The 121896-nt window shown below is 39.7% G+C and overlaps 1 protein-coding gene across 1 annotated transcript; it reads right to left on the bottom strand.

The window, feature by feature from the left end:
* Positions 1-1366: 1366 nt before the first annotated feature.
* Positions 1367-84936, bottom strand: LOC149777682 (uncharacterized). The gene is made up of 10 exons (XM_089938236.1): positions 84869-84936; positions 84332-84392; positions 83111-83134; positions 76146-76169; positions 70344-70367; positions 68332-68352; positions 67373-67408; positions 28779-28796; positions 5089-5392; positions 1367-1492 (listed from the first exon to the last, which is right to left on the bottom strand). Exons 2-9 carry the CDS (start codon positions 84349-84351, stop codon positions 5155-5157), a joined length of 405 nt encoding a protein of 134 aa, XP_089794362.1. The 5' UTR covers positions 84352-84392; positions 84869-84936; the 3' UTR covers positions 1367-1492; positions 5089-5154.
* Between the last annotated feature and the right edge of the window lie 36960 nt (positions 84937-121896).

The raw sequence follows: 121896 nt of genomic DNA, 5'->3' as shown, positions 1-121896 counted from the left end.
CCGTCTTCGATGTTCGTGTTTAAGAATGAATATTACATATGCATATTGATAACAATATCGTTCCACTTGTCTATGAATGTCTGCTTCAAAGTGGTGTTACTGTCATATAATTTTGTTAAGGGTCAAGTAAAAATTGACCATAGGAATCTCTCTGATGTACCACAACTAACTCGAGGACAACTTGGAATTATCGTGCGTGCACGCGAAAACGCTAAAGCGTTGATTAGATCATCAGGTGCACCCGCACCCCCCAGTAATCATTTCTACAATGGTGAAGCGGATTTACCGCTGTATCCATAAAGGTTTCATTCACCAATCAATATTTTACACCAGCATTACCTCAACTGAGACAAAAAGATACCGACAGTTATTCATCAAGGATGCACTTGTTCGGGTACCAGTTATTGGGCAAAGACGATTGTCGAGTGTTAAATGTAAAGGCGTAATCGGCGTGTTTCTTTAAATGAAATTAGTGCTAAGCCACCAGAACCCACAATCTCATGAAATTTAAATATTAATTGGCTAGAAGTGCGTGTATGTGCGCGTATTGCATGTAGATGTGATAAGTCCGGACATGGTCTGCCAATCCTGCAATTATACTACTGCATTATTAATAGAAAGACTATGATGGACCCTCAATGTTACTAAGTGAAAAACGATCGAAGCGGAATAACAGCTGTGAGATGAAATCACCAAGAGAACCAAGGTAATAGTAAAATAAAACGTGCGTGTTCGGTTAAAGATGCTATATGTGGTGTTGCCACAGAAACAACTGTTGATCTTGATGTAAGAGGACTCACGGCAACAACAGCCATCGTATGAGCACCAGTCGGAATTATTGCAAATCTGTATCGATAGTAACCGGTGTCTCTGGTGGAGCTAATAAATTAATTAAGATATGATTACATTCACGAATAAGTTTTTATTCAGAACTGCTTGCAGCAGCACAAAGTAATGTCAACACGAATAGCAAACTGTATTCGGTGGCTATAGAGGATAAAATAATTAACGCGGCCCAGTTCGAAACTGCGTTGGCAGAAATGGAAAATCGCCGACAACTCCGAGCACATATAAGGAACCGTGTGGTTGATATTTACATACAATGAAATTCTAGTAAAACAAACTTCATGAATTAATAATTAAGGAGTTGCACATAGTAAATGCCTTGCTTGCCAAAATGGGCGCAAATCACGAGGGATAGAGACTGTGGCGATTATTAGGACCCAAAAATGACAAAATGCAAAACAAACAATCTGACTCTATTTACAGTTTTGGAAAATTTTGTAAATAATAATATAGCTAGAATACGCACCCTGATCGACAAATTTCTCGTGCCGTCGACTGCATTTTGAGGAAAATCAACATGAACTTTTGTATCATCATCTGCTACAAACTTGGCGCCTTTCTGTGTTAGATTTATTTCCGTCACTTTTTGTTGACTGTAAGCAAAGAACGTCTCCATGCGACGAATGGAGAACGTCAAAATCCCAGTCTGAAGAATATCAGAAGAAAAAAATTCCTACAGTTTCTTGCAAGATTTGCCTACAAACTGTCTCCGTACTATGATAAAACTGCAGGATTTAGGATTTCCTACAGCTGCGGCAGTACCTTGATAAGATTGGAGGATTTAGGAATGCCGACAAACTGTCGCATTACCATGATAAGAGTTCAGGATTTATGATTTTCTACAACTGTTCAGGAGTTCTCTTACATGTATGCAATATGTTTTAGCACTTTGGCAAAAGTTATAAATCTGATAATATCATAAAACTATAAACAACCTTAATATCTTCGTACCGCTATTGTCGCTCAGAGATTAGGATCAAATCATTCTTTTATTAAACAGGCGGACTGTGTGCTTTCAGTTAAAACGTATGTGTTACGTCATTATCAGAGAAAGGTTTCAAGATCTTTTTGTTGAAATTATATGACAAATGAGAATGTTAAACTGCATTTCCATGAATTCAAAACATATTCAAATCTAAGTTTCAAAGAATGGAATATTGTTTAAAAGACCAGCAGTAATTACCCACAGTTCACGAAGAGATAACTATTGCTCAATTGTCTGGCAATATTGCGCTTGTATTATCTTTGCCTTTATGTAGTAAAGTATATAAATACGCTACACAATTAAATGAACATATATTTATTCTGATAGAACTTTAGTTTTTACCCAGCAAAAATAGAAGATAGTTAAATGTAATCAACGCAATGAAATTTCCAACTGAACATAAATATTGATAATAAGAGTGTCCTCAAAGCTATTGGGAAAGATGAGAGATGATACAAATGTGCTATCGAAACAATTCAGAAATCTACGTGATAAAAAGGAATCTGTTATCCTAAATTTTGCGGCAGGTGAGTGGTAATAAGAAAAGTGTTATCAAAAATATTGAGTGATAATAAGAAAAGTATAATCGAAACATTGAGAAAGTTGAGATAAAGTAAGAAAAGGTTACTCGAAACTTTTGAGAAAGCTAAGTGATAACAAGTAAAGTGCAACAAAACTATTGACAAACTACGTGACAATACGAAAAGTGTTATCTAAACTATGGCGAAAGTTGAACGATAACAAGAAACGTATTATTTAAACTATGGAGAAAGTTGAGTGGTAACAAGACAAGTGTTATCTGAACTATTGAGAAAGCTGAGTGGTAACAAGAAATTGTTATTTGAACTATGGAGAAAGTTGAGTGGTAACAAGACAAGTGTTATCTGAACTATTGAGAAAGCTGAGTGGTAACAAGACAAGTGTTATCTGAACTATTGAGAAAGCTGAGTGGTAACAAGACAAGTGTTATCTGAACTATTGAGAAAGCTGAGTGGTAACAAGACAAGTGTTATCTGAATTATTGAGAAAGCTGAGTGGTAACAAGACAAGTGTTATCTGAACTATGGAGAAAGCTGAGTGGTAACAAGACAAGTGTTATCTGAACTATGGAGAAAGCTGAGTGGTAACAAGACAAGTGTTATCTGAACTATTGAGAAAGCTGAGTGGTAACAAGACAAGTGTTATCTGAACTATTGAGAAAGCTGAGTGGTAACAAGACAAGTGTTATCTGAACTATGGAGAAAGCTGAGTGGTAACAAGACAAGTGTTATCTGAACTATTGAGAAAGCTGAGTGGTAACAAGACAAGTGTTATCTGAACGACTGAGAAACTAAGTGGTAGTCCGATAAGTGTTAGCTGAACTACTCAGATAGCAAAGTGATGGTAAAATGTTGAGCACTCTTCATATGGACAATATCTTTTTCTCTAAATCACGTGGTGCATCGGAACGTCATGGACGTAAGTACGTGGTGCATCGTTATGTCATGGACGTAATTACGTGGTGCATCGGAATGTCATGGACGTAATTACGTGGTGCATCGGAATGTCATGGACATAATCACGTGGTGCATCGGAATATCATGGACGTAATTACGTGGTGCATCGGAATGTCATGGACATAATCAAGTGGTGCATCGGAATGTCATGGACGTTTTAATGGTTACTTATGAATGTCAACTCTTAAAGAAAACAGGAATGACAGAATATTTGTATTCTTTCAAACAAAAACGGAATGTTAAATAAGACACACTCACATCTTGGAAATTCATAATATGCAATCCGAACATCTATTGCTACAAGCGATACACACTAAAAGGTCAAGGTTTGTAAAATAAATATTGCCTTAGGTGAAACCTATCAATACTTTTGCTCGACATATGTTACCTATGAACTCGGTTCTCCGCCAAAATACACCTGTATTTCCAAAGTTATTTACTAAGTACAGAATATACATGCAGTAGAAATTCCATGTGTGATAACTTGTTATGCGTTAAATCCCCGACTAAGGCGTTTCTGCGGGAACCTCTTTTACAAAATCATGTAGTCACAGACACTTACCATTCGACCAACAGTTATTCATCGTGACCCTCGTTAAGAGTGCGGAAGAATTTGAAGGGACTTTAGTGTATTAAAACGCGAACAACGTGCTCGCTCCAAATGAATGTATAGCGACACAACATCCTTGGCTCTCTATAACAAATTCTTTCTTAAACGATATACCCTATTTACTTGCAGCATTGCGAATTAAATCCCAAATAATCATAGAATTACTAGCATAAGTCCTAATGAATAAACTTTAGTGGTATTCCAAAGAAGTCCAAACGCTAGAAGTGTTGATATGCCTGCGGTGGCATGTGTCATATTGATATGCCATCAGTCTATTGATGAATCACAAAAATAATATCCAAGAATATATCTTTGCTTGTAATTCAAAGTATCTATTTCCAAAAATGTCATTTTGAGCACTTTATATTTACAAAGAAGAATCACTTGAATTGAATATTTGGAATAAGTAAATTCCAGCCCAAATGAAATATCGGACACAACAATAATACAATTGATTAAAACCAGTTCTTAAAGAACGAATAAATAATTTAAGAAGACAAGATTTCAAAGTCCTCTACTTGACTTCAGATCACAATCAGCATTTTCTAAAAAGAAAACTATTACCTAATTGATTTTTTTTCTGGAAGGTTCCAAATGTTTACAATATAAAATCTTAGTTATACTTAGAAGGTCTGTTACTAAAATTGTTATATGGAATGTGGACTACATCAGTTAGGTCAGGTATACTTATAGGGGAATTTTAATCACCTAGACCCAGACCCAAATAAATATGTATGCTTCTGTTAATAATGATCCAAATATTAGACCCACTCTCAATGTGAAACTATTAGCTACGTATTAGTTATTTACCGAAAAGTCTATGATTCTGGTCAGGTACACAATGAACGTTATTTTGGACAAGGTGAGCTTTAAGAAGAAACTTTAAAAAAAACTAACAAACAAACAAGGCAAATCAGATATACATAGCAATGTCCGTAACGTCTCTGCAGTCTATAAATCTATAACAAATTTTCATATATTCGACATGCACATACCGTTTCTGTACTCTATAAATATGTAAAACCCTTCGTCCAGTCAACATGCCCAAACATTATATTTTCTACAAACAATTTTAAATCTTCATCTAGTCGATATACTAATATTTTCTTTGTTATAAAGAAACTAAAACAATTTTACCTTTAGAAACGTACCTTGATGTCGTATTTAGTTTTTACAGAAGACCACTTTCCTCCTTGTTTTGCAAAAATGTAAAAGTCTTAAAACTTTCTTCTCTCCCTTTTATTGAGCTCAATTGTTACTGTTATGTCTTCTTCGAAGTCGAATGATATGTGGAATAAATCGGAAGTTATCCTCATTTTGTTCAGGTCTATTTCAGGGTTGTCCTCAAAAAATCCGTATCTTTCCTCATTTTCAAAGGGTACAGCGATGAGTTGATCGCATGCACTGTTAAGGCCATATGCTATTATCTTTGGACTAGAACAAAGTTCTCTTGAGCTGTGGGTAATAACCAATATATATATATATATATATATATATATATATATATATATATATATATATATATATATATATATATATATATATATATATATATATATATATATATAAGTAGTAAAGTGGGGCACCCTACGTACAATGGGAATTAGCATTACAGGGACCCCTGGGTCACTCTACGTACAATGGAAATTTAACATGGCGAAAAATCGTGGGTCACTCTACGTACAAGGGGAATTTAACATGGCGAAAAATCGTGGGTCACTCTACGTACAAGGGGAATTTAACATGGGGAATAGAGTTTGGGCTTGTTTAGGGACAAGGGGAATTGAACATGGGAATTTTTTTTTTTTTTTTTAAAAATTTTTTTAAAAAAGGGGTAGGCAATTGAAAGGCTATCTCTTATCGAGAAATATGGCTGGCCCTGAAAAGGGCCTTTGGGTTTTTTCTTCTTCTTCTTCTTTTAACTTCTTAACTTCTTCCACCATCCTCTTATTTTGTCCAACATTCCTTTCTTCTTCTTTTCTTTTTCTGGCAGCCAGTCCGGGTGACCCATGGCTCGGAACTTGGCCTGTATTTTCATCCAGTTGTTATTCAGTTGGTCAAATTCTAATTTCTTCTTCTTATTCTGTTCTTCCTTTCTTTCTTTAGTCCACCTTTCCTTTATGTTTTCTACTTCTTGGGTCATCACTTGTTTCATTATTTCTTCTCCTTTTTTCAACCTGTTCAGTCCCCTCTTCATATATGACAACTCCGTCCAATACACTATATGTTCTAGGAAGCACCGGACTTGGATGACATAATCCAGTGCTACCTTCAAACTCCCCACTCTTACATAAGGTGGGTCAATTAATCCTCTTGATTTGTTGACTTCATCTTCTATCATTCCTTCTATTATATGTCTAGCGGCCTTTATACGTTCGACTTGACTGGTTACCAAGTGTTCTTTATCTTCATACTCCCATTCCTTTTGTATCCTTTCTATAGCATATTCTGCATCTATTATCCAGAAATAGATATGCCTCAATTGATTAAATAAATCAGTCACTTGTGTCATCTTGTCTAGATTATTCTTTGTAGAATGGTTTGAACGACGAATACTGTGGGTTCTTATACGAAAAGCGCGGACGTGAAGGAAAACATCCCCCTAAAACATAAAATTGATCTTACCTAGATCATGACCCAACAACGCGCGGACGTGAAGGAAAACATCCCCCTACTTTCTCATTTCATATAATATAACCCTAACTATACTCTCTACATACGCTAAGAATCAATAAATAAATCCATAATCTACTATTCATACAAACTTACTTCAGCATTTACAAACACAAACACACAAACACATACACTTCCACTATTAATAAAGAGTTAGTGTTTATATTCACACCACTCTACCTACACACACACACACACACACACACACACACACACATTGGCAAATCTATCGTTATTTCTTTTCTAGAGTATTGGGTAGCCCTGAAAAGGGCTGTTTTGTTTGGAACTTCATGGACACCTGGTTAATGGTGGCACCTTCCAGGCCTGGCGCCACATACACATCTTATCCCCCAGTTACTTTTTACCTTTTGGGGGGAGAGAGCAGAGGCAGGATATGTCGCTTCAGAATCCAAATTTTCACTCTCTGGGATTCTGAAATTTTTTCTTCTCTCCTTTTCCTCCTCCTCTTCTTTGTATCTTCTCTCCTCCTCTTTGTATCTTCTTTCCTCTTCTTCTTTATATCTTCTCTCCTCCTCTTCTTTGTTTCTTCTTTCCTCCTCTCTTATCCTTCCCTCCTCGACAATGGCTTCAGCGGCCAGTTCATTTAATATGCGCCTGGCATATTCCAGATGCACATGAAGTTCCAACAGTTTCTCCAGTCTCGTGTTCATTTTTGGTGTTGATCAATCAACAAGGGTAGCTGGACTGCCGAACGAGTTTCAATTTATACTGAAAGCGCGGACGTGAAGGAAAACATCCCCTAAAAACATAAAATTCATCTTACCTAGATCATGACCAAAAAAACAACAACAACGCGCGGACCTAAAAGAAATACTCACTCACTTTTTTATGCTACCCATCACTATTATAAATTTTTTTATAAATCACTTCAATAGACTATCCACATACGCAAAGCAATCCAATTTAACCCCAAATATACACCTCTAACAGCCAAAAAAAACAAACATCATTTTAATCTACTACCCATACCAACTTACTTAACCACTTACAAACACATACCCTCACATTTTTTTAAAAAAGAGTCAGTGTTTATTTTCACACCACTCTACCTACACACATTGGCAAATTGATCGTTATTTCTTTTCTAGAGTATTGGGTAGCCCTGAAAAGGGCTGTTTTTTTGTTTTTTGCTATGGCATTCTTTTTTAGTTTCTAAGAATGCGATGTCCTCTGAGGATAGACTTTCTGGCGATAGGTCTGCTTCTTCGGAAAGAGAAGAAGAACTCTTTGGTGTCGATACGACAATCGACAAAGCCTCTGTCAGCTTCAGGTTGTTGCTGCTGTTGTTGTTGCTGCTGTTGCTGCTGTCTCTGAAGTCTGTACTTCTCTGTCCATTCTTCTTTTTCCCTGTACATTTCTTCTCTGAAGAGCTCTTCTATCAGGTCTTCAGTGATATTTAGCATTCTCACGTTCTCTATTTCTTCTGGCTTCGGTATCAGACTGTGTCTGACCCTATGCAAATTCACGTAGGCTTCGTTGAGCTTAGCTAGTTTGGAGCACATCTTCTTAGGAGGATGAGTCGACAATGGATGGTTAGACTGGAAAGAACCCCGGTTCTTATAGTGAAAGCGCGGACGTGAAGGAAAACATCCCCCACACGGTTTTCGAGTTGCAAAGTTCAATGAGTGTTAAGGGAGGGATAGTAAGAAATGAAAGAGCATTAATCCAACATTTTTATAGCTAAACAAAAGACAAAGGCATTTTTTCAAAATACAACATTTTTTATTCAAAAATCACTTAACACTAAACAACAACTCTAACATTTTTAACAATAATAACATCAAACAATTTTCTTCAAAACATCAAACATTTTTTCTTCAAATATAAACTACTTTAAACAGGGCTGACAACGTTGTGAATTAAATTGTGATTTCCACTGTTGGAAATCATTAGGCCATTGATGGACACTACGTTTCCTAGCTTGAGACAAAAGATAAGCATAATGGTCACAAAACCATCGATCTACTTTCACATCATTTCTAGCAGAAGAACGGGGATCGAAATGAGTCACTAAATGTTCTAAGGAATAGCCCAGGCTGCGATGATGCAGAAAATACACACAGTACTGTCCACACACCAAGGAATCTGTGCCTTGTAATTTCACATTATTGAATCGGGTGGTTTGAGCATTTCTTCTCATGAAGTCGATGATATCGTCTTCCAAAGGGGGCAATCCGTACGAATCGAAATATTCCACACATCCTTCTTGAGGAAAGTAGACGGCTACCCAGTGGGTTCCTGGGAGATGACTGTCGTCCGTGTTGATCACATAAGCTTGATGGTCTTTAGGTTTGCGATGAGGGAGTTCATCTTTAGCACAGACGACAGGATTCCAAGAAGCCGTATACGAACTGTGGTTCAAAAGGTAATACAGTTCCCAGGTATCCATTGTTTTGTTATCTTCTTCACAGGTAATAATAAGTCGTCAATTCGATCCTGACTTTTTGCTTGAAAATGTCTGACGAATAAACGGTTATTCGTTCTGTTTCCTCACTCTGATTCAGGACAGCTTCGATACGATGGATCTCTTGAGTGGTTAATGGTGGACAAGAATGTTCACGCAAGTCTTTATACCACTGGTGCAACACGTCTTTGTTCGAGATGAGACTCCAAGCTTCGTCCAGATACTCGTCCAATTTTTCTCCTTGGCTCAACATCATACATTTATCGTGTTGAATTTGACTGGGATGATCGTTTTGACATCCATAGCAATTTTTCTTGATCAATTCCGTCATTTTGTCGACCAAGTGTTTGGCAAAACAGCAGACTAAATGGGCTTCTTGTTCTGGCCATCTCGACTTCATCATGATCACTACTTCTTTTTCTACGGTCTCCTCACATTTCATGTCCAAAGTTTCTCCACTAGGTAAAGAGGGATAACAGTCTTCCATGGCTTCTAGTAATCTAGAATGACTTCTCTCAAACTATTGATTTCTATGGTATTATCGAATTCGGCATACAGGATGACGTTCACTTTTACATCAGGGTCTCGGTTTGCAAACTGAATTTCCACACGAATCTGGCCGGATTTTATAGGGTGGAAATGTCCCTCGTCGCTGCCTTGGTCTGGAGTGAAATCGAAAGCCCACAAAGCATAGCCTCCTGCGTAATCCTCGTACGTAATACCGTGACTGGTGTTGGTTCCTAACTGACCGGTGGCTTCGTACAGGGACAAGTACGATCTCAAGTAATTCTTCTTCTCAAAGTCAGGTTCGAAAGGTCGGGTACACAAGGTCTTGCCATCGCGACTGACTTTGATCTTGGACACGCCAAAGTGTTGAAAGTAGAAAGGATTTTTAGCGATAGCTCCGTTGAAGGCTTCATTTTCGACGATACCAACGATCAAACGTTTGGGTAACTGTCCTTGGAACAGATGACCTTCGATCATGGATCGCTGTCCCTTGGGAATGGTGAACGTTTTCACTTCCACGCGTCGGATCGGATACTTGGCGGTCGTTCTGCTCAACGTCTGACTGATGTCGTTTCCCACTTTAGGTAACACTTCCACACGGCGTACGTAGAGTCTGGCTTCTTGGATTTTGGTTTTGTAATCGTCATCATTAGCCAATAAATGGAAAGCCGTACTGCTCCGATTCAGTCTCAGGCGAACATTCACTCCGTTCAGCAAATATTTCTCTTGCAACCACATGTCCAAATGCAAACGGTCCATCAGTTCTAAACTTTTGTTGGGTCCTTTGATTCTGTCTCTTCGTTCTACAAATCCATCATTGTTTTTTTTGGCTGATGCATCAGTTTCGAATGTTTCAAACTCGCCTGCTTCGTCAGCTTCCCATAGCACACAGGCATTGAGATGAGTGTTCTTGGCGTCTATTCCGTACGTCAAGAGATTTTCCAGGTACGCTCGATAAAGGTAAGTATCCATGCTGCTGCTGACCAGTTTGTTGTTCAAGTACAAGTCCACTCCGCTAAACAAGGAATGCATGAAATTGTTGACGGGAGCTACTGCTTCAGTGTCTATATCACCTCCTGCCTTATCTAGAACTTTGACTTTCAGGTGCAAGTAACTGCTATTCAGATCGATGTAATCTTCGGGCTGTCCTTTGATTTCAAACTCGATGGGAGCGGAATCGGCCAATGAGGAAACGGGATGAAATTCCACCCATTGGGATTCTTGCATGGTCATCATGGTGGGGGGCATGGCAAACAGATCCAGTTCCGTCTTGGAACAAGTGCAAGACTCTCGGTGCATCATTTTTTGTTCTGTTCTCTCTCAATAATCGAAAACGTCTAAGTCTCGAACGGTTCTTCTTTTCTTGGCCTTTCTAGCTTGAAGTCTGGTGAAAGGGTGTTTTCTTCGTCGTCTCTTTCTGCCTTGTCCTTGCTGAATGCCTGACTCGGTAGCGTGCAGGGCATTTATAGGTGTTTCTCGGCGGCCCAAAAGGTCTTTACCCGTTTGCAGCAAGACATTTTTGCCTGCCCTCATGAAGGCTTCTTTAGGGTTTTGTTTGTCGATGATGACATTTTGGAGAAATTCTTTGCCTTGCGTCAGTGCCGCATCTTTCAAGGCGTGCAATCCGCGTGTCACCATCGGTTTTAACACCGGGGCCACCGAACGAAAGGCCGATTTTAACATATCTCCTAAACCGTGTCCTCGCTGTCGTGCAACCCCTCGGTACACTGGATACATGACTTAAGAGTCGTGAGAGAACCGTTTTCGAAAATGGAGTTTCACCGTGACTTTTCCTTTGGTGAATGGAATATTTTGTCCCAAATCTCCTTTTATAGTAATGTTGACCGTGTCCAAATACGACTTGCTGACAGGCAAATAGTGGGGATGGACAAATTCGCGGTGGACGTGGTAAGTGTTTCCACCTTCCTCGTCAGCGTTCGTGGCAGAATCCACTTTGAAAGGAATGACACGCAGTAACGGCACAGAGGTGTGTCCCACCACGTTATACTCCACCACATCGGAGTACACGAACATCAAATTCAGTCCTTGGTTCAGTTCTACCGGGGTACGAAAATACTTGGCAAAAGTATCATTGTCAGAAATGACTAGTAATTCGCCTTTTTGTTGTTCTACTATCTTCTTCAGGTTCATGTCACCGCCCAACATGTCAAACAATTCAGGACAAAATAAGAAAGATATTATTTTATGCCCCTCAGGAAATTTTATCAGGAAGCGACGAGCTGTTTTGTGGTACTCCAGGGTGACACTTTTTTTGGTACTTTCCAAAGGTTTCATAAACACACCATTAAACCTGGTGGCTATGGTGTTGACCAAATGTTGACCACTAAAATAATAACCTGGGGGAATGAAAAAGTGATAGTCGGTCCAGTTTGAATTTTCTTTGTTACGGGTTTTCTTGTCATATTTGCTATGGGTATCCATCCACTGTTGCACTTGCTCGTCATGAACTTGCACCGTAAAAAAATTTTGATTGGGAAGGACATTGAGGACTTGGGTCGGGTGAATCATTTCTACCAAAGCCACTTCCCAATGGGCTTCGTGATCTAAGGGGATGGCTTGAGGTAATTTGGCCGTGTAACAGCACAACGTGTTATTGGGAAACACCTCCATGGAACTGTCACTGGGTAAGGTCAAGTAAAATTGGTTTTCGTGACTCATAATTCTAGAGTTCTGTGGCTGTCCGAGGGGATATTACTGGACGTCAGAGGCGTGTCTCCGCCCAAAATGGGGTTCTGATTGTGGTTGGAGTGGTGACTGACACTGGCACTGGACACAAGGTTCCCGGGGTTCCCGTTCGAGGTGAATTTCAGGGAGGGATTGGGAAGCAGGTAACCGATGCAACTGCTCAATAAAATGGTCCACAATTGTTTGTCTCCTTGTTGCAAACTCAAATTGGCGATGGCTGCCCCGATGACACAATACACCACGAAGATTTGGCAGAAAAAGACGATTTGCGTTTTAGGCACACGTTCTCCACAAGGGTTGTTTTTGTAAATCTTGCACAGAAGAACTAGGTGAAGAAGGAGTGGTCGACGTAGCTGCGTCTGCTGTGTGAAAGGGCATGATGGTCACTTCTTCTTTTTATAGTCAATGACTTGCGAAGCGTCGATCCAAGAATCGAAACTGGGTGGATATCCTTTCCAACGTACTTTGACTTCTTTGACACGTCGTTTGCCCACTTTATGGGTTCTGCGTTCGAGAATGCTTTCGATGTCGTACACGTCGTCTTCTTTTTTGGTCACACGTTGTAACTCGGGCAAATAAAACGTTCCTTTGAGTACTTCTCCGTTCATGTCTTCCAATTTATAGACGGCAGGATGACGGCCATGCACTCGTCCAGTGACGCGAAACAATTCGGTCGTCCAGTTAGGTAAGTAACCTTTGTCGAAAGTGCGTTTGGTTTTGCCAATGCGCACCCAATCTCCTACGGCCAACTCTCCACTTTTCTTGGGGACAGCCCTCGTCGGGGACGTACCAAACAGGCGCTCAAACACCAACACTTCGTTGTCGGGAGTCACGTCTTGCGGGGCACGTCCGATGCTTCGATGGTAAGATTGGTTGTACGCTTGCACCAGGTGCGGTAAGATGTCGATGTACTTCAGAGTGTGGTGATGCGTAAAATATTTCCACATGCGTTCTTTCAAAGTGCGTTGAAAACGTTCCACGATGCTGGCTTTGGTTTCGGGATTCTCGGTGGTAAAAAAATGAATGTCACGTTTCTTTAATTCTTTTTGGAAAGCTTGGTTCAGAAATTCGGTGCCTTTGTCCGTTTGCCATCGAAGAGGGTGACGACCGCTTTGTTTCAACACTCGTTGCAGGGCTCGCACTAACTCGCTGCTGGATTTGGAAGTCAAGGGCACGACCCAGGCAAATTTGGAAAAGACGTCGATGACACAAAACAAATATTTGTAGCCACGATTGTAGCTGGCCAAATGAGAGACATCGGCTAAATCGGCTTTCCATTGATGATCGATGCCTTCCACTCGGGTGCGACTTCTGGCAAACTTGCGTCGAATGGGTTTGTGTAAAGTGTAGGTAGCTTGTTCTTGTAACCATCGTTGCACTTGAGGTAAACGGAGACTTTTCAGTCGAGTTTTGGCAGCACGATACAATTTTTGAACTCCTGCGTAACCTGCAGGATGGGAGGGATCGTAGTAAATAATGGCTAAGACTTTTTCCATTTTTTGTGTTGATTGGTGTCTTAATAAGGCACCCACTCTTGGAAGAGACTACTCTTGTTCTCTTGGGGTATTTTCTTGGATTGCAATGCTTTACGTGTGCGACCGGCAATAGGTGTTGAAGAGGAGAAGGATGTCTGAGCGGGGGATATCGGTTCTTGTTTCACTTCTGTCTTCACTTCTGTCTTCACTTTCTTTTTCTCTTGTGAGGAAGAAGGGGTGGCCATCATCTTTTTAATCCATCCAATTCTGGAGGTAGGTGGTGTTGTTAACTTGCGTACTTTTTCGGGTGGAGTTTGAAACCCTTCTTCTTCTTCTTCTTTTCCTTTTTCTGTCTTGGTCACGGGTAATGGTGGAACTGGTACTGGTACTGGTACTGGTGATGGTGCTGGACTTTTCATCAAGGTCTTAAAATCTTTCAAAGTGGGTAGAGCTGTTTCGTCTAAAGCTTTCTGGTGAAAGAGTTGCAGTCGTTGCAAGAGTTGACCGCACTTTTGCGATTTTTCTGTTTCGGACAAATCTTGGCGATCCATCAAGGATTGCAATTCGTGTTGTAACTGGGACATTTCGCTCAAATTGGGATTGGGAGGTAAATGCGGGGTGCGTTGTTCTTGCCACCGATGGTATTCCATCCATCGTTTGTAAGGCACTAAAGCTAGTTTTCGTCCTTCCATGGGGTTGTCAAGGGTCGATTCTGAGATTTTGGGACTTCCGAGGGCCTTTTTATCTTGCTCCCACCAGTCCTCCCAACATGGTTGCCAAAACTCCTTTCAGTATGGGGCCTAACAAAAGGGGCAAAATGCCTCCACGTTGCACTAACATCTTCTTTTTTTGACGAATGGGAATTTTCTTTCGAACCATTTGGCGAAGAACGTGACGATGTCTGCTTAAGCATTGTTTCTGGTGTTTGGACAAAGGGATCGTGCCTTTCAAAACGTTCAAACAACATTCGCACATGGTATCGATGACCTCTTTGGAGGCCGTTTGAATGAGTTTTTTTCGTAGGGGTGGAGAAGCTTTGGACAGGACAGATAACATGTCCCCATGTTTAGCTAAACGTGGTGGCAGTCCTTTCCTTTTCTTTCCTTGGGGTTTTCTGGAGGGTGACATCTTTGAGTCTTCAGGAGCACCAAAAAACACTGATACCCTACTTGGTCACAGGCCTTTTTTATACTGGAACGCGTCGCCACTGATTGTCTTTACGTCGTATCAACTTCATGACAGGCATGACACGTCGTGCAGGGGTACGCAACGGACTAAATCGAGCCAGTTCTTGCTTGGACAAATCCAGTAAACTTTGTAACATACCCGATCTTTCATGGACTTTGATTTTGGGAGAAGGTACTTTTTGAGCAGCAGCCACTGCCACTAAATTGGAGGGTCCTGCCACTGGGGATGTTCTTTTGGGGGTCATCAACGGAGAAGTTCTTGGTGTGATCAACGTCTCCAAGTACTCTTCAGTTCCTGGTGACATCAACTGAGAAGTGGACAAACGTGAGGCTGCCGGAGACGCAGTCACCGCTGTGACAGGTCGTTGTTTGCGAGTGTAAGGTTGCGTCCTGGGTGAAGTGCCTCTCTTGCGACTAGTTTTCTTCTGTGGACTTTTCTTTTTCTGAGGACTTTTTCTCTGTTTCTTTTTCTGGGGACTTCTTCTCTTTTTCCGGGGTGGTGTCTGGTAAGAGGAGGGTCCTGCCACTGGAGAAGTTATTCTTCTTGGGGACCTGGTCTTTTTCTTTTTCTTCTTGGGGCTTCGTTGGACTTTTGTCTTGGGGATAACTTTGGGGGCATTAGGATCCCATCTTAGGAGTGAGCGAATGATGACCCCTCCTAGAGTACCGCTCCCTCCAGGTTTCAAAATGATTTGTTTTTTGGTTTGAGTGTCGATGCGGGGATCGGCCAGTTGGACCAAAGCGACTTTGTTTCGATCGAAAAAGCGTTTGGTTTGATGAGGAATCTGAATGATTCCTTGGAGTAATTGACGTGCCGTCACCGTGAACCATCGTAAGACTTCTTTGAGACTAGCTTCTAAGACACGAGCTCGTGTTTGTGGATCTTTTTCTCGACTGATGCCATACAAGGCACGAATCAATTTGACGGGAAGATGCGACTGAAGGGACGTCATGTTCACACTTTGTGTGAGACAGACGAAAAGGGTCTGAGGTTTTTATAGATTTTTTCATGGGGAGTGAAATGAAGTCGAGGACGGAGACGTGTACAGGACAGGTCCTCCGTCTTGGCACCAGTGGTGAAACAAGTGGGTACGAAATCGCAAATCCTCGGGAGTCGTAGGTTTCAAATCGACGAGCAAATAGGCGTGTGGCGTTTGAGTGGCATCGTCGTACGCCTGAGTCAGCCAAGGCGTTCCTAACTGTTTGGCTAAGACTTGCACTTGCGATTTATCTCGAGGGCTTTTAAACAAGACCACGTAATGCGCATTGAGACTGATGGTGCGATGGGCTTTACTTTGTTGAAACAAATTTTGGGTGATGTAAACGACACTGGCATTACGGTGATGCCCTTTGCGCGTAAACCACAATTTAATTTCTTCTTCGTCTTTTCCTAACATGTCGTCGAAAATGACCAAATGGGTTTGACGGGAGTCAGAGACGATGCCGTCGTCTTCTTTAGGAATGCCTTCCACAAACACGATGTAATCGCCTTGACTTTCTCGCAAGAGGCTGTACGCCGATTGCCACTCTTTGTAACACCATACGATCCGTTGAGGTGGTCGATCGATCAAATAATGTTTATGTTCGATCAAACGTTTGACGAATTCGGTTTTGCCAGAACCGCTAGGTCCAGCAATGAGCATGTTAAAGGGATGGCGAAGATACAAAGCCTCCCAACTGGCACGATCTAAGTGTTCGTCGATGACTTTGACAGTAGAGGAGGAGGGAGCAGAGACAGCAGAGGTAGCCATGGTGTGAGAAATGTCACTTGTGACACGAAAACAAACAAGACAAGAGTTTATATACTTTTTCAGAACACGTTTATTCAATGTTTTTTTCAAACATGAATACGAAAGACAAAAATACATAAAAGCCAAAGGCTTAAGTACCAGGATGAAAGGCACATAATAACCATGAACGTGGAATAAACACAAGTGTCTGTACAACAACCACATGTTTTGGGTAATGTTCTAACCAGTTCTATAGTAGGGGGTAAAGTCACACAAGTGTCCTCCCGAAAGGGTCTTTCAGGTCTGTCCACGACAGTCCTGTCCTGTGTGACGGGTTCTTCTGGCACCGTCACTAACACGGGTTGAAAAGTAACATTTTTCCTTGAACAACTCTTGTGCATACTGGGCCACTTCTTGGGTCCAAGCCTCAAAACCCCATTCTTTCCAGGCACGGACATCTGTCCAATGGGGATGTAAGTCACAAGCTACACACACATCGTCATACACGTCTTGGGTAGCTAAAAGTTGACGAATCTTTTTTTCCTGTTGAGGTCGAGAAGTATCCAGATGAAAACGCAAGGCTTTGAGCAAAAGGAGTTTTTCGTGACCATTTAAGGCCATGGGGGTATGGTAAGTACTGATCGTAAAGAGTCCACAAAGAATCGGCTGGTAAACGAAATCCCAAAAAACAAGTCACTAAGACACACACCACTTGTCGTCCCAAATTGAATGGATACAGTTCTTGTAATAATTGATGGTAATGATCCACGGTTTGAATATGGTCATTGAGTTCCTTCCACGGAATCTGTTGGATGACATGTGACATAAACCGTGGCATGGCAGCCTGTTTTTATATTCTCTTTTTTTTTGATGCAATACACGTACTTTCTAGCTAGAGATCTTCGTTCTCCAGTAGGGAATATAAATCTTGCATACTGTAACCGAAACGTCAGAGTTCGTTTAGAAGTTTCCTCTTCCGCTAAGCAGATTCCACGTAACAAATGTTGCTAATCCTTTACCTTGTCTTCCTCAATGTATTGCTGTAGGTGAATCTCGAAGTAACCATAATTATGAACATGTCGATCATTAGCGACCTCAAAGTTTTGAACAATGTCTGACCATTGAAAGAATTTCTGACGAATCAGTTCTCTTATACCATTCAGGTACCAATGGTTAAAGATCTGGTGACGTAACGGATGCAATTGTTCTTTACGTTTGACTTGTATTTTCACCAGCTCTCGGTAAATCCTTTCTCTCAACTCCTCAGGCAAGCCCAAAATGTTCTCTTGTAAAGTATTCATAAGTATATACACTGTTTTTGGAATCGTTGGGTGGTGGCCAATAGCCTCGTTTAACTTTGTGCCTAATGTAATATCCACTCATAATCAGTCTTCTTGTACTTTGGAACATAGCATAATTTAAAAACGGATGAATCACTTTGAGTTTGCGTTTCACTTGTATTTTCACCAGTTCTCGGTAAATCCTTTCTCTCAACTCCACAGGCAAAGCACGAATGTTCTCTAGCAAAGTATTCATGAATAGGTCATACTAAATCCTCTTTGGTCTGACACAAGAAATGTACTCTTTGCACAAACATGGTTTCACTTCAGTGTCGAATTTAAATCGTTGAGTCACTAATCTACACATTACAATTCGTTCAGAAGTTTCCTCTTTCACTAAGTTGACATTGTGTTCAAGATGTTGGTAATTCGTTAACTCTTCCTCTGGAATTCGATGCAGTACGTTTACAATGATGTAACTACAATCGTCCATACCAAACCAATCCTTTTTAAAACTAGAGGATCGTTGATCAATGTCTGTCCGATGGAACACTTTCAATTGAATCAATCCTTGTATAGCCTTCAGGTACCAGTGGTTCAAACACCGGTGACGTAACGGATGCAATTGTTCTTTACGTTTCACTTGTATTTTGACCAGTTCTCGATAAATGCGTTCTCTCAACTCCACAGGCAAAGCACGAATGTTCTCTTGTAAAGTATCCATGAACAGATTATTATGGTAAGAAGTTACTTCAATGTCTCGGTCCCACTAAGGGTAAGTAATGACAATTCGGTGACCATCGAGCATGTTCTACGTAGGCCGAATCTTGCGGTTCCCAGTGGTGAAGTGACACACCGCAACTGAAACACTTGACTTTATCTCCTTCGCCCAAGTAGAAAAATCCGGCTCTGGCTAATTCTTCGGGGGTCGGTCCTCCCAGATACTTTGGCCATTTTCCTTTGAACGATTGAAGACGATTTTCAAAGTCGCAGTATTCCGACAAACGCACAGGAAACGAATATTCGTCTTTCACAGGTTCGTTTCGATGAGGGTTGAGTGACATGGGCAGGAGTTTGTTCAGGGCTGGATGACATCCGTAGGTGGGTAGACGTGAAGGTGAACATTCCCCTTTAAAACGAAACCCAGTAAAATGTCCAAGAGGACGAGCGGCATCGCTTTCGCATCCCTCAGGTTTGACACGCACAGCATCACTTTCCATGATAGGGGTAGGGACACTAAAGTTCCCATGATGCTTTACGGCATCGCTCAGGTCACAAGGTACAGCATCGTATCCATCGCAAGGCTCACAATCGGACTCATCTGCAAACTCCGTTACGCAATTACAATGGTAACCACATGGACAATCGCAGTTTCCTTCCGGACATTTTCCGTCGCAATGCATTGCTCTTATCCATCCAATATTAGTCACACTAGAGGAAGATACAACTTTTTTACAATCCCCAAACTGGAACGATGCCTCTTTCAAAGTATTCATCTTGTTCGCTCGGTCTTGGTAGTCACAATGAACTATCGATCTTGCCTAGGGTTCCTTTTTTATATACAGACCAATACCGACGTGACCGTACGGCAACGTAAAGTGATTGGGAAGTCGCACTCGCTTCTGGTACACGATTTGATAGACTTTTTCCGAGGGTCGACTGACGATGTGGTGAGTGGGTAAACGTACAATCTTGTTCGGTTGATAGGTGGTCACTTTAAAGTTTCCATCCTCTCCCGATTGCAAGGCTTCTTTCAATACCCCAAAGTTGACCACTCGACTGGTACGATGATTCAGAGTCAGTCCTTTCACTTTGCACGTCGTGTGCACTTCTCCTTGTTTGTCCCGGTATTCGTAGCCGTAATTTTTGGGACCACCACTGACGAAACTTAGAATCTTGTCGTCGGGATGCTCGTCTGTCCAGGCTCCTAAACGGTCTCCTTCGATGTCAGGGTGCTGTTGAATCGGGTGATGGATGTAAATGCAACTGTCCGTGTCAAAGTACAGGACGCGTTCTTCTAACAGTTCTAAAGCTTCGTACAATTTTAAGCGAGCATGGGCTGTCACGTAAGCCGCAATGATGACATTTCCAAAAGGGTCGTCTTGTACAAAGTCCAGATCTTCTTCGTAATTGACCAAGATCAAATCCTCTCGAACGACGTCCACGTGTTTCATGTATTTGGTTTTGTCGTGAATCATCTGGAAGTAGCGGGAAGGTTCTGTCAAATATTCCGTCTTGGGTAAACACGGTCGTTGTGCCATTTTACCCCACAAGCAATTTAACATCACTTTGGCAAACGATCGCCTGCCTTCGTTTTTCTCGATGTGGTCTAAAGAGATGCCTTCTTGTTCCCGGTATTTCTCTTTGAATTGTATTTGGTCTTGGGGAGTGTGACACCAGGAAGGATAGCCGCTGGCTTCTTGTTTCAGTTTCAAAAAGGCATCCACGTAGTCTGCGAAAATGCCTTTCTGAGTAGGGTCACCCTTGTGGTATTGTTGTGTCTTGGGAAAGTGGCAAATTTCGTACACTTCTAACAGTTGGTATCCCATGTCCAGAGCTTTGAACAATTCTACGCTGACCCAGGTTCCCGTCAAGGCCCGTTTTTCCTGGGTGTGCTGACAAGGCTGATCTTGGTTGCACGTTTCGGCACAAGTACGGCACAAGGGAAACATCAGTTTGCCTTGACAATGGTGAGGTAAGACGGGATGGTACAGGTTCGTGGGAGGCAAAACTTTGCACTTGATCAAGCCTTCGTATTGTCGAATGTTTTTCAGGTCGATGTGTTCCGTCAGCAATTGCGGGTGCCCTACAGGAAAGCGACAATATTTGCACACGTAGGGATACAGCGAACACACGTCCAAGTATTTGATTTCTTCTCCTTTCTCTTCGTCGGCTTGGTACAGCAAACAGGTGGCATTGGTCCTTCCTCCGTACAAAGTATCCCTCGGGTTCAGCGGGTCCATGAACTGGTAACTTTCCACGAGGCGTTTAAACTCGGGATCGGTTTTCAAACGGTGATCGTACTCGTGTTCCCACATTTCCACCACTTGGTATCCTTGCTGTTCTAACTTCAAGCGTCGCTGACAAGTGTCCTGGTACAGGTCTTCCATGGTCCGTTGTAAAAACTGATTTTTAGTGTCACGGTCAGGGTAACAGACGGGACATCCGTGAAATAAGCAACCGTTAAACTCGTACACGATCTTGGGGTTTTCTAAGTCCCAGCCATCAACCGAATACGTTCCGATGGTCTTTTCGCCCCCTCCGTTGCGGGCATGTTGAATCCACTTGTCTTCCTTGTCGCACAAGTAATGTAACCAACGTAGGGCTTTGACCGAGTATTGACGTTTGACATAGTGGGTCGTTTGAGGACTGATGACAGCCACGGTGTTTTCAGGCATGAATCGTTGTCGATACACTAAGGAACACGCTTTGGCAATGGTGCAAGCTTCTTTCAAAGGATCGACCCCTCCGTGTTCCATGAACAGTTCTCGAAATTTTCCACAGCAACGTCGTAAAATGTCCACGTCGGAACGACAATACTTTAGCATTTCTTCCTGAAAGTCGAAAGGGTCCGAGGCGTGAGCCTGGTACCAAACGTAGAAAGCTTCTCGTTGTTCGGTACGCATGTTGTCGGGGTCGTAATAGTGAGCCTCGGGTAAATGGGGTAGAACGGCGTGTTGGTTGGCTTCCGTATTGAAAAAGTGAGGAAAGTACCCTTTAGCCATTTCTGTCATTCCAAACGTTTTAGGCATTCGACTCAAAGGCATGGCCAAATAGCTCATCGAATCTTTAAACTGTACTTGTCCCACTTGCATGAAAATGATTTTGGCTTCGTTCAAAGTGACTTTAGGACGTTCGGTGCCTTGTTCCGTATAGTACCTCAAAAGAAACTGTCCATCGTATCCGGAGAAATTGTGAGCCATCACCGTGGCATGACGATGACAATCTCCGTAACGTTCGATCTCCTCTTGGCTCCACGTCTTGTCGACGGGGTCTAAGACCCATTGGGCAAAATCAGCTAACGTGTTTGGTCCCCGAAAGATTTTTTCACGCCCTCCGGGATTCTTGCTGCAGTGAGGGCAATGACTGAAGATAGGTTCTTGAATGCACTTCTCGCACGCTCGATGAGCCACGCAGAAATTAGGAATGTGAATGCCGGTCTCTTGCATGCATTCGAAATCGAAAAAGATGAAATTGCCTTTCTTCTTGTGACCGTCCTCTTTCTCTGGTGGGGGTTGGTATTTTTGCATTCGTGTTCCAAGTCCACGATGTGGTGACAAATGTGACATTTTTTCTTTCCTCGACATACGTGTGCCTTGGCATTGTTGGTAAGTATGCCTTGTCCACAGGTAGGGCACAATCTCAAGAGTTGACAAGCACATTTCTGCTGTGAACCTTGCGTCTTCAGATGTTGCTGGTAACAGGCAGGGCTGACAAACGTACGCAGACAAGTCGAACAAGGCACTGGTTCTTCGCTCAGACAGGGTGGAGAGGCCAAACATCCTGGGCATTTCCATCCACAATGTTTGTGTTGCTCTCGATTATTATAACCATAGTCACATTTCTCACAATAATAAACATATCCCAGGAATCCAGTGATACTGGTAATGGTATCGAAATGTTCATCGTGATGATAAAGGTGAATGTATTTTCCGTCCTTAAAGTCTTGGCCTCGAAACAACAGAGACCCGCGCATTTCTTGAGGGTGCACTTTCAAGGTGTAGCGTGGAGCTAGGGCATCTTGCAATTTTTGCATCTCAGGAATGCCATAGGGTGTGTCTTTGGACAGTCCGGCTTGTTGTAACAGGAGTTCTGCTTCGTTTCGTTGTTTGGCTCGATAGGAACGTTGAATAGTGTTCCAGGTTCTTTTCCATTCTACCGTGTCGTTCTTGTTGGCATAGGTTCGTCCCACCACGATGGCTCGAGCTAAACACATCTGGTCTTGAGGGTTGTTAATTCGGACGAGACTTGTTTTGGTGTTGCGAAGGTCGTCCACCAATAACATCTTTTTGCGTCCAGTCCCTTGAGGAAGAGAGACGTGGGCCATTTTCAGTGTGGCTTTACCATCGGTGATGTCAAACTGGTCATTAGATTGTTGTACGTGTTGAATCTTGTCCATGATTTTGGAAGGGGTCAGTTCTGCGGGTCTGCTAAACTCGATCCAAACAGGGGATTTCAAACCGTCGTGATCTATGGATAGTGTCAAGCGATCGTCTTCTTTGGGTTGACATTGTCGCTTGAGTGAAGTGAGCAAAGAATCCCACATCTCGGTGATGAACCCTTCTGCTTTCTCCAACGGTACGTCGGCCTTGAAATCTTTAAACTTCACCGTGTAGGTGTAAGCCGTGGTTCTAAATTTTCTAGAGGAGCGCTTTTCCGTCTCTCGAATGGAATAGTATTTTTCAGGGTTGACTAAGGGTGACGAACTTGGTTTAGAGGGTTCAGATTCTGGTTCACTCATGTCCTCTTCAAAATCACTGGCATGAATTTGTGCCAAGATTTCAGCTCTGGTACGAGGCGATAGATCACGTTTCTGCCTCTTACTTTCTTCTTCTTTCTTCTCGAATGAATGGGATCGTTTCATCTTGAGTGCAAAACGTCAAATGACTCAAGTGTAAACACCAGAAACTAATTTATAGTCATGGCAGACCAGCGTATATAAAAGGGTGCGTGTCTTGTCCTTTTCACTATTCATTTCACTCTCAAGCCGAGTACAACGATGGAAGAGACTACCCAGATGGAACGTTTCGTCAGAGCTTTGCGAGGGGTCATTAGAAAATTCTCTTCAGACCAGCCGACGGACTACTCTCCTTCCTTTCGAGATAAGAGTCAGGATACTTGCTATATCTGTCAGAAGAAAGGGCATTGGTCTTCAGAGTGTCCAGACCGTCAATAAAGAAAAGAAACAGGGGCTAAAAAAGACAAAAGTCAAGATACCTGTTATTATTGTAAAGAAAAAGGACATTGGTCTCCAGATTGCCCAAAAAAGAAACAAGAGGAGTCAGAAGAAAAGAGGAATTCTTCAGAAGAAGAGAGGGATTCTTCAGAGGAAGAAGAGAGGGATTCTTCAGAGGAAGAAAGCAGACAAGTGAAGAAAAAGAAACAGGAGAAGAAAAGAAGAAGGGAAGAAAATGAGGAAAAGACGGTGAAGAAATTTAAAAAACAGAGAGACTAAAGAAGGAGAAGTCAATGAACTTTTAATTAAAGTGTTGTGTTGTGAATTGTGAATTGGATTGTAAAAAATGGAGAAAAGAATAAATGAATGATATAAGGTAAGTGTCTTTGAGTTTTGATTTTAAAATAAGAACGTACACTCACGCACTCATACACAGAAACGTACTATAAGGGTAAAATGGGCTGTTGAATATTTTTTTTTGAGTTATTGGCAATTTGAAATTGTATATCTTTTCGAGAAATGTGGCTGGCCCTGAAAAGGGCCTTTTTTGGTGTAGGGGTGAGTTTAAGCAATCAACTTTAACTGCCTTATGCCTTTGCCACGGCCAAGGCCTACTTCTGAACTGCGTAATGTTGATGATGATTGGGTTGAAATCACTAAGGGTGGTACGGTAGGCTTAGTCACAGGGTTGACGTGTTTAGCTCGGGAAAGTCGTATTCTCCTCGGTCGTAATAAAGAAGTCTGATACATTTGTTTCAGACTTCTTAACTCCGCTAAAATGTCCAACAGTACCGTGACCGTTTGATTTTCACCCTCTTGTTTCTTTGCTGTTACATCTTCTTGCTGTTGCTGCTGTTGTTTTTTTCTTACCTCTTCTTCTTGCTGCTGTTGCTGTAGGAGAAAAACTTGTTCCGCTTCCTTTTGTCGTTGTATAAATTTCTCCAATTCTTCTTTCTGTCTCTGTCTAAAATTCTCCACTTGCGGTAATGAAGAAGGTAACGAAGGTTCCGGAACAAATTCTTGCGAGGAGAGAAAATCCACAAAATCCCAATTCACCTCTTCTGAAAGTAAGTCCGGGTTCCCTTGGGCGGTCTCCCCTGCTGGTGCACCCCATTGGATCGTTTTCTGAGTTTCCGTCATGTTGAATCACTGTCGCATAGATTGACTGTACACAAGCGCTAGCGAATCTATATTGACTACGTGACGTCACAGACTGCTCTCTTCGGATTGGATGCGGGCTAACTGAATTCTATAACGCGTGTTCGGATTGGTGAATGAACTCAATCCGTTTCAATCCTTTCTGTCCCTATAAATAAGCGTAGTTCACTGCATTGATTCACCTATTCTCGGAGTCTCAACATGTGGACAGACGTTGAATCTTCAACCCTTGTGTCAACAGTGATGTTCAGGACGGACATGCTCATGTATGTCCGATCCAAGTGGACTGTTGTCCACAGGATGAGCAGTAGCCTGTGGATAAGAAGAGTCTATATAGAGAGACAAGGTTGCCTCAAGAGGACTCTGATGTATGGCCCTGCTGTAAGACGAAGTTTGAGAACAAGAAGATGTCGCAAATGCCCTTTATGTTAAGGGCATATTAACATAAACCAAAGGCCCTTTTCAGGGCCAGCCATATTTCTCGAAAAGAGATAGCCTTTCAATTGCCTACCCCTTTTTTAAAAAAAATTTTTAAAAAAAAAAAAAAAAAATCCCATGTTTAATTCCCCTTGTCCCTAAACAAGCCCAAACTCTATTCCCCATGTTAAATTCCCCTTGTACGTAGAGTGACCCACGATTTTTCGCCATGTTAAATTCCCCTTGTACGTAGAGTGACCCACGATTTTTCGCCATGTTAAATTTCCATTGTACGTAGAGTGACCCAGGGGTCCCTGTAATGCTAATTCCCATTGTACGTAGGGTGCCCCACTTTACTACTTATATATATATATATATATATATATATATATATATATATATATATATATATATATATATATATATATATATATATATATATATATATATATATATATATATATATATATATATATATATATATATATATATATATATATATATATATATATATATATATATATATATATATATATATATATATATATATATCTATATATATATATATCATATAGGTTAGATAATTTTTAATTCGTACTCTACTGAGATTTGAACCCAGCTCCGCGGGTAAACGTCACTCATCGCCTTGCCTGCACACACGAGCCCATATTCCCTCGCGACCAAGCACATATCACCATAAAAATGATGATACTTAATCTGTGTTATACGCACTCGTGTGTAGCAGACACACTCGCATGACGATCCAGTAATTAATTCCCATCTGTATACACAGTCATTCCGGATTCATATGAAAGAAATCAAGGTATATATAATTAATTATAGGGAATTATAAATATACACCGGACAGAACGGAATGTGCTATCCCTGGATTCCTATAGAAGAATGCTTGATAACAGTAGGCAAAATTAATATGTTATACAAATAATACTATCATACAGGTTAGATAATTTTTAATTCGTACTCTACGTAGATTAGAACTTCACTATTATTACTATGTCCGGCAGTGGCAAGGCAGGATGGGTGTTTACAGGAGGAAGGTGTTTTACATCCGGGTTCTTTTTGGCTCCCGTGTTTTCCGATAGGTAAATCTTGTCGTCATGACCTAGTTATGAATTTTTAAACTATTATTTGTGTTGTTTGTAGATACAGAGGACCAAGCTAGGTTATTTTATTGGGAAGTTGTCTGAAAAGTTAATAATTGCAAAGACTTATTTTAATATCATGGTTTCCGCCTTGTGCCGGGGATGGGTGGCGGGTGATGGCTAGTTTTTGCCACCTAATATATTTAACTGTGGGTCCTATTTCCTAAAAGGTAATTAAGGTGCAACATTGTGCGGCTAGTCTTGATGGCTTTGGATTTTAGCCACATTATGGAGTTTACAGTTTAATTTTTCTTCAAATATTTTTGATTCTAAGAGATGAATTCTTTTCCCTTGGAATATTTAAGTGCTCATATAGAATTCTTATACAAAGGGATTTGTTGAAATTTTATTCGGAATTCAAACACCGGAATATTATTGTCTGTGGTACAACAAAGAACTGTTGACACATCAGTACTATACTGGCGATAGTATACGTCATCGCCTTCCATCTTGGATTTTGGGCGGGACTCGAACTCAAATTCATTAGAAAATTTTATTACTAGGACTTCTAATTTTTAATTCTTGGATTATTCTTGGATTATTTTTGGATTTGATTCTTAAGACCGTGTTTCTTTTTCCATTTTCACCTTGTTTTTCTAGGGACTTCTTTTTACAAAGCTTGTTGTCTTCACTTTTTTCTTTTTGCTGTCTATGAGAGCCTAAACACGTAACAGGTGTCTCCACTAACCAGATGTATTTGGAGTTAGACAAAACAGCTCTTCTCAAAGCTCACAAGATCTCTAGAAAAGAGAGACTGATCAAATTGCCAGAAAATATAATTTTGTGTGTGTCTGTGTGTTTGTGTGTGTATGTATACGTGTGCGGGCGTACGTTTATGTGTATGTGTGTATTTTTGTTTGTTTGTGTGCGTGCGTACGTTTGTGTGTGTATGTGTATATTTTTGTTTGCGTTGATGTGCGTGCACTTATGTGTGTGTGTATTTTTGTTTGTGTTTTTGTGCGCGCGTACGTTTGAGTGGGTACTTGCTTTTTCCATTAACAAAAATCTTATCCCTAAACAAAAAATATAGTTCTTGTGTGCGTGTGTGTGCGTGTGGCTATGTCTGCAGGCGTACACTTGGTACTAGTGTGTTGGTTTGTATAACAATTTATTTTGGGTTAGCACTCCAATCAATGAGGATTGTTTGGTAGGTGATATGGGTAGTTGGTGAGATGGTATGTTTTACTTTACGTCCGTGCTTGAGACATAGAACGTGAAGCTTTCGTCATTCGCGCCATTTGACATTGAATTAAAAAAAATGGCAAGCAATCACGTCAACAAGATGATGAAATTGCAAGAGGTGGTGGACGATATATGGATGGTGGAGGAAACGTTGGTTAGATTGGAAGATGGTTGTTATAGCCCGCACATACTCAAGATGGAGATCAATAATTTAAGGAAGGCCAGGGAAAAATTTAGAGACCTAATCCAACAGGACAAGGAGGAAAAGGAAGACGAAGAGGATACAGAACAAATGAAAAGATAGAATGAAAAAATTGAAAAAGAAGAAGAAAATGAAAAGAGAAAAAGAAGAGGAGGAGAAGGAGAAAGCGGAAGATGAACAGGATGAGAAGAAAGAGAAGAAGAAGAACAAGAATGTAGTGGAGAAAATAAGATGTTGGTGGCGGAGAAAGAATAAGAAACCCAAAGGTCCTTTTCAGGGTCAATCCGTTGCCTCGAAAAGATATCTATTTTCTTGCCTAGTCGATTTTTTGCTGTTATGTGATATGTCTATGTCTCTGTCTAAGTCTCTATTTGTCTCTAGAGTAACGCTTATTCAGGTCAATCCCTTGCCAAATTTCTTCCACCCAACTGAGGTCAGCCACTTGCAACATTGTTGCCAGTTTCCAGAACCATGACGTCGCCCCTGTTCAATTCCTATTGTACTTATACAGATTTACCCATGATAAAATTTTCCCTTGTCCGTATAGTGGCCCACAATGTTAAATTCCCGTTATGTCTGTAGAGTAAAAAAGACCAAATTTAACATTAAGGTCCCATTATCCGTATAGTGCCCCCCCCCCCCTTCACTACTGACGTAGCATTATGCGTGTTTATTTCTTGTGCACTTGAAATGTGGCGTAGCATTATTCAGACGAAAAGTTTAAAATTAAAATTAATGTTGGATAAGACTCATATATTACCATGGAAAGCAAATCGTGGAAAAGTTTTATTTTATAATAAAAACTTACATATGTATAGAAGCAATAAAAGCAATACTCACGCGAGTGGCAATGGTCCCCTGTTACGGAGAAATAAAAAACGCCATTGAATTTTATTTAAATATAATGTATTTCCCATTTTCACATATATGCCTCAACTTTATTTAGTATCCACAAAAATATTTAGTTGCTTCCATTATTAAAAAGTTTCCGGAGATGTCCAGGTACACACACAGACACACAAAAGCAAAAAACATACACACATACGCGCGCACACACACATGCACACATGCATATATATATATATATATATATATATATATATATATATATATATATATATATATATATATATATATATATATATATATATATATATATATATATATATATATATATATATATATATATATATATATATATATATATATATATATATATATATATATATATATATATAGACCCTATTTAAAGCGACATCTAATGACACATCTGCCAGGCCAATTTTGTTTCGATAAGAAATACGTTCTGACCACGAACATAGCTATCCACATATATCAAATGGCTGGGAAACGTCAGAAGTAATTCAGGCTGGTATGTGTCCATTGAATTTAAATACATAAACATGCAAAGAAATGATTTGTTGGAATACCGTTCTCATGCACATGAAAAAACTTTAATAGTATAAATTAATTCAAGATTGAAAGTCTATGCTGGGCGAATTTAAAATAACAATCCAGCCAATCAAAAGTGTATTTAATAGTTGGAATATTCATGATATAAGCGAATTTGACACAGGTAAAACTTCCGAAAGGTATGTCCTGACACAGACATTGTGTGTTTAATGCCATTTTTCAGTATATGATAGGCTTTATATGGCAGCCAGAATAGCTGGTGGAGGAAGAGTAGTGAAAGGGGATATTATAGCGTCAATGGGACTTATCATTAAAAATACCCTTGGGAACATATAGCGTCAAGGGAAATTTAACATGGAGAAAAATCGTGGGAACATATAGCGTCAAGGGAAATTAACATGGAGAAAAATCGTGGGAACATATAGCGTCAAGGGGATTTGAACATGGGAATAGGGGACTGTATAGCGTCAAAGGAATTTAAACAGGGTGGGACTGTATAGCGTCAAAGGGAAATGGAACATGGGATTTTTAAAAAAAAAAAAAAAAAATAAGAAAGGGGTAGACAATTCAAAGGCTATCTCTTTTCGAGAAATATGGCTGGCCCTGAAAAGGGCCTTTGGGTTTATGTTAATGTATTCATTAACATAAAGGGCACCGTATTGGTCTTCTTCTTGTCCTTAGGCTGCGTCTCACTGTTGGCCCGTAAACCAGCACTCTTTTCAGGCATCCTTGTCTTTCAACGTAGATCCTACGTATCCACAGGCTGGTGTTTGTCCTGTGGACAACGGTCCACTTGGATCGGACATACATAAGCAAGTCTGTCCGAAACATCATGGAAGACACAAGGGTGGATGACTCAACTGTGGTCCACATCTTGAAGCGACGAGAACAGGTGAATCAATGCACTGAACTGCGCTTATTTATAGGTACAGGTAGGATTGAAACGGATTGAGTTCATTCACCAATCCGAACACGCGTTACAAAATTCAGTCAGCCCGCATCCAATCCGAAGAGAGCAGTCTGTGACGTCACGTAGTCTATATAGATTCGCTAGCGCTTGTGTGCAGTCAATCTATGCGACAGTGATTCAACATGACGGAAACTCAGAAAACGATCCAATGGGGTGCACCAACAGGGGAGACCGCCCAAGGGAACCCGGACTTACTTTCAGAAGAGGTGAATTGGGATTTTGTGGATTTTCTCTCCTCGCAAGAATTTGTTCCGGAACCTTCGTTACCTTCTTTATTACCGCAAGTGGAGAAATTTAGACAGAGACAGAAAGAAGAATTGGAGAAATTTATACAACGACAAAAGGAAGCGGAACAGGCTTTTCTCCTACAGCAACAGCAACAAGAAGAAGAGGTAAGAAAAAAACAACAGCAACAAGAGCAAGAAGAAGTAGCAGCAAAGAAACAAGAGGGTGAAAATCAAACGGTCACGGTACTGTTGGACATTTTAGCGGAGTTAAGAAGTCTGAAACAAATGTATCAGACTTCTTTATTACGACCGAAGAGAATACGACCTTCCCGAGCTAAACACGTCAACCCTGTGACTAAGCCTACCGTACCACCCTTAGTGATTTCAACCCAATCATCATCAACATTACGCAGTTCAGAAGTAGGCCTTGGCCGTGGCAAAGGCATAAGGCAGTTAAAGTTGATTGCTTAAACTCACCCCTACACCATAAAGAGAAAAAAAGGCCCTTTTCAGGGCCACCCACATTTCTCGAAAAGAAATACAATTTCAATTTGCCAATAACTCAAAAAAAACCCCACCCATTTTACCTTTATAGTACGTGTCTGTGTATGAGTGCGTGAGTGTACGTTCTTATTTTAAAATCAAAACTAAAAGACTCTTACCTTATATCATTCATTTATTCTTTTATCCATTTTTTACAATCCAATTCACAATTCACAACACAACACTTTAATAAAAAAGTTCATTAACTTCTTCTTTCTCCATGTTTAGTCTCTCTGTTTTTTGAATTTCTTCACCGTCTTTTCCTCATTTTCTTCCCTTCTTCTTTTCTTCTTCTCCTGTTTCTTTGCCTCTTGTAAATAGAATTGTCTTTTTTCTTCCTCTTCTTCTGAAGAATTCCTCTCTTCATCCGAAGAATCCCTCTCTTCTTCTGAAGAATCCCTCTTTTCTTCTGACTCCTCTTGTTTCTTTTTTGGGCAATCTGGAGACCAATGTCCTTTTTCTTGACAATAATAACAGGTATCTTGACTTTTGTCTTTTTTAGTCCCTGTTTTTGTTCTTTTTTGACGGTCTGGACATTCTGAAGACCAATGCCCTTTCTTCTGACAGATATAGCAAGTATCTTGACTTTTATCTCTAAAGGAAGGAGAGCAGTCCGTAGGCTGGTCTGAAGAGAATTTTCTAATGACCCCTCGCAAAGCTCTGACGAAACGTTCCATCTGGTTAGTCTCTTCCATCGTTGTGCTCGGCTTGAGAGTGAAATGAATAGTGAAAGGACAAGACACACACCCTTTTATATACGCTGGTATGCTATGACTATAAAGTAGCTCATGGTGTTTGAACTTGAGTCATTTGACTTTTTGCTTTCAAGATGAAACGATCTAATTCATTCGAGAAGAAAGAAGAAGAAAGAAGTAAGAGGAAGAAACGTGATCTATCGCCTCGTACCAGGGCTGAAATCTTGGCACAAATTCATGCCAGTGATTTTGAAGAGGACATGAGTGAACCAGAATCAGAACCCTCTAAACCAATTTCACCACCCTTAGTTAACCCTGAAAAGTACTATTCCATTCGAGAGACGGAAAAGCGCTCCTCTAGAAAATTTAGAACTACGTCTTACAAATACACAGTGAAGTTTAAAGATTTCAAGGCTGAAGTGCCGTTAGAGAAAGCAGAAGTGTTTATCACTGGGGTGTGGGATTCTTTGCTCACTGCACTCAAGCAACAATGTCAACCCAAAGAAGACGATCGCTTGAGACTTTCCATACAACACGACGGTTTGAAATCCCCTGTTTGGATCGAGTTTAGCACCCCTGCAGAATTGACCGCTTCCAAAGTCATGGACAAGATTCAACACGTGCAACAATCTAATGACCAGTTTGACATCACCGATGGAAAAGCCACATTGGACATGACCCACGTCTCTTCACCTCAAGGGACCGGACGCAAAAAGATGTTATTGGTGAACGACCTTCGCAGCATTAAGCGTAGCCTTGTCCAAATTCACAATCCTCATGACCAGATGTGTTTAGCCCGTGCCATTGTGGTGGGACGAACCTATGCCAACAAGAACGACACGGTAGAATGGAAAAGAACCTGGAAAACTATTCAACAATCCGATCGAGCCAAACAACGAAACGAAGCAGAACTCCTGTTGCAACAAGCTGGCCTGTCCAAAGACACACCCTGTGGCATTCCTGAGATGCAAAAATTGCAAGATACCCTAGCTCCACGATACACCTTGAAAGTGCACCCTCAAGAAGTGCGAGGGTCTATGTTGTTTCGAGGGCAAGATTTTAAGGACGGAAAATACATTCATGTTTATCATCACGATGACCATTTCGATACCATTACCAGTATCACCGGATTCCTGGGATACGGTTATTACTGTGAGAAATGTGACCATGGTTATAATAATCGAGAGCAACACAAACATTGTGGATCGAAATGCCCAGGATGTTTGGCCTCTTCACCCTGTCTGAGCGAAGAACCAGTGCCTTGTTCAACTTGTCTGCGCACGTTTGTCAGCTCTACCTGTTACCAACAACATCTGAAAACGCAAGGTTCACAGAAGAAATGCGCTTGTCAACTCCTGAGATTGTGCTCTACGTGTGAACAAGTCATACGTACCAATAATATCAAGACACACGTATGTTCAGGAAAGAAAAAATGTCACATTTGTCACCACATCGTGGACTTGGAACACCAATGTTACGTGCAAAAATACCAATCCCCACCAGAGAAAGAGGACGGTCACAAGAAGAAAGGCAATTTCATCTTTTTCGATTTCGAATGCATGCAAGAAACCGGCATTCACATTCCTAATTTCTGCGTGGCTCATCGAGCGTGCGAGAAGTGCATTCAAGAACCTATCTTCAGTCATTGCCCTCACTGCAGCAAGATTCCTGGAGGACGTGAAAAAATCTTTCGGGGACCGAACACGCTAGCCGATTTCGCTCGATGGGTCTTAGACCCCATCGACAAGACGTGGAGCCAAGAGGACATCGAACGTTACGGAGATTGTCATCGTCATGCCACGGTGATGGCTCACAATTTCTCCGGATACGATGGACAGTTTCTTCTCAGATACTATACGGAACAAGGCACCGAGCGTCCTAAAGTGACTTTGAACGGAGCCAAAATCATTTTCATGCAAGTGGGATAAGTGCAGTTTAAAGATTCGATGAGTTACTTGGCCATGCCTTTGAGTCGAATGCCTAAAACGTTTGGAATGACAGAAATGGCTAAAGGGTATTTTCCACACTTTTTCAATACGGAAGCCAATCAACATGCCGTTCTACCCCATTTACCTGAGGCTCACTATTACGACCCTGACAACATGCGTACCGAACAACGAGAAGCTTTCTACGCTTGGTACCAGGCTCACGCCTCGGACCCTTTCGACTTTCAGGAAGAAATGCTAAAGTATTGTCGTTCCGACGTGGACATTTTACGGCGTTGCTGTGGAAAATTTCGAGAACTGTTCATGGAACACGGAGGGGTCGATCCTTTGAAAGAAGCTTGCACCATTGCCAAAGCGTGTTCCTTAGTGTATCGACAACGATTCATGCCTGAAAACACCGTGGCTGTCATCAGCCCTCAAACGACCCACTATGTCAAACGTCAATACTCGGTCAAAGCCCTACGTTGGTTACATTACTTGTGCGACAAGGAAGACAAATGGATTCAGCATGCCCGCAACGGAGGGGGCGAAAAGACCATCGGAACGTATTCGGTCGATGGCTGGGACTTAGAAAACCCCAAGATCGTGTACGAGTTTAACGGTTGCTTATTTCACGGATGTCCCGTCTGTTACCCTGACCGTGGCACTAAAAATCAGCTTTTGCAACGAACCATGGAAGACTTGTACCAGGACACTTGTCAGCGGCGCCTAAAGTTAGAACAGCAAGGATACCAAGTGGTGGAAATGTGGGAACACGAGTACGATCACCGTATGAAAACCGATCCCGAGTTTAAACGCCTCGTGGAAAGTTACCAGTTCATGGACCCGCTGAACCCGAGGGATAGTTTGTACGGAGGAAGGACCAATGCCACCTGTTTGCTGTACCAAGCCGACGAAGAGAAAGGAGAAGAAATCAAATACTTGGACGTGTGTTCGCTCTATCCCTACGTGTGCAAATATTGTCGCTTTCCTGTAGGGCACCCGCAATTGCTGACGGAACACATCGACCTGAAAAACATTCGACAATACGAAGGCTTGATCAAGTGCAAAGTTTTGCCTCCCACGAACCTATACCATCCCGTCTTACCTCACCATTGTCAAGGCAAACTGATGTTTCCCTTGTGCCGTACTTGTGCCGAAACGTGCAACCAAGACCAACCTTGCCATCACAGCCAGGAAGAACGTGCCTTGACGGGAACCTGGGTCAGCGTGGAATTGTTCAAAGCTCTGGACATGGGATACCAACTGTTAGAAGTGTACGAAATTTGTCACTTTCCCAAGACACAACAATACCACAAGGGTGACCCCACGCAGAAAGGCATTTTCGCAGACTACGTGGATGCCTTTTTGAAACTGAAGCAAGAAGCCAGCGGCTATCCTTCCTGGTGTCACATTCGCGAAGACCAAATACAATTCAAAGAGAAATACTACGAACAAGAAGGCATCACTTTAGACCACATCGAGAAAAACGAAGGCAGGCGATCGTTTGCCAAAGTGATGTTAAATTGCTTGTGGGGTAAAATGGCACAACGACCGTGTTTACCCAAGACGGAATATTTGACAGAACCTTCCCGTTACTTCCAGATGATTCACGACAAAACCAAATACATGAAACACGTGGACGTCGTTCGAGAGAATTTGATCTTGGTCAATTACGAAGAAGATCTGGACTTTGTACAAGACGACCCTTTTGGAAATGTCATCATTGCGGCTTACGTGACAGCTCATGCTCGCTTAAAATTGTACGAAGCTTTAGAACAGTTAGGGGAACGCGTCCTGTACTTTGACACGGACAGTTGCATTTACATCCATCACCCGATTCAACATCACCCTAACATCGAAGGAGACCGTTTAGGAGCCTGGACAGACGAGCATCCCGACGACAAGATTTTAAGTTTCGTCAGTGGCGGTCCTAAAAATTACGGCTACCAATACCGTGACAAACAAGGAGAAGTGCACACAACGTGCAAAGTGAAAGGACTGACTCTGAATTATCGTACCAGTCGAGTGGTCAACTTTAGGGTATTGAAAGAAGCCTTGCAATCGGGAGAGGATGGAAACTTTAAAGTGACCACTTACCAACCGAACAAGATTGTACGTTTACCCACTCACCACATCGTCAGTCGACCCTTGGAAAAAATCTATCAAATTGTATACCAGAAGCGAGTTCGACTTCCCAATCATTTCACCTTACCGTACGGTCACGTCGGTATTGGTCTGTATATAAAAAAGGAACCCTAGGCAAGATCGATAGTTCATTGTGACTACCAAGACCGAGCGAACAAGATGAATACTTTGAAAGAGGCATCGTTCCAGTTTGGGGATTGTAAAAAAGTTGTATCTTCCTCTAGTGTGACTAATATTGGATGGATAAGACCCATGCATTGCGACGGAAAATGTCCGGAAGGAAACTGCGATTGTCCATGTGGTTACCATTGTAATTGCGTAACGGAGTTTGCAGACGAGTGCGATTGTGAGCCTTGCGATGGGACCGATGCTGTACGTTGTGACCTGAGCGATGCCGTAAAGCATCATGGGAACTTTAGTGCCCCTACCCCTATCATGGAAAGTGATGCTGTGCGTGTCAAACCTGTGGGATGCGAAAGCGATGCTGCTCGTCCTCTTGGACATTTTACTGGGTTTCGTTTTAAAGGGGAATGTCGACCTTCACGTTTACCTCCCTACGGATGTCATCCAGCCCTGAGCAAACTCCTACCCATGTCACTCAACCCTCATCGAAACAAACCTGTGAAAGACGAATATTCGTTTCCTGTGCGTTTGTCGGAATACTGCGACTTTGAAAATCGTCTTCAATCGTTCAAAGGAAAATGGCCAAAGTATCTGGGAGGACCGACCCCCGAAGAATTAGCCAGAGCCGGATTTTTCTACTTGGGCGAAGGAGATAAAGTCAAGTGTTTCAGTTGCGGTGTGTCACTTCACCACTGGGAACCGCAAGATTCGGCCTACGTAGAACATGCTCGATGGTCACCGAATTGTCATTACTTACCCTTAGTGGGACCGAGACATTGAAGTAACTTCTTACCATAATAATCTGTTCATGGATACTTTGCTAGAGAACATTCGTGCCTTGCCTGTGGAATTGAGAGAATGCATTTACCGAGAGCTGGTCAAAATACAAGTGAAACGTAAAGAACAATTGCATCCGTTACGTCACCGGTGTTTGAACCACTGGTACCTTCAGGCTATACAAGGACTGATTGAGTTGAAAGTGTTCCATTGGACAGACATTGATCAACGACCTCCTGGTTATAAAAAGAAATGGTTTGGTATTGACGATTCTATCTACTACATTGTAAACGTACTGCATCGAATTCCAGAGGAAGAGTTAACGAATTACCAACATCTTTCACGCGATGTCAACTTGGTGAAAGAGGAAACTTCTGAACGAATTGTAATGTGTAGATTAGTGGTGAAACGATTTAGATTCGACAATGAATTAAAACCATGTTTGTGCAAACAGTACATTTCTTGTGTCAGACCAAAGAGGATTTAGTATGACCTATTCATGGATACTTTACAAGAGAACATTCGTGCTTTGCCTGTGGAGTTGAGAGAACGCATTTACCGAGAGCTGGTCAAAATACAAGTCAAACGTAAAGAACAATTGCATCCGATACGTCACCAGATCTTTAACCACTGGTACCTGAATGGTATAAGAGAACTGATTCGTCAGAAATTCTTTCAATGGTCAGACATTGTTCAAAACTTTGAGGTCGCTAATGATCGACATGTTCATGATTATGGTTGCTTCGAGATTCACCTAGTGCAACGCATTGAGGAAGACAAGTTAAAGGATTACAAACATATTTTACGTGGAATCTGCTTAGCGGAAGAGGAAACACCTAAACGAACTCTGACGTTTCGGTTACAGGATGCAAGATTTAGATTCCCTACTGGAGAACGAAGATCTCTGGCTAGAAAGTACGTGTATTGCATCCAAAAAAAAGAGAATATAAAAACAGGCTGCCATGCCACGGTTTATGTCACATGTCATCCAACAGATTCCGTGGAAGGAACTCAATGACCATATTCAAACCGTGGATCATTACCATCAATTATTACAAGAATTGTATCCATTCAATTTGGGACGACAAGTGGTGTGTGTCTTAGTGACTTGTTTTCTGGGATTTCGTTTACCAGCCGATTCTTTGTGGACTCTTTACGATCAGTACTTACCACCTCCATGGCCTTAAATGGTCACGAAAAACTCCTTTTGCTCAAAGTCTTGCGTTTTCATCTGGATACTTCTCGACCTCAACAGGAGAAAAAGATTCGTCAACTTTTAGCTACCCAAGACGTGTATGACGATGTGTGTGTAGCTTGTGACTTACATCCCCATTGGACAGATGTCCGTGCCTGGAAAGAATGGGGTTTTGAGGCTTGGACCCAAGAAGTGGCCCAGTATGCACGAGAGTTGTTCAAGGAAAAAAGTTACTTTTCAACCCGTGTTAGTGACGGTGCCAGAAGAACCCGTCACCCAGGACAGGACTGTCGAGGACAGACCTGAAAGACCCTTTCGGGAGGACACTTGTGTGACCTTACCCCCTGTTGAACTGGTTAGAACATTACCCAAAAGATGTGATTGTTGTACAGACACTTGTGTTTATTCCACGTTCATAGTTATCATGTGCCTTTTATCCTTGTACTTAAGCCTTTGGCTTTTATGTATTTTTGTCTTTCGTATTCATGTTTGAAAAAAAAAACATTCAATAAACGTGTTCTGAAAAAGTATATAAACTCTTGTCTTGTTTGTTTTCGTGTTACAAGTGACATTTCTCACACCATGGCTACCTCTACTGTCTCTGCTCCCTCTTCCTCTACTGTCAAAGTCATCGACGAACACTTAGATCGTGCTAGTTGGGAGGCTTTGTATCTTCGCCATCCCTTTAACATACTCATTGCTGGACCTAGCGGTTCTGGCAAAACCGAATTCGTCAAACGTTTGATCGAACATAAACATCATTTGATCGATCGGCCCCCTCAACGGATCGTGTGGTGTTACAAAGAGTGGCAATCGGCGTACAGCCTCTTGCGAGAAAGTCAAGGCGATTCCATCGTGTTTGTGGAAGGCATTCCTAAAGAAGACGACGGCATCGTCTCTGACTCCCGTCAAAACCATTTGGTCATTTTCGACGACATGTTAGGAGAAGACGAAGAAGAAATTAAATTGTGGTTCACGCGCAAAGGGCATCACCGTAATGCCAGTGTCGTTTACATCACCCAAAATTTGTTTCAACAAAGTAAAGCCCATCGCACCATCAGTCTCAATGCGCATTACGTGGTCTTGTTTAAAAGCCCTCGAGATAAATCGCAAGTGCAAGTCTTAGCCAAACAGTTAGGAACGCCTTGGCTAACTCAGGCGTACGATGATGCCACTCAAACACCACACGCCTATTTACTCGTCGATTTGAAACCTACGACCCCCGAGGATTTGCGATTTCGTACCCACTTGTTTCACCACTGGTGCCAAGACGGAGGGCCTGTCCTGTACACGTCTCCGTCCTCGACTTCATTTCACTCCCCATGAAAAAAATCTATAAAAACCTCAGACCCTTTTTCGTCTGTCTCACACAGTGTGAACATGACGTCCCTTCAGTCGCATCTTCCCGTCAAATTGATTCGTGCCTTGTATGGCATCAGTCGAGAAAAAGATCCACAAACACGAGCTCGTGTCTTAGAAGCTAGTCTCAAAGAAGTCTTACGATGGTTCACGGTGACGGCACGTCAATTACTCCAAGGAATCATTCAGATTCCTCATCAAACCAAACGCTTTTTCGATCGAAACAAAGTCGCTTTGGTCCAACTGGCCGATCCCCGCATCGACACTCAAACCAAAAAACAAATCATTTTGAAACCTGGAGGGAGCGGTACTCTAGGAGGGGTCATCATTCGCTCACTCTTAAGATGGGATCCTAATGCCCCCAAAGTTATCCCCAAGACAAAAGTCCAACGAAGCCCCAAGAAGAAAAAGAAAAAGACCAGGTCCCCAAGAAGAATAACTTCTCCAGTGGCAGGACCTTCCTCTGACCAGACACCACCACCACCCCGGAAAAAGAAAAGAAGCCCCCAGAAAAAGAAACAGAGAAAAAGTCCCCAGAAAAAGAAAAGTCCACAGAAGAAGAAAACTAGTCGCAAGAGAGGCACATCGGCCAGGACGCAACCTTACACTCGCAAACCACGACCTGCCACAGCGGTGACTGCGTCTCCGGCAGCCTCACGTTTGTCCACTTCTCCGTTGATGTCACCAGGAACTGAAGAGTACTTGGAGACGTTGATCACACCAAGAACTTCTCCGTTGATGACCCCCAAAAGAACTTCCCCAGTGGCAGGACCTTCCAATTTAGCGGCAGTGGCTGCTGCTCACAAAGTACCTTCTCCCAAAATCAAAGTCCATGAAAGATCTGGCATGTTACAAAGTTTACTGGATTTGTCCAAGCAAGAACTGGCTCGATTTAGTCCGTTACGTACCCCTGCACGACGTGTCATGCCTGTCCTCAAACTGATACGACGTAAAGACAATCAATGGCGACGCGTTCCAGTATAAAAAAGACCTGTGACCGAGTAGGGTATCAGTGTTTTTTCGGTGCTCCTAAAGACTCAAAGATGTCACCCTCCAGAAAACCCCAAGGAAAGAAAAGGAAAGGACTGCCACCACGTTTAGCCAAACATGGGGACATGTTATCTGTCCTGTCCAAAGCTTCTCCACCCCTACGAAAAAAACTCATTCAAACGGCCTCCAAAGAGGTCATCGATACCGTGTGCGAATGTTGTTCGAACGTTTTGAAAGGCACGATCCCTTTGTCCAAACACCAGAAACAATGCTTAGGCAAACATCGTCACGTTCTTCGGAAAATGGTTCAAAAGAAAATTCCCATTCGTCAAAAAAAGAAGATGTTGGTCCAACGTGGAGGCATTTTACCTCTCTTGTTAGGCCCCATACTGAAAGGAGTCTTGGGAACCATGTTGGGAGGACTGGTGGGAGCAAGATAAAAAGGCCTTCGGAAGTCCCAAGATCTCAGAATTCACCCCTGACAACCCCATGGAAGGACGAAAACTAGCTTTAGTGCCTTACAAACGATGGATGGAATACCATCGGTGGCAAGAACAACGCACCCCGCATTTACATCCCAATCCCAATTTGAGCGAGATGTCCCAGTTACAACACGAATTGCAATCCTTGATGGATCGCCAAGATTTGTCCGAAACAGAAAAATCGCAAAAGTACGGTCAACTCTTGCAAAGACTGCAACTCTTTCACCAGAAAGCTTTAGACGAAACAGCTTTACCCACTCTAAAAGATTTTAAGACCTTGATGAAAAGTCCAGCACCATCACCAGTACCAGTACCAGTACCAGTACCACCAGTACCCGTGACCAAGACAGAAAAAGGAGAAGAAGAGGAAGGGTTTCAAACTCCACCAGAAAAAGTACGCAAGTTAACAACACCACCTACCTCCAGAATTGGATGGATTAAAAAGATGATGGCCACCCCTTCTTCCTCACAAGAGAAAAAGAAAGTGAAGACAGAAGTGAAGACAGAAGTGAAGACAGAAGTGAAACAAGAACCGATATCCCCCGCTCAGACATCCTCCTCCTCATCTTCGACACCTATTGCCGGCCGCACACGCAAAGCCTTGCAATCCAAGAAAATACCCCAAGAGAAAAAGAGTAGCATCCTCCAAGAGTGGGTGTCTTATTAACACACCAACCAACACAAAAAATGGAAAAAGTCTTAGCCAGCATTTACTACGATCCCTCCCATCCTGCAGGTTACGCAGGAGTTCAAAAATTGTATCGTGCTGCCAAAACGCGACTGAAAAGTCTCCGTTTACCTCAAGTGCAACGATGGTTACAAGAACAAGCTACCTACACTTTACACAAACCCATTCGACGCAAGTTTGCCAGAAGTCGCACCCGAGTGGAAGGCATCGATCATCAATGGCAAGCCGATTTAGCCGATGTCTCTCATTTGGCCAGCTACAATCGTGGTTACAAATATTTGTTTTGTGTCATCGACGTCTTTTCCAAATTTGCCTGGGTCGTGCCCTTGACTTCCAAATCGAGCAGCGAGTTAGTGCGAGCCCTGCAACGGGTGTTGAAACAAAGCGGTCGTCACCCTCTTCGATGGCAAACGGACAAAGGCACCGAATTTCTGAACCAAGCTTTCCAAAAAGAATTAAAGAAACGTGACATTCATTTTTTTACCACCGAGAATCCCGAAACCAAAGCCAGCATCGTGGAACGTTTTCAACGCACTTTGAAAGAACGCATGTGGAAATATTTTACGCATCACCACACTCTGAAGTACATCGACATCTTACCGCACCTGGTGCAAGCGTACAACCAATCTTACCATCGAAGCATCGGACGTGCCCCGCAAGACGTGACCCCCGAGAACGAAGTGTTGGTGTTTGAGCGCCTGTTTGGTACGTCCCCGACGAGGGCTGTCCCCAAGAAAAGTGGAGAGTTGACCGTAGGAGATTGGGTGCGCATTGGCAAAACCAAACGCACTTTCGACAAAGGTTACTTACCTAACTGGACGACCGAATTGTTTCGCGTCACTGGACGAGTGCATGGCCGTCATCCTGCCGTCTATAAATTGGAAGACATGAACGGAGAAGTGCTCAAAGGAACGTTTTATTTGCCCGAGTTACAACGTGTCACCAAAAAAGAAGACGACGTGTACGACATCGAAAGCATTCTCGAACGCAGAACCCGTAAAGTGGGCAAACGACGTGTCAAAGAAGTCAAAGTACGTTGGAAAGGATATCCACCCAGTTTCGATTCTTGGATCGACGCTTCGCAAGTCATCGACTATAAAAAGAAGAAGTGACCATCATGCCCTTTCACACAGCAGACGCAGCTACGTCGACCACTCCTTCTTCCCCTAGTTCTTCTGTGCAAGATTTACAAAAACAACCCTTGTGGGTGTGGTGTGGAGAACGTGTGCCTAAAACGCAAATCGTCTTTTTCTGCCAAATCTTCGTGGTGTATTGTGTCATCGGGGCAGCCATCGCCAATTTGAGTTTGCAACAAGGAGACAAACAATTGTGGACCATTTTATTGAGCAGTTGCATCGGTTACCTGCTTCCCAATCCCTCCCTGAAATTCTCCTCGAACGGGAACGTTGTGTCCAGTGCCAGTGTCAGTCACCAGTCCAACCACAATCAGAACCCCATTTTGGGCGGAGACACGCCTCTGACATCCACTAATATTCCCTCGGACAGCCACAGAACTCTGGAATTATGAGTCACCAAAACCAATTTTACTTAACCTTACCCAGTGACAGTTCCATGGAGGTGTTTCCCAACAACACGTTGTGCTGTTACACGGCCAAATTACCTCAGGCCATCCCCTTAGATCACGAAGCCCATTGGAAGTGGCTTTAGTAGAAATGATTCACCGGACCCAAGTCCTCAATGTCCTTCCCAATCAAAATAAATTTGATGTGGAAGTTTATGACGAACAAATACAACAGTGGATGGATACCCATAGCAAATATGACAAGAAAACCCCTAACAAAGAAAATCCAAAGTGGACCACCTATCAGTTGTTCATTCCCCCAGGCTATTATTTTAGTGGTCAACATTTGGTTAGCACCATAGCCACCAAGTTTAATGGCGTGTTTGGGGAAGCTTTTAAGAATGTCAAGAACAAAACTGTCACCCTGGAATACCACAAAACAGCTCGTCGCTTCCTGATGAAATTTCCTGAGGGGGATAAAATCATGGGTTTCTATTTTTATGATGAATTGTTTGACATGTTGGGCGGTGACATAAAGATGAGGAAGAAAGTAGAACTACAAACACCACCCCAAAAAACCATCATTTACAGCAACGAGTCTTTTGGCCAGTATTTTCGTACCCCGGTAGAACTGAACCAAGGACTGAATTTGATGTTTGTGTACTCCGATGTGGTGGAATACAACGTGGTGGGACACACCTCCGTACCGTTACTGCGTGTCATTCCTTTCAAAGTGGATTCTGCCGCAAACGCTGACGAGGAAGGTGGAAACACTTACCACGTTCACCGCGAATTTGTCCATCCTCACTATTTGCCGGTCAGCAAGTCGTATTTGGACACGGTCAACATTACTATAAAAGGAGATTTGGGACAAAATATTTCATTCACCAAAGGAAAAGTCACGGTGAAACTCCATTTTCGAAAACGGTTCTCTCACGACTCGTAAGGAAGTCATGTATCCAGTGTACCGAGGGGTTGCACGACAGCGAGGACACGGTTTAGGAGACATGTTAAAATCAGCCTTTCGTTCGGTGGCCCCGGTGTTGAAACCGATGGTGACACGCGGATTGCACGCCTTGAAAGATGCGGCACTGACGCAAGGCAAAGAATTTCTCCAAAATGTCATCATCGACAAACAAAACCCTAAAGAAGCCTTCATGAGGGCTGGTAAAAATGTCTTGCTACAAACGGGCAAAGACATTTTAGGCCGACGAGACACACCTATAAATGCCCTGCACGCTACCGAGTCAGGCATTCAGCAAGGACAAGGCAGAAAGAGACGACGAAGAAAACACCCTTTCACCAGACTTCAAGCTAGAAAAACCAAGAAAAGAAGAACCGTTCGAGACTTAGACGTTTTCGATTATTGAGAAAGAACAGAACAAAATGATGCACCGAGAGTCTTGCGCTTGTTCCAAGACGGAACTGGATATGTTTGCCATGCCTCCCACCATGATGACGATGCAAGAATCCCAGTGGGTGGAATTTCATCCCGTCTCCTCATTGACCGATTCCGCTCCCATCGAGTTTGAAATCAAAGGACAGCCCGAAGATTACATCGATCTGAATAGTAGTTACCTATACTTGAAAGTGAAAGTGATCGAACCACCCAACGCTAACATAGACGCTGATGAAGCAGTAGCTCCCGTCAATAATTTCATGCATTCCTTGTTTAGCGAAGTGGACTTGTACTTGAATAACAAACTGGTCAGCAGCAGCATGGATACTTACCCTTACCGAGCGTACCTGGAAAATCTCTTGACGTATGGAAAAAACGCCAAGGATACTCATCTAGATGCTTGCGTGGTATGGAAACCTGACAAAGCGACTAAGTTCAACGGCATTGTACTTGCTGGGGATGCTTCGAATCCAACGGGATTTGTAGAACGACAAAAGAAAATTGCTGGAAGTCGTAGTTTAGAACTGATGGATCGTTTGCATTTGGACATGTGGTTACAAGAAAAGTATTTGCTGAACGGGGTGGATGTCCGCCTGAGACTGAATCGCAGTAGTGCTGCTTTCCATTTGATGGCTGCTGCTGATGCCACTTACAAAACCATCATCCAAGAAGCCAGACTCTACGTGCGTCGTGTGGAAGTGTTACCTAAAGTAGGTAACGACATCAGTCAGACGTTGAGCAGAACAACCGCCAAGTATCCGATACGACGCGTAGAAGTGAAAACGTTCACCATTTCTGCTGGACAGCGATCCATGATCGAAGATCATCTGTTCCAAGGACAGTTACCCAAACGTTTGATTGTTGGTATCGTCAAGAATTCAGCTTTCAACGGAGCCTACAATGAAAATCCTTTCAACTTTCATCATTACAAAGTGTCCAAGATTGAAGTCAGTCGCGACGGCAAGACCTTGTGTACCCGACCTTTCGAACCTGTCTTTAATGACGACAATACTAAGTCGAATTACTTGAGATCGTACTTGTCCCTGTACGAAGCTACCGGACAGTTAGGAACCAACACCAGTCACGGTATTACGTACGAAGATTATGCAGGAGGCTACGCTTTGTGGGCTTTCGATTTCGCTCCAGACCAAGGCAGCGACGAGGGACATTTCCACCCTATAAAATCTGGCCAGATTCGTGTGGAAATTTAGTTTGCAGAAGCTTTACGCGCAGATAATACGGTGAACGTCATCCTGTATGCAGAATTTGACAATACGATAGAAATCAACAGTTTGAGAGAAGTCATTCTAGACTATTAGAAGCCATGGAAGACTGTTATCCCTCTTTACCTAGTGGAGAAACTTTGGACATGAAATGTGAGGAGACCGTAGAAAAAGAAGAAGTGATCATGATGAAGTCGAGATGGCCAGAACAAGAAGCCCATTTAGTCTGCTGTTTTGCCAAACACTTGGTCGACAAAATGACGGAATTGATCAAGAAAAATTGCTATGGATGTCAAAACGATCATCCCAGTCAAATTCAACACGATAAATGCATGATGTTGAGCCAAGAAGAAAAATTGGACGAGTATCTGGACGAAGCTTGGAGTCTCATCTCGAACAAAGACGTGTTGCACCAGTGGTATAAAGACTTGCGTGAACATTCTTGTCCACCATTAACCACTCAAGAGATCCATCGTATCGAAGCTCTCCTGAATCAGAGTGAGGAAACAGAACGAATAACCGTTTATTCGTCAGACATTTTCAAGCAAAAAGTCAGGATCGAATTGACGACTTATTATTACCTGTGAAGAAGAAAACACAAAACAATGGATACCTGGGAACTGTATTACCTTTTGAACCACAGTTCGTATACGGCTTCTTGGAATCCTGTCGTCTGTGCTAAAGATGAACTCCCTCATCGCAAACCTAAAGACCATCAAGCTTACGTGATCAACACGGACGACAGTCATTTCCCAGGAACCCACTGGGTAGTCGTCTACTTTCCTCAAGAAGGATGTGTGGAATATTTCGATTCGTACGGATTGCCCCCTTTGGAAGACGATATCATTGACTTTATGAGAAGAAATGCTCAAACCACCCGATTCAATAACGTGAAATTACAAGGCACAGATTCCTTGGTGTGTGGACAGTACTGTGTGTATTTTCTGCATCATCGCAGCCTGGGCTATTCCTTAGAACATTTAGTGACTCATTTCGATCCTCGTTCTTCTGCTAGAAACGATGTGAAAGTAGATCGATGGTTTTGTGACCATTATGCTTATCTTTTGTCTCAAGCTAGGAAACGTAGTGTCCATCAATGGCCTAATGATTTCCAACAGTGGAAATCACAATTTCATTCACAACGTTGTCAGCCCTGTTTAAAGTAGATTGTGCATTGAGAAAAAAATGTTAGTGATTTGAAAAAAATTGTTTGATGTTATAGTGTTGGATTATTGTTAAAAAATGTTAGAGTTGTTGTTTAGTGTTAAGTGATTTTTGAATAAAAAATGTTGTGTTTGGAAAAAAAATGCTTTTGTCTTTTGTTTAGCTATAAGAATGGTGGATTGATGCTCTTTCATTTCTTACTATCCCTCTCATGAACGTTGCGGCTCGAAAAACCGTGTGGGGGATGTTTTCCTTCACGTCCGCGCTTTGACTTTAAGAACCGGTTTGTTCCCAGTCTAACCATCCATTGTCGACTCATCCTCCTACGAAGATGTGCTCCAAACTAGCTAAGCTCAACGAAGCCTACGTGAATTTGCATAGGGTCAGACACAGTCTGATACCGAAGCCAGAAGAAATACAGAATGTGAGAATGTTAAAAATCACTGAAGACCTGATAGAAGAGCTCTTCAGAGAAGAAATGAACAGGGAAAAAGAAGAATGGACAGAGAAGTACAGACTTCAGAGACAGCAGCAACAGCAGCAACAGCAGCAACAGCAGCAACAACGGCAGCAGCAGCAACCTGAAGCTGACAGAGGCTTTGTCGATTGTCGTATCGACACTAAAGAGTTCTTCTTCTCTTTTCGAAGAAGCAGACCTATCGCCAGAAAGTCTATCCTCAGAGGACATCGCATTCTTAGAAACTAAAAAAGAATGCCATAGCAAACAAAAAAACAGCCCTTTTCAGGGCTACCCAATACTCAAGAAAAGAAATAACGATCAATTTGCCAATGTGTGTAGATAGAGTAGTGTGAAAATAAACACTAACTCTTTTTCAAAAAAATGTGAGGGTATGTGTTTGTGTATAGGATTGTGTGTTTGTGTGTTTGTAAGTGATAAAGTAGGTTGGTGTGGATAGTAGATTAAAATGATGTTTGGGTTTTTTTGGCTGTTAGAGGTGTATATTTGGAGTTAGATTGGATTGCTTTGCGTATGTGGATAGTCTATTGAAGTGATTTATAAAAAATTTTACAATAGTGATGGGTAGCATAAAAAAGTGAGTGAGTGTTTCTTTTAGGTCCGCGCGTTGCTGTTTCTTTGGGTCACGATCTAGGTAAGATCAATTTTATGTTATTAGGGGATGTTTTCCATCACGTCCGCGCTTTCACTATAAATTGAAACTCGCTGGGCAGTCTAGCTACCCTTGTTGATTGATCAACACCAAAAATGAACACGAGACTGGAGAAACTGTTGGAACTTCATGTGCATCTGGAATATGCCAGGCGCATATTAAATGAACTGGCCGCGGAAGCCATTGTCGAGGAGGGAAGGATAAGAGAGGAGGAAAGAAGAAACAAAGAAGAGGAGGAGAGAAGATATAAAGAAGAAGAGGAAAGAAGATACAAAGAGGAGGAGAGAAGATACAAAGAAGAGGAGGAGGAGGAAAAGGAGAGAAGAAAAATTTTTAGAATCCCAGAGAGCGAAAATTGGGATTCTGAAGCGACATATCCTGCCTCTGCTCTCTCCCCCCAAAAGGTAAAAAGTAACTGGGGGATAAGATGTTTATGTGGTGCCAGGCCTGGAAGGTGCCACCATTAACCAGGTGTCCATGAAGTTCCAAACAAAACAGCCCTTTTCAGGGCTACCCAATACTCTAGAAAAGAAATAACGATCGATTTGCCAATGTGTGTAGGTAGAGTAGTGTGAATATAAACACTAACTCTTTTTAAAAGATGTGAGGGTATGTGTTTGTGTGTTTGGGTGTTTGTAAGAGCTCAGGTATGTTTGTGTGAATAGTAGATTATGGGTTTCTTAGCGTATGTGGAGAGTATAGTTTGGGTTATATTATATGAAATGAAAAAGTAGGGGGATGTTTTCCTTCACGTTCGCGCGTTGTTGGGTCATGATCTAGGTAAGATCCATTTTATGTTTTTAGGGGGATGTTTTCCTTCACGTACGCGCTTTAAGTATAAGAACCCACAGTATTCGTCGTTCAAACCATTCTTCATAGAAGATGGCTTCAAACCAACTGGATAAATTTCAATCATTGCAAGACGTCCTTGACAATTTGGGAATGATAGAACAAATGCTCGTACGACTAGTTGAAGATCACTATTCTTATAGTCCGCATAGAGTAAAAATGGAAATTAATAATTTAAGAAAAGCAAAGGATATGATAAGTGGTGTAATGAAGGAAATAAAGGAGGAGAAGGAGGATGAAGAGGAAAGGACAAGGATGAGAGCATGGAATGAAAAAATTGAAAAAGAAGAAGAAAATGAGAAGAGGAAGAAAGAAGAAGAGGAGGAAGAGAAGAAAGAAGAGGAGGAGAAAAAAAAGAAGAAAAAGAGTGTAGGTGAGAAAATAAGAAGTTGGTGGAGGAAAAGAAGAAATTAGAAGCAGAAGAAGAAGAAAACCCAAAGGCCCTTTTCAGGGCCAGCCATATTTCTCGAAAAGAGATAGCCTTTGAATTGTCTACCCCTTTCTTATTTTTTTATTTTTTTAAAAAAAAAATCCCATGTTCCATTTCCCTTGACGCTATACAGTCCCACCCTGTTTAAATTCCTTTGACGCTATACAGTCCCCTATTCCCATGTTCAAATCCCCTTGACGCTCAACAGTCCCACGATTTTTCTCCATGTTAATTTCCCTTGACGCTATATGTTCCCACGATTTTTCTCCATGTTAATTTCCCTTGACGCTATATGTTCCCACGATTTTTCTCCATGTTAAATTTCCCTTGACGCTATATGTTCCCAAGGGTATTTTTAATGATAAGTCCCATTGACGCTATAATATCCCCTTTCACTACTAGGAAGATTTCGGGAAAATCCCGGTAAGAACCAATTACCCACGGGAAGCACTGGCAAGCTTTCTCACTTAACCACACTGACTGAGTTTGAGACTCGAACCCAGGCGGACAGAGGTGAGATGGCAATGATCGGTAAAGGCGAGCGCTTTGGACCACTCGGACATCCGGGTATTGCTGATACAGTAAAATACTTTTGAAAATAGTTTGCGAACTCAGAACCAACTGAAACTTGTGCAATTTGCAGCTGGTGAGCGTTTTTCACTGGTTTATCGGTAATGTTTATAGAGTGAGTGTTAAAAATGTTTGAAAAGGAACAAATCTTATAATAATTAGTAATACAATACGTTTCCGCCAATAATTTTGTCACATAGGTAGCAGCAGAGGGGGCGAATCGGACATTTTGTCCAATCGTTATTTTGCTTAATTATTACTTTCTGCACTCAACGATCTAGTGTCGTCAGCGCCTGGTAAAAAAAAAACGACGACGTCGTTGGGGGATCGTCGCGTCGTCATTTGGTTTAATTAACACCTTCTGCGCGTTGATCCCCAGCGTCGTCAGCGTCCGGTAAGCACATCGACGACCGCGTCGATGTCATCGCCCCCTCTGCTGCTAAGTGGTTATTTACAATGATCTTACAAACAGAGTGATCACTAACTCCTCCTCTTGCAGATCAATTAGGTTATTTGACTGATCGGTAATTCTAAAATTAATTCTCGTTAAAAACCGATCATGGCATCGCATATAGACCGGATTAATCGGACTCTCAACGATTAAAAATCCCGGAGGGGCTGTTGGTGAAAATGAATAAAGGATATATCCCTGTTGAGCCTGATTTGATTGCTTGGTATCCACCTGGTAACTTCCTTCGATAGCATCACACACTAGATTAATCGCTATCACCGATGCGATATTTACGTTGTACGGGGCAATATGCCTACCATCATCTCCGTTATCGTGTCTGAGGATATAAGTTGATGGGGGGGCATCCGCGGGTGGATTCTTAGGCCATCCTAGTATGGTTCTTATTGAACTGTTATAAATATCAACCATATACCCCGGTGTGCTTATTTCAATCGTCGACGATAACGTCGGTTCATGAACCGTAATAGCGATTTTTGATTCCTTTCCTGTGATCGATTTTATTCTGCGTTGAAATTCTTTATTGATTTGCTCTATTTGGTATGACCCAGTTGGTATTGTAACCTCCTCCCAGTCTGGGGTCCCATCGGGTTTATTTTTCCGTGCAAAAACCAGCGAGTTATTAGGTTGTTGTCCGTTAAATGCGTCCGCTCGGATATTAGGCCAACTGTGATATACTCGCAATTTTGCCAGCGCTATTTCCTTTACTGGAACCGGTGATGGAAAGTTTACACTGAATTCGGGTTTCGTTGATGTTATCGATATCATATTTGTTTGTACCGGAGTGGTATTCTCCGCGATCCGCTGAAGTAATTGAGACCCTTCGGGGTTCAGCGACATTATTATTATTCGTTGTTTTTAGTGTCTAATTTTAACAACCAGGTGGTTTCGGCTTCCAGTTGAAAATCCTCGATTTTTGACATCGCGGAGCTATATAACTGGACCATCGTGGAGAATTCAACATCGGATACGAACAAATTATCAATCGATAACGAGATCAACCCGGATAATTTCGAGTATGCGTCGGATACTATTTGATGTTTTACTGTATACTCGTTGAGTTTTTTCTGAAAACACGATGATATCTTCCTAGTGATTGCGTTGGCAACTCCAGCAACTGTTGTCATTGCGGAGACAGCGATTGGAACAGCGATCGGGGCTATCGTGGTCACCGTGGATAAAATAACACCGGCGCCAGCTACTATACCCGATACCGAGTACACGACCGCGTCGATGGCGGTTATTTTTCTGCGGTATTTTTTTATTTTTGCACGGTATTGTTCGGAAAGCGTTTTCAAGTTCGCGGAAAATTCTTTTGCGGTATCGAATCGATATTGATGTGACGTCGGTGATACCTCTGATCCAATTTCCTTGGTGGTCATTTTTATTTTAAAAGAGCTAGTGTTTTTAATTACTTAGATTCGCTGCAAATTCCACATACCATGTAATGTTTACCCGGGCTAGATTTCTATCAACGGCATAAATTGTAAACTGTTCAGTTGCGTTCCTGTCTATAATTGTTGATATTGTATTGTTAAACCCGGATGAACTCGACGATAATATATTAAACTGCATCATTGAAACCAGTGTCAATCGATAAATACCCTTAACAGTTGCGGTAATATTTACTGTATTCTGTGTAGGAGTCCAATCGAATGATCCATGCCGAATTGTGTATACTGTGTTGATGATGTTCTCATGAGGGATTTTTATTTTTTCGAATTGCTCTGCTACTCTCGGTAGTCCGTCTTTAATCGCTTCAACATCAGTTTTAATCGTTCCTATTTCCTGTATATGCGTGTCCACATCTTTTTTGTTCGCTGCAACCCTAGTAATGAGTGTATTTATTTCCTGTATATGCGTGTCTATACTTTTTTTGTTCGCTATAACATTAATTTTGAGTACTTCTATTTCCCCTTCATGCACGTCTATACTTTTTTTGCTCGCTATAGCATTAGTGTTAATTGTTTCTATTCTCTGTCCATGCGCGTCTACATTATTTATGATCGTTACAACATTAGTTTTGATTGTTTCTATTTCCCGTGTATTCTCGGTCATACTTTTTTTGTTCGCTGCAACATCAAGTTTGATTGTTCCTATTTCATATGTATGCACGTCTATGCTTTTTTTGTTCGCTGCAACATCAGTTTTGATTATTCCTATTTCCCGCCAATACGCGTCTACATTTTTTTTGTTCGCTTCAACATCAGTTTTGATTGTTCCTATTTCCTGTGTATGCGCGTCCACACTCTTTTTGTTCGCTTCAATATCAGTTTTGATTGTTCCTATTTCCTGTGTATGTGCGTCCATATTATTTATGATCGTTGTAACATCAGTTTTGATTGTTTCTATTTTCCGTCCATGCGAGTCTACATTATTTATGATCGTTGCAACATTAGCGCCGATTGTTTCTATTTCCCGTTCATGCGAGTCTACAATCTTTTTGTTCGTTGCAACATTAGTTTTGATTGTTTCTATTTCCTGTCTATACGCAGTGATATCATTTATAGTTATTGTGATCTCATCCGGCTTGGTATTTTTTTTACCAAAGAATTTATCAAAGTTGTCATCGATCCTGTTAACATTTTTTCGTAACGATGTAAATTGACCCGGCAGCGTCATAAGATCCGAAATAGCATTTGTTATTATTATAAAATTCGGTTCGGTTGCCGTCGGGGGCCCCCGAAAAAAACTATCGACAATGTGTCGCACATCGTCGAAATGCGTTAGCGTCAACATGATCCGTTCTTCATACGATTTAATTTCACTACGTAAACCTTTTAACGAATTTGACATGGTTATATAATTGTCGCCAAGTGTACTTATTTTTCCATTTTTCGTCAAGATGGATTCACCCGGTTTGAGTCGTCCGTCGCTGTTATACAGCGCGATAGTGTCCTCGGCGGCATCACGCTGTCGTATTAAAACGTCATTCAGTGACACATTACCGGATTTCAATTTACCCTGGCGGTCTTGAAATACAACTATTTCGCCCGGGTCAACACTTGTTAGATTCAACATATCAGCGATTTCATCCTCAATTAGTTTTTTTATGTCGGCGGCGGCCGTTTCCGTGGATTCTTTCAGCGCCGAAACCGGTCGCCCCCAGATATCAATCATTATTATTGTAAATGTTATTCTCTAAAATCCGTTGAGCTTCTACGACCCCACTAGTGTATTCGTTTACAACCACATGAGGTGGTTTCCGCGATGATGAAATCGCCGCAAGTACGTTCAATACCTCACGGCCACATATCGGTGGGTCACTTAATCGCTGTGTTGGCAGCGTGGAATAAAAAACCCGGGCTGAGCACGCCGGGGCTGAACACGCCCGGATATACCGCATGAACTCTTTCGGCGGAGCTAACCCGTATGAATCAAAATAGACGATCGCACGCGGATCAATCGCGTACGCAACCCAATGAGTTCCCGCTCCGGAGGACCCATCGAGGTTAATTATGCCGGTTTCAATATTTCCTGGTGCCGCCGGTAATTGATCTCTCATAAAAACACCTCTGAAGTTTTTTATCGCTAGCGCGTTTGCGGCGTATATTAAATCAAAATTAGACATTGGAGTCATAGACTCAGGAGTCATAGACTCAGGAGTCATTGACTCCCGAGTCAATAAACGGTTCCCGGTAGTCTTAGACCCTTTCCCGAGTACCATGAATACGGGGTTCCCGGTAGTCTTAGACCCTTTCCGGCCACGGGTCGTTTTTTTTTGTAGCCTTTCCCGGTTGCCTTCTTCAATGCCATCCCCGCCGCGGTACCAACGGCTCCTAACGCCGCCGCCTTAGCCACTGCTGGTGCGGCCGCGGCAATCAATGCCGGAATCGCAGCTAACAGCGGAAATATTCCACCGGTCTTTTCCATGTTTTTAATTGCTGCGGCTGAAAAATCTATTTGAACACCCTTTTTATTCTTCATCGCATCATTGAAATGTTTTATTTGACGCGCCGTCAACGATATCTTATGATTACCACCCGCCATCTGCGACGGCTTCAGCGTTATTGTGGTCCCGCATTGTTTAGCCGACTTTGATCGTAATTTCTTGACTTGACCATCAGTCAACTCTACATTGACGACACTATACGACATTTTATTGTAAACGCGTTTTGTGCTTTCAATTACATGTTTTCCACTGGCGCATCAACGATTCTCATTCGTCCACCAACACCTTCTAGCAGCATTGATTTATCGCTGAGAATGACAGCAACCGCTCTATAATTGTCACCACCCGGGGGGATTATACGAGCTCGGAAGTGTATATCAACGACGGATTGTCTCGTTAAATCAAGATGTTCCAGCGAAAAATAATAAATCGGATACAGGTTTTTAAAATCAAGTTGTGATATTTGCAAACCGGTGTCGACGTTTTGATCACGACCCATATATGACAGCAATCGATGATACACACGTGCGATATGGTTTTGACCGTAATTAAGTTGTATATCCTCAGATGGTTCCTGCTGGCCGTTTATTCTCAGCGAGACGTCAGTAACGCCTAATTGATCAAATATCATATGGCTGGATAATTGATTATCAACTCTCGTCATATCCTGCAACGCAACAAATATATGACGCGGAGCCGAAATACCTTGTTGTGATGCCAGGTTCCATGTGAATATACCATTGATATTTGATTGCTTAGTATCTGTTGTTGTTGTTAGCCAACTTAGTAATGATTTTCCTCCCTGCTCCATGAAGGATAGCAATCGTGCCTCTGTGGTAATGGATGGAGTCAACACCGGCATCCACAATGACATTTTAGTTAAAACGACTTTACCAGGGTCATTATTTGGATTTGCAGTATCCGCTGGAATTCTCCAAATTGCATTTCTATCATCACCTTTTCGCACAAGTACCACGGTATGCTTTGCTCCGTAGATAACTTTTCGCACGTTCCTACAAAATCCAAATATATGATGCAGTGGAATCGCGCATGAGAAAGATCTACGCGGTCCTGTTAACATTGATATGCGTGTTGCAGCTCCGATGTTAAAATTAGGATCGCTGTTTATAATCATATTCTCAATATCAGCATCAGCGTCACCAGCATTTTTTTTTGGTCGTCTTACCACAAATTGCGAGTTTCCGGCAGTGTTTCTAGTATCCTTTGCAAACATCATAGATGGACCCGCTGATCTTGTGTAATCGTCGGAATATCTTGCTAGCCCGATTATTGTTGTAGCAACATCAACATCGCGTTCTATAGACTCGATCTCTCGCCCGTCAATGAGATATTTTGCGCTCTCAAACAGCGCCATTACGCCGTTATTGACTAAGCCAACTTTGGTACCATCTGGATACGGTGCTGGTACAGCAGGAGTATCGGCCTCTGTTACAAGTTCTCCTTCGATTTCAATAAACGCTTCACACGGTAAAAAGTATTTACTGGTATCATGGACTTGAAGTTCAATTCGCGATCGTATGTCGGGTTGTACTGCATAATAGGAATAAAATTGATAATTACGGACGGAATCATCCTTGTGCACTGGTGCGTCCATATCAAACGCCGGGTCAGCTGTTCGTTTAAACATTTTATTTAATAATACGCTGATGCATCTAAATCATCGTCGTCGTTTTAAACCACTCCCCGCTATTATGTTTGCGGTGTCATCTTGATTACTGTTTACCAACGACTCTAGTTTTTCTTCCACGGCGTTATTTATTACTTTACTGACATTCGCAGGCATCACTGTCGTTGATGGCATCTGTTTTTTTCTTGAAAATCTCTTGGATTTCACCAACGACATTAGTTTGTCCCGCGCGGCTGAAAGCGCCTTTCCGGCAACATCTCCAATAGCACTAATTCCCTTATCACGAATAACATCAATAGCCTTCATTCCTAATTGTTTGGCTAACGGCGCTACTTTTGGAGCCATTCTTGTAAATAACCCCGCAATGGTGCTACCGAGACCATCTCCATAGTACGCACGGTAAACAGGCAATCGCGAGTTTACCACGTAGACGAGTACTGGTTTATCGTGATTGTAGTGTATGATCATCCTTATTAAAAACACCAGTTTTCCAATTAATCATCCACGAGTTCGTCTATGAGCGTTCGATATGTATTAATGTCTATGATACCGCCTGCAAATAACCGCTTGCAAATATCAGCGGCCTCATTGATTATTTCCGTAGAGTTATTTCCGGCTCGTTTTCCTCCAATTAATACCTCTAGCCGTGATATATCACTGAGAACACTATTAGGGCAGGTAACACTAGCGTTTTCAACTAGACCACTACCACTTGGATACCCCTCTCCGCTTGTTTTTTTAGAACCAGCTTTTTTTTGACGTTTTTCTCGGACTTCTTCTTTTTGCTGTTGTAGTATTTCTTGTTGTTGTCGTATATCATAATCATCAATTCCTTTTTTAAATTCTTTATATCCCAATTCTTTTGTATCCAAGCGATCAATCTCTTTATTCGTTTTATACAACCAATTAACCCAGTCATCTCGTTTTATATTACTGTTTTTATACTCGTCTTTTAAAAAGTTTTTTCTTGAATAATAGCTTTGAGCGGCAAAATTACCAAAAACCCTATACTCGTCGGATTTCAGTAATTGAGGTCGTTTTATTTGTGCTATAGCCCCTTCAGTGAGTTTATCTATAAAGGGGACTCCTTTTTGAGTGGAAATTTTTTGAAGTTCACCAACATCACCCTGTTCAGAATCATCAATATCAGCTAATCGTTCATACTCTCGTTGGGTTTTTATATCACTGGAAAGTTGTTTTATCCGTTGCTGTGTTTGTTCTGTCTCTGCTGCTATCTTTTCAAGTACAGGAAGAAGAGGCGCCTCTTTCCGTTCGCCCTCCTTAGGAATATCCCCGTATATTGCTCGTTCTGTTGCAGCTGTAACATCCTTAGTCGCTTTAGTTACCGGGGCAAATAACTGTTCGCTTCCAACAGTAAAATCGGTTTGCATTTGTTGTCGCGTTTGAAGTTTCTCTCTCACTCTGTCTCGTAACGGTATAAACTTTTTAAGCGCTGCTAGCCGCTCTCTGGCTAGCCGAGTAGTAAGTGATTCACCTACCATTATTGTAAATTGATCCGCAATTTTCTAATTTTCCGCCGAGTGTACCATCGGGAGCTCCACGGAGTTTTCGTCTATAATCCTTCTAATGTTTTTGATCTTACTAGAAATCTCCCGGCGTCGTTCATAAACACGTCCGAGTTTTTTTCGTATTATTTCAACGGCAGTAAATAGTCCAATGAATGCATTTGCGTCATTGTGGTACAGGTTCTCATTAATCGTATGTTGTAATCGTTTTATAAAAAAATACTCGCGGGCCAGGGTAAAACGCCCCCGTTTCGACTGTTCGTTAATAATCTCATAATCGGATAATATTTTTTCACTGTCGAGACCATCAGATAATTCAATTCCTTGATTTTTTAATTTTGAAATCTCAGTTAATATATTATTGATGTCTTCGATATTCATTATTCTTATAAAACATCTTATTTCTAATATCAAAAATTTTAATAAAATTATTGGGGCCATTTTTGACCCCGTTTTTTGTATGGACAGTACAATGCCGTAGATCTCCACTCGAGTGTTGTGGCAGATTGCAGGCATACATGGACAGTACAATGCCGTAGATCTCCACTCGAGTGTTGTGGCAGATTGCAGGCATACATGGACAGTACAATGCCGTAGATCTCCACTCGAGTGTTGTGGCAGATTACAGGCATATACATATACTTAATTAAGGACATTCACATCTTGGAACCCCAAAGCATACATCTCCGGGAGGGAGGCCTAGGGTGATAAACGTCATCGTAGACCGCCCAGAAGATATGCTTGGGGGACATCACTACATGTACTTAATTAAGGATGAATATATTTACAATGAAATGATTGATGGATGATGGGACGGCACAAGACAGCACAAACATAAAACGGCGGGGCGGAACTCTACGGCCAATTCAACCAATCAAAAGCAACCCAATTAAATTAACCCGGTTGCATGATTGTGAACAAAAGACAACCACACGCCCGGGTCAAGAGCGTGGGTTAGTTTTGATTAGTTGAATTGGCTTTCGAAAGCCCCAGGCTTATAACGAGTCATCTTATATATAAAGTGACTAATACAGCGGCGTCAGTCACAAGGTGTGTGTTAATTTGAATTCCCTTGAATCGTTTGAATCCTTAAATACTTATTAATGGTGTTTCACGGCATTTAAATGAAACCAAATACTCAAATAAAACATTAAAAAAAAGAATACAGCTGTTAGATAATAGCGTGTATTTCATTAGTTTTCATCGTAAAATGATTAATTAATCGCAACATTAATTGGACTTCAAGGGACGCAACATTAATTAGACTTCAAGGGACGTAACTCTTGTCATGCGACGCTATCACAAAACGAGTTATCTCCCTTTGATGTTATATATGAAAATCGAATTCTATGACCCGTCTTTTTTGAGATCGCTGTTTGATATATTCGTTCTGCAACAAATTGTATTGAGGCGATACAAATGTCAAAATATTTTCCTGCCTCATTCATCGACTGAAATATTTTTTCCTCGTGAGTTGTTGTATCAAATGACTTTACGGGTTTTGCTTTCTTTGAGTATTTACCAGTTTGGCCTTTTTTACTATTTTCACTCTGAGAGATGGCTTGCAGATTACACAGTCTATTATTTTGATAATTAGAATCAATGTGATCAATAACGAGACTATCTTTGATCAATCCGTGGAAACATTCATAGATGATTCTGTGACAGAGATATTTTTTCCCTCCAGCAGTAAACATTAAATACCCGTGATTGTTTTTCCATCCAACCGGCTTCTTCAGTCTACGATTTCTAACAATACCGTCGCGAGATGCCTCGTAATTGACGAGCAGGGGATGCGGCTGAAATTCTTGGTCCATTTGTATAATAATACTACTTGTCTAATTTATTATTTGGTTTAATTATGAATCTTTCAATGTAGTCTTGGGGGGTTTTGATGACGAAGTCGGCGGTGGGGTTGATGACGGCGTTTTTAATTCGCTTGTCATAATAGCGTTTTAGTTCCCTGTATCGCTTTCCGCCACAATTGATACACAACTGTGATTTTCCTCTTACACCGACGTGGCAAACCAAGCACGGGAGGGGGCCAAGAGAACCATTACGAACGCTTTGTAAATGATACCCGCAGAATTCACCTCTACATGATTTATTGCACGGGGTTGTCGACCCAATCATCAACCATTTGCAGTGATTCATTATACTATATTCTTTCATTTAAATACTTGTTTTAATTATATGGATGAGTTCGAGAGATTGGCAGCAATTAAGCCCCGGAAAAATATTATGTTTAATCTCGATAGAGTCCTCAAGGACACACCAAAAGCGTTAATAAACGATAAAACCCTGTTGAGTAAAATACGCGATTGTATCAATGAATTCAAGCGTGATGGCGCATCTCACAGTTGGTCAACATTTCGAATTGATGGCATTGTTGATGCTACCATGAACGACAACCGCGCAGCAATGATAATATCACAACTTGACGGTAAAAGGTATTTCTTCAGAGTAAAATTCATTGTCCGGGTGGAATCAGGCGATTGGATCATGCGTGATAAATTTGAACCAGTTCTCAGCGACAAGAAAACAGTCACTGTCAGCCGCGACTCCAAGCCGGGGTTGTTAACCGGAATTGACAAACCATACTATGAACGAGCGTATCCTGAAACAGCAGTTGTTTATGGAATATACCCGTTAAATAAGAAACCTGATATCGGAAAACTGAAACCGATGAAACAGTCAACTGGGATAAATTGTGTAGCAGAACGAATAATAGAGCATTTTACAAATGCATGTCGAGGAAACAAATTGACTGATTTACGACGTAGCAAAATCAACCAGTGGGAACTAACCGTAAAAGAGCGTGGAGCAACCATCAGCGACATAGCGAGATTAGAAACATCGCTGAGATTTCCAATAACCGTTACAACGATAACCGGTGAAGTATTATACGAATCGAAGTATAAATCGAAGGGAGCCCCAATCAAAATTATTGATCATAACGAACACGCATGGACGCCCGTGATCACAATATTTCCACGGGATAGAACAGTAAAGTATATACCCGAAGAATTCCTGGGAGAACAATTCTCCAAGGACGGTTTTCTCGCGGAGAGGAAACTATTTGATGCTATTGCCTACTTGTGTAAAAACGACCCTGTATCAATGTGGTTACTTCGCAGCGCTGAAAACGATGCGGATACCTTTGATCAGTTTGTAAGACCAAACGGTGAATTATATCGCACTGAAGCATTTCACAACAGGATGAAAAAAACCGCCATAGAATTTGAGGAGCATGATGAACAACTGCTAACAAATTGTTTTACGATTCCATCGGTTGTAGCTCATGTTGCAGCAAGGAAAAATGCGTGGAGACCAACGCGCAGGGAATTTCTACCGGATGTACAATCCAGTTGTTTGGAATACTATCACGGTGGACTATGGAACACTGAATACAACCGCGACGCTATGATCTCGGTTGATATGGTTGCCTGTTATCCAGCGAGTTTTCTCGGGTATGGATCCGCCGCTGAGTACTTTAGACGATTTGGACACCCCAGTCATGAAATGACTCGTGTTGCTATTAATGGACCACTGCCTGATTTTGATTTAACCGGATTCGCTCGCATAGTATCATTTGAATTCGCGGCAGGACTCCATCGCTGTTGCTATATTTGGATCGGTAGACACATGGCTGAAAAGAGATGGCTGCCAATAGCGCTGCTACGGTATATGATTGATTGTAGCATGCTAGTTTCGTTGATTGTCAGTGACGCGATTATATCATACCGGGCACAGACTGAAGTCTGGTTACCAGAACCGGAGCGTCTAGATAGCATAATTGACGAGTCCAGAAAAAACATTGATGCCGACGAGGAATATATCATCGAATGGTCCAGGAGGATATTTAACCAACGAAACCGCGAGGCAAAAGATCTCGGTAGAAGAATAATTGGTAAGTTCACACAAGGTGGAAAAAACCACGACTACAAACGATATTGCTCACGGCTGATTATAGATGACGCAGAATATGATTTCGTAATCAAGGACACAGTAGCAAAAAATAGATACGTGAACTGCAAAACAGCTTTCTTGTCCAATGGAACGAGGTTGGGTACAGTTGTTACCTACAGCGATGGAGACAGCCCGGCGTATCCACATTTGAGGGCGTCTATGCTGGGATATGCCGCTATCAATTTATTCTCGATGATAAATAGATTCCCCGATACCGCGGTTAGAGTAGCCGTTGATTCGTTTTATGTTGACGTAGCGTATAAGGGAAACGTAGCCGAGTTTACTAGTCCGGACGAGAGTTGGGGTACATGGAGAATTAAAAATGAAATACGACGCGATTATTCCCCGTCAGCAGATGTCACCGTTGAGAACAACTACTTACGCGGTGATAAATTGTCAGAATGGTCTAATGCACCATCGTGTTCTGATCCAATTTGTAGACACAAGACGGTTTATTTAAGCGGCTGTGGCGGGTCAGGAAAGACGACTCGGGCAATTGAATTATTTCGAACGCGGGCAAGTATAATCGTGCTTACACCGACTCATAGACTAGCGCGAGAGATAAAACAACGAAATGTTGACGCCGTTACTTATCACAGCTTCTTTCGATACAGCGGCGGTGAGTGGACTCCTGATCGAATGGGTGAAAAATTTATTCCCGACATTATCATCTGGGATGAGATATGTACTGTTTCGTTAGATACTTTACAAATGTTTCTTGAGTGGTTGCTGCGCGCGAATACAGCGGTAATCATGTGTGGGGACCATGGCCAACCACCACCATTTGTCGGCGAGGGTCCACATGATTGGTTAAGGGGTTTTGTGGACTATTATGAAGAAACCGATACTGATTACCGAGCACTTGATGAACAACTGCGCGAGGTTAAGAAATTAATCAGATTACAGCCGGATAGAATTCAATGTGAAATAATTCGCGAGGTGATTCCGGAAACGCCGTTAAATGAATTCTGGGAAACATGGAGACCAAACGATTTGATTGTAGCGAGTAGAAAGATAGTCAGAGACACACTTCAGCGGAAGTTGTTTACGTTGCATAAGGAAAAGTTTCCAACGCGTCCAGTGCCGTTATGTTATAGACCCGCGGACACACGGCGGCAGAACATTGAAGTTGAAATTCCAGGCCGGACAGAAAAACAAATTCTCGTGCTGAATGATATCGTGCTGGTTGATATCAGCGTCGTCGAGGACGCGCTACGTGCTGATAAATCCCCGTGGACGCTAGGATACGCAACAACAATACATTCCTCGCAGGGACTAACCATCACGGACACAATTGTTTGGATAGTTGATAATCGCATCGAATGGTCGAATCTAGTCTATCTTGCAGTGTCCAGAGTACGAAGGATAAATCAGCTTCGAAGAATTGTTATTGACGAAGCCACCGACGAAGCCGGCGACAAAGTCACCATCGATGCAAGCGTCATTGATAGAAAACTCTCGGGTTACCGCCAACAGGATTAAAAAAAATAGCGGCGTTTTGATATTGATGCCGAATTAATAATCTCGCTACGACAACAACAGAATAATCACTGCGCGAGTTGCAATTGTATAATGAGTTGGCGTTATTCGGATAAAGACACTCGCCAATTTACCGTGGATAGGATCGATAACAGTCTCGGTCATGTCAAAAACAATGTGAGGTTGACCTGTCTTGAGTGTAATAGACGCAACGGCGCTAGTTAAGACCACGCGGGGGTAATTGAGTATCGTTAGGTATCACTTGTAGTTGCTCGCGTGTAAATCCGCGCTGAGGAGCAGTTGAATCCAGTCTATAGATCGGTGGTCTACCAGTTGATCGTGTTATCGTTGATATGTTATGTGTGGTAACACTCCAAATAGGATCGGTAGCCCTTTTTTTACCGCCTTCAAGCTCTCCTGGTTCATATAGATATCTAACAGTGACATCGCCAAGAATCGGCTTAGAAACGCTATTTATTTTTAATTTTCCGGGTATATACTCGTATTTAATCGCGTCGCTGGGCTTCATGTTGATTACTCGGGTAATCTCGTTATTTAACGCTGCAATTACACCTGGCAACCTTTTAACCCATTCACGAGATCGTTTTTCTTGGATGAATTCCTTCGCGTATTGATATCCAAATAACCGTTCAGCGAGAGTCCGATTGAATCGTTCAACAATTGCCTGATCACGATGTAGCGCAGTATGACCTCGTCGTATCGCGACGCTATGATGTTTCAGCGTTGATAAAACAGCGCCGCGAAATTCACTACCAGGATCAACTTGTAATAGATTTGGCCAGCGCAGAGGACCTCTTCGATAAATCCGCTCAAACGCATCGGCTACTTCAGTTGCTGACTTTGTTTTCAACGGTTCCGCTTGTTTGTATCGACTCGCAACATCAACTACGGTTAGCGCGTATTTGTAACCGTTGTCATGCGGCAGAAATAGTATATCAGCCTGATGAACTTCATTAGGTACGCTGATATCAAAGCGCGAGAAGTTGATTTGTTTAGGCGGTGGTAGATAGATTTGCCATATAGCCTGTTTGGATAACCAATTAGCCGCAGTGGTCTTTGTTACCTTTGCAGCGCTTGCAAGCTTACCAATTGCGGCCTTCCCCTTCCAGTATCCTCTCGGAGAATAATAGATGGAATCCATCGTTTTTCTTGGATGATTGTTATTAATTACCAGCGCCAATCATTAATTTACCTTTCATAGCCGATTTTACCAACCATGAGGCCAATTTTTCTTTGACGGATTTATCAGGAATAGCATTTAGCGCGTGAATTAATTTTACATCCGCGATATGACGCTGTTGCAGATCGCTACTTTTGTAAGCAACATCATGAGCATGACACGCCTTATCCATAGCATTTATTGGATACTCACCGGGTTTGGGCTGATTTTGATCATCGAGTCTAATATCTAATCGTGTTCCGGGGCCACAGTAGTTATATCCTGGGAGGTGTTTTTCTCCTGGATACTTTGCCCACGGTGTTCCGGGGAGTTTTGCCAATTTGGCTGCGATGTCACCTCCTCGCTTTTTTTTAAAACATCTCCGGGTCTAATAGAAATAAATCTAAATTTCTTTGTACCGCATTGTACACACTTACCAGTAAGCGCCGATCTGTTATTTCTTGTCGTAACGGTTGTCATATCATTTGTGCCAGTACGCACTCTACACTTCACACAATATAGATCCATAATTTATGTATAGAGATATGAATATAATTGATTTTTCGGCGACTAAAACAAGAGAACCAGTTAAGCATGTTGCAGCGTTACCAAACTCGATCCGGATGATTATCATCGGACCATCTGGATCCGGCAAGACGCAATTGTTACTCAATTTAATAATGAGATGGATGAAGTGGGATAAGTTGTATTTGGTTGCTCCTAGCGTAGATGATCAACGATGCTACGAGGTGTTGAAAGATTTCAACGAGAATGCATCAGCGATCGCTAAAAAGAATGTTATTGAGTTTATTACGGATATCAATGATGCACCGGGTATTGATGATATTGATGGCGACGTTAACAATCTAGTCGTGTACGATGATGTTATGTTAGACAATCAAAAGAACCCAGCTAGGATATTTTCCAGAGGCAGGCATAAAAACACTGACGTGATATATGTCACTCAACGATACACTCAGATTCCAAAAGTAATCAGAGATAACTGCAATATTCTTGCTGTATTCAACGGCGTTGATACACACACGCTACGAAATATTTGGCAGACATGGTGCGGCGGTGACATGGACTTTAATGTTTTTCGAAACTTTTTTAGTCATGCTCAGTCGACCCCACATGGATTCATAACGATAAATTTACATGATCCTCGGACACGATATCGTATCGGACTTGACCAAATATTCGGTTAATTGTAAATAATTTTCATTGTAAATAACCACTTAGCAGCAGAGGGGGCGATGACATCGACGCGGTCGTCGATGTGCTTACCGGACGCTGACGACGCTGGGGATCAACGCGCAGAAGGTGTTAATTAAACCAAATGACGACGCGACGATCCCCCAACGACGTCGTCGTTTTTTTTTTACCAGGCGCTGACGACACTAGATCGTTGAGTGCAGAAAGTAATAATTAAGCAAAATAACGATTGGACAAAATGTCCGATTCGCCCCCTCTGCTGCTTAGGTTTTCTAATGTTTAAAATTCAATGTATTATCAATATCATTTTTCAGGTTGTTTTCTTTGCTATTGACAAGATTTTACTAGTTTTAACCTGTCGGATTTCTACATAAAGAATAATCCTTTTGAAACAGGCTTTACACGCCTGATTCATTCGTATCGTTTTTGCTTCCTGTATTCAAATTATATACGCAGCCGCTCTGTTCAAGTCGTTTGAGAAATTATGATTGTTTATTAATATAAACGTGATTTCTTTGTGTAGGTGAAGTGGAATAGAAATGCCATTAAATCGTCTATTCAAATGAAAATCTATTGAACATGGCTCTCCTGCAGTTACAAAATCATTTTATTGACAAATTCATTGGAAAAGTATATGTTGTCTGGTTATTTTGTTTGAAATTGGATTTCAGTACTGCTCACACATATTTTTATTTGTTGAATCCATTACGACTTTATGGTCCTACAATGAGTGATAGAAAAGAGTCAAAAGCAGCAACCTTTGTAAAATTCATAAAATAATTTATTTCTCTAGAATACAACGTGAAAATAAAAAAGACGTTATGGTATTGCGGATTAAATCCCCCCCACCAAAAAAATCAAAGAATTACAGACACATTTCCTAATAATATAATTTCTGAATAAACATTAATCCAAATCCAAATCATATCCAACTCTGAAAGTGTTGACGTGTCTATGATGGCCTGTATCCTGGTGTTCAAGACTCAGAATGAAATAAAAATGTTTACTACAGAACCTAACTCAATAATTTCAGGTCAGGTAGATCGATTTTGGACATGGTCAAGTCCAACATACAATATCACATTACAACAGAATATAATGAAATAAAATAAAATAAATTTTAAAAAATAACAAACAAACAATGCAAATTAAATATACATAAAAAAGTCGTAAATAGTACTTCCAACACTTGTCAATGTTGATAACCTGATAAATATATATATATATATATATATATATATATATATATATATATATATATATATATATATATATATATATATATATATATATATATATATAAAGTTATGTATATTTAATTTAATTGTTGTTTATTAGCTTTAATTTTTTTATTTCATTACATACTCTTGTAATGTAACATTGTATGCTTGACTTGACCTGCTCCTAAATTGAGTTCATTTCTGTTTCACCTAATTGACTTTTAAAATTTTTTTATTTCATTTTATGTCAACAACTAATGCATAGCTAAATTATTATCTGTGTTTATGGGCTTAATGTCAGAATCAGTATTAATAGAAGAAGTAAATATGTTGATTTGGGTCAGGGTTTTGGAGTTTCCAAAATGAATTTTACAGGTTATGGTTTTGATTGTAAACATCAAGATCAATCTAAAAGATTTTTTCCATTAGGTAATGGTTCTGTTTAGAAAATGCTAATTGTGACCTGAGGTCAAGTAGAGAACTATATAATCTTGTAACTGTGAAGACTTGGTCATTCATGCTTTAACATCTAGCACTTTCAAGTTGTATTATATGTTGTGATCAGTGTGGTTTATATATATATATATATATATATATATATATATATATATATATATATATATATATATATATATATATATATATATATATATATAATGACATAGAAACTAAATTATATAATATAAAAATCGTGAGAATATTCAAGAATGCACCCGACCAACAGTTGCACACCTTGATCGGATTGCTAACTGTTTATCCTAAATTCTGAATTGTAATATCCCCATTTAATAAGCTTTCCAGCAACATGTTACTGGAATGACGTGCATTTGTTGGTCAGTTGTAGGCCAGTGTCTTGTACAAATAGGGGCAGTATTCAGTTTCCTGAATTTGGCCATAACTTCGGAATTCGACATAGAATCAACAGTAATAGGAAATAGATTTAAAGATAAAAATCAAAAGAAAACCATGGACAGGCTTGATGTAACTGTAACGAGTGCATAACACGAAACTTACTGTTTTGGTGTCTTAGCTTTTATTGGTTTCAAGTGCCTAGAAAGAGAATGAAACATACGTGAGAACCAAATGTAAGAGGTTAAGAAAATTGCTAAATAAACGATTTCAATTTTTTAAATAAAATACATAATCAAAATATCATATTTTAAACTATGACCAACTGTGGCTTTATCTGTAAATTGTGTTACAAGTAATAATGAACACTTTAATTACAGAGCAAATTCGCTAGCACTCTAAGATCCAATATGTGCCAACGTTTCCATTTGTATTTTACATTGAATCTATGATGTCTTAAATGTCTTCACGTAATAACCTCTCATTTTGCCAACAACGTCAGAGAATTAAGAAATAGAATAATAACACAAAATGTTTCATTATTTCACTCACACTCCCAACCATTGCACAGAGACATTTCCTGCAGTAGTGGTCATGATATACGCAGCACAAATGTGATGTGTGATCACCACGATGTCTGCAATTTGGCAGCTTATAGTGATGTCTAGCACTGGGGCATTATCCCGCAGACATGTAGCATGATGTCCCACCCATTCATATTATCATGACACCAGGCCGACCAGTCCTAACACTAACCTCTCAATGCTGAGCGCATAGCGAGGCAGCTGTTAGTACCATTTTTAAAAGTCTTTGGCATAACTCGGCCGGGGTTCGAACCAGCGTCTAAGGTAGACGGTCTAACCACTAGGCCACCGGAACGGTCACACAGCACATTTTTTTCTTCCTGAAATGAGAGCCAAGGCATTCCAATACAAAGCACAACATTTCCTGAAATAAGGTTCTTGACTTCCCAATACATATGTCTTTCTGTATGCTTTAATAATAAACAATGAAATAGCTTAATATCTCCGTTCTTCTTTGACTACACACACACACATGCACACATTCACACACAAACACACCTCTATATAATTCACACATAATGTTCGAACGTGTATACTCACGCATTTGGAGTATGATGACATCTACAAAATGAAATTAAAAACGTATTTATGCCTGTTTGTTGCTCTGTTTCCAATGCAAATATTTTTTAAAACACCCACAAGTACCGCAAACTGTGCAACTAATTTGGCTATGTACTTCGTCAGGCAATGGGATATTACAAATGATATACGATGTTTATTAAATAGGTACATGTATGCCATGTATATATATATGTATTTGGTACGTATACACTTTCTATTAAATTATGTCATTTATTTATTATCATAACTTATGATTGTCGCTCTTCTGCTCTTTCAAAGTAAATTAGATTCGAATGCACAGTTAATTACATTGATTAATTTTAAGTTGAAAGAAGCGGAAAAGGATGCACAAGCTGGAAACCTTTGGCGCTCGTCTCCTCATGTTTATATCATCAAAAGTGACTGTTTTATTTAACTTAGAGAATACTAAAATAAGCAAGGGCTTAACACACACACACACACACACACACACACACACACACACACACACATACATATATATATATATATATATATATATATATATATATATATATATATATATATATATATATATATATATATGCAGAGATTATTAAAATATATAGACAAGTACAATACACAAATAAAAAGAAATGTTTTTGCATTTCATAATGCATTTTCAATTTTAATCTCACGTCTTGTCTGTTAGTACATTATAGTCTTTTGTTGTATTCTTGATACGTTTATTAGTCATTTGTCATATGCTTGATACGTTGATTAGTCATTTGTCATATTCTTGACACGTTGAGTAGTCATTTGTCATATTCTTGATACGTTGATTAGTCATTTGTCATATTCTTGACACGTTGAGTAGTTATTTGTCATATTCTTGATATGTTGATTAGTCATTTGTCATATTCCTGATACGCTGATTAGTAGTTTGTTCTATTCTTTATACGTTGATTAGTCATTTGCGATATTTTTTATACGTATATTAGTCATACCCTTAATATGTTGATTAATAATGTATCATACGCTTGATACGCTGATTAGACAGTTGTATCCTTCATAAGTTTATTAGCAATGTATCATAATCTTGATACGTTAATTAGTCGTTTGACGTACCACTAAATACGTTAATTAATCGTTCGACATACTCTAAATACGTTGATTAGTAGTTTGACGTACTATTAATACCTTTATACACCATGTAAATCAAAAAGACGCAGTTTTCTTTCAAAGTTTAAACAAATGTCACTATATCTCCTTTAGCGGGGATCGAAATAAGATTTAACAAGTAATTCGACAGATGCCAGGCATATGTGTGCTTACCTTTTCGATTGATTGGGTGTGCATCTGTAAAGACAGATACCAGACAGACGTGTACTTACCTATTCGATTGATTTAGTGATCGTCTGTAACTACAGATGTCAGACAGACGTGTACTTACCTATTCGATTGATTTAGCGATCATTTGTAACTGCAGATCCTAGACATACGTGTACTTACCTATTCGATTGATTTAGCGATCATCTGTAACTACAGATCCCAGACAGACGTGTACTTACCTATTCGATTGATTTAGTGATCGTCTGTAACTACAGATCCCAGACAGACGTGTACTTACCTATTCGATTGATTTAGTGATCGTCTGTAACTACAGATCCCAGACAGTCGTGTACTTACCTATTCGATTGATTTAGTGATCGTCTGTAACTACAGATCCCAGACAGACGTGTACTTACCTATTCGATTGATTTAGTGATCGTCTGTAACTACAGATCTCAGGCAGACGTGTACTTACCTATTCGATTGATTTAATGATCGTCTGTAACTACAGATCCCAGACAGACGTGTACTTACCTATTCGATTGGTTTGGTGATCATCTGTAACTACAGATGCCAGACAGATGCATATTTACCTTTTTGATTTGCTGCGTGTGCATCTTTAACTATAGATGGCAGACAGGTGTTTAACTATAGATAGCAGACAGGTGTGTACTTTAGATGGCAGACAGATGTATACTTACTTTTTCGATTGACTGGGTGTGCATCTGTAATGACATATATATATATATATATATATATATATATATATATATATATATATATATATATATATATATATATATATATATATATATTGCTATTAGTTTTGTGTATTCATCCATTGATAAATTCACTGGATAAATCGCTCTCTATCTATCTATCTATCTATCTATCTATCTATCTATCTATCTATCTATCTATCTATCCTTTTACATGACTATGTCCGTTTTTCCGTCATTTGTTGTTTTCCTACTTCTTGCCCATCTATCTATCTATCTATCTATCTATCTATCTATCTATCCTTTTACATGACTATGTCCGTTTTTCCGTCATTTGTTGTTTTCCTACTTCTTGCCCAGTTTTTCTATCTACCTTTCTATTTTTCAACACACATACAGGTATACTGTTTCTTTGACATAAAAAATACTAAACACAAAACTAAGTGAAGTAAACGCAAAAATAAAAATTTGTATGGGTACGATGCCGATCTACATGAATTGCTTGTAACAATTGAGAAAATGAAAGAACAGTGATTAGATTTAACCGATAACAAATGTTACACATAAAATCTTTGCAAAACTGACAAACTGCATGAGTAAAAGTATTGTATTAATGAGTAAGAAAATGTCCACAAATGTCATAGATAAATAGTCATCTCTAAAGGCTATTTTGAAGTACAAGCAGTGAATAACTAACGCAGTTTTACCATGTAAAAAAGACGCCCAAAAAGACGCCCAAAGTATTGGTCATGAGTGTAATAATAATAATAATCCCTTTGAACAACTCTTATATCCTCACGCTTTTTGTGTATCCCCATTCCCTCGACACTGGCCATGGGGACTTAACTCTAAATACGTTAAATATGTTATGTGTCTTCTTTGCATGACTGAATGATTAAAGTTTTGTCCAAATAACAACAGTGTCACCGTGACTTTAATTTGTGTATATTGGACACCTTCTAGGCGTCCCATGTGTCCAGAAAAGATACCCCTTCCCCACATAATCACACGAGCATCATATTTACTTGGTCAGCTTTCTTCAGATGGTTTAATAAAGTTGCTGGCAGACTCACGGACAGAGGATTCCACAATATACTCCGCAAAAGCTTTGTAATAATAATAATAATAATAATAATAATAATAATGCTTCTGTTTTCATATGTTAAGATATCTGGCATAGAAAAGATAATCTTGCATAAAGTACATACACTCGTAGACATATGTATTGGCCCAGTTCGACATCATGATTTACCTCCCTTAAAGAATAGCTTCCGAGTTATCATTCTTGCAACGCCCGTACACCAGCCACTTCCGGGGAGCATAGCAACTCTTGACTCAAATCTGACATGAAGGTTTATACCGGTATGCTCGCTATCATGATATTAACATAAAAGAACGTTGTTAAAATTTATATTTTTTTATCACACATACTTAAATAAGCAGTGAAATGGACGTTTGTTCAACGGTCTTAACATTCCTGGTTGCTAGGACACTGGATGAAAACTTTTTTCTGACAACGTAACTACTAATAAAAGCTTTTTTTTCTTCTAACAACCTAATTACTAATAAAAACTTCTTTAATTATTTATCTAATTGTAAAGACGTTTAAGGTAGATGAATCGGTAAAGTACCTGAAAATTATTTCAATTACCATGTGGTGTAAGTGTGCTGAAATCTTATAACTGCTTGGTCGAAGGCAATAACTTTTTAAAATTGTGACAAGTTGTCTAATCCTTGCCTTCATTTGGGTTGATGTTGAAGTATTTATGAACGGTTTTCTCATCACAGATATAGAAATGCAAAATACTGTTAAAGATTTTATGGTAACATCGGATTTCACAACATTGACTTTGCTACCACAATGAATTTTCGTCAAATGCAAAAACATAAAAACTGAACCTTACAACGCATTTGGGAAAATGCCCGCGTAGATATATTTCATGAATGTACTATTCTGGAACGAACTGCATATTTACTCTTAACAATCCTGGCACTTGGTGATACGTCGTTGTAATGTCTTATTTTGAGGATGTTAAATTTTCACGACCTTCGACTCAAGTCATGAAACTCACCGTAATAAAATAACACAGAAATCTCTCCATATTGAATATTAAAAACCCTGATATGACTAATGTTGAGCATTTCAGACACAAGGGCAACAAAGCACTTAGAGTGACATGATACGATAATTTGTATTACAACATTTCTAAACATGCCATAAAGGGCAAAATATTTAGTATCTAGTCCAAGAAATGCAGATTCTTCTGAGAGACTTCGTTACTATCTCATCATGAAAGCTGTCTGTAATTTATACTCTCTATGCGAATGGAGCTATATTTCTTGAGGCAAAACTACAGCCTTCATTATTTATTAATTATGACAACTCTCTGCAAAAAGACCACACTCCGACAATAGAAGATAAGTATTTGTGAGGTAAACACCACAATTTAAAGGCCACACAACTCATTATATTGTCTTTATTTCTTTAAGCATAAACTAGTCAGTGATCACAAACTATTGCAGTTATCTGTAATGTAGGTTGCTATAGAAGCAATTTATATACATTTCATTCTACATTGTTGAGACTGTGCCATTTTTCTTCCTGGGGGTCAAAGGATCCTGAGCGTAACTTTGGAATCCGCGTAATGGAGAACCTACAAGAAGCAATGGGACCTTTGTTCCCCTTCTTGATTTTTGTTTTCCTAAATGTACCCAAAGCAACAATTTAATATGCGTTATTCATGTATAAGATAAAGTACGCAGTTCAAGTATTCTGTTGTAGAAAAAATACATGCATTCGCAATAGCAACACACAAGTTTTAAATCTCTATAATTCAATAACTGTAAAGTAAATTAAGAAATAATTTTTAGTTTTAGTCGTATTTAAATTATCTGCTGCGACTATGTTTTTTTTGGGGTGAGTATGCATTGTCAAATTCAATGAGCAGTCCTACTATTTTGCGCTCATAAAACGTTCCGTTTGTTGATTTTTCCGTCCTTAACATTATTTTTTATGTATACTATATTAACTTTTTAGCATGGTGGACTTTCTACAATATAAAATTAGCCTTTCAAAATTCACTTGCAAAGTACCTTATCTTTCTGAAATTCTTTAATTTACATATTTCCTGTCAGAGACAACTATCGAGGAAGTTTGAACAAAAGAAACAGTAATGCTTCTTTTTTCGCTTAACTTGGTACAGTAGCCATTGTTGTGAATTGCTCCCCGGAAGTTGTGGATCGTACTATTATTATCTTTGGCGGCGGAAAGCATGTAAAGGGAAGTAATTTCAAGACACACTTACCGAACTGGGCTACATACGTACACAAACATACATGCACGCATGCATATAATAATTAATGAATCTGTTTTTAAATGAAATCAGATTGACAGCTAAAATTAGAACAGATTATTTTAATGAGATTACAAAATTAGTAACAAGACTCTTAAGACAACGCCATGAAATACAATCATGCGGTTTAATCACACACACCGAGTCTTGATACAATTATCTATTATTCATACCTGTGATGTGCGAGTCTTTACAGATGCTATAGTCAACTTATGACGCAAACAGCAGAAACAGATAAAACGATCATATTTTGATGTTATCGTTATTTCAAGCGCATTATTTGTACAGTTAGACAGAAACTTATGTACATGTTTATATTGTTAACATGCGTATAAATTTATTCTTTTTTTTACCAGCGCTCACGGAAATTTGTTAAAGCCAATGCAGATCTTAACATTACTGATAGACCGGGCTATATCTCTGTTTCCTGTAGGTAAAAACATTTGATTTAATTCGGCCCATGTTTGTACTTCTAATTAACTCTAGAATGGCATGCCCGTGTTTGTACTTCTAATTAACTTTGGAATGGCATGCCCGTGTTTGTACTTCTAATTAACTCTAAAATGATATGCCCGTGTTTGTACTTCTAATTAACTCTAGAATGGCATGCCCGTGTTTGTACTTCTAATTAACTCTAGAATAGCATGCCCTTGTTTGCACTTTTAATTAACTCTAGAATGGTATGCCCGTGTTTGCACTTTAATTAACTCTAAAATGGTATGCCCGTTTTTGTACTATTAATTATCTCTAGAATGGTATGCCCGTGTTAGTACTTTTAATTAACTCTAGAATAGTATGCCCGTGTTTGTATTTCCTATTAACTATACAATGGTATTCCCGTGTTTGTACTTTTAATTAACTCTTGAATGGTATGCCAATGTTTGAACGTCTAATTCAACTATAGAATGGTATGCTCATGTTTGTACTACTAATTAACTATATAATGATATACCCGTGTTTGTACTTCTAATTAACTATAGAATCATATCCGTGTTTGTACTTCTAATTAACTAGAATGGTCTGCCCATGTTTGTACTTCTAATTAACTAGAATGGTATGCCCGTGTTTGTACTTCTAATTAACTCTAGAATAGCATGCCCTTGTTTGCACTTTTAATTAACTCTAGAATGGTATGCCCGTGTTTGCACTTTAATTAACTCTAAAATGGTATGCCCGTTTTTGTACTATTAATTATCTCTAGAATGGTATGCCCGTGTTAGTACTTTTAATTAACTCTAGAATAGTATGCCCGTGTTTGTATTTCCTATTAACTATACAATGGTATTCCCGTGTTTGTACTTTTAATTAACTCTTGAATGGTATGCCAATGTTTGAACGTCTAATTCAACTATAGAATCGTATGCCCATGTTTGTACTACTAATTAACTATATAATGATATACCCGTGTTTGTACTTCTAATTAACTATAGAATCATATCCGTGTTTGTACTTCTAATTAACTAGAATGGTATGCCCATGTTTGTACTTCTAATTAACTAGAATGGTATGCCCGTGTTTGTACTTCTAATTAACTCTAGAATGGCATGCCCGTGTTTGTACTTTTAATTAATTGTAGAATGGTATGCCCGTGTTTGTGCTTCTAATTAACTGTAGAATGGTATGACCGTGTTTGTAATTCTAATTAACTCTAGAATGGCATGCCCGTGTTTGTACTTGTAATTAACTATAAAACTGTATGCCTGTGTTTGTACTTCTAATTAACAATAGAATGGTATGCCCGTGTTCGTACTTCTAATTAACAATATAATGGTATGCCCGTGTTCGGACTTCTAATTAACAATAGAATGGTATGCCCGTGTTCGGACTTCTAATTAACAATAGAATGGTATGCCCGTGTTCGGACTTCTAATTAACAATAGAATGGTATGCCCGTGTTCGGACTTCTAATTAACAATAGAATGGCATGCCCGTGTTCGTACTTCTAATTAACAATAGAATGGTATGCCCGTGTTTGTACTTCTAATTAACAATAGAATGGTATGCCCGTGTTTGTACTTCTAATTTAACTATTGTACGCTGTGACATTCTTAGCTGTGTTCCGTACTTTTGATAACGTTTTCATTTTATGATCAGTCATGGTTTAACAAAAAGTATATGCTTGTTCTTCATTCATTCGATAACAATTCGTGCAAACTCGTGCATTTCCATCCGAATTCGATAGAAGGAATTTTAATGTGCTTTGAAGAATTTTCTCTAACTATAGGCTCAGCTGGACAAAACACGGATCTGATATTTAATTACAAAGTCAGTAAAATAAATATTTCATTTTTGTCAGTAATGTTCAACGCCAGAAGTTAAATTGGTCGATTTATAATTTTAAAAGAAAAGTTGCTGAAAACCCATTTTGCACCTGTAGAAAAGGTAGCCATTTAGGACTTAAAACAAATTAGTGAAAACAGATTGTACTCACAACTGCTGGCAACAACGTGGACAGCTACAAGATAAAGACGAGATTCAATGCAAGGTCATGTATTTTAAAGATTATTACTGCAAACTAAATCAAAATATGTAAATATCTATGAAGGAGATATGCATAAGAATGCATTTAAAAATAATATGTAAACTTCATTAGTAATAATAATAAATACACAGGGTTGATTTTTACATGAATTGAAACTTTCCCATTGTTCCGTTCGTTCTGAGCAAACAAGTCCAGCTTTTACAAGGATATTGGGGCCGAGAAAAAAGTTGCATAATTGTGCGAGATTTTTGTTTTCATTATATATAATGTTTTGCATATATCATTATTGACCGAAGTCTGAGTGTCGTTCATAATTCTAAATATAATATAGTTTTGAATTTAAAATAAATACAAAATAACACAATGGCAACTGTGGCTAGCAACCGCTCTACTTCATCATTACAATATAATTGAAATTAAGACATGTGAGAAATTTCCACTTCGCCTTATTCGAATGAAATGGAAATGAATCGCAACTTTCTCTCTTGAAATATTCACATGACTTAATTTTACCAAAAAATATTACTAATTACAATAAACAATTTACTAATAACGTTATCCAAAAGCAATATTTGTCCAAGCGTCCTCCTCCATTCCATCCCGAATCCCGCTTTAAATTCCTTGATAAGCAGAATATAGCGAACCAGTGTACCAGATGATTGAAACAGACTATAGCGATCCAGGGATCCACATACTTACTTTAGACTCTAGTGATTCAGATATCACATGATTGAGGCAGACTATAGTGATCCAGGGAACCACATAGTTACTTTAGACTGTGGTGATTCAGATATTACATGATTGAGGCAGACTATAGTGATCCAGGGCACCACATACTTACTTTAGACTCTAGTGATTCAGATATCACATGACTGAGGCAGACTATAGCGATCCAGGGTACCACATACTTAATTTAGACTCTAGTGATTCAGATATCACATGATTGAGGCAGACTATAGTGATCCAGGGAACCACATGATTACTTTAGACTGTAGTGATTCAGATACCACATGACTGAAGCAGACTATAGCGATCCAGGGTACCACATTACTGAAACAGTATATTGAATCAGCGTAGCCAATGACTGAAACAGGATATAGTTAACCAAGGTACGCATGATTGAAGCAGGCTATAGTAAACAAGGGTACAAAGTGATCGAAGCAGACATTACTTTATCATGGTACCACGTGACTGAAGCAGACTATAACGAATGAGTGAAGCAGTCTGTGATGATCCAGAGTATCACATGATTGAAGCAGATTATAGTGGTACAGGATATCACGTGCATCAAGTAGACTACAGAGAACCAGAGTACCATATGATTAAAGTAGACTTTAGTTGACCAGTGTACCACATGATTAAAACAGACTATAGTGGACCAGGGTACCACATGATTGAAACAGACTACAGTGGACCAGGGTACCACATGATTGAAACAGACTATAGTTAAGCAGAGTACTACATGACTGAAGGAAACTATAGTGAACCAGAGTATCACATGATTGAAGTAGGCTATACTGAACCAGAGTACCACAACGTTGTTCTTTGGAGGCATTTGTCCTCCACATATGAAATAAAAATAATAATGATGAAGGTAAGCTTAAGAAACAGAGTTAGTAAATATTGTATTTCATTAGCAAAGTGATTTTATGCCGATGTGCAACTTAGTAAAGTTGCAGGTATACACGACTCGTCTGCTTTGAAGTTTTATCTGATAGTTTCATTAGAATCGTGAAGTTGTAGTACGTAACACGTTTTTTAACGATCTTGAGAGATCCAAGACAAACTGCAGTTGCTCCGTGCTTAGTATCTTTGATTAAAAGTCTTGTGGTTGTGAATTTGTAACCTGCTCATACCAGCCTGGGTCGACTGCTGTGGTGTGTTTCCGGGCAGGGAATGATTACCATGAAGTGTTTCTGGGCGACCCATGACAGCCGTGGTGTGTTTCTGGGTAAGACACGACCACCGAGGTGTTTTTCAGGAAGAAGCATGACCACGGTGGTGTGTTTCTGGTCAAGGAATGGCTACCGTGGAGTGTTTCTGGGCAAGGCATAACCATCGTGGCGTGTTCCTGGCAAGGCATGACCACCTTGGTGTGTTTCTGTCAAGACATGACCACCTGGTGTGTTTTTGGACAAGAATGACCACTGTGACGTGTTTCTGGGCAAGGCATGACTGCCGTGGTGTGTTTCATAGCTCGATCCTCCCCTTGCTTCGACACTAAATATCCTTTCACGTGCAATCATAACTTTAAACGCCAATTAGTTAATCAATCAAGAGTACTTGCATGTTTGATCGAACATTTTATTCGTTTGTGACCACGAGAGAGAAATTGGACACAGAATTGAATCAAATACTCTGGTGCAAAGTCAGTATTCCCTCTAAGGATTTGCAACAGTCGAATTGATGAAAGATATGTCGAGATGACACAAGTGTATAATAGCATCTAAATATTCTACAGTTATCTAATAAAAATCTCCGTTTTACACACTATTCGGCGTTTTCACGAAACACACAGATACACCTCAGATTTCTTCTATAAAACTGAGAAAAATGGAATCACTTAAATAGAAATTTAAATTCGGCGTTTTCGTTGACTAATCAAACGGTCATTCAAAAAATATTGCTGTGGTTGATACCAACAGCGTAGGTCGACGAACTGTAAGTATCGGATATAAATAACGGAGGCTGAAATCATAACTTTCGATTTACGTGAAGGTGGCTAAGTTTTGTCCAAAACATAGATGGAAAAAATTTCCACATAGCCAGTAAGTTAATAAGACAGGTATAATCATATGATAAAGACAGGAAGAATTAGATGGATATCTTTTTAACACACATTCAGTATGAATGAGACAGGTATATTTCTTTGATAAAGTCAGAAGGAATGAGGCCGATATATTTCTATGACACAGTCAGTAAGAATGAGACGGGCAGACTTCCATGACATAGTTAGGAGGAATGAGACAGATAGATTTATATGATACTGTCAGGAGGGATAATAAGGGTAGATTTCTATAATACAGTTTGAGCCACGTATATTTTTATGACATAGGAGGAATGAGACAGGTAGATTTATATGACAGTCTGGAGGAATGGGACGGGTAGATGACACAGTATAGAGGAATGAAACGGATAGATTTATATGGCTGTCTTGAAAAGTGAAGCAGGCAGATATATATGACACAGGAGGATTGAGACAGGTATACTTCTATGACACATTCTTGAAGAATGAGACAGGTAGATTTCTATGACACATTCTTGAAGAATGAGACAGGTAGATTTCTATGACACATTCTTGAAGAATGAGACAGGTAGATTTCTATGACACAGGGAGAATGAGACAGGTATATTTCTATGACACAGTCATTAAGAATGAGACATGTAGATTTCTATGACAGAGTCAGGAAGAATAAGACAGATTTGTGTGACCCGGAAATATACCAAATAGTGAAAGCATTTATTATGGAGTCTATGAGTGTCGTATAGTCAATTCAGGAAACTGTTCGGAATAAATATAAATAGACTTGTTCTGATTTTTATGTCGGTTGTTTTTCATATTAATACCACTCTATATGACCTTTCGTTTATTATGAACGTCAGAGGTCAAACAAAAATAATAAAATAAGAATTAATAAATACATACAACGGCACAGTAAACTACCTTGTTCGTATGATCAGACAAATTTACATGACAAAATCTAATGTTTTCAATTACCGTGACAACGATGTGGTAAATTTTGGAAAACATTTTACAAATTCCTGATGTGCAATTGCGTTGCTCTGGCTAGGAAACAAACACACTTTGATGGCTACGTCACTTTAAATGTATTAAATTCTTTGCGCTACATCTGTCTGAGGACGCAGAACCCATTTAAGATTCTAGGGGCAAAATTGATTCGTTTCAATAACTTACAGTTATACTACGTATTGGATATATCTTAGCAATCAAGCATGGGTCGTACATAGATGGTGTTTATAGCAATTAGGTCATCCGGCATGGATTATATTACTAAAATACATTGGCCTGGGCTTTGGCTGAAGTCTGGAATTGAGTCATTTTATCGGATGATAGTTAAGTCTGATTCAAATTTGACAGCGAAGAGCCTCTAGGTATAAAATTACTTAAAGAATTGAAATTAATTGAATATTGGAGCATAATCAATATTTCAAGCTGAACACGGAGGTTTGCTGTGTCACCGAACTAATTCTATTTCAAAGGATATTATTGCTATATGAGCCACCTGTTTGCATTCCATAAACATTTCAATGTGATTATCCCCTGGATGACTGGTTTTCACGTAATAAGTCTACTTCACACATCTAGAATTGTCAATTACCATGCAAAAATAAAACTCATGGCTCATTCTACTTCATATAAACCAACACATGTCTTTGTGTATTGAATAAATGTGCACTGTATGTATCCGAGTTGCGACGACTCAAGTAATAATATTGGCTGAACTTAGCCGCCTATATATGGCACAGTCATTTTATTATAAGAACGAACCCTTTGATTGAATAAATTTACACCTTACCCGAATTAGATTGCAGAGACATCTTTTTGTATTAATATAGAATGCAATTATTTTAGCGTAAATTGTAAAATGAGTTTTTTAACTTCAAATATTTTTATGAAGCTAAATGTTAATTTTGTTAATACGACTGTTTTCTGTCACGATTGAATTTTTAATGTTATTATTGTCACATGAATTGGTTTTGCAAAACCTACCATTATTTCGTTATCACTTTATGAGTATATTCCATTAATTGGTAATCAGTTTATGAGTATATTCCATTAATTGGTAATCAGTTTATGAGAATATTCCATTAATTGATAATCAGTTTATGTGTATCTTCCATTAATTGGTAACCAGTTTATGAGTATATTCCATTAATTGGTAATCAGTTTATGAGAATATTCCATTAATTGGTAATCAGTTTATGTGTATATTCCATTAATTGGTAATCAGTTTATGAGTATATTCCATTAATTTGTAATCAGTTTATGAGTATATTCCATTAATTGGTAATATGTTTATGAGTATATTCCATTAATTGGTAATCAGTTTATGAGTATATTCCATTAATTGGTAATATGTTTATGGGTATATTCCATTAATTGGTAATATGTTTATGAGTATATTCCATTAATTGGTAATATGTTTATGAGTATATTCCATTAATTGGTAATATGTTTATGAGTATATTCGTGCTTAAATCTAGACCTACCATTAATTGGTAATCAGTTTATGAATATATTCTATTAATTAGTAATCATTTTATATTCGTGCTTAAGTCTAGACCTAAATTTTAAACATTTTTGTCAATTTCATTCGATAAATCATGAACGTTTAGTACACAAGTACTCCTGTCTAAAGCAAAATTGCCCATTTGTTTAATGGCAGGCACGTTCACGCACTTCCACGTATTGCCCATTAATTTGATGGCAGGCACGTTTACGCACTTACACACATTGCCCATTAATTTGATGGTAGGTACATTGACGTTCTACACATTGTCCATTCATTTAATGGCAGGCACGTTGACGCACTTACACACATTGCCCATTTAGTCTGATGACAGACACTTTGACGCACTTACACACATTGCCCATTTAGTCTAATGGCAGACACTTTGACGCACTTACAAACATTGCCAATTTAGTCTGATGGCAGACACTTTGACGCACTTACAAACATTGCCAATTTAGTCTGATGGCAGACACTTTGACGCACTTACACACATTGCCCATTTAGTTTGATGGCAGGCACGTTCACGCACTTACACACATTGCCCATTAATTTGATGGATTGGTACATTGACGTTCCACACATTGTCAATTGATCTGATGGCAGGCACTTTGGCGCACTTACACACATTGCCCATTTATTTTGATGGCAGGCACGTTCACGCACTTACATACATTGCCCATTAATTTGATGGTAGGTACATTGACGTTCTACATATTGTCCATTCATTTAATGGCAGGCACGTTGACGCACTTACACACATTGCCTATTTAGTCTGATGGCAGACACTTTGACGCACTTACACACTTTGCCAATTTAGTCTGATGGCAGACACTTTGACGCACTTACATACATTGCCTATTTATTTGCTAGCAGGCACGTTCACGCCCTTACACACATTGCCCATTAATTTGATGGATTGGTACATTGACGTTCCACACATTGTCAATTGATCTGATGGCAGGCACTTTGGCGCACTTACACACACTGCCCATTTAGTTTGATAGCAGGCACGTTCACGCACTTACACACATTGCCCATTAATTTGATGGTAGGTACATTGACGTTCTACACATTGTCAATTGATCTGATGGCAGGCACTTTGGCGCACTTACACATATTGCCCATTTATTTTGATGGCAGGCACGTTCACGCACTTACATACATTGCCCATTAATTTGATGGTAGGTACATTGACGTTCTACATATTGTCCATTCATTTAATGGCAGGCACGTTGACGCACTTACACACATTGCCCATTTAGTCTGATGGCAGACACTTTGACGCACTTACAAACATTGCCAATTTAGTCTGATGGCAGGCACTTTGGCGCACTTACACACATTGCCCATTTAGTTTGATGGCAGGCACGTTCACGCCCTTACACACATTGCCCATTAATATGATTGTAGGTACATTCACGTTCCACACATTGTCCATTAATTTGATGGTAGGTACATTGACGTTCCACACATTGTCCATTAATTTGATGGCAGGCACGTTGACGCACTTACACACATTGCCCATTTAGTTTGGTGGCAGGTACGTTGACGCATTTACACACAGCTTATATGGTCAGAATTAAAACGTAACCATAGTAACCGTACCACATAGAATCTGATTCATTGTTTGTCTACACGAAAAATATTTAATATACTTACAGAGGACATTGACATTTTTCCGGTCTGAAATATGAAATAAAGAGACCTTGTATTCAATATAATAGATATTTATTTTGGTTTCAATGCAACCGGTCTGAAATATGAGAAGAAGAAAAAAGAAAACGTTGCATTCAGTACAATAAATATTTACTGGATTTCAATGTAACCCGTCTGAAATATGAAATTTAGAAACCTTGTTTTCAGAAAAGTAGATATTTGCTTGGGTTTTAATGCTACAGTTTCGCTATAGATAGAAAATAAACTTATTAAATCGGTCAATGTCTTGTCATCTCTTCTATACATAGCTACGTTAATTGGGTCAGTCGACTGTAGCTACTTATAGAAAGAAAGATTAGTATTTTTTGATAAGTAGTAAAGAATGTTTCTTGCATTAATACAAAGCAGTATTAAAGTCCAACCATGAAAATAAATTCTTATTTAGTACAGACTCTTGGAGTTTTGTAGGTTGACGTAGCAGTCCTACATGAATTGCTGGTTTCATTTGGGCCATATGCATTACAGTTCCAGTTGCTTCATTCACGATTTTTGGAAGACGCAACGTAAGCTATACTGATGTGTTGACGTGCATCCAGGTTAGCGCCTAATTTTACCAATTCGGTCCTGGTGCATCAGAACGTATATTCATTAAACAAATGTAGGAAATGAAGAAAATGTATAACGAGCTTGATTATTGCAATAATAGTTGCCCAATAGTCTTAACGGCGCTAAGCAACCTCTTGTGATACCGTTATATCAATGTACATTTCTTACTCTTGGTGTATTTTTGAAAACGTTTCGTTAACCGAAAGTTCTACGTGAAATTACAACAGAATTGATTCTTATAGAAAAACCGAACAATTAATTATATATAATGATGTCTACACTTTTATAAAGAAATATTGTATAACTCATTACAAACCAATCAAATTAACCTTTTAAATTACCAAGTTAAGCCTCCCGTGATGCAATTTAAACGAGGCAAACTTAACTGACCCTGTGATGTAATATGGTTGTAACTACTCTGAAACCTCTCCAGTCTCTCAAAATAGATGTCTTGAAATGAAATCTTGGTGCAAGAAATCTTGGTCCCATCATTGATGCGTTTGCAATAACAAGGGAAATACGAAATTCCTTAATAAAATAAAGGTTCGTGCTGATATGACTTATTTCGGATAGTTGAGTTGTTCTAATTTAATGCTTATAAACTAGAGAGAGACTTACCCTTTATCTCTTGAGGCCATGGCGGGTTCCAAAATCACATTATTAGATTGATCAATGAATCCTATTAAAACAGAAAATATAAAAGGAATATAATACAAATAGTGCGTCCCAGTCTACCGCCATGGAGCAATTTATGTGGATTTGTTTTGTCTTTTTTTTTTTGCTATGTGCAAAGAATACCCAATTTCATTTATGTGAAATAGTAGGGTGTTAATGGACAAAATCCCACCCCAGCCCAAATTCCCTAAGAGTAAAAAAATAAGCGACTTTAAAAGTTAGAAATGAAGAAATAGAAAGCAAAAAATAATTTTCGAGGCGAATCAAAGAAATATCACATGTAACTTTGAATTATATTTACGTACATATCTAGAAGAAAACTAGTCTCAGTTATAGGAACCTAGAATAGAATTTAGAATGTGTGAACGCTGGTCAATACATTTTCATATTAAATTATGTCATCAATGCCAGCCCACCCACCCCTCCTAATGTGTGTACATCTTGATCACCGCACGTTTAGATTGTATAATTCAACCTTACCTGTGATATTGTACCTCCGCCGTTCAGGGCAGAGAGATAAACGGCACTGTGACTTCCTTGTTCGAATAGTGTTTTACTGAAAGAAGTCACTTAAACAATGAAGAGATAAAACCACTCTCTATTTCGATATATCAGTTGGTTTTTTTATCATATGTCTATAGTTTATAGAAAAAAAAACCTTGTATAAGCATAATTGCACAATCATGTATATGACAGGTAATTTATTTAGAATACATAATTTAATTAGTGAGTGATATCACTTAACACATTAACTTCTTATGATGGGATAGTCAAAACATTTGGTTAGTGCGTTGATATTCATTTCATTGTTACTTACGTATATTTTCCTTATGTCATTTTATTTTGATACGTTAAAGTAAAATGTTTCAAGAACAAAATTTACAGTATATTGTATATAATGTCATGGGGTATATGGTATATTGTATCGGATATCATGCTGTATCGGGTATATGGTATAGAATATTATGGGGTATAGGATATATTCTATAGAATAGCATGGAGTTTATGGTATATTGTATAGAATGTCATGGAGTTTATGGTATATTGTATATAATTTCATGGAGCTTATGGTATATTGTATATAATGTCATGGGGTATATGGTATACGGTATCGGATATCATGCTGTATCGGGTATATGGTATAGAATATCATGGGGTATAGGATATATTGTATAGAATAACATGGGGTATAGGGTATATTGTATAGAATATCATGGGGTATATGACATACGGTATAGAATATCATGGGGTATATGGTATATGGTATCGGATATCATGCTGTATCGGGTATATGATATATAATACCATGGGGAATAGGGTATATGATATAGAATATCATGGGGTATAGGGTATATTGTATAGAATATCATGGGGTATACGGTATATGGTATAGGATATCATGCTGTATCGGGTATATGATATAAAATATCATGGGGTATACGGTATATGGCATCGGATATCATGCTGTATCGGGTATATGATATAGAATATCATGGGGTATACGGTATATGGTATAGAATGTCATGGGGTATACGACATACGGTATAGAATATAATGGATTATACGGTGTATGGTATCGGATATCATGCTGTATCGGGTATATGATATAGAATATCATGGGGTATAGGGTATATGATATAGAATATCATGGGGTATAGGGTATATTGTATAGAATATCATGGGGTATACGGTATATGGTATAGGATGTCATGCTGTATCGGGTATATGGTATAGAATAGCATGGGGTATAGGGTATATGGTATAGGATATCATGCTGTATCGGGTATATGATATAGAATATCATAGGGTATAGGGTATATGATATAGAATATCATGGGGTATAGGGTATATTGTATAGAATATCATGGGGTATACGGTATATGGTATAGGATATCATGCTGTATTGGGTATATAGTATAGAATGTCATGGGGTATAGGGTATATGTATCGGATATCATGCTGTATCGGGTATATGATATAGAATATCATGGGGTATAGGGTATATTGTATGTGGCATAGAATATCATGCTGTATCGGGTATATTGTATAGAATAGCATGGGGTATAGGGTATATGGTATAGGATATCATGCTGTATCGGGTATATGATATAGAATATCATAGGGTATAGGGTATATGATATAGAATATCATGGGGTATAGGGTATATTGTATAGAATATCATGGGGTATACGGTATATGGTATAGGATATCATGCTGTATTGGGTATATGGTATAGAATGTCATGGGGTATAGGGTATATGTATCGGATATCATGCTGTATCGGGTATATGATATAGAATATCATGGGGTATAGGGTATATGATATAGAATATCATGGGGTATAGGGTATATTGTATAGAATATCATGGGGTATACGGTATATAGTATAGGATATCATGCTGTATTGGTTATATGGTATAGAATGTCATGGGGTATAGGGTATATGGTATTAATTCCTGTTTTGTAAAACTGAACAAGTATTTTTTTTTCATAGAATACAAAAGTGAAAATTTAAAAGGAACTTACATTATTGTGGATTAAATCTCAAATAGTACGAAGAGTTTTATCACCAGTCCAACTTCCAATTGAAATCCAATGTTATTCGAATTAAATTCAAATATTGAATGTGTTGCTGTGCATGTAGTCTTGAACATGGTAATGTGCCAATGGCCTTAAATATGATGATGTGCTAACAGTCTTTTGATGTATCACATTAATATAATTCCAAATGTTCTTTTCTGAATTCACTACAGTTCCAAATTTATGTATCTGCCCAAGAATATTCTTGATGGTAACTTTGTATTTCCAGTGAATATTAATTTGAATAAATAATTCCACTCGAATGGAAAACTGAACACAACAATGAAACTGATTCTGCTTCAATGTGTTAAGGCAAGAATCAATATTCCCATTGTACACAAGATTACACACCCTCTACTTGCCCTAGGTAGTAATCACCGTTTTCAAAAAATACTCTGTCACTTAATGGAAACATCCATGCTAGAAGTTTCTAGGGTCAGAATCAAGATCATATGCATTTTTTTAACCATCAATAATGATCTGAATACTTGATCAATAATCACAGAGAAATACCTTGCTGTGTGTTCTGTTGTTTATAAATTAATGTCTTTTTAGATAAGGTCATGTACACAATTCAGGTATATCTATCATATAGTTGTTTGGAAAAGCAAACAAATAATATAAATTAACTATGCATAATAACTTACAAAACAAAACAAGTGCGCTATAGACTGGTTATTGAAACGATAAACTGTAATAAGATGTAAAGTAATAAATTAGATGATAAAATAGATGATGTTTAATGTGCACACAGTAGTGTAGTGTTTGTCATGAGAATTTTTCTACTGAATTTGATGACAGAAATAAGAATGTTTAGAGTTGTTCATGCAATGGAACTTTAAGTTACTTTGAGTATTGTGAATTAAAGTTCTATCACAAATATAAAAGTATAAAATATTCCAAAATAAATTCCAAAGCTTGAATGTGCTGATGTACCAATGGTCTTGAATGTGCCGACTGGCTAATAGTCTTGCTGTATCACAATATTATAACCCAACATGTTTTTGAATAAATTCACAATAATCCCAAAATATGGTTTTAGTCCAAAAATCAATGGGCCCTTTGTAACTCCAATAAAAAAATTAAAATAAATAATTTCTCTAAAGCTATAACTGAACACATTAGCTTCCTCAAAGTCTGATGTTAACATAGGAATGAATAATTGTGTTGATCACAACCTTTATATAAAAACATAAGACACGATAAGATGACCAGGACATAGGTCATTTTCCCATTAAATTCTTAAAAATGTCATTTCAACAACCTTCCAAGGTCATATTCAAGACTAATTCAAGTAAACATCTATTTATAACTAACAAACAAGGCGTAAATTAGGTACGCACTAAAACTCTATCATCAATCATGGACAAAGGTCAAGCACAGAATACAAACTAAATATACACAACAACTATATGACAGATACTAAACAATAACGGTACGAAAATCCACTCTCTAAGTTTCATCAGTCCAGCAATAAAATGGGGAAAATATAGAAATTCCATAAAGGCTGTATTTAATCTGTAGTGTGTTAATGACACGGCTTAAAAATTCACTTTCAATCCGTTTTAAATGGTTAGTTACTTGCACGAAACTCTTCACTTTGTGGACGAATTGTCTGGAGAATAACACATTCATTGTCAGTTATAAAATATTTACTTTCTTAGTAATTATCCTTTATCTGGTACTTATTGCTTGGCATATCTGAAGACCCCTCTTTCTTGTCATTCATGTATGGACGCCTATATTGTTTTCTGGTGGTGCAAGAAGTTTCTGTTGCTTTGTAGGCGATATTTGGGTCAAACGAGATAAGAGGAGTTCCCTCTGTTGCTTATTACCTTCTAACTCTTCCTGAAGTTTGGCTCGAAAGATTGTTTGAAAGCATTACCGAATATTTGACGTCAACCCTATTAAAAAGTGGTTAATAAGCCATTAGGTTTGAGCATTCATACCGGGATTAAAAGAAATGTACTCCTTTGAAGACGTGAGCAAGTTACTGTCACTCACAAATTACTCCTTTGAAGATGTGTGCAAGTTACTGTCACTCACAAATTAGTACTTTCAGGATGTGTGCAAGTTACTGACACTCACAAATTACTCCTTTGAAGATCTGTGCAAGTTACTGTCAGTCACAAGTAAAAACCAGCCAAAACATTTTGTTTATTATAGAAAATTCATCTGATTTTTTCACCAGTTTTTCTATTATACCTATTTTTGTTATTATACGGCACATGTATTAAAGTAGACTGCCTTCTGTGATGAAAAGTAAATTCTCATGTACAAAGTTTTCATTTTCCCACGTGTGGTTTTCAGGTACAAATTTTTTATTTGTACTTCTCTAAGTTGGTTTTCGTGTTTCAGACACTTGATAAGCGCTTTCTTGAACAATATTTGCACCAGTATTAGCAACAGTATTTACAAAGTAGTAGTAAAAGTATTTACACTAGTACTAGCATCAACAGTATTTAAAACAATATTAGCAACAGTATTTATATCAATATTAGCAACAGTATTTATCTCAGTATTAGCAACAGTATTTATATCAGTACTAGCAACAGTATTGATATCAGTACTAGCAACAGTATTTATACCTGTACTAGCAACAGTATTTAGACCTGTACTAGCAACAGTATTTATATCAGTACTAGCAACAGTATTTATATCAGTACTAGCAACAGTATTTATATCAGTACTAGCAACAATTTGGACTGTACTAGCAACAGTATTAAAATCAATATTAGCAACAGTATTTATATCAGTATTAGCAACAGTATTTATATCAATATTAGCAACAGTATTTATCTCAGTATTAGCAACAGTATTTATATCAGTACTAGCAACAGTATTGATATCAGTGCTAGCAACAGTATTTATACCTGTACTAGCAACAGTATTTAGACCTGTACTAGCAACAGTATTTATATCAGTACTAGCAACAGTATTTATATCAGTACTAGCAACAGTATTTATATCAGTACTAGCAACAATTTGGACTGTACTAGCAACAGTATTAAAATCAATATTAGCAACAGTATTTATATCAGTATTAGCAACAGTATTTATATCAGTACTAGCAACAGTATTTAGACTTGTACTAGCAACAGTATTAAAATCAATATTAGCAACAGTATTTATATCAGTATTAGCAACAGTATTTATATCAGTACCAGCAACAGTATTTAGACCTGTACTAGCAACAGTATTAAAATCAATATTAGCAACAGTATTTATATCAGTATTAGCAACAGTATTTATATCAGTATTAGCAACAGTATTTATATCAATGCTAGCAACAGTATTGATATCAGCACTAGCAACAGTATTTAGACCTGTACTAGCAACAGTATTTAGACCTGTACTAGCAACAGTATTTAGACCTGTACTAGCAACAGTATTGATATCAGTACTAGCAACAGTATTTATATCAGTACTAGCAACATTATTTAGACCTGTACTAGCAACAGTATTTACACATGTACTAGGAACATTATGTACACATGTCTTTTCAACATTATTTAGACCTGTCCTAGCAACATTATTTACACATGTACTAGCAACATTATTTACACATGTACTAGCAACAGTATTTACACCCGTACTAGCAACATTATTTACACATGTACTAGCAACAGTATTTACACCCGTACTAGCAATATTATTTACACATGTATTAGCAACAGTATTTAGACCTGTATTAGTGACAGTATTTACACCCGTTCTAGCAACATTATTTACACATGTACTAGCAACAGTATTTACACTCGTACTAGCAACATTATTTACACATGTACTAGCAAGATTATTTACACATGTACTAGCAACAGTATTTACACCCGTTCTAGCAACATTATTTACACATGTACTAGCAACAGTATTTAGACTTGTCCTAGCAACATTATTTACACATGTACTAGCAAGATTATTTACACATGTACTAGCAACATTATTTACACATGTACTAGCAACATTATTTACACATGTACTAGCAACATTATTTACACATGTACTAGCAACAGTATTTACACCCGTTCTAGCAACATTATTTACACATGTCCTAGCAACAGTATTTAGTAACATCTTATTCCTTGGGTAAATAACATCCATAATCATTATTTTATGATTGCGATTGCTTGAAATGAATTAAATTTATTTGTGTTTAGCGGCATATTAGCACATGATACGTTATTTCGTGCCATGGGAATATCAGGCAATTAGATAGAGTTAAATATCTTCCTAGAAACACACAACGGTGGTCGTCCTGACTTGGTCTAAGGGGGAATCGAACCCATGCCCTTCTGGTGAGGGTCAGTAGCGCTTACCATTGATATATCACAGTTCCTTCTCTGTCCAGATAATACACCATTTTCTCGCTTTCCAGATTATCATATATTTGTCTGTCCGTACTATGAACAAAGCTATTTCAAATTTGAATTCATACATTGACTCCACAGCAGTTCGTGCGTCTGTGTGTACAAGCAATTTGAATGATACTGTTATCAAAATAAACGAAACAAAAAGATGAATTTAATCTTAAAATGAAAGACTGAATTTAATCTTAAAATGAAAGGCAAAGAACTGATACTTACGAAATTTCTATAAATTCCTATAAGATACACTTCTAGAAATAATTTGTGTACTCCATTCGATGTGAGCTACTTTTTGTTTTTTCGCTAGAAAATGTCTTGTTGTTATAAACAAAACGATTAGTCAGTCACTGCAGAAAAAAATTTCAAACACACAGGAGCGAATTATGGCAACTGATCGAATCCAGCTCGATTTTGAGTCTTAACAGTGGAGGACATATAGTGTAATCTATAATAGGTGTATCCCGTCAAGGGGTCAACAGTAAGACAGATAGACTGACGGTCATGTAAAACATAAATGATAAATTAACACAATGCTTACATGATTATTTTCCAATCTTTTCAGCCACTGGCACCATTGTGCTACTAATATCACACATCTAACAATCTTGTTTACCTACACTGATACTAACTAGTACGTCTTGTTTACCTACACTGATACTAACTAGTACGTCTTGTTTACCTACACTGATACTAACTAGTACGTCTTGTATACCTACACTGATACTAACTAGTACGTCTTGTCTACCTACACTGATACTAACTAGTACGTCTTGTACGCCTACACTGATATTAACTAGTACGTCTCTTCTACCTACACTGATACTAACTAGTACGTCTTGTATACCTACACTGATACTAACTAGTACGTCTTGTATACCTACACTGATACTAACTAGTACGTATCATCTACCTACACAGATAGTAGTACGTCTTGACTACCTACACTATTAATATTACGTCTTGTCTAATTATACTAATACTAGTACGTCCTGTTTACCTACAATAATAATATTACATCTTGTGTACCTATAATATACTGGTACTTCTTGTGTAAATACAATATACTGGCATGTCTTGTGTACCTACAATACTGCTGGTACGTATTGTATACCTACAACAATACTGGTACATCTTGTATACCTGCACTATAGTGGTACGTATTGTGTATTTAGAATCTACTGGTACGTCTTATGAAACTACAATGATACTGGTATGTTTTGTGTATTTATGCGTGTTGTCTGTAGACACTTTTATGGCACTTCATCTTTGCTTACATATCGTTTTTTTTTTTCGTCACTGTGGCATTGTCATTTTGTCTCACACTTTTACACTCCAGTATCGCATTATGATACAAAGAATAAAAATGTTGTATCCAGGGACAGTTTGCTATCTTCTTTTTTGCTAGTTTTGATTTTCTTCAATTCAGTTTCGATGTCATGTCTGTCGGCATAAATAATTGGTGTGGAATACGTCACAAAAGCGATAATATAAAATGAATTAGTTTCTTATGGAATGTATTCCCCTTCTTCTTTATGAAGGTAAGGGTCAATATTGTAAATAACTAGAAATTTGTTTAGTTGTAAGAAGTGAACATTTGATTAAAAACAAAAAGTCAAATTATGTCTTATCTGCCACTCTGAGATTAATCAAAGTCTATGAAAGTTAGTCCTAATCAGGTTGTTTGCCTGTATAATCCAATTGTAGGTTTTAACCAGAGGAACCAATCGTTAATATATTATCTATCAGTAAGATGGTTGGTTGGCTTTCCAAAAGGTTAGACATGGGGAAGAATCTGTCTCAGATGTACCTTTAAAATTCGCTGATAATGCCGAATCCGTCTGTTCACCACCGTCATAACATACCTCAATGACAAAGGACTTTGTACCAGTGTAACTCATACAACACCCCTCATTGACAAAGGACTCTGTACCAGTACCAGTTATCACCCATGCATCGATCCTTGCTTTGCAGATGCAGATCCAAAAGCTAAAGGCTGAACTGTCGCATCTCAAATGGTATTAACTTAGCACAAACCAGTCACAGATGTTATTTTATTAGTCAACAAACCAGTCACATCTGCTATGTTATTAGTCAACAAACCAGTCACATCTGCTATGTTATTAGTCAACAAACCAGTCACAGCTGTTATTTTATTAGTAAACAAACCAGTCACATCTGCTATTTTATTAGTCAACAAACCAGTCACAGCTGCTATTTTATTAGTCAACAAACCAGTCACATCTTCTATTTTATTAGTCAACAAACCAGTCACATCTGCTATGTTATTAGTCAACAAACCAGTCACATCTTCTATTTTATTAGTCAACAAACCAGTCACATCTGCTATGTTATTAGTCAACAAACCAGTCACATCTGCTATTTTATTAGTCAACAAACCAGTCACATCTGCTATTTTATTAGTCAACAAACCAGTTACATCTGCTATGTTATTAGTCAACAAACCAGTCACATCTGCTATGTTATTAGTCAACGAACCAGTCACATCTGCTATGTTATTAGTCAACAAACCAGTTACATCTGCTATGTTATTAGTCAACAAACCAGTCACATCTGCTATTTTATTCGTCTCCTCCTAAATATATTCTTTCTTATATTGATATATTGGGTATCTCTGAAATGATATAGACCGTGTATTTCGATTCTCAAGTGAAAAATGTAACGATTTTGTTTTACTGTCGCATTAATTTGTAGTATGTCAGATATGTCAGCTTGGGCTAATACAGTTATTGGGAACTAGTACTTGTTTCATCGATCATCCTTAGAGTCCTTGTAATGTTCCTCATTAAACATAAATCAAAATGACCTGATTTTCTGATAAGATATAGACTACGATCATCAAGGATTAGTCCCCGTGTTTGACAAACTTGTTAAGAATAAAAATCAATAATAGTCTCAAAGCACTAAACCCAGATAGTATACATTGATAACATCATCGTAATCGATATTTAACAGGATAATCGATAAAATCCAAGTTTAAAAGATCTAAGCTTTCTTTCCTTTTTTTTTTCTTCTTGTGCGAGCACATTTATAAAGGTAAAAACAATTTGGGTGCGTATACAATCTTCAGTAAAAGATGCAATTGCTTCGTAAACGAGGACACGCGACTGATGCAATCAATAAATGTGTATTCTCACGCTACCGGCTTTAAAACTTGGCAAGTATAGATATGTTTTGGACAAGGAAGACAAAATAAATCCACATGATTTAACCAGATTTTTAGCTGTTCCACGGTTTGGGTATCTGTTCGACTCTGTGTGTGTGTGTGTGTGTGTGTGTGTGTGTGCTTGTGAGTGTTTCTCTGTGTCTGCGTACGTGTGATTGTGTGTGCGTACGGGTTGCTACGAAATTAAGAAAATCTTTTATAAAGAATATATTATTTCTTTCCAGGGACAAAAATTTTTTCGGTGAATATGAGAATAAGCCAATAGACCTCATAATAAATCATGTCAGCCAACAATACTCATAAGCCTCTCGACCTCATAATAAATCATATCAGCCAACAATACTCATAAGCCTCTCGACCTCGTAATAAATCATATCAGCCAACAATACTCATAAGCCTCTCGACCTCATAATAAATCATATCAGCCAACAATACTCATAAGCCTCTCGACCTCATAATAAATCATATCAGCCAACAATACTAAACAGTCTTTCAAATAGAGATATAGACATAGACACGTGGTTAGAGACAGGGTTAGAGAAAGAGTTAGAGACAGGGTTAGAAACATAGACATACCTAGATTCATGGACATAAATCTATCACACCAAAAAATCGACTATAAAAAATTTCTAGGCAAGAGAGAATAGGCATCTTTTCGTCTCAATGGAGTGGCCCTGAAAAGGTCTTTTGGTCTTTCTGTTAACACCACTCAATTAACATAGAGGGCATCGCACATATATTCGTCTCTTCATCAAACTTTGTCTGACTTCTAGATTGAGACGCTCTTCAGACAGTCTTGTCTCTCCACATAGATCATTCGTTTCCACAGGGCTGTCCCTGTGATCTTGGTAATTGCCTATGATAATTTGACATACATGGGATAGTCAGGGTTGAACATCATCGACGATACGAGGGTAGACGATTCTACGTTAGTCTACTTTTTGTGACGAGAACAGGTGAATGAAATGAGGTGAACCGCAGTTATTTATAGTGGAAGAGCAGATCGAAACGGATTGAGTTCTTTCACCAATCCTAACACGCGTTACAAAATTCAGTCAGAGTGCGGAGTCTGTCTTCCAATCCGAAGATAGATACCTGTGACGTCACATTCCCGATATATAGATGCACCTGCGTCTGTGCGCAGTGAATCAATGCGACAGAGTTAGAACTTGACGGAAACTAAGAAAACAATGAATTGGGGTGCACCGGTTGTGGAGACTAGGAGTGATGGCATAGCAGCAATTATTAAAACAACCACAATCCTACTTCCATAAGAGAACGATTTTAATTGGGATTTAGCGGATTTTCTCTCTTCACAATAATTTGATCCGGTACCAGTACCTTCTCCGCTTTCTCCTGCCTTACCGTAAGTAAAGGATTTCAAACACAGGCAGTAAGAAGAATTGGAGAAATTTTTGCAGCAGCAGAAAGAAGCAGAACAAGCATTTCTCGTTCAACATCAACAGCGAGAAAAAGAAGAGGCAAGAAGAAAACGACAGGAAGAAGCAGAAGAAGCAGATAAGAAACAAGGTCTAGGAGAGAAGGAGTACGGTGAAAGTCAAACGGTGACGGTACTCTTAGACATTTTGGCAGAGTTAAGGAGTCTGAAACAAATATATCAGACTTCTTTAATACGATCCAAGAGAAACAGTCCTTCGCGGGCCAAACATTCCAACCCTGTTTACAGTCCCACTACGCCTAAGATACCAACACTAGTGACTTCTACCAACTGATCGACAGTAGCAGGTTCAGAAGTAAGTCTTGGCCGGGACAAAGGGATAAGGCAGTAAAGCTCGTCACTTCCCGTTCTTGAGTTGTTGATTTTTTTTAAAAACAAACACCCAACGGTCCTTTTCATGGCCTCATACCTCTCTCGAAAAGAGACTTCTCAATGTTTACCTAAATCAAATTAAAATCTAATTCCTTTTTCCCCATGATGAACGTGTGTGTGTGTGTATGTGCGTGCGTGTGTGCGTATGTGAGTGTGTGTATCTGTGTGTGAGCAGCAGAGGGGGCGAACAGACCAAAAGCTTTTTGCACAATAAGCCCTCCCCACGGAAACTATTCGATAGAAGCGTTATTTCGTCGAAATAAACCCTTCTATTCAGAATACAGGACAAAAAAAAATGTCCTTGAAAATGCTTTGTATTTCCGCTGATATAACGCGAGTTACTTCAATAAATCCGACTCGTATCCGACATAATTTCCACGGTGAGGTATCATCGAAAAATCAGGTGTAGTTTGCGCCCCCCCTGCTGCTCTACGAAATGAGTTTCCATGGGAATCTTCGATTCCTAAGAAAACATTTTTATGTCGCAAATAGTGTATCAAGGCCGACGCGGTATCGTGTACGCGGGTCGTGTAAATTTATTGTCACAAATCCGTGCTGGTTTCTTTGAGCGCGACTAAAGAAATTCTTAAACTTATTAATATCCATATCGCCGCTACACCATGTCTGATGAATATTTCTCAGCGTGTGAACATCAACTCCATTAAACACAGCAAGAAGATTACAGTTATCCCTGATTACTTTTGGAATTTGTGTATAACGCTGAGTAACATAAATGACATCGGTGTTTTTATGACGACCTCGTGAAAATATTCTTGCAGGATTTTTTTGCTTGTCCAGCATCACATCATCATACACTACTAGGTTATTTATTTCCCCGTCGAGGTCTTCCACGGACGGAGCTTCTTCAATATCAGTTATAAATTCAACAACATCCTCGCCGTCTTCACTCAGCGCTTTTGCACTCTCATTAAAATCTTTTATAACATCATAACAACGTTGATCATCCACAGACGGAGCTATCAAGTATAGTTTGTCCCATTTCATCCACTTCATTATCATGTTCAGTAGCAGTTGCGTTTTACCTGATCCTGACGGTCCTATGATGATCATCCTAATAGAGTTTGGTAGCACTGAATTATGCTTGACTGGTTCTTTCCTTCGCGTCGCAGAAAAATCAGTGATCTCCATTTGTATATAAGGAATAATAATTATGGATCTATATTGTGTGAAGTGTAAGGCACAAACCCCTACGAATGATCTAACAACGGTTACAACAAAAAATAACAGACAAGCACTTTCTGGTAAGTGTGCGCGATGTGGCACAAAAAAATTTAGATTTCAAAAAAAAAGCCTGACAAAGTCGGCGGAGGTGACATCGCAGCAACCCTCGGACGACTTCCAGGTACCCCTTGGGCTAAATATCCCGGAGAAAAACATCTCCCAGGATACAATTACTGCGGTCCAGGGACACGACTAGATATCAGACTTGATGAACAGTCTAAACCAAAACCGGGAGAGTATCCGATAAACGCTATCGACGCAGCGTGTCACATGCATGATATTGCTTATCGAAGTAAAGATCTGCAAGACAGGCATATCGCGGATGTGAAATTAATTCATGCACTAAGCGCCATAAAAAATAAATCATTTAAGGAGTCACTCGCTAATTGGTTAATAAGATCAGCGATGAAATCTAAATTAGCATTAGGCGCTGGATAATTAAATAAAAATGCAAGCGATTTATTATTCCCCAATCGGATACTGGAGAGGTAACTCAGCAATTAATAAACTCGCCAACGCGGCATCAGTAACACGCGAGGTTGCCAAAAAATGGCTGTCAAAACAAGCAATATGGCAAATCTACCTACCACCACCTCGACAAATCAACTTTGCACATTTTGATGTTAGTATCCCCAATGAAGTTCATCAGGCTGACATACTATTCCTGCCTCATGATACTGTCCGTAGAAAAATATACAAATACGCGCTAACAGTAGTTGATGTTGCCAGTAGATACAAAGAAGCAGAACCGTTAGCGACTAAAACAGCGTCCGAAGTCGCCTCTGCGTTTAAACGAATTTATCAGCGAGGACCTCTAAACTGGCCACGATTATTACAAGTTGATCCTGGTAAAGAATTTCAGGGCGCGGTGTCATCACTGACAAAGCAGCATAACGTTACCATACGACGAGGGCATACTGAAATTCATCGGGATCAGGCAATTGTTGAGCGATTTAATAGAACACTCGCTGAGAGATTATTCGGATACCAGTACGCGAGGGAATTCATTTACGATACGAGATCTCGTGAATGGGTTGCAAGACTGCCAAACGTGATCCACGCACTGAATAATGAAATTACCAGAACAACAAACATGAGACCTGTAAATGCAATCACAAAAAAATATATACCCCGCGTCAGTGAACGTGTTTCAACGCAGCCAACGACGCTAGCGTCCCCGTTGCTGGGTAATGTCACCGTTAGGTATTTATACGAACCCGGCGAACTCGAAGGAGGAAAAAAAAGAGCAACCGATCCCACATGGAGTGTTACCACGCACAAGATATCTAGCATAACCAGATCAACTGGGAGAAACGCAATCTACAGATTAGATTCAACTGCTCCTCAGCGTGGGTTCACACGCGAGCAACTTCAGGTGATCCCCGCGGATACACAATTACCACCTCGATCACTTAAATAACTGCAGCAGCACCTCTGCGTCGATTACACTCAAGACAGGTCAACATCACATTTTCACGCGTATGACCGCGATTACTATCTATTCTATCTACGGTAAATTGCCTTGGATTATTTTTCGAATACTGCCACAGCAATAAACAATTACAACTCGCGCAGTGATTATTCTGCTGTTGTTGTAATTGTATAATAAATGTTTCGTCGAGATCAAACTCGTTGCCATTTTTTTTGTCGCTCTGTTTGTAACCGGCTAATTTCTTTCTTATTGTATCATCAGCGATTGATCTGTTGATGCTGTCGTTGATAACATCATCTAATACAATTCTTCGTAACTGACCTATCCTTCTTACTCTTGACACGGCTAAATAAACTAAATTTGACCACTCGATGCGATCATCAACAATCCAAACTGTTGTATCTGAAATAGTTAGTCCCTGCGAACTGTGGATGGTCATAGCGTATCCTAGCGTCCACGGGGATTTGCTCATTTTCAGTGCCTGTTCAACAGCATCAATATCAACTGTGACAATATCATTTAATACTAAATTCTGTTTTTCCGATCTCCCAGGTATATCAACGTCGGTATTCTGCAATCGCGTATCAGCTGGTCTATAACACAACGGCACTACCAGCATTGGAAATTTCTTCTGATGTAACTGAAATAACCGCTGCTGAAGTGTGTCCCTGACTATCTTTCTACTTGCCACAATTAAATCACCTGGTTTCCACGTTTCCCAAAAGTCGCTCAGCTCCGTCTCTGGAATTATTTCACGCATTATCTCACACTGGACTTTATTGGTTTGTAGCCTGATCAACGCCTTAAACTCTTTCAGCGTTTCATCGAGTGCTCTAACATCGTTAGTTATTTCCTCATAATAATCTACAAAAGTTTTCAGCCACGTGTGTGGAGATTCACCTGTAAATGGCGGTGGTTGACCATGATCGCCGCACATAACAACTGCGGTATTTTTCTTTAGCAACCAATCCAGAAACTGTTTTAATGTATCCAACGGCACAGTGTCTATCTCATCCCAGATGATTATTCCAGGGATATATTTCGTTCCCATTCGCGTAGGAGTCCATGTGCCGCCGCTGTATTTGAAAAAACTGTGATACGTACACGCGTTAACATCCCGTTGTCGCATCTCCCTGGCAAGTCTATGTGTGGGTGTTAGCACAATCATGTCAGAGTTTCTAAATAATTCTATCGCGCGAGTTGTCTTACCGGAACCACCAGCCCCGTTGAGATAAACTGTTCTATGTCTCACAACAGGATCGTGCACCGGCGGCAGCGAAGTTGTCGTAGAAATTGAAAATTTCCCAGATATTTCTGCGCCGCGATATTCATCCTCGATTTCAACATCAGCTGATTCACAATATCCATGCAACATTTCATTTTTTATTCTCCATGAACCCCACGATGGATCATTCGGTATAACCTTATTCAACGCCGCTAAGTGTTTTTTATCGATATAGAATGAATCCGTTGCAACTCTCACTGCGTCAACGGGAAACCTATTAATCATCGACAATAGGTTTATTGATACATAAGCTAGCATCGAAGATCTCAAATGTGTGTACTGAGATGATTCTCCGTCGATATAACTAAAAACAGTTCCTAATTTTTCCCCGTTTGACAGAAACACATCTTCGCGGGTACAAAACGTATTATTCGTGGCGGCATCAGCGACAATAAGATCCAATTCGGCCTCGTCCATGATTAATCGACTATGATGTAGTTTATGATCATACGCTCCACCTTGAGTAAATTTTCCTATTATTCTTCGTCCTAGATCTTTTGCTGTGCTTTCATCAGTTTGGGAAATTTTATTTCCAGGAGCTCTTTCGATGATAGTGTCGATAAAAGATTCTGGATACTCCTGGAAATTATTAGTTTCTTCGATGACTTGCGGAGTTGGCAACCAAACTTCGGTTTGACGACAGTAGCATATAATCGCGGTACTGACCGTCAGCGACAGCAGTATTCGACTGTCAAGCATGTATCGCAATAACACTATTGGTGCCCATCGCTTCTCAACGAAATGTTTACCAAACCAAGCATAACACACAGGATGTAAACCCGTAGCGAGTTTAAACGACGACACACAAGCAAACCCGGTCAGGTCAAAATCAGGTAACGGTCCGTTCACGGATACTCTTGTCATCGAGCTTGTAGGATGACCAAACCGCGCAAAATACTCACTGCATTCTCCACGCCCAAGAAAACTTCCTGGATAACACGCCGTCATATCCACGGATATCATATCGCGGTGATCATACTGGGTATTCCACAAACCACCGTGCCCGTATTCGATACAGCTCTGTTGAATATCCTCGAGAAAACTCTTCGGGGTTGGTCTCCATGAATTTCGTTCTCGGGCTATATGCGTGACAACACCCGGGACAGTAAAACACTGCGTCAGTAACGTATCAGTGTTCGTCGCATGATATTTTTCTGCGAGTTTTTTCATTTCGTGATGTAATGCCGCCGTTCTGTATACCTCCCCGTTGGGTTTCACAAACTGATCAAACTCTCCCTCGAGGTCACTTCGGAATAACCACACCGACACTGGATCGGTTTTACTTATCTGATAAATAAAATCAAACATAGAAATGCTGGCATTTCCAGAAACTCTTTGAGTTTCAATGCTGGCATTTCCGCTCGTGGAACCACTAGCATTTTCCAATTCCGGATAATACTTTACAACACGATCTCGAGGAAATATCCTAACCGAGTCAGTCCAGGCGTGACTGTTATGATCGATAATAGTTATTGGTGCTCCACGGGAATCATATTTACTCTTGTACAATACCTCACCGGTCAACGATGAAACCGTTATAGGAAATTTTAGTAATCGTTCGAGCTCGGCAACATCATTTATTGACGCTCCTTCATCCACTACTTTTGCCGCCCACGCTGTTATTTTAGTCTGTCTTAGCGGTGTTAGGCCGTTTCCTCGCGCGGCATTTTTAAAATGTTCCATTACTCGCTCGGCTACACAATTCAACCCTGGGGATTTTATCAATGACTCTGACATCTTCATCGGGGCGAGTTTATCAACGCGTGGTTTCTTCATCGGATAAATTCCATAAATGACTGCGGTCACAGGATACGCTCTGGCATAATATGGTATATCAATCCCAACAAGTACTCCCGGGTTTGAGTCTTTGGTTACGACGACGGTTTTTCCCCGTCGGGCATCAAGAATAGGGTCTAGTTTGTCTCTGATAATCCATGTTGTTTCACCTGTTTCCGTGTCGTCGACGCCAACGATAAATTTTATCTGAATGAAATATTTTTTATCATCGAGATACCCAATTATGTTCGACGCGATTGTATCGTTGATGGTACCATCAATGATGGCATTTTCAGAAATGATTTTATACGAAGACCACACATGTGCGGCACCATCACGACGAAACTCTTCTTTGGCGTTCTTGATAACACCAATTACGAGTGTGAGTTCTCGTCGTCGTCGATCAAAAGTTAACCGGTCAAGATCGAATCGACCTCGGGGAAATTGGAGATTTCCAGGTTTTATTCTGGATAGTCTTTCAAAACTCATTATTATAATTAAGACAAGTATTTAAATAGACAAATATATTATATGCACCAATGCAAGTGGATTAAACTAAATTCATCAGCGCCGTGTAGCAAACCATGCAGACACGAATACTGTGGACAACATGCTCAACAGGTCCGCGGTGGGAGTCTAGGACCGATACCGTGTATCAGATGCGGCATTGGAGTACGAGGAAAAACGCAATTATGTTCAGCGTGTGGGGGAAAACGCTATCGAGAACTAAAACGTTATTACGATAAAAAAAATCCAGCCTCGAACACGTTCTCGGAGCGTGATTACATAAATAAGTTTTCAGACAAATTATGAATTAGACAAATGATTTGCTTATAGTATAATGAATCAAGAATTCGCCCCCGAACAAGAATTTGTTCCACATCCAACTATTAAAAATTATGAAGCATCACGCGACGGCATAGTCAGACACTGCACGCGAAGACGACCACTCGGATTTGCAACTAATACTGGTTATCGAATGTTCACTGCTGAAAAAGGAAGAAAACATTATTACTGCCATCGTTTTATCTACGAATGTTTCTTTGGAGAGATTCCTAAAGGTCTTGTCATTGATCACATTAACGGTAACATACTTGATAACTCTATAAACAATCTTCGCGTGGTCACTCAGAGCAAAAACTGCCTACTGGGTAACACAGGGTGTTGTAAAACAGTTGCAAGAAGAGCTATTAAATCTATAAACGCAGGTGAAGAAATTGTATTCCCCTCAATAAACGCCGCCGGTAGGTATTTCGGTATTTGTCCACCTTCTGTACAGCGTGTCGCAGCTGGGATCCGCAAAACAGCATTTTCAAAGAAGCTCAAACAGAAGATTTCATTCTGTTATATAACTCTTATCGCTGACACAAACGACGATAACTCCTCCACGAGTGTGTAACGCTTTGCAGAGTTATCGTCGTCAGAGGATTTGCTCCCCTGAGAAAGCCACCTTGATAAAATATTTTATCGAGTTCATAACATGTAATCATTTATTTACCGTAGAATATATATTTTTTTACAAACAATATCCTCGTTTTACTGAATATATCCGACTGTTTTGCTCTTCTGTGCTTGTTATATGACCGCGCTCGAGAAAACATACAATTAAAATATTTTAAACAAGTCCCGCCCACTGCTAGAGCGAATTTCCAACTCGCAAGTAACAGTTGGGTTATATACGAAATCGCTCCCTAAGACCTTTGGGTCGATCGAAAGTCAGCACGCGCAAGCAAAACCATAAATTTAATCCGCCAATGGCGGGTGTCTTTTGTGCACCATCCAATGGTCGATTCAATGGATGGTTTTGCTCTGCTGCTGATCGTAGAAAATGACCCACCTGCATGTTTGTGTCGTCATAGGATAAGTTAGGATAAGATTACATGTTCATTGTGCCTTTACTTGCTGTCATACTCGAATCAGAGGTAAAGGTTGTTCTGTGTTGTATCGTCCCTCCCGAGCTTCTAGACCGTTATTTGACGATCTAGAAGTTCCTCATGGGGGTGAGTGACCCCCAAAAATAAACAGATAGATGGATGCATAAAGCTCTACGTCACCTGGGTGCCCACCAATAGAAACATTCAGAAAGAGTGTTGGCCAAAAATAAACGGTAACATGAGGTGCCTAAGGGAAAAATCACAACACTAAGGTCTAATATAAGACCAAGAAAAAAAAATCCTAACAAAGGACTCATGAAAGAACCGTAGGCCGGTGAAGAGTACCCAGTAAGTGATAACCGCTCATCATCTATCTGTTTATTTTTGTTTTTGGTGATGCTAGCACGAGAAGTCCCTTGGACGAGAAATGCAAAGCATTTCCAGAGAAACTCTTCGAGTTTCCACGCTCATGCATTTAAAAATATAAAAATATATAATAATATGAATCACGAAAATATAAATACCATACTTGTTGAAATTAAAGAATTACAACAGCGAGGTTTTAATATTTTACTAGACACTGAAACAATTATGTCAGATTTTGAATCCTTGAATGAGCTATCACAATCGGGGAAGAACAATCTCCCCGCGTGTTATAGGTTCATTAAGGGTTTGCAAGATCGCATTTACAGATCACTTGCCACGATAACTGAAAATCAGGTATCTGAATTTATTCCACTGTGCCGTGCAGTTGAGAAGATTCGTCTTGTATTGTCAAGCGAGTATGAGACTCGAAAATTAATTAGCACCAGGGTACGACGGCTAAAAGGTTATATAAAGAATCTAGACACGGAAATGCCTTGCATTTCTGACGAAAATACTAGTATTTGTGACTACGAGGCCGACAAGGAAGTATAAACGGCCGCGTGTGACTCACAGCACAAAGTGAAAGTAGAACCTGAGAAACGCTAGCGCCCCCCCGGAAACTCAAAGAGTTTCTCGAGTGTAAAGCACATTTCCACGGTAAAAAAAAAGTGTATTATTTTTTTTGCCCGAGCGTGGAAACTCTTCGAGTTTTACATGAGAAATGCTTTGCATTTCCAGAGAAGTCCTTAGACTTCCAGGATTTGCTTAAGCGTTTCAACATCAATACAACAATGAGAATAGTTCATAATCTGTTCTCGTTGACACCAAGCTGTGATCATATGATTTTGCTGTAGCTGTGTTAATTGTGACGACGTTAACAAGAAGTCTTCGTCGCCGTACACGTCAACGATTATTTTAACGGGGAAATACTGTTCGTGTGAGTTTCCAAATGCGGTTTTTATTGCCGTGTGAAGAATTTGCTTATCATGAATATGAACTCGTGCGTGGATGTATTCACACATTATATACAACTGTTTTTTTTTAAATGCGTGAGCGTGGAAACTCGAAGAGTTTCAGGACTTCACCAGTAAGTTCACGGAGACAGTCTCGCCACGCAGGTCCAACAACCCCCCCCGTTGGTCGACGAGTTTGAAATTTATCGTTGACAACCACGGATTATTACACCGCAGATAGACCACATTGATTGGTTCTTGCACAATCAGAAAACCAGGAGGGTCTTTTGGTGTGAACGTATACAGAATAAACCCCTGTTGGGCCGTCGTAGTATCTGATGCGCTGTAACTGCCGTCAATGACGTCACATACAAGATTAACCGCGATCACATCTGTGATATTTACAATTCCCGGTGAGATGTGTCTGCCATCGGATGCTGTACTGTTGTCGTGTCTTAAAATAACAGGTTGTGGTTTTATTTTCGTGTACGCGGCAAGAATATCTTTGAAAGATTCCGCGATGAGATCCTGGACTGATTTTCTCAGTGTGTGCACGTTATATCCAGGAAGTTTAAAATCTGAAATATCCTTCACGGGAATACCAAATCGGGCTGCAAAATTCGATCTTTTTTGGGTTCCATAATCGCCTTTGAGATCCAGTAGATGTTGAATTACTTTTTGATTTATAAATTCCATCGTGGATGCGAGTTTGTTTAGTTTTTCTATGGTGGTGATAATGTTCGTGCGTGGTTTTGTTATATCAGAGATATAATCTTGGAAATGTCCCCCCAACAGGTCTAGCTGTTGTTTATGTGCTTGTTTGATCGGATTAAAAAAATGAGCTTCTATGTCTTCTGGCTGGTAATTCCGGAATCTCCCGTCTTCGAAACCTACCCCTATTATATCCAAGGGGAGTCTATCTGATGTTGAAAACCGGGCTTGGTCTGATCGTAATTGATCTGGAAATAATAAATGCTCACCGTACACGAGGTCGTGTAGTTCTTCCTTCGTGGTCTCGAAATCCGACTTCGATGGTTTTGGTGGACCCGGTTCAACCTCGGGTCGTTCTCGTGGCCATCCTAATACTGTTCGGATTGAGCTGTTGTAAATATCCACGGCGTATCCCGGTGTTGAGATTTCAATGACCGCAGACAGCGTTGGTTCGTGTGCGGATATAGATATTTTGGATTCCTTACCGGTGATTCGTTTTATTTGGCGTTGTATTTCCGCGTTGATTTCTTCGATCTGATAACTCCCAGTGGGTAGCGTAATTGTATCCCAGTCGAATTCGTCAGAGTCGGCTTTGGTTTTCCACGAAAACACAAACGAATTATTTGGCTGCTGACCGGAAAATGATGCCGCTCTGACATTAGGCCAGCTGTGATACGCACTGAGCTTCGACAACGCGATTTCGTTCACGGCAATTGGAGTTCGAAAATTAATGCTGAATTCTGGTGTCGTCGAGGACACTGAGATCATCGTTGTTTTTACCGGCGTTGTGTTTGTGACTATTTGCTGAAGCAGTTCCTGTGGCGTTGCCATCAGTGACATTATTTATTTGTTTAGTTTTCAAATAGTCATTGTACACATCTGACATTAGTTTGAATTCAGAATCTGATATCGACGTGGCGTCGCTGGATTGCGCGTCTAACGATGATGATATCAGCGATGATAATTTCTGATATGCGGTCGTGGCTGTATTTAATTTTGTCGTGTAATCGTGTAATTTTGTGTTAGCACACGAGGATATTTTTTTTGCTATGATGCCGAAAACTCCTGCTGTTGCTGTAGCAGCGGAAACAGAGATCGTGGCAGCGACTACTGCAGTCACTGGAGTGACCGCTGATAGTATTACTCCCGCGGATGCAACAACGGCGGATACTGAATAAACCATAACGTCTAACACTGTTATGCGTCTGCGGTATTTTTTTACTTTTTGACTGGTTACTTCGATGACAGTTTTTAACTCAGATTGCCACTCACGGACTTGATTATATCGATATTGTTGAGCATCTGGAAATCCTTCGGATTTCAACGTTGACATATTATTTAAAAATCGCTGGCGATTTTCAATTACGCGGTAACCAATTGAGGCGTTGCAGCGACGAATTCCAAACAAAACCAGTAAGATGTTGCTGTTAAAGTATCGTCGGCGGCTTCAAGCATAAATGTTTCCTCGGTTCCGCTGTTTAGTATTACAGTGCAAACCCCGGAATATTTATCGGTGGAATGTCTCCAAGGATATGTTGTGAAGATTTCAAATTTAGCGGCTGAAAACACAGACAACCTGTAAACACCGGTGGCTGTTGCTGTATATTTGATAGTGTTATTTTGTCGTGACCATGTTCCGAATCCCGATGATACCGTGAATACGATGTTGGTGATATGCCCGGGAGTAACTCCAGTGGGAACTTTAATCAAACTGGTTTTGTTAACGATCTCAGGAATACCCGATACTATATTCTGCTGTGTTTGTTTGATCGTGTTAATGTTATTTTCTATTATCTGAATTTGATCTGAAAAACTTTTTTCCGTTCTGACTACACCTAACCGGGTATTAATCTTATTGATATCGTTGGCGTTATTAGTAAGATTTGGTATGATTTCAGAAAGTTTCGTGTCGACGACTGGAGGATCCCCAAAGAACTTATCCACGGTCTCATCAGTTTTTGAGAAGTTTCTTCGAAGTCTTGTAAACGCGCCCACGTGAACATCATACTCTGCACGCAGCGTATTTAGTTTACCGTTGACGATGTCCACGTATTGTTTGTTTGACGCATCCTGGTCGGATTCGGGATTTGCTAACGCGGTTATTTTGTTGCCGCTCATGCTGAGTTCACCGGTCATTACGTCGCCGGCTTTTGTTACTTTATCGCTGATTAGGCCAGCAACGTGTTGGTACTGCGTGTCGACGTATTGTTTGTTTGCTGCATCGTCGTTCGAGGCTGGATCTCTGAGTACGGTTATTTTGTTTCCATTCATGCTGAGTTCGCCGGTCATTACGTCGCCGGTTTTTTTCACACATTTATCAACACCTTTATCAATACTGTCTTTGATGCTTGCGATTGATATGTTCGAGTCCTTGATCCGGCCGCCATCACTAAATGCAACGAAGTTATCCTTGGTAGCTCCAAGAACTCTGCGAATTATATCATTCCACTTAATGTTGCTCGTTCTTAGTTTTCCCTGCTTGTCCTGAAAAATAGCAACTTCATCTGGGTCAACTCCAGCTATATTCAAAAGATTATCGACTTCATCTCGGGTCGCATATTTTGAGAGATCAACATCTGTGCCAGGTTTGACTTTTCTTGTGAAAGGTCTTCCGTAAATATCCACCATTATTCTTATTGCTGTTTTTCAAATGCTAGCATGAAAATGCCTAGCATTTCTCGATGCGGTATATTCATGCACTACTCGATGCGGAGACGTTGCTGCATTTCTTGAGATTGCATCAAGAACATTTAAAACCTCCCTCCCACAAATGGGCGGATCAACTAATGTTTGTGTTGGTAACGTCGACTGCCACACTGGAACATTAGAAAATCTGCTGACATACTTGAGAAACTCAACTGGCGGTGCTAAACCGTACGAATCGAAATAGATAATTCCACGTGGATCGATCGCGTAAGCAACCCAGTGAGTTCCCGGACCATCTTTGTTGTCGAGATTGATAATGCCAGTTTCTGGATTATTCGGCCGCGTCGGTAATTGATCTCGCATAAATACTCCTCTGAAATGTTTTATACGCAATTTTTTAACAGCATCGAGTAAATCAAAATTGCTCAACGGCGTTAGAATTTTTTTGGATACCATGATGGTGGAGTTCCTGGTAGTCTTAGCCCTGATCCGCGAGTGGATCTCCCCTTTTTTTTCTTGTATCCTTTTCCGATTGCTTTCTTTAGTGCCATTCCAGCTGCGGTTCCAACTGTACCTAACGCTGCAGCTTTTGCCGCTGCGCCAAGTAATCCTGGAATTGCAGCGGCGAGTATTGGGATGAGGGGAAATATTCCACCGGTTTTAGTCATGTCCTTGATAGCTGCAGCAGAGAAATCAAGTCTGACACCAGTTTTTGCTGTTAACGCCTTATTAAAATGTTTAAGCTGAGTGGCCGTCAATGACAATTTGTTTGGACCACTACCAAGTTGATCTCGTTTTAACGTTATTGATGTCCCGCACGTGCTTGCGTGTTTCGATTGCAATTTCTTCGTTTGACCGGAAGTCAAGGTGACATTAACATGATTGTATGACATTATATTTCAAAGACTGAATTTAATTAGGTTACATATTCTCGACTGGAGCGTCAATGACTCTCATTCGTCCGCCAACACCTTCAAGCAGCATTGCTTTATCGGAGAGTATAACCGCGACAGCTCTAAAACCAGCAGGCGGGCCGGCGGGAAACTCACCTACATGAGCTTTGAAGTGTATATCAACGACAGATTGTTTTGTTAGATCCAAATGTTCCAGCGAAAAGTAATAAATCGGATACAGCGTTGTAAAATCCAGTTGTGATATCTGCAACCCGGTATCAATATTTTGATCACGTCCCATAAATGTCATCAAACGATGATACGCACACGCAACTTGATTATTTCCAAAATTTATCACTATATCCTCGGATGGTTCTTGATGTCCGTTTATTCGCAGCGAAACCTCAGAGACATTAAGTTTGTCAAATATCATATGCGATCGTGCTTGACTATTTACTCGTGCGTTAGCCTGAAGTGCTATGAAAATATGTCGCGGTGCTGACACACCCTGCTGTGATGAGATATGCCACGTGAATTGTCCAACACCGGCACCTTGAATAGAATCTGTTGTTGTTGTTAACCATGATATCAGTGATTTACCGCCTGTGTCCATAAAAGAGAGTAACCGTTGCTCTTCAGCGAGTGATGGAGACATTACTGGCATCCACAACGCAAGCTTTGATAATATTACTTTACCGGCAGCGACAGCGGGATCATCGTCTCGCCAGATAGCGTCGTTGTCGTCACCTTTTCGCACAAATACAACTGTGTGCTTGGCTCCAAAAATAACCTTTCTGACATTTCTGCAGAACCCAAAGATGTGAGACAGTGGAATTGCGCATGAGAATCTCCTCCTTACATCCCCCAACATTAATTGACGTGTCTTAAATCCTAAATTATAATTAGGGTTGGGAAATATTAAATCTTCAACATCATTATTAAGAACAGCAGGAGCAGCACGGTTGTATGGTTGTCTAATAATGCTAGGTCTACCATCTGGTTCATCATAATTATCCTTAGCAAACATCATAGTCGGACCAGCCGATCTGGTGTAATCATCTGAGTATCGTGCTAATCCGACGATTGTTGTGGCAACGTCAACATTATCCTGAATTGTTTCAATTTCTCTCCCGTCAATGCTGTATGAGGCACTTCTAAATAGTGCCATGATACCGTTATTAACAAACCCAACTTGAATATTAGCGTCGTATGGTGTATCAATAGGAACATCTGTTACAAGTTCCCCCGTGACTTCAAGAAATGCTTCAGCGGGCAAGAAATATCTACTTGTGTCCTGAACTTGTAATTCAATTCGTCCTCGCTGATTAGGATTTCTTGCTTCGTAAGAATAATACTGATAATCGCGCACGGATTCGTCTTTGAGTATTGGTGCATCCATGTCGAACGCTGGATCAGATATACGTTTAAACATTTTATATAAAATTATTGCCTTCTAAAACGAAATCCGCTTCCTGATATCAGACTTGTATTTATTTGTTCGGGTGTTTGGGTTACAAGCTCTGCAAGTTTTTGATTGGCAGCCTGATTTATTACTTTACTGACGTCCGCGGGCATAAGTTCAGTACTGGCCAGTTTCACCGGTGGTGGTTTTTTTAATCTACGAGTTAACCGTGACAGTCTGTCCTTGATTGACGCGAATGCTTTCCCGGCGAGATCACCAACAGATCCAAGGGCTTTATCCTTAATGACATCAATAGCTTTCATCGACAATTGTTTTGCAATCGGTAATGCCTTAGGGGCTATTCTTGAAAACAAACCAGTAATTGTATCACCGAGACCATCTCCGTAGGTTGCTCTGTAGACTGGTAATCGCGAGTTCACTACGCGGACTTGTAACACACGAGCGTGTCCGGGTTGAGAATTGTGCACGATCATTTTATTTAATTATTGTTTCTCTAACTAAATTTGCTAGTCGCTGTGGTAACCATCCGCGAGTTCATCAATGAGTCCCCGGTAAACGCCGATATCCATGATGCCACGCTGAAATAGTCTCTGACAGATATTTGCGGCTTCATTTATAATTTCCGGAGAGTTGTTTCCGGCGCGTCTTCCTCCTATGAGAACTTCTAACCGTGATACGTCATTGACGATATTATCAGGACAGATGTGGTTGTTATATCCGCGACCAGTGTAACCTTTTCCTGTTTTCTTTAGTTTTGCTGATATTTTAAAAATTTCATCAGTTACAGATCTTTCCTTTTTTTCTATCTTTTCTATCTTAGAGTCGGTACCCTTTTTCGGTATTCCTTTTTGTAATTTTCTTCTTTCCTCCATTAAATTTTTTAATTCATTTTTTAATTCTTTTAGTTTCTCTTTCAGTATTTCCTCTTCTGATATATCGGGGGGGATGGGCGACGAAACAGGAGTGGTAAAATCATCATCAGGAGCGCTAGCCCCCATTTGTTCAGGTGATGAAATTTCAGGCACTGGATCAGGCAGTGTTATTGCGGGGTCTATTTTTAGAGCTGGTGGTTTCTTCTCCTGTAGTCTCGACTGTTTTTTCATTTCCTTTTCCTGTATTTTTTTCTTCTTTTCTTCCTCCCTTTCCTGCCTTTTCATTTCCATTTCCTGTATTTTTGCCTGCCTTTCCCTTTCCCTTGCCTTCATTTGTTGGTCTCGAATTTCCTTAGTAACCCCAATTACGCCAGTTTTTATGAAATTATAGGTATCATCAATTTTAGATATTCGAGAAATACCTCGGTTTATTTTGTAAACATAATCCCTCCAATCATTCAGGGTCATACCCGAGGCAGCTCCTGGTTTTAGAAAATCTTGCCGGTTAGGATAATTTAAGACAATCCAAGCAGAAAACTCCCTAAGCTCATCCACGCTAGTAAGTGGAATATTTTTTATATCAGTAATACCATCTTCGGTAAATTTATTAATAAATGTTTCCTTGGCAACTGTCACTACTCCGGCGGCACCTGGATCAACTACAGCACCTTCATCTGCCTGTTGCTGTTTAAGTTCTTCTATTGCTTGAAGTAACCCTCGTTTTGTTTTGGTAGGGTCAGCAGGATCAGGTTTTCCTACAATTGCAGTTTTAACTTCACCAGTAGCTGCTGTAATAGGCTTAAATAATTCCTCCGCAGATGTTGCAAACTCAACTTGCGCTTCTTGTCTTGCTTTTAATTTTTCTCTGACGGAATCACGGACAGGAATAAATTTTTTAATCGCGGCTAGTCGTTGTCGTGCCAATCTAGTTGTGAATGCTTCTCCAATATTTGCCATTATTTATTTGTCCACGATTTAATTTCCCCGCGAAAACTCTTCGAGGGATCGGGGACATTTTTTTTTGTCTCGTTTTCTGAATAGAAGGGTTTATTTCGTCGAAATAAGCCCTCTATCGAATAGTTTCCGTGGGGAGGGCTTATTGTGCAAAAAGCTTTTGGTCTGTTCGCCCCCTCTGCTGCTGTGTGTGTGTATGTGTGTCAGGGTTGAACATCATGTGGATTTTTAACGTAGCTTTAACAATTTTTAGTCATATCGCTACGATGTCTGCAGTGTGGCAGTTTATAGTGATGTCTAGCACTGTGGCATCATGCCGCAGATATGTAGCATGATGTCCTATCCAGTCACATTATCCTGACACCAGGACGACCAAACCTAACACTAACCTCTTAATGCTGAGCGCCAAGCGAGGGAGCTGTTAGCACCATGTTTGTAAGTCTTTGGTATGACTCGGCCGGGGATCGAACCCACGACCTCCGGCATCCGAGGCGGACGCCCTAGCCACTAGGCCATCGGAGCGGTCTTAAAAAAGAAATTAGTACACTACGTACTTTTAAAATAGGAAAATTTAAAACTAAATTCGTTATTGCAATTGTAGCTTACACTAAATTGGTAATAGGAATTACTCACTATATACACAACTGGGTTGAAGCTGACAGTATTATTTTTGGCGTTTCAGTTACTTTTCGGCTGGCGTTTGGTGTCTTATTCCGGGCCCCTCTCCTTCCTACCAACTCGGATATTATAAGACGAGTGTGTGGACTGATTGCCACTCGTCTATAAATCAGGTGCCCGAAGAGCGTGTAAGCATGGAACCGAGGTGACGTCCCAAAAGGCAGTGCCCAATCCAAATAGACGTCTTATCATGCGGTAAACAGACATTTATTTGCACTGAGTGTATGCCGGGTCCATTCCCACTCATGATAGCCTTGCATACAGGTCGTTTGTGACTTTGTTGTCCCAAGACCTGTCGGCTGAATTAAATAGCACTCATCGAGTGCATAAATGCACTGTGGGAAGAAGATGTCTTTCATTTTCCCGCGAACAATTAATTAACCTCCGTATGGTGGTATTAACCGCTCATGCATACCTAATGGCGCATGCGACCGAAATTCAATATTCAGTTCAGTTCAGTCTGGCTACCCATCGTTGACGTATCAACATGAGAAGACTAGCCAAACGTTTAGAACTCCAAATGCACCTGGAGAATGCCAGGCTCCTGATGGACGAGATGGATATGGAGGCGATCCAGGAGGAAACCAAAATTGAAGAAGAAAAGGAGAGAAAAAAGAAAGAAGAAACAAAGGATCCTACATCACCTCATGATTAGGCTTCAGTGTGAGGTGAAGCCTGTAGTCAGGATGCCAACACCACTACAACTACCACCACCACTACCATCACGTCAGCCACAGCCACAGCCACTACCACCAGTACCATGAGTCGCTGTCACCCAAATGGAAAACTGGGACGAAGAGCTGGAGAGATAGCGGCAAGAGATTAGGAGCCGCAGAGACCTCATCATCCCCGGGTCTGTCATAGGAGAAGACAGAGGGAACAAGTATTCACTATCCTTCAGGGTGAAAACTGGGATTATGAGGCCACTCATCAACCATCTGCGCTCCCAACCATACACATCAATTGGGAGAATGACTGGAGTAGGAGATGTGTGTGTGGTGCCCGGCCTTGAAGGTGTAGGCATTAAGAGGTGAATTTGGAGTTCACAAAAACAGCCCTTCTCGGGGCTAACCAGATTTCTATAAAAGAGAGACTGATCAAGTTGTCAATAATATGATTTTATGTGTATGTTTTTTGTTCTCATTTGTGTGCGTGCGCGTAGGTGTGTGTATGTGTGTGTGTATTTTTGTTTGTGTGCGTGCGCGTACGTGTGTGTGTGTCTTTCTCCCTTAACAAACCCCTTGTCCCTACACTCATGAGTGTTTGTTTTGTGTGAATGTTTAGTAGTGCGACTATAAGCACTCATTCCTTTGCTGATGTGATTGCAGGTGATGGTGTGTTTTTGCAAATAAAAAACCTTCCTTCTCCACTATGTATTGATAGAACGTATAGTGAGTTTTGCTAATATTAGTGTGTTGTTTTGTAGAAAAAAATAATTTAGGTTAGCTCACTTAACTATGGGTATGTTTGGTATGTGATATGGGTAGTTAGTAAGAGGGGATGTTTTCCTTCACGTCCGTGTTTGAGGTATATTAAGAAATAGCGTTCGTCATTCACACCATATCCAGGTCGCTAGGGTCTATGAAGCCAGTCATATTGGCCCAAGACCTGACGGCTCAATTAAATAGTGCCTTTTATGCACAGTAATGACTGGGGAATTGACACCATTCCGCTCCCCATGACCAATTAATTAGTCCGTTTCTGATATTAAACAGACGTGCATGCCCGTATCGGCGATTACGTCTATAATTTAAATAGGACGATGATGACATTCACACCATTCAACATTGAATAAACTAAGATGGCTTCTAACCATATAGACAAAATGATGACATTGCAAGAGGTAGTGGATGACCTGTGAATGGTGGAGGAGATGATGGTTAGAATGGAGATTGGTGCATATAGCCCTCACAGATTATAAAGTGAGATTACTAATTTGAAGAAAGTGAAGGAAGGACTGAGAGACCTGATAAAACAGGAGAAGGAGGACAAAGAGGAAAAGGAGCAAATGAGAGCCTTCAATGCTAAGCTTGAAAAAGAAGAGGAGAATGAGAAAAGGAAAAACAAGAGGAGAAGGAGGAGGAAGAAGAGAATGGGAAGAAGAAGACTAATGTAATGGATAAGAGAAGATCGTGGACGAGAAGAAGGGAGGAAAGAAAATAGAAAAAGTTAAACAGCCCTTTTCAAGGCCACTCCATTGTTTCGAAAAGATGCTTATTCTCTCTTGCCAAAAAATTTGTCTAGTCGATTTTTTGTGTAATAGATTTATGTCCATAAACCTATGTTTGTGTGATATGTCTATGTCTCCGTGTATGTCTCTAACCCTGGCTCTAACCATGTCTCTATGTCTATGTCTCTATTTGTCCCTAGAGTAGCGCGTATTCAGGTCAACCCCTTGTCACACTGTTCCACCCGATTGAGGTCAGCCTCTTGCAACATAGTTGCCAGTGTCCATCTGACATGCATTGATTCGTGTTTTACCAACCCTCTAACTGGAAGGTGTTGATAGGAATGCATGCATTGTCTCGTGTATTACTGTCACTTGTGTTGAATACACGGGGTGGACTTATTTTGGAATGAAATACCGGTAATTAGAAAAGGAACATAAATTTCACTTCAATCGGGGCTGGGTGGTGCATACTGCAATCACCATCTCTTTAAATTTGTACAAGGCAAGACTTGTTGGCACATTGCCTTTAACATTTTACAGGCAAGAACTGTAGGCACATTCCCTTTAACATTTTACAGGCAAGAACTGTAGGCACATTCCCTTTAACATTTTACAGGCAAGAAATGTAAGCACATTCCCTTTGACGTTTTACAGACAAAAGCTATTGACACAATCCCTTTGACATTTTTCAGGCAAGAACTGTAGGCATATACCCTTTAACGCTTTAGAGGCAAAAGCTATTAGCACATTGCTTTTAACATTATACAGGCAAACTCTATAGGCACATTCCCCTTGACTCTTTATAGGCAAGAACTGTAGGAACATTCCCTTTTTGACGTTTCACAGACAAGAACTGTTGGCACATTCCCTTTTGACGTTTTACTGGCAAAAACTATTGGCAAATTCCGTTTGACGTTTTAGAGTCAAGAACTGTTAACACACTTCCTTTGACGTTTTACAGGCAAGAACTGTTAACACATTCCCTTTGACGTTTTACAGGCAAGATTTGTTGGCACATTCCCATTCAGAAGATAGTTCCAGTCAATAAACGTTCATGTTAAATCTTATTGTAAGAAATGTGCTAAAGAAAACTTTGTCCATGGATTGATCAGAAATATGAATTAATATTTGTCAATATACCAGTTACATTATTATGCTGTTCATGCTCCATTGCCATTTCTCAGTATATATTTATATATAAATCATTAGTTAATCGTCAAATTAGTTTCAGGTGTCGGTAAATTAACACCTCAGACCTCGCTTCTACATAATGCTACGACAATAAGAAGATTCTCTCTCTCTCTCTCTCTCTCTCTCTCTCTCTCTCTCTCTCTATATATATATATATATATATATATATATATATATATATATATATATATATATAGCTGCTTATGATAAATTGAGCATCCCCATTATCTTCCTGTCAGTAAATTTTATCATGACATTTGTGAATATTTGTATGAAAAAGATTTCTCAGAGGAAGCATTATATTCGCCAAATGAAAAGTCACATTCAAACTACGTTTCTCGTTTGACTTGTAACTCATATATTCTGTTTTAGGGAGAGTTTTCCAATTGGTCTGTCCTACTTTGACACGCGTTTTGAAACCTATGGTGTGCATACTTTACAAAATGCCTCCATGTTGCAAATAAATATTTCATTCTACAGAGTCTCAAACCCGAATTCCGGAAAAATAGGTTGATGAAGACAGGGAAATAACTCTTTTGACCATATATGAAACCACAGCTCATCGTTTTCTGTTATTTCTGTCAATAGAAGAGACTTTAAGCCCCAGAATGGCCACTGCTCAAAGAAAAGGTACCTTTTATCCTAAAAATGTAGAAAACAAAGGCCCGAGACAAAATCTAAGATGAACGTTTTGAGTATCACAGCACAAACCTTTGGCTTCAAAGTCTTATCTACATAAACGTTTTGTGTATCACAGCACGGACCTTTGGCTTCAAAGTCTTATCTACATAAACGTTTTGTGTATCACAGCACGAACCTTCGGCTTCAAAGTCTTATCTACATAAACGTTTTGTGTATCACAGCACGAACCTTCGGCTTCAAAGTCTTATCTACATAAACGTTTTGTGTATCACAGCACGGACCTTCGGCTTCAAAGTCTTATCTACATAAACGTTTTGTGTATCACAGCACGGACCTTTGGCTTCAAAGTCTTATCTACATAAACGTTTTGTGTATTACAGCACGGACTTTTGGCTTCAAAGTCTTATCTACATAAACGTTTTGTGTATTACAGCACGGACCTTTGGCTTCAAAGTCTTATCTACATAAACGTTTTGTGTATTACAGCACGGACCTTCGGCTTCAAAGTCTTATCTACATAAATGATAAGAAGAGGAGGGAGGACAAAAATGAGATTTCAAAAGACGAAGAAGAAGCCATTCACTTTAATAGAATTAAACCAAAACACTAAATAAAAATGCCTTTTGTGAAATGTTGGAAATTTTATTTTGACTGATTGCGACGACAATGTATCCAACGTAAGTGAAAATCAAAAAAGTATTGATTTGTTTCTTCATCTTCTCCTTTTCTGTCTTCTCCATCTCCTCCTCCTCCTCCTCCTCCTTCTTCTTCTTCTTCTTCTTCTTCTTCTTCTTCTTCTTCTTCTTCTTAGTATTATTTTTTATCATTATTAAATATAGACATACACCTTTGGACGGTTGTTCATTTATTCGGCAACGACAATTGAGCAGTATCTATCTTCTTAGAGACATGATGGCCCTCGAATGGGCAGTTGTTTTGAAAAGAGACCGCACACAATCACGGATCTTCCATCATCAGATGAACTGTCTGAAGCCCTGTCATTGTATGAGTTCACTGCTGCTATTGTAGCCGTAGTCCTGGCTGCATTGTTATGTATGTTTAATTGGTATTGTTTATGGGCTTTTTTAATGAGCCTAGGTTATGTATATCTATATTTTGTAATTGACCTTAGTCCTAAATCAAGCTAATGGTCTACATAACCAGTGGCATTTATTTTGTAAACAATATAATACATAGCTAATATTTCTCTGTGATCATAGGTTAAATATTCAGATCATTGTTAAATGTAATCCTGTTTATTTCGGTTTGAGTTAAAGATACAGTCTTGATTCTGTTCTTAGAAAATTCCAGAAAATAATTTTTTCATTAAGTTGATAGAGCGTGTCCAGAAAATAATAATTGTGAGATAGGTCTGAAGGAATATAATCGTCTAGAATTTTTTAGAAGTCGTCTGCTTCACAGATCAAATGTTCCATTTGTTATAGATTTTGATATACTGAATTCAAATAAGACAATTAAAACAACTGATTGGATACTATTTCCAAGATATTTAAGTTTTAAAACGTACGTCTATGTATAATACATAGATAGTAGAAGAGTTTTACTTATAAATTGTAAACCTAGGTCTTTACGTCTGTTTATGGTTTCTTTACATGATAATATTTCACTGTCCTCCTTATGTAACACTTTAAAAAACAGCAAAAGGTTTATATAAATAAAATTTATTTTGACACAAGAGGCAAAAAACTATTATGTATATATCGATACATAGTTAGTCCTTATTCAGTGTCTACTCGGTGTTTCTTGGCTAGTCTTTGGAATTCATTAAATGGAGCATCTCTTGTCACTGTCCAGCAATGGTCTGCAAGCAATGATGGGCTCAATTAGCCCAGGTAGCGTTTCTCCATTATTGCAATGTCTTGGTGAAATCGCTCGCCGTGCTCGAAGCTCACTGCTCCACAATTCGGTGGATGAGAGTGCAAAAAATGTATCTTCAGTGACATGTTGCAACCAAGGCTTTAAGTAAGCCTTGATGAGGTTTTGTACCAACTCCTTGTAGTTGTCTGATTCGTTGTCAGCGAAAATGTGTTGCCACTAACTGGAAGGTTTTCCATGCTGCTTTTCCTTGCCATGCAGTGCACGGTCAAATACTTCTCGAAGAAGTTCACGAATCTGAGGACCAACAAAGATACATTCCTTTATCGTAGCTTCACTTAACCACGGCAATTATCCAAGAAGGTACTTGAAAGCTGCTAGTGTTTTGTCCATGGCCTTGACAAAGTTCTTTATCACACCCACCTTGATGTGCAAGGGTGGTATCAAAATCTTCATTGATTCTACAAGTGGTGGATGTTGAACACTTTTCCTCCCAGGCTCCAATAACCGTTTGAGTGGCCAATCTCACTTCATGTAGTGATTATCCCATTCGCAGATAAAACAACAGTACTTTGTGTATCAAGTCTGCAAACCAAGCAAGAGAGCAGGAAGCTTCAAATCGCCACAAAGCTGCCGCTAATGTCGGTCAAAGTTTATGCACCTCAAAAGTTGTTTCATGTTTTCATAGGTTTCCTTCATATTGAGTGCTTGACCGACTGGAATTCATGGCACAACATTGTCATAATGCAGCAAAACAGATTTACGACTCGTCTCCGATGAATCAATGAACAGTCTCCACTCATCTGGATCATGAAGAATGATGAGCGCTGCCACCTCACCACAGATGTTGTTGCAAGCTACAAGATCACCTTTCATGAAGAAGAATGGGACAAGATCCTTTTGACTGTCGCGGAACATGGAAGCCCAGACATCACCTGTCAGGAGATTCTATTGCTGTTGTCTGGAGCGCAACAACTCTGCCTTACTCTTGAATAGTTCCTAATCCCTAACAAGGTCATTCAGTTCACATTGTGTTATGAGGTGCGGTTCAGAGCAGGAGGATGGGAGAAAACATGGGTCATGTGACATTTCAGGACTAGAAGTTTCATCCTCTTCTTCTTCCTCTGACTCAAGTGAGAATGATTCTGGTGAATCAGGAACCGGCAGTCCTCCTTCGTGGGGTACTGGGCGTATAACTGATGGAAGGTTTGGTTAATGCAGAGTACACGTTTTCTTCTTTGACATACCTTTTCCAGCTGGATGCACCATAAAGATGTAAGAATTGCTGATATGATCTGCTGGGTCTTTCGAAATCATTGGCATTGCAAAAGGCATAGATTTCCTTTTGCTTTTTAACCACTGGCGAAGACTGGTTGCACAAGCGTTGCAGCATATGTGTGTGGCCCACCTCTCGTCCTGATCTCCAATTTTGGAGCCAAAATAAAGGTGATAGGCTTTCGTAACTATAGTGATTATCCCATTTGCAAAGAAAAAGGAAAAAAGAGAACACAATAACACAATACTGTGCTTTTTATGCAAAAGTCACTTTAACAAACATGGCAAAAGGTATCTGCATTGTTCACACAAGTACGAGGCATCTCTGCTCACTTTGACTAAACAGGAATGTGTCCCTTTGAAAACTCAAACACTGACAGATAAGAGAGCACGACACTGTATGATTTCTAAAGTTTATATAGGGCAATTCGTTCAGTAGAATGATGTAAGCTTTGCTATGATTGCATCATCCATGACTTCTAGGAATTCATATCACGTATGACGCAATACAAGCTTCATTTTTCATCATTCATTGATTTGCCTAAAAAGCAAGTACTGTCCAAACCCAGTCATAGATTTATTCATAGATCCAGTCAAAAATGTATTATTAAGACTGTTTGCTACGGATCTTTCAATCATAACATATTCTGGGTTCGCCTGGTACTTTTTAATGTGGTTTCTATTGATATTTCCGTTCAATTAAAGGCTAAACTGACAGATGAGATTAGAGAGAAGAACGAAAATTTTTTTGCTGTTTATAATGTAAATAAATACAGAATAAATTGTTTTACTTTTTATTGTGTTCTCTTATTACCTTTTTCTAATACTCACAAGATCACAATTACATTGACATACACAATAATAATTTTACTTTATGACCATACATTTGCTATACAACAAAATCCATGTGCATTAAATGTATAGATTCATCCATGTCAAATCCATGTGTATCAAATGTATAGATTCATCCATGTCAAATCCATGTGTATTAAATGCATAGATTCATCCATGTCAAATCCATTTGCATTAAATGTATAGATTCATTCATGTCAAATCCATGTGCATCAAATGTATAGATTCATCCATGTCAAATCCATGTGCATTAAATGCATAGATTCATCCATGTCAAATCCATCTGCATCAAATGTATAGATTCATCCATGTCAAATACATGTGCATCAAATGCATAGATTCATCCATGTCAAATCCATTTGCATTAAATGTATAGATTCATCCATGTCAAATCCATGTGCATTAAATGTATAGATTCATCCATGTCAAATCCATTTGCATTATATGCATAGATTCATCCATGTCAAATCCATGTGCA

The sequence above is a fragment of the Sinohyriopsis cumingii genome, chromosome 17 (assembly GCF_028554795.1).
Source record: "Sinohyriopsis cumingii isolate HCF-2022 chromosome 17, ASM2855479v2, whole genome shotgun sequence".
NCBI classification, from domain to species: Eukaryota; Metazoa; Mollusca; class Bivalvia; order Unionida; family Unionidae; genus Sinohyriopsis; species Sinohyriopsis cumingii.
This window is presented reverse-complemented; position numbering and strand designations above follow the sequence as displayed.

Coding starts and splice junctions, on each gene's coding strand:
- LOC149777682 (XM_089938236.1), bottom strand. CDS start 84,351: ATGGCCTCAAGAGATAAAGG. Junction 70,368..76,145: donor CCACGTTGTTGCCAGCAGTT/GTGAGTACAATC, acceptor ATGTCATTACAG/ATGCACACCCAGTCAATCGA. Junction 67,409..68,331: donor TGTCATCATACTCCAAATGC/GTGAGTATACAC, acceptor TTCTCTTTCTAG/GCACTTGAAACCAATAAAAG.